General features: G+C 48.1%; 2 protein-coding genes and 1 non-coding gene across 6 annotated transcripts; 1 reads left to right on the top strand and 2 right to left on the bottom strand.

Moving 5' to 3' along the window:
- Positions 1-25,626: 25,626 nt before the first annotated feature.
- Positions 25,627-70,293, top strand: ADCY7 (adenylate cyclase 7). The gene is made up of 26 exons (XM_030797244.1): positions 25,627-25,678; positions 39,497-39,935; positions 42,015-42,218; positions 43,291-43,452; positions 44,233-44,382; positions 44,911-45,059; positions 46,175-46,286; positions 50,799-50,926; positions 52,572-52,730; positions 52,939-53,071; positions 56,220-56,411; positions 56,785-56,819; positions 57,351-57,434; positions 57,625-57,697; positions 59,022-59,119; positions 60,591-60,675; positions 60,931-61,056; positions 61,815-61,913; positions 62,953-63,146; positions 63,910-64,003; positions 64,243-64,398; positions 65,093-65,239; positions 66,149-66,253; positions 66,483-66,597; positions 67,220-67,344; positions 67,565-70,293. Exons 2-26 carry the CDS (start codon positions 39,765-39,767, stop codon positions 67,709-67,711), a joined length of 3,243 nt encoding a protein of 1,080 aa, XP_030653104.1. The 5' UTR covers positions 25,627-25,678; positions 39,497-39,764; the 3' UTR covers positions 67,712-70,293.
- BRD7 (bromodomain containing 7) lies at positions 70,086-121,050 on the bottom strand. Of its 4 annotated transcripts, none has more exons than XM_030797258.1 (17): positions 120,791-121,050; positions 120,165-120,373; positions 106,866-106,995; positions 106,498-106,555; positions 102,093-102,237; positions 92,059-92,169; positions 86,829-87,013; positions 85,694-85,817; positions 80,807-80,882; positions 78,412-78,519; positions 77,875-78,010; positions 75,716-75,827; positions 74,099-74,155; positions 72,796-72,910; positions 72,365-72,508; positions 72,006-72,149; positions 70,086-71,408 (listed from the first exon to the last, which is right to left on the bottom strand). In XM_030797258.1, the coding sequence occupies exons 1-17, from the start codon at positions 120,837-120,839 to the stop codon at positions 71,353-71,355; spliced, it is 1,959 nt and encodes a 652-aa protein (XP_030653118.1). In that variant the 5' UTR covers positions 120,840-121,050; the 3' UTR covers positions 70,086-71,352. The 4 variants fall into 4 exon arrangements, with proteins under 4 accessions (XP_030653118.1, XP_030653129.1, XP_030653138.1 ...); XM_030797269.1 differs by having other exon boundaries at positions 72,796-72,907; positions 120,791-121,045; XM_030797278.1 differs by lacking the exon at positions 78,412-78,519 and having other exon boundaries at positions 71,172-71,408.
- On the bottom strand, positions 104,260-104,363 carry LOC115831953. The gene has a single exon (XR_004027443.1). It is a non-coding gene; the product is annotated as a small nucleolar RNA U13 (small nucleolar RNA).
- Positions 121,051-137,640: the final 16,590 nt, after the last annotated feature.

Raw genomic sequence — 137,640 nt, 5'->3', positions numbered from 1 at the left:
TCGTGTCTTTAATCATAAGTTAGGCAGGACCCAAACGACCAGTCCCATTTGCAGATGAGAAAGCAGTGGTCCTCACAGGTCTGGTAGCAAGGAGCTGGGCTGTTCTCATATGGTCTTGGTGGAGCTGGTTTGGGTCCACATCAGCGAGCCTGAGCTCCACCCCCCAATGCAGAATCAAGTGGGCCTGGTGAGTGCCCCACCGTGGTCAGCACACATTCCCTGCCCTTGCCCCGCCTACCTCTCTCTCTTCCCGTTCCTACCCCATACCCAGAAGAGCCCTGGGGCTTTGCTCCTGACCCCTACCTCTTGGAGACGCCTTCTTGGTGGGCACAAAGGAATGTTGCTGATGGAGAGGGGCCTATGTCCCCTCCTCCCCATCCCTGCTGAATCCAGCAAGGGATGGCCTGTGTCTGGGCAGGAGGCAGAGAGCTGAGTGAGGCATGGGCCCTGCCATGGCCAGTAGGGGAGACCGAGTGGATGCACTTTGACACCAAACACTCATGCTGCAGGCAGGCCAGGCTGTGCTTTTGTGCATTGAAGGGTAGGCAGGGGCCGTTACTTTTTACAGATACCCTGTACAAAAATTTAGGTTATCTTTGAGGGAATTTGTGGACAGATCATTTTCTTATTTAGTCATGCTTTCTGTGTTTTCAGAATTGTCGGCAATGAGGAAGAAAAGCAAAACTTTCTTCCCTTTGTGTTTGCTCTGGTCAATTTTCAAGAGCAGTTCTGCTGCTTCTGAATCTTAGAACTGGGTTTGCAGATGAGGTCTGGAGGCTGATGCCAGTTTCTGAATTTGACAGGATATCATATGGTGAAGTTCCAGGATCTTGAGGTATTTCAGTATACAATAGCCTCACAGCCTAACAGAATGGCCTGGGACTCAGGTGGACGATGCCCTGTTGGTTGGTGGCAGAGCTTCATGTCACCTCTTCTGCTGTGTGTCTGCTGGGATCTGTGGCTCATGGTGGTTGGGAAGCTATCTGGGTCCCGCCTTCTCTTCCCAGATACTGCAGACTGTGTGTGGCCCCCTTGAGTGCTTTCTGCTCTCTGCATAAGAGCCTGCACCATTCCCACCTCCCAGGCCTTGCCCTTTGCTGTGCCTTCTTCCTGTAAGCCTTCTGGCATGGTCCTATCGTGTCTCTTAGCAAGTACTCAGGCTCTGGCCTGGCGCAGCGGCTCATGCCTGTAATCCTAGCTCTTTAGGAGGCTGAGGCGGGCAGATCGCTTGAAGTCAGGAGTTTGACACCAGCCTGGCCAACATGATGAAACTCTGTCTCTACTAAAAATACAAAAATTAGCTGGGTGTGGTGGTGTGTGCCTGTAGTCCCAGCTACTTGGGAGGCTGAGGTGTGAGAATTGCTTGAATTCTGGAGGCAGAGGTTGCAGTGAGCCGAGATAGCGCCACTGCACTCCAGCTTGCTCTGGGCGACAGAGCAAGACTCCATCTAAAACGACGACAGCAACAACAACAAAACCAAAGTACTCAGGCCCCTCTTAGACAGTTGACCTCATGGGTTCCCCCTGAGCCCTGGTCTGTGGGTTAGGGATGTGGCCTGCAGGCAATTATGACTTCAGGCTCTGCCTTTTGGACCTGGACATTTGGGCCTAGACTATACTGTAAGGGGAGAACATGGCAGGCACTGCTGGCCCCAGCCCTCTAGGGCCCTCGTTATCGCCCAGTTTGCCAGGAGGTGGGGAGGCTCCTCTGCAGGTAAGCACATTCTTTCTCTGGAAATGGCTACGTGAGGCCCTGCTGGGCAGGGGTGGTGGGCATCTGGCCAGGGCCATTGCCAGGCGTGGGGAGCCGGCAGCCTGAGGCCCAGCCCATGTGTGCACAGGAGGGTACTCCTTCAGTTAATGACCACCTGCTGAGTGAAGCGCCTTGAGCAGCTGTTTGCAGAGGGAGCCCCTGTTCAGTTAACAACAAAGGTCTTTGTTTGGAAGCTCTTGGGCCTGGAGGACAAGAGCAGCACAAGCTCTAAAGAGAGTCCCCTGGGCTTGAGTCCCAGCTCAATGTCGGGTAGCTGTGTGACTTTGGGCAAGTGCTTCAATCGTTCTGAGCCTTCAGTTTCTCACTTATAAAATGCAGACAGTAAGAGTGCTTATCTCAAAGGCCAAGGATATAACCTCCAGGTTAAAGGACACTGAAGAGAGGTGACAACAAAATGAATTGGCCGGGCGGGGTGGCTCACGCCTGTAATTCCAGCACACTGGGAGGCTGAGGCGGGCGGATCACTTGAGCTCGGGAGTTCGTGACCAGCCTGGCCAACATGTTGAAACCCCATCTCTCCTAAAAATACAAAAAATTAGCCAGGCATTGTGGCTTGTGCCTGTAGTCCCAGCTACTTGGGAGGCTGAGGCAGGAGAATCACTCGAACCTGGGAGGCGGAGGTTGCAGTGAGCCGAGATCACGACACTGCACTCCAGCCTGGGGGACAAAGCAAGACTCCATCTCAAAACAAAATAAAACAAAACAAAAAAACCCAAAAAACCTAAAATGCAGAATGTGGCCAGGTGCAGTGGCTCACATATTTAATCCTAGCACTTTGGGAGGTTGAGGCGGTTGGATTACTTGAGGTCAGGAGTTTGAGACCAGCTTGGACAATGCGGTGAAACTCTTTCTCTATTTTTAAAAATAAACAATTTTAAAACAAATAAAATTAAATTTTAAAAATGCAGTATGTGAGCATATAGTGGGAAAAAAGGTATAAAGCACATCATTGGGATGGTTGATAAAATTGGGTATGGGCTGTAGATTAAAGTATTATATCAACATTAAATGATCTGATAACTGTTTATATGAGCCCTTGATCTTCGGAAATTTGCAAGGCTAAAGGGGCACAGTGTAAATGTATAGGTATATAATAGAATGAGGCAAAATGGTACAAATAGGCAAATCTGGATTAAAAAGTATAGAATTCTTTATACTGATCACTTTTCTGAAAGTTTTTTGAAAGTATTTCAAAATACAGCTTTAAAAAATGCCTGTCTTGCCAGGTGAAGTGGCTTACACCTGTAATTCCAGCATTTTGGGAGGCCAAGGTGGGAGGAACGCTTTAGGCCAGGAGTCTGAGACTAGCTTGAGCAACATAGCAAGATTCTGTTTCTATCCAAAAAAAGAAAAAAAAATTGCCAGCCGTGGTGGCACATGCCTGTGGTCCCAGCTACTCCAGAGGCTGAGGCAGGAGGATCACCTGAGCCCAGGAATTCGAGGCTGCAATGAGCTATGATCACTCTACTGCACTCTAGTTTGGGTGACAGAGCGAGACCCTGATTTAAAAAAAAAAGAAAGAAAAAGAAAAAAATGCCTGTCTTATGAGATAGTGGTATGATGAAATGACATTACTTCCCGGTACTTAAAACAGCCTCTGGCACTTATCGAACATTAGCTGTTATTGTTGCTGTCGCTTTTTGTTATCTTTAGTATGGGCAACGTGTGTCCCATCTCCTGTTGCCATGATCCTGAGGGGCAGGCCTTGTTTCTCCACTTTACAGATGACACAGTTGAAGCCCAGAGAGGTGATGTGGCTTGCTCAGGACACCGCAGAGTCCAGGGCCGTGGGAGGAGGACTGCAGAAGTGCTTAAGTTTATTTTGAATTAATCATCAACATTTGAAAACCACAAGATTTTTACATAAAGCCCAGATTTCTAGTTTCTTTTGCCAACTTAGAAAGCCTGTACCCCTGGCTACGTTGCTGCATGGCAGCTACCGGTGGAAGCTCGGCAGGGTGGCGCCTCACCCAGAGCTCGGGCCTCCAGTGTGCCCCAGTCCCCATCTAGCCAGCCAGCCTTGCCTGTCATTGTCCCCGCCTGGCCTCCGGGGGCTCCGAGTTCACTGTCCTAGGAAGTGATCGCAGGGTGCTGGGACACAAAGCTTGGGTTCTCCCCTTCCCCAACCTGCTCCCCCACGCAGAGGGCATAGCACTGCACTGCCTTGACTCAGCCAGTATTTGAGCACTTGGTGTGTGTGGGCAATGGCTGGGGGCTTCAGGCGAGGAGGAAGAGGAGCTGAAGCTTTGGGGCTCCAGCCTGCTCTCCTGTCACAGTCCCAGGCCTCTGTCCATCCCTCCTGCAGTCTCAACTGTGTGCCTGGCCCTGAAGAAGGGGTGCAGGGTGGCTCGCTGACACACCTTGAGGACGGTGCAGGAGGAGCCCCCGGGCTGCTGTTTTTTTCCTGGTTGGGTGTGTGTAGGCAGGCAGTCCTTTCTCTGTGCCGAGCCTCTGGTTCTTCCTCTGTGAGATGGGGCTAGACCACCTTCCTAGAGGGTGGGTGGAAGCGGGAGGAATGGGACTTCTCCGTGTTGAGCAAGGCTGAGCTCTGCACACATGGCTGACATGATGGTTTCATTCCAGTGCTTGGCTTCTAATGCCACCGGTCCCCCGCCAGCCTGGCTTCGGGGCCAGCAGGAATGGGTTGAGCAAAGGCTGACAATAGGCATGACCCAGGGTGTGGGGTGGAGGCAGCCACTGGGCAGGCATTGTTTGTGTGCCTTCGTAGCTGTGCCTTAAGGTCATCATCTCACAGAGGAGAGGACAGGCTCAGTGAAGATGGCAGGAGCTCACCTTGGTGAGTTTGGTGTTCAACAGATGGGGAAACTGAGGCTCAGAGAGGTGAAGTGACCCTCAGAGGTCCCCTGACCAAGCAATAGCAATGCTGGGACTAGAAGCCAGAGTTTCTGCCTCCTGGGCTAAGGCTCTGGGCTCCATTCCCAGGAGGAGGAAAAAGCTCATTTCTTATTTTTAAATGGCTTTCATTTTTTAAAGTACAGAAACAATTCACATTTAGGTAATGAAAAATCAGAAAATATAAGTAATAAGGTGGGGAAAAAACTTATTAATAGAATCAGAACTCGAAGTAACCCATTAACATATTGGTGTATATTCTTCCAGACTTCTTTTCTTTTTTCAACATATTACAAGAAAAAAAGTTGAGCATTACAACTTTCCTTATTGTCCTCTAAGTGGAGTTCTGTCTGATCCAGGCTTTGGGTGTGGAGTTGGGGGTCAGGGAGGTTAAAGTGTTACAGACATCAGCAGCCCAGCCTTTGGCACAGGAGGTGCCCTGCGTGATTTTCTCTGTCCCCTGTTGCAGACATTTCGGTTGCTTCCAGCATTTTTGCAGTTAGAGAGCTGCACTAAACAGCCTGTAGCTAAGTCCTTGCATGTAGTAGGACTGTTTCTTTAGGGTAAATTAAAACGAGTCCATTTCTTTTTCTTTTCTTTTCTTTTTTTTTTCTGAGATGGAGTCTTGCTCTGTTATCCGGGCTAGAGTGCTGTGGCGCAATCTCGCCTCACTGCAGCCTCTGCCTCCTGGGTTCAAATGATTCTCCTGTCTCAGCCTCCTGAGTAGCTGGGATTTACAGATGTGTGCCACCATGCCCGACTAATTTTTGTGTTTTTAGTAGAGACATGGTTTCACCATGTTGCCCAGACTGGTCTCAAACTCCTGGCCTCAAGTGATCCACCCCTGCCTTGGCCTCCCAAAATGCTGGAATTATAGGTGTGAGCCACCACACCCAGCCAAAAATGGGTCCGTTTCTTACCTTTGTGGTGCCCTCAGGCTGGACTCAGGTTTGTGGTGGGACCACGTCTGGGAGTGTGGAGGTCTCGGGCACTGAGCGCTTTCCACTGCCCACTCTTTTGTGGTCAGAGGATGAGACAGGGAGGGACTCCCGGGGGGACGGCTTTGCCAGGAGTGTGTTCTAATGACGCCGCCCAGGCTGGCACTGGAAGCCTTTAAGCTCCTGTGGTGAGGTGGGTTGAGGTGGGGGTGGAGGCGGTGGTGTCTGCTGCTACATGCTGGTGGGGACTGGGGGCCAGAGCCTGGAGCCTCCTTTGCTTCCAGCAGGAGGGGACCTCAGGAAGAACTTGGTGTGTGTCTCTGTCTTTGTCCTTGTCTGTCACTAACTGCCTTTCTCTGTGTGTCTATCTGTCTCTGTCTTTCTCTGTCTCTCTCTCTCCAGTCAGGAGCAGGGTTGAGGCTGGGTCTGTGTTTCTGACCCTGAGACCTCAGGGGAGTTACCTTCCCTCTCAAGACCACACAATCCTCATCTGTAGGAAGGGGCTAAAAACTACCCCTTCGCTGTGTGAGACACAGAGGAGATGGCAGATCCCAGAGTGCCTTCAGTGACAAGGTTTTGACATTTCATTATGAACAAGCCAACAGACACAGCAGCAGACAGGGCAGCGCACCAGCACGCCACCCCACGCACCCCTGCCTCCACTTCCGCAGGCTCCAGCCCGTGGCCTCCGGGAGCTGCCTCTCCTCCCACACACAGCCCCCTCCAGGTACCCTGTCACTTCATCTGTGAGAATGGTAGTCTATGTTACTAAAAGGTAAGATGCTTAAAAAACACACAATCACCAAAGAACTGTTAGAACTAATAAACTAACACAGTGAAGTTGTAAAGTCAACACACAAAAATCAGTCATGTTTCTGTATGTTAGCTAACTATCTGAAAAAGAAATCAAGAAGATAATCCCATTCACAATAGCCACATGAAAAAATACTTAGGAATAAATTCAACCAAGAAGGTGAAAGAGCTGTACGCTGAAATCTATAAAACAATGAACCAAGAAATGGAACAAGATACAAATAGATGGGATTTTATCCATGTTCATGGATTGGAAGAATTAATATCGTGCAAATGTCCATACTACTCAAAGCTATTCAATGCAGGCTTTGTCAACATTCCAGTGACTTTTCACAGAAAAAGAAAAAACAGGGAACACACCTTTGGTTTATACCAAAAGCTGTGTCTCCCTGCCCCCCGCCCCCACCCCCTGCCAAAACAAAAAAAAAAAACAATTCTAAAATTCAGGTGAAACCACAAAAGACCCCAAATAGCTAAAGTGATCTTGAGCAAGAAGATCAAAGCTGAAGGCATCACACTACCTAATTTCAAAATATATTACGAGCTACAGTAATTAAAATAGCATTGTACTGGCATAAAAATAGACACATTGGGCTAGGCATGGTGGCTCATGCCTATAATTCTAGCATTTTGGGAGGCCGAGGTGGGAGGATTGCTTGAGGCCAGAAGTTTGAAGCTAGCCTGGGCAATATAGCAAGACCTTGTCTCTACAAAAAAAAAAAAAAAATTAAAAATTTGCCGAGTGTGGTGGCAGGAGCCTGTCGTCCCAGCTACTTGGGAGGCTGAGGTGGGAGGATTGCGTGAGCCTAGGAGCTTGAGGCTGCAGTGAGCTATGATTGTGCCACTGTACACCAGTCTAGGTGACAGAGTGAGCCAATTAAAAAAAATATATATATATATTTATAATTTCTTTTTTATAGAGATAGGGCCATCCAAAGTGCTGGGATTACAGGCATGAGCTACCATGCCTGGCCCATAAGACCCTGCTTCTGAAAAAAAAAAAAAGAAAAGAAAAGAAAAAAAAAAAGATGTATCAACCAATGGAACATGATAGAGAGCTCAGAAATGAACCCATGAATATATTTACAGCCCAATGATTTGTTTGTTTGTTTGTTGTTCAGATAGTGTCTCACTCTGTCACCTAGCCTGGAGTGCAGTGGTGGGATCTTGGCTCACTGCAAACTCCGCCTCCCATGCTCAAGCCATGCCCCTACTTCAGCCTTCTGAGTCACTGGGACCACAGGTGCATGCCACCTTTGGCTAATTTTTGTATTTTTTGTAGAGATGGGGTTTCAACATGCTGCCCAGGCTGGTCTCGAACTCCTGAGCTCAAGGGCTCTTTCTGCCTCGGCCTCCCAAAATGCTGGGATCACAGGCATGGGCCACCGTGCCTGTCCAGTCCATTGATTTTTTTGACAAAGATGCCAAGGACATGCTATGGGAAAAGGATAGCCTCTTCAATAAATGGTGTTGAGAAGACTGGGCTTTCACATGCAGGAGGATGAAATTAGATCCTTACATATAAAAACCAACTCAAAATGGACTGAAGACTTAAACATAAGACCTGAAACTATAGAACTACTGGAAGAAAATACAGGGAAAAAGCTATGTGATACTGGTCTGGGCAATTATTATTATTATTATTTTTGACTCCAAAATCTCATGCAACAAAAGCAAAAATAGACAAATGGGATGATGTCAAACTTAAAAGCCTCTGCATGGCAAAGAAAACAGGTAACAGAAGAGACAACCTATAGACTGGGAGAAAATATTTGCAAGCCAAACATCTGATAAGAAGTTAATATCCAAAATAGATAAGGAACTCAATAACAGCAACAACAACAACAAACCCAATTAAAAAATGGGCAAAGGACCTGAATAGACATTTTTCAAAAGAACCCATACAAATGACCAACAGGTATACGAAAAAATGTTCAACATTACTAATCATTAGGGAAATGCATATTAAAACCACAGTGAGGTATCACCTCACACCTGTTAGAATGGCTATTATTAAAAAGACAAGAGAAGCCAGGCGTGGTGGCTCACGCCTGTAATTCCAGCACTTCCAGAGGCTAAGGCAGGAGGATTGCTTGAGCCTGGGAGTTTGAGACCAGCCTGGGCAACATAGGGAGAACCCATCTCTACAAAAAATAAAAAAACAAGCCAGGTGTGGCAGCGTGCACCTGTAGTTCTACCTAGTCAGGAGGCTGAGGTGGGAGGATCACTTGAGCCCAGAATTCAGAGGCTGCAGTGAGCTGTGATCACATCACTGCACTCCAGCTTGGGCAAGACCCTGTCTCAAAAAAAAAGAAAAGAAAAAAGACAGGCGTTGGAGATAATGTGGAGAAAAGGAAACCCTTGAGCACTGTTGGTGGGAATGCAAATTAGCACAGCCATTCTGGAAAATAGTAGGAACCTCCCTTCCTTCTGCTTGTGGGTACATATCCAAAGGATTTGAAAGCAGCATGTCAAAGAGATATCTGCACTCCCATAATCATTGCAGCATTATTCATAATAGCCAAGATCTAGAAACAAGTGTCCATTAATGGATGAAGAAAATGTGACATATGTACACAATGAGATATTATTTAGCCTTAAGAAAGAAGGAACAACATGGGTGAACCTAATGGACATTACACTAAGTAAAATAAGCTAGGCACAGAAGGACAAATACTGCACGATCTCACTTATGTGTGGAATCTAAGAAATCTAGGCTATTTGCGGTGGCTCACGCCTGTCATCTTAGCGCTTTGGGAGGCTGAGGTGGGAGAATTGCTTGAGGCTAGGAGTTCAAAATGCATGGGCAACAAAGCACCCCACCTGTACAAAACAAAACAAATGCAAAAGACCACCACCAACAAAAAAATCCAATTGAACTCAGAAGCAGCAAGTGGAAGGGTGGTTACCAGAGGCTGTGTGTAGGTAACGGGGGCAGGGGTGGGATGGGGAGAGATAGGGAGAGTTCAGTCAAAGGATACAAAGTTTCAGTTAGGAGGAGTAAGTTTTTTGAGACCTATTGCACAGCATGGTGACTATAGTTAATGTATATTTCAAAATTACTAAGAGGGTAATTTCAAATGTTTTCACCACAAACAGTGCTAAATACTTGAGGTGATATGTTAATTAGCTTCATTTCATCATTCTACATTGTATATATGTAATGATACTTTGTATCCCATAAATATATACAATTATAACTGATCAATTTACAATAAAATTAAAAAAACAAACATTTTGCCACACATATTGCTAAACATCAGCAGTAATTCTTTAAGATCGTAACTATCCATTTGGTGTTCAAACTTCCAATTGTTTTGTAAATGTCAAATATATATATATTTATATTTTATATATTAGATTTATCTTTTTTTTTTTTTTTTGAGACTGGGTGTCTAATTTCCCAGGCTAGAGTGCAGTGATGCGATTTAGGTCCACTGCAACCTCCGCCTCCCAGGCTCAGGTGATCCTCCCACCTCAGCCTCCCTAATAGCTGCGACCACAGGCATGCACCACCACACCAGGCTAATTTTTTTGTATTTTTTGTAGAGACGGGATTTCACCACGTTGCCCAGGCTGGTCTCAAACTTCTGGACTCGAGTGATACACTTGCCTTGTCCTCCCAATGTGCTGGGATTAGGGACGTGAGCCACCATGCCAGGCCTATATATTAATATTAGCTTTTTAAACTCAGGATCCAGAGCCAGGCATGACGGCATGCACTTGTAATGTAACCTCCAAGCTACTCGAGAGGCTGAGGCAGGAGGATTACTTGAGGTCAGGAGTTGGAGGCTGCGGTGAGCTATGACTGCGCCACTGCACCCCAGCTTGGGTGACAGAGAGAGCCCCTGTCTCTTTAAAAAATAATAATAATCAGGATCCGAATGAGGTCTGCATGATGAGACTGTGACACACGTTTCTTCAGTTTTTCATCTGTAGGACTGGTACTCATTCATTCTCTCTGTCTTCCATGCGGTGTTTTTGTTGAAGCTGGGTCCCTTTACCTGTAGGAGAGCTTCCTATAATGTGTAGCATGCTCCTTGTCCCCTGAATCCTATAAATTCATAGTTGTATCCAGAGGCTTGATCTAATTCAGTTTTGATTTTTTTCACACAACAGCACATTGGAGATGCTATTGGAAATTTCTGGGAGGCACATGTGGTCTGGTGAATTTCCTTTTGTAATACTGGCAGTCATTGATATTCAATGACTTTAAGGTAGTATTTTTTTTTTATTTTTGAGACATGGTTCCTCTCTGTCTCCCAGGCTAGAGTGCAGTGGCTCAGTTATAGCTCACTGCAGCCTTGACCTCCAGGCTCAAGCAATCCTCCTACCTCAGCCTCCCAAGTAGCTGGGACCACAGGCGCCCACCACCAGCTCAGGCTAATTTTTTTTGTAGAGACGAGGTTTCACTCTGTTGCACCGGCTGGTCTTGAACTCCTGGGCTCAAGCGATCCTCCTGATCTTCCTGTCTTGGTCTCCCAATGTGCTGGAATTATAAGCATGAGCCACCATACCCAATACTTAAGGCAGTATTTTTAATTATAGTAAAACCTTCCATTTTCACCCCGTTACAAGTGGTGCCTAGTTTGGTGTTGGGTGGAAAACTACCCGTCTCAGGGCATTGTTTTTCCTTATTCTTGCTTTTTCTTGATCGTAGCTGGTTTTCCTCCTCTGTTAATTATGTGGGTAGTATATTTTCATTAGAGAAAAATTGAAAAGCAGATCTAAACAAAAAGATAAATATTAAAGTAAAACTGTGCCAAATTCTATCACCTAGTGATAACTCCTAAGATTTGGGACATTTTCTTCCCGATTTTCTTGTATGCAAAAAAATACAGGCATCCTTATGACATCGTTAAAAAAGAAAGGGGTCACACTTCACGTGCAGTTCTAGGAGCTGCTATTTTCAATTTGTGGTATGTCTGAAGCCCCCTTTGAGGATCTGGTGGGAGGGAGGTGGCCTTCCTCCCTGCCTGTCCATGGGTCACACTGGGCCGGGTGCAGGGAAGGACAGGCAGCCTCTGGTGCGGCCCAGCTGCCAAGTTTTTCAAAGGAAATAAGGGCTTTTGGTTGGCAGGGTGGTTGCTTTCACATCTGTTCTTTTAGGATTCTCTGCTGTTACTCAACACACCATGACCCCAACTGCCCCTTTCCTTCTCCAACGTCCCGTCTCCCAGGCCTGGCAGAGATGGAGGCCCTGGGCATCATGGGAGTCAGGCCCCTGCCCTTGAGTGGGCCGTGTCGCTTACATGAGGTCGGGCTGTTCATCTTTCCTTGTTCTGGCATTGGAACTCAGCCAAGCAGCAGCGATTTAGGAGGGGCAGTAGCCACGGGGTGCCGGGTTTAATGGAAAAGATGCTGTTTACTTAGAATATGTGTTCATTTGGAGCAGCTTTGGGGCTTACCCCAGGTGACCCCTTAGGACCACCACTGATTAGGGGTCAGAAGGCGCTAGTGGACCTGGGCATTTTCTTATGTTCCTAGCCTGAGAAAGGAACAGATCCCTGCACATCCCTGAGCCCACAGCTGAGAAGAGATGTGGGCAGAGGCCTGGAGGAGGTGGGTGGATGCACTGGAATGTTCCCGGCCTCCCAGCGTGAAAGATGCATCTGGGAGGAGGGGGAGTGGCTCCATCTAGCTGTGCTGCCTCTGCGAGTCCCTCTCCCTGGGGAGCTCACCTCAGTCCCAACTGTGGAAGAGCTGGGGGGCGTGAAACCACACGGAGTCAGCCCTGCTCTGTCCTCCCACGTGGGGTGAGCGGGAGGGGGTGCTCACACTGCTGGCTGCACCGAGTGGGTGCCATGTTTCTGCACTGTGTTATTGTTGGGAGTATCTGGGTACAGGTCAATCTGGCAGAAATGTTGTGAGGGCCTGTGGTGCTGGGGAGAGGTGGTCCTTGCCCTCAGCCAGATGGGTCTGATGGAGGAGAAGACAGGACCTTCAGTCACTCCTGAGCAGGGAGGGTGCTGCATGAATAAGTTCAGGTTCTTTGAGCTGCAAGTACCAGAAATCCACTCTAACCAAAGGGAAAGGGAGAAAGAGAGGACTTGAGACTTTGTGGGGATTCAGGCATGGCTGGATCCAGGGGCTAAAATGGTATCATGAAGACTCTGCTTCTCTCTCCATTTCTCTGTCTTGGCTTCCTTTTCAGGCCAGTTCTTCCACAGAGGGGTTGTATTTGTAACCTATTGTTATGTAACAAATTACTCCAATTACCTCATAATTTCTATAGGTCAGGAGTTCAGGCTGAGCTGGGTGCTTCTGGCTGGGGTTCTCTGATGAGGTTGCAATCAAGCTGCCTGTCAAGCTGCAGTCATCTGAAGGCTTGACTGGGGTTAGAGGGTCTGCCTCCAGGGCGGCTTTGTCACATGCAGGGTGGGTTGGTGCTGGCTGCTGGCGGGAGGCCTCAGTTCCTCGAACACAGATCCCTCGTTGGGGCTGCTTGAGTGTCCTCAAGCCATGGTGTCTGGCTTCCCCTAGAGGAAGTGATCCAAAGGAAAGCTGAGTGGAAGCTGCGGTATCTTTCATGATCTCAGAAGCCGCACATTGTGGTTTCCATGATATTTTATTGGTTACACAGGTGGTGTGGGAGGGGACCATTCATGGACATGAGTGCCGGGGGACAAGGGTCACTGGAGGCTGACTGCCACTGTGGCAAAGATGGCGCCAGTGGTTCGTAGCTCACACCTACTGCCAAGTGAATGAGAACACTTTCCCACAGTCCCAACAAAAGTCCCGGAAGTGAATTTCACAGGACCACCTGAGTCTCACACCCTTCCTCACTATACACTAGTTGTGAGTCCAGCCCTGCAGGGCTGGTTCCCCACAGGAACAGGGAGCTGTTACCAAAAGTGGACATGACATCCTCAGGTGGACAGACATTCCCTCAGGTGAGGCCTAAGGGAAGGTCTGTGGCATTGTGGCCTAGAGGAGGTGATGGTGGGGCACTGGGGAAGGCTTCCTGGTAGAGGCAGCACCTGTACCTGGCGGGATGGGTAGCATTTTGAGCATTCCAGGGACACTAAGGCCTGAGCAAAGGCATGGAAGAGTCAGGCAGCTGGGTAGCAGGTGGAGGGAGATAAGGATGGAAAAGTGAGTTGGGCCAGGCGGGGGTCCCCGAGAGGCAGGAGGAGGAGGAGGCAGGACTTGCCTCTGGAGGCACAGGCAAGCCATGCAAGGTGTTTGAAGGAGGGGCAGGCAAGTCGCAGAGCCTAGGGATCTAGGGTTTCGAGCGGGGAGAATGCCTGGCTGGCCTCCTCCCTGCTGGCTTGCACCAAGCACCCACCATGTGCCTTGTCGGCATTTCTCACAGCCCCTCACGGGCTCCCAGCAGAGTGGGCCACATCTCCTGACTTTACAGAGGGGCTCCCTGAGCCACCAGGGTCCCCTAGCTCCGCCAACGTCTCTCCCTGGAGCCCCTGACTCCAGATCTCTCAGAAAGGAATAATAGCAGGACCTTCTTGAAGGCTCCTCTTCATCCCGCCAGGACGATAGGCGAGGTTGGCGACAAGTGGCCAGCCTGACTGCTCAGACCCTCCCAGGGCTCCTCCCGGTGCCGTGAACCCCCAACCTTAGGGGAAGGAAGAGGCGACTATGGCATGGGCGGTGGTTTTTGGTCTCATACCCCCTGGCCCCTACAGAGACGTGCCCAGAGTTCCAAGCCCACTGGGTGCTGGGGCTTTCCTGCCCCTAGTAAGGGCTCGACATCTGGGTTTGTGTGGCAGGGCCAAGCTGTTTGCTCAGCACTCAGTGTTATTTGTCCCTTGGCTGACTGACAGCTTGACTGTCTGCTTCGTTTTGGCTGTAGTTTGAGTCTCTCCTACTGGCTGTTTCATGGCCTCATCTTGAGCCCCCATTGTTCCCCAGGGGAGGAGGTCCTTCTCCCCTAAACTCTGGGCCACATATGCCTGGACCCTGCTGGGTACTTCTCCTCAGATTTTTTTTTTTTTTTTTTTTTTTGAGACAGGGTCTCACTTTGTCATCCAGGCTGGAGTGCAGTGGTGTGATCTCAGCTTACTGCAAGCTTTGCTTCCTAGGCTCAAGTGATCCTCCCACCTCAGCCTCCCGCGTAGCTGGGATTCAGGTGCCTGCCACCATGCCTGGCTAATTTTTGTATTCCTCCCACCTCAGCCTCCCGTGTAGCTGGGATTCAGGCGCCTGCCATCATGCCCGGCTAATTTTTGTATTTTTGTTAGAGACGGGGTTTCATCATGTTGGCCAGGCTGGTCTCAAACTCCTGGCCTCAAGTGATCCACCCTTCTCAGCCTCCCAAAGTACTGGGATTACAGGCGTGAGCCATCATGCCCTGCCGGCTTCTCCCCAGAGCTTTATGCCATGCCTTTGGTGGGCACCTCTTACCTCCTCCCAGCCTAGGAACTTGCATGAAAGGGAACTATGTCCAAGTCAGTTTTGTGTCCCTAGCACCAGGGAAGAGGATGGGGGTTGCTGAGAGGAACAGGAAAGGATTGGGGCTGTGCTGTGTGCCCTGGCGCCTCTACCAAGCAGAAACCAGCCTTCCCTGTCTGCTGCTGTGAAAGCCCAAGGCTGCCCTTCTTTGGGGGAGTTGAAGGAAAGAGGGAGTTTGTTCAGCAGACTTGGGAGCACTGTGTGCCAGGGCTGGGAGATCTTGGGTGAGGGTACCCACCATGCTCATTACCTTGTAATGGGGTTGGGGGCAGCCTGTCCCCATGGAAGCTTGTCCTTGTTCCCAGGGAGGGTCAGGAGCATGGGTTGTGAAGTCAGGTAGACCTGAGCTTGAATCCTGGCTCTGCCTTTTCATAGCTGTGTGTGCTTGGGCCAGCAATGTGGTGTCTCTGAGCCTTGGTGCCTTCGTCTACAGAAGGTTGATAGCAGGGCCTTCCTCAGTGGGGCTGCCAGGGAGTACCATGAGGCTGTGTGTGTAAAGTCCTGGGTGATGCCTGTGTGGATCCCAGGGAGCATTGACCTGTGTGTGCTCAGATCCTGCCTGCCGGGACCTCCCAGACAGCGTGAGGGGTGGGGTGTCAAATGGTGGCTGGTGGCTGCGGCTGCGGGGAGCAGCTGGTTTGAGGCGGTGCTGAGGCTGCAGCAGGGAAGAGACTCACCGCCACATCTTCCAAGGAGAAAGCTGGGAGGGCGGCCTGGTAGGGCAGGAGGTATTGCTCAGTGGGACAGGAACCTTGGTTATCAAACGGCAGGGTTTACTGTGCCCCTCTCATTATCAAACTGCAGGGTTCGTTATCACACAGCCCCTGCTGTATGGCCAGTTTATCTTCATACACTCCCTGCTCTATGGCCGGTGCTGGAAAGCCCAGGGCCCCATAAGCTCCCAGCAGGCAGTGGGGAACCCCCGTCCTGTGTCCAGGCATCCACATGTGCCCTTCCAAGCCGCCCCTTTTCTCAAGCCGAGATCATCTTGCAGAAATGTTGATCAGGGTGGGTCGCTCCCCACCTGCCGTTCCCCTGGACTTGCCCTGCCTCCTATGCCCCTTCCCCTTGGCCCCCGATATCTCCCCCAGCGGCTCCATCTCCACGCTGCGCTTTCCTCAGGGTTTGAGCATGTGTCTCATCAGCCTCTCGCCCACTGGGCCAGGTCAGATCTGTTCTGTTTCCTGAATCTACTGAGCATCCAGCACCATGCCCTCCTGCATACGCAAATGGGTATCCCTCAATAGCCATTTAAAAATGGACGGGTAATTTACATACAGGCAAGTGCACAAACCTTCAGTGTACAGGGTAATGAGTGTGCTTAGGCACTTGCCTGTATAACCAGCACCCAGAGGGAGATTTAGAACCTCCTCAGTGGCCAAAAGTTTCCTGTGTGCCCCTTTCCAATCAGCGGCCTCCCTAGAGGCAACCGCTGTCTTGCTGTCTGTCACTGTAGATTAGTTTCATCATTTCTGAAGTTTCATATAAATGGAAACGTGCTGAATGTGTCTTTTGTGGGTGGGTCTTTCACTCTCCTTGCCATCTCGGATATTCATTCACGTTGTGTGTTAGCAGTGATCTGTTCCTTTTTACTGCTGAGTAATTTTCTGTTGTGTGAATATATGAAAATTTGTTTGTCCATTTACTCATTGCAGGATGTTTGGGTTTGCAGTTTGACTGTTAGGATGAAAGCTTCTCTGAACACTTGGATAGAAGTCATTTGTGGACACATGTACTCATTTCTTTTGGGTAAATACCTGAGATTGAATTGCTGAGTCATTGGGGAAGCATATGGTTTGCTTTTGTCCACACTGCCAGGCAGTTTTCATCATGGTGGCTCCATTTTACATTCCCACTAGCAGTACATAAGAGTGAAGAGCTGCTCCTCCTCCTTGTCAACACTTGGTATTTTCATTTTAATTTTAGCCATTCTAGTGGTACAGTGGAATCTCTATATGGTTTTAATTTGCTGGTGGCTAATGGTTCTGAGTGCCTTTTTCATGTGTTTATTGGTCATTTTGGCATCCTCTTTGTTGAAGTACCTGTGTAAGTCTCTTGTTCATCTTTTAATTGGGCCATTTGTCTTTTTCTTATTGGTTTGTGGGAGGTCTTTTTTTTTTTTTTTCTGAGGCAGAGTCTCACTCTGTTGTCCAGGCTGGAGTGCAGTGGCATGATCTCAGCTCCCTGCAACCTCTGCCTCCCAGGTTCAAGCGATTCTCCTGCCTCAGCCTCCCAAGTAGCTGGGATTACAGGCGCATGCCACCACGCCTGGCTAATTTTTGCGCTTTTAGTAGAAACAGGATTTTGCCATATTAGCCAGGCTGGTTTTGAACTCCTGACATCAGGTGATCTGCCCACCTCAGCCTCCCAAAGTGCTGGGATTACAGGCATGAGCCACTGCGCCCGGCCTGGGAGATCTTTATATATGCTAGGGAGGAGTCTTTCGTCAGTCATATAGGATGTGACTTTTTCCTAGTCAGTGGTTTGTCTTTCCCCTCTCTTGATGATGATGATGTCTGTTCCTTCTCTGCTCTGGGACATTTGCTGGGGAGACATTTGCTGATGGGAGGGCGACCCTGATGGGGAGGCTCCCCTGAGGTCTCCCACTCCCTCCTGTGGCCTCTGGAGCAGGCTGGAACCCTGTGTGAGTCCTATGCCTGTCTCCACCAGATGGCAGACCTTAGATCACCTGCTAGCTCCCTGCATGGGGCCTGGCACACAGACAGCACCTAACGTGTTCAGTTCCACCTGATCAGTATGCGTGGGATGTCTACTCTGTGACTGGCTGGGGCTGGACGCTGGGGACACAGCTGTTGACATTACTGCTGCCCTCCCATCTCTGCCCTCCTCAAGGATATAACCTAGGAAAGACAGACCAGCAACCAGTGGTCACAGCGCAGAGGTGCTGTGATGGAGGAAGGTGCAGGGGCTAGAAGATCAGAAGAGGGGTGTCTGACCCTGGATGTGGGAGGTGGAGGAGGTACACCCTTGCTCTGAGGCGCTCGTAATCCCAGGATGCCAGTCACATGCTCAGAAGGGTTCCCTGAGGACCAGGTGCTGCTGTGGCTAGCGGGCTGGAGGCCTCCCCTTCTGTTTGGGGAGTCTTCACTCCCTCCTTTCAGCCTCTCCTGATCTACTCCCTCATCACTGAGCGCCCCATCATCCCACTGGGGAAACAGGCCTGGCATAGCAGAAGGGGTGCTGGGGTTTGATTCCCAGCCTCATGGTGCCCAGGGATGTTGGGGTTCTCCAGGGACTCTGATTTTGGAATAGGAGCCCCAAGGATGGGCCTGCCCCTGCCCTGCTCCCAGCATGGGAGCGCAGGTGAGATGGAGAGGCAGTGGGCTGGACTGGAAGATCTTTGACCTCTCCTGGGCCCCTCTCAGAGGTGGACGGGATAGATAGGGAAATTGAGTCCCAGGAAGGTGCGGGGGGCCTGTCTGTGAGCGTCAGAGCCCACAGGAGGCTCAGGCCAGGCCGCTAATTGCTAATTGCTCACTAAGGATGCATTTGCTCCCCACTTCAAACAGTTGTCTTGGGGCTTCTAATGGAGGTTTTTGGTGCTTTTTTTATTATTATTATTTTTTTTTCAAAATTGTTCCTGCTTCAAGCTTCAAATTTCCATGAAGTCATTGGAGCCTGACAGCTCCCAGGCCTGGCAGCTCCCAGGCTGCGGAGAGCAGCATTGTGGCTGGGGGAGGGGGCCTGCACACCCCGAGAGGCTGGGCTGCGGGCTGTGCCTTAGCCTTGCTGCCGCCGCCGCTGCCGGAGCAGGAAGTGGTGGGTCCCAGATGTGACTCACTCTCATTAGGTAGCGTGGAAGGAGCCTTCGGATGGGTGAGCCTGGGCGCGTCTGAGGAAGGGCAGGCGGGGGCTGGGCCACCTCCCTGCAGACCCTGGCCAGCTACTGGGGCCCTGGAGGAGAGCCAGGTAAAAGTGGGGTGTGGGGATGGAGTGTCACCAGTCCTAGTGGCTTGAGCCCCAGGGGACGGGGCTGGACAGTGGGTGGGAAGCTGCTCACCCGGCAGCCTGGCCTGGGAGTGCACTGGGCAGGGTCTGGGCTGGGGGAGTAGGAGGCTCCCGGAGCCTACTGGGCAGATGGCTGGGAGAGGCGGCCCCTCAACAGGGGACTAGAGGCGACTTGTCACTGGCTTTTCCCAGCCTGACAAGAAAGTGCGGTTGTGACCACGGATGTTGTACATCTGGCCTGTTCCATCTGCAGTTCTAGGAACCACAGACTCTCAAATGTCCACACTCCTTCTCGAGGGTGTAATTTTACATTTACAAGCACACATGACTTTTCTCAATGAAAGGAAACATTGGCGAGGGAAGGGCAATTCAACGAATTTTATGAAATTATAAAACAAAAAACAAACAAAACCTCTGAAAGGGGTGCATGCCTGAGGGTCAGGGAACCAAGATGCCTCCAAAAAGCAGACTGGTTTCCTTTTCCCTACAATGCCTCTCCTCCATCCCCCAGGGACCGCGTGGGCCATCTGGAGTGGGTCTTTCTGGAGCTTTCTATGCATTCATCTAAACGTGTGCACAGAGGGTGAGGCAGTTGCCTCTTCTCTGTGTCATCACATCAGGGTCAAGGGCAGGGACATCTGTGGCTGGGGGCTTCCTCCCTGGACAGCCATTGCTGGAGAGGAGAAGGGAGGGCAGGGAGTGGGAAGCCGAGGGCCTGGAGGTAGGGGCCAGGCCAGGCCACTATGACAGGGTCCCTGGGTCCAAGGCCTGGACGGGCAGCCAGTGTGGGCTGGATGTGTCTGGAAGGGCTGTGTGACTGTGGGCCTTCACTAGCGTCACCATCGTGCAGGTGGAGGCTGTGGGGGGTGGACTCAACACCGGTGTTTCTCGGAGTGAGGACCGGGCTGCCCAGGGAATCGCAGGGGGTTCTAGCCTGTATGTGGAAAGACACGTTTAAAATCTAAGTATTTGTCTTGGGGAAAAAAAATCTGTAAATAGGACATTGACATTATGACGTCATGACTGTATTATTGTCTTAGACGAGGCCAAAGAAGACACAAAAGTGACAAGCCAGCCAATTTGAGAGGAAGTGCCAAGTGCTGGCCCTGCAGGAAGTGCAGGAGGCTGAGGGGGGCTGCAGCTCAGGAAGGCGTTTGCTGCACAGCCTTCGCTTCCCACCCGGTTGTCTGTCTTCCCACCCAGTTGTCTGTCTTCCCACCTCCAGAGGCCCTGGGTTCCCAAGGTTTACCTGCAGCTCCTGGTGCAGGGTGTGGGGCAGGGGAGGCTCTCAGATGGTTCCAGATTCTGTGGCCCTCAGAAGGGAAGGTGTGAACTTTGTGGAGGTAGCGTCTCCGGTGGTATTTTCTTTATTTCTTATTTTTCTTTATTATTATTTTTTGAGATGGAGTCTCTGTCTGTTGCCCAGGCTGGAGTGCAGTGTTACCCTCTTGGATCATTGTAACCTTTGCCTCCTGGGCTTAAGCCATCCTCTTCCCTTAGCCTCCTGAGTAGCTGGGACTACAGGTACCGTACAACCACACCTGGCTAATTTTTGTATTTTTAGTAAAGACGGGGGTTCACCATGTTGGCCAGGCTGGTCTCGAACTCCTGACCTCAAATAATCCACCCACCTCGACCTCCCAAAGTGCTGGGATTAAAGGTGTGAGCCACCACCCCCAGCCTCTTTTTTTTTTTTTTTTTTTTTTAAGACAGGATCTCACTCTGTCACCCAGGCTGGAGTGCAGTGGAGTGGTCATAGCTCACTGCAAACTTGAACTCATGAGCTCAGGCAATCTTACCGCCTCAGCCTTCCAAAGTGCTGGGATTACAAGCATGAGCCCCACGCCCAGCCTTCTAGTGCTGTTTTCATGAAAGAAGCAGCTGTTTACTAGCAGCTGTTTTCCGGGCGATGAGGGTGAAGCTGGTATTGCAGAACCTCTTTGCCAGGAGTAGGTCTGGGAGGTTTGCTTGAGGGCATGGAGATTGGTGTAGGGAGAGCTCAGGAAGTAGAAGGTGGGCTGGAGTGTGGCTTCTGGACAGGCCACAGGAGAGTCTCAAAAGGAGAAAAGATCCCAGCACTTTGGGAGGCCAAGGTGGGCGGATCACTTGAGCCCAGGAGTTCGAGACCAGCCTGGGCAACATGGCGAAACCCCATCTCTACAAAAAATACAATACCCCGGGAAGGGGTAGGACGAGGCCTTCTGCGTGGCTGGGCCAGGGTGGGCTGTCTCACGTGCTTTCCTGGATGTGTGGTTGGGTCGTGCCTTAGCCAGGAGGTAGGCGGTTTGTCCACTCCCTGTCATTGCAAGGGTCACAGAGGTGGCTGGGTGGCCTGTCCCTCAGCACCGCTCCTTGCCTCCCTCCTGCTGTCCTGGAGGAAGAGGATGTGGACTTGTTCATACTGAGGTGACACAGCATCCCCTCTCCCACCTCTCCCACTGCCCAGGGAGAGAGCAGCGCTTAACCTTGCTGGAGAAAGTTCCAGGCCTTTGAGGGAGCATGCAGAGTGGGTCACAGTGGATGCCTGTATCAGAGCAGCCCATTCTAGCCTTTCATGGGGTGGGAGGGAGGCATTTACTACTTTTAAAAGATGTGTGTGGCCAGGCACCATGGTTCACACCTGCAGTCCCAGCACTTTGGGAGGCTGAAGTGGGCAGATCGCTTGAGCTCAAGAGTTTGAGACCAGCCTAGGCAACATGGCACAACCCCAACTCTACAAAAAATTTACAAATATTAGCCAGCATGGTGGTGCATGCCTGTAGTCCCAGCTACTCAGGAGGCTGAGGCAGGAGGATTGCTTGAGCCCAGGAGGTGGAGGCTGCAGTGAGCTGAGATCTTGCCACTGTACTCCACTCTGGGTAATAGAGCAAGACCCTGTCTCAGATAGATGATAGATAGATAGATAGATAGATAGATAGATAGATAGATAATAGATAGATAGATAGATAGATAAACAGATAGATAGACACATGTAGCCAAGAGCTGGAAGTTAGTTGGAACTGGAGAAGGAGACCACATCTGAACACCAGCCAGAGAAGCAGGGGTCTTCCAGAGGTTATCCGGTCCAGCCCCCTGCCTCCAGGCAGAACTGGACTGTGCTCTGGTCCAGCGGCACAGGTTCCAGCTCTGCTCTGCCTCCTCCCAACAGCGTGTGAGATGAGCAAGGGATGGAGCCTGTTTCTTGCACCTGTGAAATGGGGTTGGTAAAAGTACCCCCTGCATCAGGTGGTTGTAAAGATTAAACGAGCTGATGCACATTCTGCGCCTGGCACAGCGGAGGCACTACCTAAGTGGAAGTGTGCGTCACTGTCGGTGTCGTGAGGCTCTCCTCTGCCTTGTCCTGCCTTGGGTGGGAGACTGGACCTCCCTGGGGGAGCCTGGGTGGTGCAGGCGGGCAGGGCTGAGCTGAGCAGCCTCCCTGTCACCTGCATCCCTTGGGCTAATCATTTTCTCTCTGTTCCTCAGTTTCCTTATCTGTAAAATGGGGCTGATGGCAGTGCTCAGGTAGGTTAATGGGAGGGCTAGCTGGGTGAAAACCCTTCCCAGGCATCTGAGACTGGTGTGCCCAGGCTGAGAGGTTGCCACGCAGTAGCTGGAGCCCCTCCAGCTGTGTGTGCTGGGGAGCCGACCAGCCCCCTCATGTGTCCAGTGGCCCCCTCCCCACCAAGGACAGTGGCACGGTGTCGCCCGGCTTGCCATAGGCATCTGGCCTGACCTGCTGCTGCCCACGGATTTCTCAACTGGCCACATCATGGCTAGGGCATTGCCCAACCCTCAGTGCAGACCTGCTTGGCTGAAGCACCCTCCGTTCCCTGCTCTCCCCTGGAAGCCTGGAAGCCTTTCTAGAAGGGACCAGTGTTGGGGTGGAGAAGGGTTGGGCGGTGAGTCTGGGACCAGAGCTCCGTTCCTCTTTGGTGGCCTTTCTCCTTGGAACACCTAGGACTGTGCTTTCCTGCTGCCACCTGCTCTCTCAGTTTTTATTTTGACAGGGTCTGGCTCTGTTGCCCAGGCTGGGGTACAGTGGCCTGATCATAGCTCACAGCAGCCTTGACCTCCTGGGCTCAAGAGATCCTCCCACCTTGACCTCCCAAAGTGCTGGGGTTACAGGCATGAGCCACCACACCTGGCCTGTCCTCTTTGATGGGCCAATTTCACAGGCATTTTCCGAGCACAGCACAGCCCAGTGCTGCCGAGATGAACCTGAGCAGACTCTGTGTTAGGATGGGGTGGGGACGGCTGACCTTGGGCCTGGGAGAAGGTCCTCCCTGTTCTAGAGCACAGCCATCTGGTCAGTTTCTCCTGGCTTGTGAGGCCCTCCCAGACCGGGCCTGACTTCCCTCCCCACTCCCGCCGTTTGTCACCGTCATCCACTCTGGGCCAGCCCCCCTGACATTTTCACCCCCAGCTTGGCTCTCTCCTGCCCCTTTCCTGCCCTTGGCCCCCACAGTTCCTGCTGCCTGGGATGTTCTCCCCAACCGCTCCTTGGCTGTGTCCCCCAGGTTAGGGCCTCCTTCAGGGGTCCTCCAGCATGGGGAGAAGAGGGGACCCAGCCGGCTCTGCTCCTGAGCCGTTCACTCAGCCGCCTCCCCCACCCCCTTGGCCTTGCTTTGAGCCCCTGTCTTGCTGTGGCTGGGGCCCAAGGGACGCAGGGATACCCTCTTCTCGCCATCCTCCCTTTATGTCCCTGTCTCCCCTACCACCGCTGACCATTGGAAGGGTGACCCCATGACTGGGCCTGAGGGAAAGGGAAGCCAAGGGAGGTCTTTGGTGCAGGTACCCCAGTTTCCAGTTGTGTTTCCTGGCCCCAGGCTCTGCCCATTCTTGCCTCCTCCCAGGGTGTCGGGACATGCTGGAGGTGACGGGGCAGAAGGAGTGGCCATGACCCTCAGACACAGGCCTGTCCCCTGGGGAGGAGCTCATGTCCCCGGAAGGCAGAAGGTACCTGCAGTGGGTGGTGCCACCACCCGCCTTCTAGGGCCCGGATCCCTGGAGGCCGCTGGACCCAGGGCACCCTGATCGGGGTGCTTTGTCTTCCAGGCCCCAGGCTCTTCCTGCCCTCCAGGGTGCCCTTCCCGCCCCTGTAACTGGCCAGCTTTCCTCATGCTGGCCTCTGAAACAACTCAGTCACAGTGCCTCGGGCGCAGCTCATTGAGGTCATTGCTTCCTGGAGTCACTGACTGGCTGGGCAGGAGAAGCCTAGCACCCTGGGATGCAGCTGCTCTGCACAGATGGGGAAACTGAGGCCCAGGGAGCTCTGCAGCCTTGGAGCTGGTGTGTCTTCCTGGTGGGAGCTATGTTGGAGTTGCAGGCCTTGCCCCATTCACAAGCACATCCCTTGGCCTCACTCATGGGAGGGATGTGGACTGGGGGCCAGTCTTGTGGGCTTGTCTTGGTCCTGCTGCTGTTCTTGGGAGTCTGGGTCTCCCTCCTCCTGGGCATCTCCTCACTGGAGCAGGGGTCCAGGGTGCTGGTGTAGGCTGGGATGAGACCTCCTTCTGTGTGTGTGCATCTGGCTCCTGGGCCCCCAGGCCTGTCTCCGGTACCCCATCTGGCTGGGAGGAGGAGCCCTTTTAAGTTGTCTGAAGGAGCTATTTTAAGGGGGGCCTGGGCTAATGGGAAGTGGCCTCTTTTGATATACCCAGACTCCCTGGAGACACTGCTCCATCCCCTGGGGGCAGGGACCAGCACTTCTGTATCCCTTTGTCAGGCTCAGCTCTCCTGGGCATGGGTACAAGAGCAGACCTGCCCTTTGGGGGCGGGCAGGAAGTGAGGCTGAGACCCTGGTACTGAGGTGTGTCCCCAGTGCCTGTTTATGTCACAATTTCTCAGGCTGCTCACCCTGGTGTCTGGAGCTGACTGGGGTGGCCCTGGGTAATGGCACTTGCTGTGTGCCCACATCTACGTGAAGCCCCTGAGAACTGGTATTGTTACCAGTCCATTCTGTGGGTTAGGAAACTGAGGCCCAGAGAGGTTCAGGAACATGCCCAAGGTCACACAGCTCCTCCAAGGTGGAGCCGAGATTCAAAGCCTGCTGTTGGATCTCAGAGCTTGTGCTCCCAACCACCATGCTTTCCTGCCTTCCCTTCTGCCCTGCCCTGGCATTTCTTTTCCTCACTTGGCTCATTTATGACAATCTGCCCTCCTCCTGGCGTGAGCTCCTCAGGGGACCCATGCCTGTCTTGTGTGTTGTAGCAGCAGCAGCGCCTCACCCTGCACCTGCTGCAGGCAGGAGCTCAGTGGCACTTGGAGATAGGGGTCTGGTGGCGCCAACATGTGGCCTCTTTCCTGGTGGCAGGATGGGCCCCTTTCCATGTGCAGTGGGGGTTTATGAGGTTTTATAGCTATGAGGTCATGTCACTGCTAGAATAGGCCATGGAGCGAAGAGAAGGGTTTCATCCCCGTTGCTCAGGTGAGAAACTGAGTCCTGAGAAGCAGGTCACCTGCCAGAGCTCATGCAGATGGGACTGGAGACTCCAGGGTTGGGGCCCAGTCCTTAGCTGCCAGTTCAGTGCTGGCTGTACTCCCCAGTCTGTGGAGTATGGGGTTTGATGTCCCCATGTACCAGGCAGGGTTAGATCCTGGGAGCTGGGTAGTGCATAGCTGGATGTGCAGCCAGGTAGTGACAGGTCAGGGTGACCTGTGCTTCTGTGGGAGGTGCAGGCCCTGGGGAAGCTAATGAACAAGGCCAGACTGGGAAGGGACCAGGCAGCCTTCCTGGAAGAGGTGGCAGCTCAGGTTGGCCCTGAAGGGCGGGCAGGAGTTCTCCAGGCAGAAGGCGTTTGGAGGTGAGGAGGTGGGCGTGTTTTTAGATTGCCGGAGCTGGAGATAAAAGGGTGGGGCTTGTTTGGGGAACTGAAATCAGCCAAATCACGCAGCCACAGAGGAGGCCCGGGAAGCTCTAGAGGCATTTTTTGGCCAAGGGGTGAGCAGCGATCGGGCTTGGTGTTTTGGGGGGTCGTGGGTAGGTGTGGGAGGCCTGGTTTCGGGGGCCATGGGGCTCCTGTGGCGTGAGACTCCATCACAGTGACCTCCTGTGCCCAGTAGCTCCGTAAGGGCAGGGTTTGTGGAAGGAAGGAGTGAGTGACCGGGAATGGGGGCTTGGGCTCCAGGAACAGCCATGGCGAGGGCTCTCGAGCCCCTGTGTGGGTGCAGGTCCGGAAGCCGGGGCTGTGGTTGGTGGGGGAGGCCGGGTGGGGCTGCTTCCCCTGCAGAAGGGCTCTTCCGGGCTCTTGGCACGGTTTCACGAGGCAGTCCCCTCTGTGTCTCTCGTGCCCCCTAGGCCTGGATCGGGTTCTCAGGAAGCCTCGGGGAAGTGAGGGTCTTAGCACCTTGGTTTGGGGCTGGGCACTTTGCGAGCTGGTGTCATGGAGGCCAAACTGGGGGCCTCCGGGCCAGGTGGTGGCTTCAGGCTTGCCGTTGGGACAGGAGACCAGGCTAGGCAGTGACGCCTCACTGGGCTCCATGGGTGGCCCGCTGAGCTCTGGGTGGGAGAGGCCTCTCCCACTGACCTCTCTGTGACTGGTTTCTCTGCTGGTCTGAGTGGGAAGGGACCTCAGAGACCCTGGAGGCCTTTCCTGCCCTGGAGGAGTCAGGCCCAGAGAGGGTGAAGAATTGCCTGAGTCACACAGCTGGTGACAGGGAGAGCTGGGACTGTACCTTACATCACCTGACATTCAGCCCAGGGCTCTATTCCCTGCACTGTGGCAGATGGGGAAACTGAGGCAGGTGGGCCACTCCTCTGCATTCCACAGGAGAGGCAGGAAATTCGACAGGAGCCCTTTGCCGGGTTGGCACTTGGAGCTCTTTTCCTGCTTGCTTTTCCCCAGGGCAAGGTGCTTCCCAGCTGAAAACTGCCTAGGGAGGGCGCTGTTGAGACCATGAGCACCTGAGAGCCCCGGTCTTTCACTCGGGCCTCTCCTCTCACCTCCACTTGGGAGGCTAAGCTCAGGGTAGGTGTCCTGGCCCACAGGCAGGTGCACGGGCTGGTCCCCCCAGCACCTGCAACCTTCTTGTGCTCAGCTAGCCCAACCTGGGGTCAGGTGGAGGTGGGTAAGTGGAGCCCCCAGCATTAAAGAGCTTCACAGGCTGTCAATTAAGGGGAGGCTAGTGGGCTCTACAGGCCACAGCTGCCCAGGGAGCCTTCTTCGGGGAGGAGTTCCTAGGTGGGTCTCAGAGACTCCAAAGTCAGCATTTCCCAAAGGAGGTTCATTAGGGATTCAGTGCAAAAAGAGTCTCATTAACAAAAGGATGGGGAAACGTTCAGCTGTGTTTAATTCAGCAGGCTTCTTTCCCGCAGGACTTGTCAGAGCCTTTAATTTGCTAATGTGTATGGGGGATCTTTAAATGGGGAAGAGGAGAATGTTGAGCTCAGCACCACCTGTGACCAGAAACGGCTGTGGATGTGTGTGGCTGCGCATATGTAGCTTTTCACGTCCCTGCTTTTGGGCAGAATGCACCTCAGGAAATGCAGATAGAGAGTTAATCTGCACTGGGCCTTGGAGAGGGGCAGGCCTGGGTTGGAATCCTAGCTCCACTGTTTCCCAGCAGGTGGGCTTTGGGCTTGGAGGTTAAGGTCCCAGAGTCAGTTGCCCTGGCTAGAAATGGAGCGAGAGCACCCCCACCCACCACCCTACGGTAGTCAGGTGGACGGGCCTTATCCCAGCCCACTCATGGTTCTCTGCAGGTTCTCAGAGGAGACAGCCAGCCAGGTGGTTTTTGGCCCAGTTTGTCTCCCAGCTGGGCTCAGAGGTCGCAGAGCTTGTCTTGCGGCCTGGGTACTGTGCCGTCTCCTGCCAGCAAGCCTGGAAGGCTTGGGCCGAGGACCCGACTCTGCCTGGGATGTCACCTGTGAGCTCCCTCCAGCTCAGACCAACATCACCACCTCCCTCTGACCTGGCTTGGGTGGGACGGCCGCTCCCTTGAGGCCCAACTAGGCCCTACATGGAGGGGTCAGCCCACACTGCCACTCATGGCCCTGGAAAGCCGGCCTGAGTTGCTGACCAGTGTTCTCTCTACCTCCCAGAGGCTGGGCACTCACAGGCCAGAGTGGGGGGCGGGCCTCCTCACCCCCAGTGCTGCTGGCTCATGGCAGGGTTGAGGGGAGGGGACAGGTGCCGGGCCCTCTCACTTCTGCACCCCATGGCCCTTTCTGACAACTTGGTGGTGCATGCCATCTAGACTGGGGCGTTTTGTGCCAGGGGTGGCTCAGCACACTGCTTGCATCACCCCCAACTGAATCCTTTCAAAACCCTCTGGGGTAGGACTGTTATTCTCCTTTTGTTAAAATGAGGAAACTGAGGCACAGAGAGTCTGTCAGGTCATGTAATGTATTATTTCTTTTAATATTTAATTTATGAATGAGTGAGATGGAGTCTTGCTCTGTTTCTCAGGCTGGAGTGCGGTGGCACAATCATCGCTCGCTGCAGCCTTGACAACTCAGGAGGTCCTCCTGCCTCAGCCTCCCAAGTTGCTGGCTCTACAGGCACATACCACTGTGCCTGGCTTAGTTTTAAAATTTTTTTAGAGATAGCATCTCACTATGTTGCCCAGGCTGATCTCGAACTCTTGGTCTTAAGCAGTCCTCCCGCCTCGGCCTCCTGAATAGCTGATGTAACAGGCATGAGCCACTGTACCTGGCTAGGTCATGCAATTTAGGTGTGATGGACCTGGGATTCATTTTTCCTATTAGACATTTTTTTTTTAGTCACATAAGCAACACACTGACAATAAGAATGGAAACTGAAAATGAGAAGTGGGATTTATCCACTCTGTGAAATCAACAGTTTTGGTTTTTCTGTGTCCTGGTTCCATCCTTATTTGTTCCAGGCATTGCCGTGTGGATTTTTCACAGGATACACTGTGACATTAGTTTCAAGTGGCCTCAGGCTTTTTGACAGCTGCATAGCATTCCATTGTAAGGTTGTATCATACTTTATTTCACCAGTTCCTGACTGATAGGTATATTATTTTCAATCTTTTGTTATTACAAATAATGCTTCAATGACTAATCTTGTACTTATGTCATTTCATACTTGTGACAGTATTTGTACATTACTCAAAGTGGATTTGGTAGGTCAAAAAGCAAATATGTCCTTTAGTGACTTTGTTAGATATTATTAAACTACCTTCACTGGGGGTTGTACTGACTCACATTCTTGCCCAGGAGGGAATGTGAGTGCCTGTTTCCAACACAGACTTATGAGACTTATGAATTGCTTTGATCTTTGCCCATCAGATAGGTAAAAATGGTTTTCCATGGTAGTTTTGTTTTTGTTTTAAAGATGGGGATTTTGCTATGTTATCCAGGCTGGACTCAAACTTCTGGGCTCAAGTGATCCGCCTGCCTCAGCCTCCCAAGTAGCTGGGACTATAGGTGCATCCCATTGTGCCTGGCTACCATGGTAGGTTTTTTTGTTTTTTTTTTTGTTTGTTTGTTTGTTTTTGAGGTGGAGTCTTGCTCTGTCGCCCAGGCTGGAGTGCAGTGGCACAATCTCAGCTCACTGCAAGCTCCGCCTCCCAGGTTCACGCCATTATCCTGCCTCAGCCTCCCGAGTTGCTGGGACTACAGGCACCCGCCATCACACCCAGCTAATTTTTTGTATTTTTTAGTAGAGATGGGGTTTCACCGTGTTAGCCAGAATGGTCTCGATCTCCTGACCTCGTGATCCGCCCACCTCGGCCTCCCAAAGTGCTGGGATTACAGGCTTGAGCCACCGCGCCTGGCCTACCATGGTAGTTTTAATTTGTGTTTCATTACGAGTGTGGTCAGCTTCCTTCCAAATGCTGTGGGTTGGTTGTGGGTTTTTTTTTCTTTTTTCTTTGTTTGAGACAGAGCTTCACTTGTCGCCCAGGCTGGTTTATAGGCATGATCTTGGCTCACTGCAACCTCTGCCTCCCGAGTTCAAGCAATTCTCGTGCCCCAGCCTCTCAAGTAGCTGGGAGTATAAGCATGCACCTCCACACCTGGTTAGTTTTTGTATTTTTTAGTAGAAATGGGGTTTTACCATGTTGCTCAGGCTGGTCTCGAACTTCTGGCCTCATGTGATCCACCTGACTCAGCCTACCTAAGTGCCAAGATTACAGGCGTGAGCCACCATGCCTGGCCCTTCCAAATGTTTAACAGTCATTTAGATTGCCTTTTCTATGAACTTTCTCTTCCTAGTCTTCTCCCATTTTTCTATTGGGCTATTGGTCTTCTTTTTGATTTGTGGGAACTCTTTACATCTGAAGGAGACTAGCTCCTTGTGATATGAATCACAAATGTTCCCCTAATCTGTCACGTGTCTTTTGATTGTGCTTTTGGTAGTTTTTACCGTGTATATTTTGTTTTTTCATGTAACTGAATTTTTCAGTCTTTTCTTTACGGCTTTTGGGTTTTGTGTCAGGATAAAAAGGCCATATTCACTACAGCATTATATGAGAATTCTCCCATAGTTTCTTGCTGTCTTTGGAAATAATCCTGGTATAAGTCGTGAATCCAGCTTGCTTGCTGTCTTGTGGATGCTGCCTTTCTAAACAGAATACTAGCAGCCTAAGAGTTAAGACTCAAATGCATATCCTTCTTGTCCCCTTCAGGACAGTGGTTACTCTGGGTTGCATCTGTCCATGGGCCTGTGAAATGGATCTCTCTCTTTTTTTTTTTTTTTTTTGGCAGAGCCTCACTCTCACTCTGTTGCCCAGGCTGGAGTGCAGTGGTGCAATCCCATCTCACTGCAACCTCCGCCTCCCAAGTTCAAGTAATTCTCATGCCTCAGCCTCGCCAGTAGCTGGGACTATAGGCACACGCCACTACCTTGGGCTCATTTTTCTATTTTTAGTAGAGACGGGTTTCACCATGTTGGCCAGCCTGGTCTCGAACTCCTGGCCTCAAGCGACCTACCTGCCTCGGCCTCCCAAAGTGCTGGCATTACAGGTGTGAGCCACTGTGCCAGGTCTATGGAGCTCTTCTTGTACCTCCCAGCCCCATTCATGTCTTGCTGTCACTGCCGGACCCACTGTCAGGGTGGGGCCCTAGGCAATGTGGGAAGTCGGCCAGCACCCACTTGTCCTGGGCAGGACGAGCACCACGTGAGGTCCCCCATGGCCAGCTGGACTTCCCCTTTCTGTTCTTCCTTATCAAGGGAAAAGGGATTAGAAATCTGTTAAATGTGGGCGTGAAAGTGTTTCCCTTCTGAAGGGGGAAGCTAGTGAGGGCAGTGCTTAAAGAAACGAATCGCTAATTGAATTTCAAGCAAGAAAGAGGAAAAAGTAGGGCTATTTCTCCAACAGGGGAGCCTGGTTGATTGCTTAGTCAGTTGATAAACACTGTTGCCTGAACACCCACTGTGTGCAGAGCCCTAGCAGATACCCTGGTTGGGGCAGTGCTAAGAATTCTGCCTTCTGGGAGCTCATTTCTGAGCAGAATTTCCACTTGGTACCTGGCCTGGCGCCTGGTGCACAGCAGACATGAGTGCACATCTGCTGAAGGAATGCATGGACGAACTCTCCCTGGGCAGTCACTAACTAGCATTAGAATGGGCATGAGACATACTGGACCTGGATTCATTACCATTGGCAGCTGGAGCCTTGGGGGTACATTTTAAAGGGGAAATTGATCAGGGTAACGCTTAACCAAATGAATGAAGTGGAGGGGAGGATTTCAGGAACAAAGAACACTTTTTTTTTTTCTTTTTTTGTTGTGTCTCTGGCAGTTTCTGGTATCAAGATGATGCTGGCCTCATAGAATGAGTTAGGGAGGAGTCCCTCCTCCTCAATGTTTTTGAATAGTTTCTGTGGGAATGGTACCAGCTCTTCTTAGTACAACTGGTAGAATTCAGCTGTGAATCCATCAGGTCCTGGGCTTTTATTGGTAGGCTATTTATTACTAATTCAGTTTAGAAGCTCATTATTGGTCTGTTCAGGGAATCAGTTTCTTCCTGGCTCAGTCATGGGAGGATTGTGGGTCCAGGAATTTATCCATCTCTTAGGTTTTCTAGTTTTTGTGTGTAGAGGTGTTTGTAGTAGTTTCTGGTGGTTGTTTTTTATTTCTGTGGGGTCATTAGTAACATTCCTTTAGTCATTTCTAATTGTGTTTATTTGGCTCTTTTCTCTTTTCTTCTTTATTAGTTTAGCTAGTGGCCTATTTTGTTAATTTTTTCAAAAAACCAACTCCTGGATTCATTGATCTTTTGAATGGTTTTTTGTGTCTTGATTTTCTTCAGTTCAGCTCTGATTTTTGTCATTTCTTGTCTTCTGCTAGGCTTGGGGTTGATTTGTTTTTGCTTCTCTAGTTCTTTCAGTTGTTAAGTTAGGTTGTTAATTTGAGATCTTTCTAAGTTTTTGATGTGGGCATTTAGTGCTACGACTTTCCCTCTTAACACTACCCTAGCTGTGTCCCAAAGAATCAAAGAACAACTTTCCACCCATCCCTAGAAGTAGCTCTCTGGGGCCAGGTGAGAACATCAGCCTTTTCCCTCAGTTTTTCTCCAGTCCTTATCCTTTTCATTAACTGATTCAGCCTCCACCCCTAGCCCAGTCCCAACTAGGCCAGAGCTGGCCTCAGAGTTCTGACACAGCCCCTTCTTTGCAAGAGGGGAAACTAAGGCACAGGTCAGGCAAGAGACTTGTTCAGGGTCACAGAGCAGGTTGGTGGCTAAGCTGGGACTGGAATGCAGGTTTCTGGTCCCCAAGACTGATCAGCAGCCTGTGCCCTGGGAGTGGGAACAGAGTCAGCCTGGGGGTGCTTGGGGGCTGTGGAGGGGGAGCAGGGTTGGCTGGGGGCTCATGCCATTGGGGAATTTCAGCCTTTGCCCCTGCTCGGCAACTTTGCAGGCTATCATCAGGAGATGCGATGGGGGGGCCTGGGTGGGGGCCTGCCCACTCTGCACCTGCCTCTCCCTGGACCCCATGGTTGGGCTCTGACCTTGCAGGGCTTCCTCTGACACTAAGCGTGCCTTCTTGGCCATTTGCCAATTTGTCTTGCAAGCTTGGCCTGTTGGACATCATGACCTGTGCAGACAAGCTGGTTATCAGCACCCCCAGTTTACTGATGAGGAAACTGAGGCCAGAGTGTGCAGGCGACTGCCATTCACAGGCCATTGGTAGCAGAGCTGGGATTGGGTGCAGGCATCCTCCCAGAGGCTGAGCGTAGCTGGGAGAGGTGTGCTGTGGTGAGTAAGGCAGGTGTGGCAGGTGCAGCAGGTGCTTCCCGATCTTGAGGGAGGCCCTTTCTTTACCTGCCCTCATCCTTCGGCCATGGTGCCCTCCTCCCTCACCCATGCCACTCTGCGTGCTTCCCCACCCTGGGCCTGGCGCAGGATTCTGGCTGGCTAACCTGCTCAGCCATTCACGTCACAGGCATTTGCCAGGACCAGCTGCGGGACACACACACAGATCCCACCACAACAGTTTGGCAAGGCAGGGGCTGGGATGTTGGACCCACACTGGGAAGGCCTCTTGGTAGGGGAGGTGCCTAGAAGAGCAGGGCATGGGGGCCACAGGGTTCTGGGGACAGGGAGGGTCTGGGGAGGGCTGGGCTTGGGGGGATGGGACCTTGAATACCAGCAACAATGAATCCCTGGTTCCCACGAGGTTTCCTGGGGGCCTCTTTAGGTCAGGCTTGCGCGGGGCAGAGCAGGTGCTGGCTTCATGGAGCTCAGGGTCTCTTGAGAGAGTTCACATTAACATGAGATCCCCTTGGCAAATGAAAAATCTGCCTGAGACCCAGCCTCCCAGGGCAGCTGAGAGCTGGCAGGCCCGGGGGCGGGGGTCGCGGCGAGATGGAGCGTGCAGGTTGTCTGCAGCTGCGTGGCGTCCTAGGCAGGGTGTGGGCCCAGGGGCCTGAGCGGGGCCTCTTCCCTGGAGACTTCCATGCCCCCACCAACTCCAAGGTCCCCACTTCCCCTTTTTGAGGCCAACAGGGCCCCAAAGCAGCCCTGAGCCTGCTGAGGCTCGGCCGGAGGAAGCCAGGCTGTGGTTTCTGCCAACAGTGGCCGGGTGAGGAAGTGGGTGTCCTGTCTGCATCCGTGAAAGCTGGGGGTTTCTAGAACATACTCCCTACAAGGGCTGTGGTTGTGCTGGGGACACTGCCAGATCAGCTGGACTGGGGAAGGATTTCCCAAGCACCCAGGGACCTAGCCCTGCAGTTGCAGTACGGAGTCCCAGCCTCTTGCTTCCAGCAGCTCTTCTGGCTGGAGAACCTGGACCCAGCCAGCCAGTATTTGATGAGGAGACCACAGTCTTGCCTTAGTTGCAGGGAAGGGATAAGAGGGTGTGTGTGTGGTTGCTCAGGGGGCTTCCTGGAGGAGGAGGCCCTACTGGAGTTCGCTGGCCTGAACTTGCTCCTGCAAGGCAGAGGGAAGTAATTCGATGGGGTCCCCTGAGCTCCCCACCTCTTGGTCATAGCTCTGTCCTGGGCCTTGTTTGTGGGGAAGAGGTTGGTGTTTTGGGATATTATGGGATTTCTGGATACCAGCCCCATGAGGGAGATAGGGACCCTGGATATCCTGTGTTTAAATCCCAGCTTTTTTTTTTTTTTTTTTTTTTTTCCAGTCAGGGTTCTGCTCTATCACCCAGGCAGGAGTGCAGTGACATGATCATAATTCAGTGAATGCAGCCTTGACCTCCTGGGTTCAAGCAATTCTCCTGCCTCAGCCTCTCAAGTAGCTGGGACTACAAGTGTATGCCACCAAGCATGGCTAATAAAAAAAAAAAACAAACCACTTTTTATAGAGATGGGGTCTCATTATGTTGCCCAGGCTGGTCTCAAACTCCTGAACTCCTGGCCGGGGCTGGGCTCTGGAGCCTGGAAAGTGTGGTGGAGGGTTGAGCGGGGCTGTCCCCTCCAAGGCCCAGCTCCCTTCTGGAGGACTGGCTGTGTCTGCGGGGGCACACTGTCACCTCTGTGCTGACTGAGACCATTCCAGTTGACTCTGAACCCACTGAGGGACCATAGGTGCTTCTTAGACGCAACAAACTGGGTCCAGAAGCCCGACGTGGACTTTGAGACTCTTGGTTGCGAGTGACAGCAGCTCAAACTGGCTGAAGCTGAAAGGGGCATTGCTTGTCCCATGTGGTTAAATATCTAGAGGTTGCGTAAGCTTCAGGCACAGCTGGCTCCTGTGACCCCAGGAGGTGTTGCCAGGCCCCCGTCTTGTGCCAGTTCTCCATGTTGGTGTCAGTTTCAGGCGGGCTCTCTCCTTGTGGTGGCTCAGGTGTCTGCTGACAGTGCCAGGTCACCGACAAAAGAGAACACCTCTTTCCCTGGGTCAGCAGAAGTCCAAAGAGAGCCTTCACTGCCCAGGCCTGTGGCATTAGGGCTTGAGAGGGACTTTGCTGATTTGCCACACCGGGGTCATGTGGCCCCTGAACCAGGGTACTGAGGGTTGGGAGAGGGGACATTGCACAGCAGAAGCATGAAGCACCCTCCTCCCATCTGGACACCTTCCCCACAGGGGAGTCCCCTCCTCTTTATAATGGGGCTGCTCACCCTGCTTTACCACCGGGGTGGTCATGAGGTGAGAATAAGTAAGGGACCCCCTGGGACTGCAGACTCCTCAGGAAGAGGGGACTTGATACCTCTGCTCTTGGTGGCTTTGGAGTTCAGACAGGACTCGTGCAGTGTCGGTGAGGGAGTGACAGGGAGGCAGGGCTTGGCTTGAGCTAAGGGAGGACTCAGGGCCAGAAAAAGTGCCCAGTGACGGAGGAGACTGCCCTGAGAGGTGGTGAGCCCCCCATCATGGAGGTGTGCAAGCTAACAGCAGGGTCATTCAATCCAGGGGGACCTGGATTGGATATGTCTCAGACATGGCAGAAGGATTCCTTTATCCAGGGCCCTGTGGGGAGGCCCTCCCTGTTGCCAAGTGAGTCGAGGGCTGGTGGAAGAACTGGTGATTGGACAGGAGGCCTTGAAGACTTCCCAGGCAGGGGGTGCCTCTGGGTCTGGCTTTGGTGGGGTGGTTCCTAGGGAGGAGCTGACCTGGGGACATGCCACTGGTGGTGGGTTCCTGGGCCCCCTCTGGAGATGTGATCAGTGAGTTCATTCCCCCCAGGCCTCACGGTGCCCGGCTTGTTCCAGGAGCTGGCCAAGGTCCTTGGATGGGCCGAAGTCCTTGTGCCCATGCTGTCCACTGTCCACCTGCCCCTGCCTGCTGTTGCCCAGAAAGTGGCCTAATGAGTTCCTTGACAGGCATGTTTACCAGGCCTGTGTTCCCACGGGCCCTCGGGACCCTCTCAGCTGGTTCCTCCCTTTCCTCTTGGTGGCCCAGCCTGGCTTTGTGTGCCTGGAGTGGGTGTGTCCACACTCTCACGCTTGCACTTTCATGCGTGTGTCTGGCCGCCTCAGCTCTGGTCTGGGGGCTTTGCGGAGATGGAGCAGCTGTGGGGAGTGGCCTCAGCCCTCTGGTGTTTGGAGCTTCTCAGCCTGGCTGTCCTGGTGCACTGGTGTTTGGCAGCAGGCCAGGGGGCAGGCGGGGTTGCTGTTTATGTGCTGCGGCATCTGGCTCAGTCCCCCGGGATGTCAGTGGGGAAGCCTGGGCTGAGGAGCCCTGATTTGGGAGCTGGCAGACCCGGGTTTGCATCCCAGCCCATCTGTCCACCAGCTCCAGCAGTGTGATCTTAGGCAACCACTCTGCCTCTCTGGGCTCAGTTCTGCATCTGTGAAACAGTGGTGCCACCTTGGCCTTTGACGGTTGTGAAGATGAGAGTGAATGTGTGTGCAGGTGCCGGGGGTGACAGGAACTGCTGCTGTTATTACTGCAGAGGGCTATTTTGGGGTGGGGGGTGCTGAATTGAATGCATCTCAGGCAGGGACCTTATCTTGTTTGGCAACCCCCACAGCACAGGGTTGGATGTATATGGTTAGCACACAGTAAATACCTCTCGTGGAATACAGACTGATTAGTTTAGATTTAGAGGTTGTAAACTAATGGGCTGCAATCGTTGAAAAATTTGAAATCAGCTGCCAACATTTAAAAATCATCATTTCACATAGAAATCAGATTTGTAGCCTGTCTGAGCACTTTGGGCACTTTGACAGCTCTCGGCCACATCCCTGAAGGGTTGCCCCTCGTTGAACAGGTGCCAAGGCCTGTAGGCACCTGCCCAGGCACTGAAGGAGACAGGGCCCCCCAGCAAATGACCCCTTCCTCCTCCCCCAAATATGTGGTTTTACCATTTTGTTCCTGGTGTGTGGTGATGGAATAGGAACTTCCAGAGGAAATAGAGCCTGAGGTGGCTCCTGGAATTGAGCTGGCCCCAGGGATCTCATAGTAGCAGGTGCTGGTTGGGGGGCTTCCCTTAGACTTGGGGACCCTGGATATCCTGCTTTTTGCCTTTGAGGGCTGGAGGCTCGCCTGGCCACCTTCCCTCTGCTGGACCAGCTGTCCTTTGAAGCTTCCACTGGTGGCTGGCCATTTGTGCCCTGTGACTGCCCTGAGCCGTCCCGTGTCTCACAGCCTCCCTGCCCTCTGCCTCTGGCCCTGTCCTGGTTCCAATCTGAGACAGGCCTGGAGGACACTGGGGGCCTGGACCCTTGGTCCAGGGTTGCCCCCTTCACGCAAGGTTCCTGCTGGGAATATGGCAGCTGTCCCCAAGTCCCCATTGCTGTGTGAGGGATTGCACAGTTTTGGTAATTTTCCTTCCTTTGGAGACTGATGGGGATCCCTGGGGAGAGAGAGCCCAGACTAGCACACAGGAGATGTAAGGGCTAGCAGGCGTAGGTGTGATTCACAAGCCTTTTTGGAATCAATGAATATGCTAAGGAATGAATGGTGCTGGGGAAAGAAGGAACCCATATGGGCTGAGCATGGCAAGCGTGGGGTCAGCTCACAGTGTTGTCACAAAGGGGCCACTGTGTCCCTCTCTGAGACTGAGCTTCCTTTTCTGTGAAGCAAGGCTTGCAGACATCTGAAATTTGTGTCAGTGGGCTATTTAAAAAAATAAACAAGACTTTTGCTGGGTACAGTGGCTCATGCCTGAAATCTTAACACTTCGGAGGCTGAGGAGGGCAGATTGCTTGAGCCTAGGAGTTCAAGACTAGCCTGGGCAACATGGTGAAACCCCATCTCTACAAAAAATACATGGCCCACTGCAGCCTAAAGCCTCCCCAGGCTCAGGTAATTCTCCCACTTCAGCCTTCTGCATAGCTGAGGTCCCAGTTATGCAGGAGGCTGAGGTGGGAGGATTGCCTGAGCCCCGGGAGGTTGAGGCTGCAGCGGGTTATGATCACACCATTTCACTCCAGCCTGGGTGACAGAGTTAGACCCCATCTCAAAAAAAAAAAAAAAAAAAAAAAAGAAAGAAAATGCAGTTTTATGTGGCACTTACTGTAACACAGATGCAGGGGGCTACCCTGGCTGAAGCGGGCATGGGGGCCTGAGCCTATGCCCCCCCACCTTCCCTTCCCACTGGGGGCCTGATGCATGTCCCCAAATCTCAGGGCTCCTAGGATCACAGCTTGGAACCCTCTGTGCCTGGAGGCATGAGACTCACTGGAAAATGAAGTGAATGTGGTGTTTGCACCAGGACCATGGGGACAGAACAGAGCCTGGAAACAGACACCATCTGTGTGATCACCTGACTTATGACAGAGGTGGCTCCACTGAAATTCAGAGAGAGGATGGCTGGTTCACTGAATACTGCTGGGATAATTCAATATCCATGTGGAAAAAAGAAGTGAACCTTGATCGCTACCTCACACCATACCCAGAGTGAATCGAAATGGATCCAGAGACCTTTGTCTGAAAGCAAAACAGTGAAACATGCAGAGCAGAGCTGGCCTGTAGAAGCTTCTGTGATGATAGACATGCTCTGTTTATCTATGCTGTCCAGTACAGCAGCCGCCAGCTGCATGTGGCCATTGAGTATTTGATTTTTTTTTTTTTTTTTTTTTTGAGATGGAGTCTCACTCTGTTGCCTAGGCTGGATGCAATGGTATGATCTCAGCTCACTGTAACCTTTGCCTCCCAGGTTCAAGCCATTCTCCTGCCTCAGCTTTCCAAGTAGCTGGGATTACAGGCACACGCCACCATGTCCGGCTAATTTTTGTATTTTTAGTGGAGGGGGTGTTTTACCATGTGGGCCAGACTGGTCTCGAACTCCTGACCTCAGGTGATCCGCCTGCCTCGGCCTCTCAAAGTGCTGGGATTACAGGCATGAGCCACCATGCCTGGCTGGCTGTTGAGTATTTGAAATGTGGCTAGTGTGACTGAGGGACTGAATTTCTAATTTTATTTTAAATTAATTTAAATTTAATTTAAAATAGTGGCTGGGCATGGTGGCTCATGCCTGTAATCCCAGCACTTTGGGAGGCTGAGGCAGGAGGATTGCTTGAGCCCATGAGTTCGAAACCACCCTGGGCAGCAGGGGGAGACCCCATCTGTACAAAAGAAAATTTAAAAATTAGCTGCACACCTGTAGTCCCAGCTACTTAGGAGGCTGAGGTGGGAGAATCACTTGAGCCCAGGAGTTTGAGGCTGCAGTGAGCTATGATCGTGCCACTGCACTCCAGCCTGGGCAACAGAGTGAGACCCCGTCTTGAAAATAAAAAAGCAGCCACATGTGGCTAGTGGCTACTATCTTGGACAGTGCAGTTCTAGAAGACACAGGGGACTAGCTTTACGACAACAGGACATAAAAGTTAGGTTAGGGTTAAGATGGATAAATCAGACTCGGTGCTGTGAGGCCTGGGCCCCGCTCTCCCTGATGCCAGCCCTCCCCTGACTTGGCCCATTAGGTCAAGTTCCTGTCTGCTTCATCTCCGCAGAGCTGAGGAACTGCGTGTGGAGTCAGCCCAGTCTGGATGCGCAGAAGGATGCTGGCAGCACAGTGAGTGAGGCCTGGTGCCAGAGCTGTGCGGACCCTTCGTTGGCCATGGAGCAGCAGGCTCAGAGGCCCTCTCCCCAGCCCTGCTTGCCTGCCTTGGAGAGGACAGAGGCCTAGGCCCACGGGGGAGGGTGTTGGCCGACAGATGCCTTCCAGGCCCTGGGGCCTCCTTAACGGCCCCTTAACGACACGTGTGCCAAGGGTGGAGGATGCCAGCCAAGGGGCGCTACTTCCTCAACGAGGGCGAGGAGGGCCCTGACCAAGATGCGCTCTACGAGAAGTACCAGCTCACCAGCCAGCATGGGCCGCTGCTGCTCACGCTCCTGCTGGTGGCCGCCACTGCCTGCGTGGCCCTCATCATCATCGCCTTCAGTCAGGGGGTGAGTGAGGGCAGACCCTGGGCTTCACGTCTCAGCCCCAACCTTGGCCAAGCTGCTATCTTCTCTTAGCCTCAGTTTCCTCTTCTGTAAAATGCTATGCTTTTTTGTTTGTTTGCTTTGTTTTTGTTTTTTTTTTGAGACAGAGTCTCACTCTGTCACCCAGGCTGGAGTGCAGTGGCATGATCTCGGCTCACTGCAACCTCCGTCTCCTGGGCTCAAGCAATTCTGCCTCAGCCTCTTGAGTAGCTAAGACAACATTTGTGTGCCACCATGCCCAGCTAATTTTTGTATTTTTAGTAGAAACGGGCTTTCACCATGTTGACCAGGCTGGTCTTGAACTCCCGACCTCAGGTGATCCACCTGTCTCAGTCCCCCAAAGTGCTGGGATTATAGATGTGAGCCACCGTGCCCGGCCAATGCTATGTCTTTTACAGCACATTTAGACAGGTAGAAGACAAGTTTCTAATTAAAAAAAATTTTTTTTGAGACTGGGCCTTGCTGTGTTGCCCAGGTTGGCCTTGAACTCCTGGGTTCAAGTAATCATCCTGGCTCATCCTCCTGAGTAGCTGGGATTACAAGCATGCATGACTAACTTTAATTCAATTTTGAAGTCTGGAGTGGTTTTAGATATTACATTAACTTGTCCAGATAAACTACTCTCATTTTTCTCCATGATGAAATTTGATTCTACTGAAGACCTGGGTCAGGGATGGCCTGCGTATCACTGCCCTCATTTCCCGTACCCATGCAGACATCGTTAATCAATCCCTACACTCCACACTGAGCATGTCTACATTCTCAGAATCCTCCTTTTGTTTTTTTTGTTTGTTCGTTTGTTTGTTTTTGTAGAGACATGGCCTCGCTATGTTGCCCAGGCTGGTCTTGAACTCCTGGCCTCAAGCGATTCTCCTGTCTTGGCCTCTGAAAGTGTTGGGATTACAGGTGTGAACCACTGTGCTCAGCCTCAGAATCCTTTTTAACACAGCTCCCCAGGCTGGCACCACTCATGTCATTTCTGGCCCAGGCACTTGCCTTGGTACAGCCACTAGCTGTGTTCAGCTACTGAGCATTTAAAAAGTGGGTAATCTGACTGAGGAACTGCATTTTTCAAAAAAAGAGTTTCACTCTTGTTGCCCAGGCTGGAGTGCAATGGCACCATCTTGGCTCACTGCAGCCTCCACCTCCTGGGTTCAAGTGATTCTCCTGCCTCAGCCTCCTGCGTAGCTGGGATTACAGGTCCATGCCACCATGCCTGGCTAATTTTCGTATTTTTAGTAAAGACGGGGTTGGCCAGGCTGGTCTCGAATTCCTGACCTCAGCTGATCCACCTGCCTCGGCCTTCCAAAGTGCTGGGATTATAGGCATGAACCACCATGCCTGGCCCATTTTCTTTTTAGTGAATGTAAATTTGATTAGCCGAGTTCTAGAAGAACACTCGGAAACTCCAGGGTGTTTATGTGAGTGAAGTGGCCAGGACCTAGCAGCTGCCAGGCAGCCTGGATCCATGTGGCTACCAACCACAGGACGCTTGCTACTGTGTGCCAGCCCCCAGATCAGGCCTCTGCCCCCACGGACCTCCCGGAGGTCGTGCCCATCCCGTCCCGTCCCACCTCTGTGCTGTTGCCCCAGCTCCTCCTCTGTGGGATGACTTTTCCTGGTATCCCTCACCAGCTTCTGCTCACTCACTGAGGGCCAGGCGCAGTGTCCTCTTTGGGTGGCTTTCCAAGGCTCTGCCTGTGAATGAGTTCTGCCCTGTGCTTGTGGTATCACCTGCGGTTGTGCACAGAGCACCGTGGGAACCCAGAGAGGAAGAGGCAGATGCAGAGTGATGGCATCATGGGCGGGGCTGTGGGTGATGCTCTGGTTCCTGAGGTGACGGGAAGGGGGTGGTTGAGGCAGCCTTGGCAGAGGTGACAAAGAAAGGCCAGAAGGTGAGTGGGAACCAGGCGTGGGAGGGTGCATCCACACCCTTCATGTGGAGGAAGCTATAAGTGAGGCAGCTGGCCCGGCAGGCTTTCTGGAGGAGGTGGCTCTGCACTGGGGAAAGCCGAGGCATTTCTGTCTGTTTGCTCCACCCAGGACCCCTCCAGACACCAGGCCATTCTGGGCATGGCGTTCCTGGCACTGGCGGTGTTTGCGGCCCTCTCTGTGCTGATGTACGTCGAGTGTCTCCTGCGGCGCTGGCTCAGGGCCTTGGCGCTGCTCACCTGGGCCTGCTTGGTGGCGCTGGGCTACGTGCTGGTGTTCGACGCACGGACAAAGGCGGCCTGTGCGTGGGAGCAGGTAACAGGAACTCTGGACTCCCTGCCGGCTGCGCCCTCAGCAGCTCCCATCCCCGTGGTTGGTGGGCATGCCACAGGCCCTTCCTGCTACACGCTTGGCCGTGTGTCTAGGATGGCCCCAGGCTGGTTTTGTCCCTGTGAGTTCTCTGCATTGACAGGGCTAAGGTGGGGAGAGCATCCACTTGGATGCTGCAGCACTTTCGGGTGACTCCAGTTTGGTTGGAGATGACAAAACTTCAGCTCAAAGAGGCAAAAAGGCACAAACTGGTTCCTGTGTCAGGAAAGGCCGAGGGGTCAGTGCTGGGTTCCAGTGGGATAACTGGAACTGGGGCCTCTGGACAGCTTCGGCCCCGGGCACGCTGTCCGCAGATGGGGGCAGAGAAGTTCACAGTGGCTCCAGGCTGCCCACCCCAGCTGAGAGAGAGGGCCCTTTCTCAACCAGCTCAACCTGCAGGCTTGAGCCACAATGGCCTGGCTGTGGTCATGGGCCCAGTCCTGGATTGTCACTGTCACCAAGCGGTAGCACACTCTGACCAGTGGGCCTGGGTCCTATGACAGCTCCTGTGGCTGGGGTGGGGTGGGGTGAGGCCCAAGGAAACCATGTGGACTGAAGGGGAGGGAGAGGGCAGCACTCCCAGAGGGGTGGATGCAGGACCAGCCCGTGGGGATGGTGGGCAGCTCTGGGGGTGGAGCGAGGGCGGGTGGGGCCGCATTGCTGGAGGCAGCTGGTGAGAGGGTGCCTCAGCCTCCCGGTAATCATTCCTGCCGAGCAAGAGCCACGTGGCAGGGGCACCAGGTGCGGGCTCCCTGGATCACGCGGGGCATGGAGCCTCCCACCTAGGGTGGCCACAGGCAGTGGATCAGCACAAGAAACCATAAACCTTGTGGCCGGGCCCACCCTAGAAACACATTCTGGCTTTTCTTGTTCCCTTGTATGTCTGCCCACGCAGGGGGTGGCGAGGGATCCAACCTAAGGACACGCGCCGGGTGGGCTGGTGTGGTGCAGGGTTCTGGGGGCTGTAGGGCCTGGGGCAGCATCTCGGGGCACGGGGCTCACCAGGCTGCATCCACAGGTGCCCTTCTTCCTGTTCATCATCTTCGTGGTGTACACGCTGCTGCCCTTCAGCATGCGGGGCGCTGTTGCCGTTGGGGCCATCTCCACTGCCTCCCACCTCCTGGTGCTCGGTGCTTTGATGGGAGGCTTCACGACACCCAGTGTCCGGGTGGGGCTGCAGGTGAGGGACGGGCTAAGGCCCCTGGGGGAGGTTTTGTGGTCTGGGTCTAAGGGCAGATGGGGGGCCCCCTCTGGGTGAGTCAGACCCAAAGGCCCTGGAGCCGTGTTTGCAGACAGCCTGCTCCAAGGCTGGGCCCTCTCTGAGTCTGCTCGGAAGCTGGGCTCCAGGCGTGGCCCTGCCCTCTGGCCTTTGCTTTGCTGGCCTAGGGCTCCCCTGTGGCTCAGCCCTCAGGGTTGTGACCTCAGGCCTTGCCTCCCGGTTCAGGGACACTGTCGTGGGGTGAGTCCCGTTGCCAAAGTTTCCCCTCGCAGGCCCTGCCTGTCCTGATGGGGCTTGGGGGAGTATCCCAGGACGCTGCCTTGTGTCTTTGTGTTGAATGAGTGAATCTTCTGTTCATAATTATTGGGGGTTTAGAGATATGTTTTCCTCCTGACCAGGCCTGGTGTCCTCTCCGGGCAGAGGCTGGCCCTCTGCACAGCCAGCTGGGCGCTGTGCCCTCTGGGACTGCCCTTAGCACACATGCCCCTCGGGCCCTGGGCTCTGTGACGTGGTCTCTTCTGCCTCCCTGGGTGTCCTGGTCTTGCAGTCCTAGTGACTCACTAGGAGGCTAGCTCCGGTCTGGGCCTCAGTTTCCCTGTCTGCCCCAGGAAGAGTGCTATTCTCAGTGGGTTGGAGGTCAGGGAGTGGGAAGAGGTGCCATCACTAGTCCGCCTAAGGGTCTGGTGCCCCGGGAGGCATGGGCCAGGCCACATATTGAGCCCCACCCCGGTCTACCCGCAGCTGCTGGCCAACGCAGTCATCTTCCTGTGCGGGAACCTGACAGGCGCCTTCCACAAGCACCAAATGCAGGATGCGTCCCGTGACCTCTTCACCTACACTGTGAAGTGCATCCAGATCCGCCGGAAGCTGCGCATCGAGAAGCGCCAGCAGGTGGGACCCGGCCCCCACTCCTCACCCTGTATACCCCTGTCCTCTTCCTCTTTCTGTTGGACATGAGACACTCATGCTGCCATGTGCATGAGGTGCATGGCCAGACACCCATGCAGGTCTCACCTCGATGAGTCCTGGGCTCCAGCAGGGTAACCATAGCCTGTTGACCTTTGACTTTGCCTTCCTCTGTGTGGTTTCAGTCCTGGGCATGCCGTCCCCAGGTGGCGGCAGAGAAGGCCGTAGTGGCTCCAGGCTGCTCACCCATCAGCTTAGCCTCCCCAGCTGAAAGAGCCCTTTCTTAGTCAGGCTGAGTCCCGGGGGCTGCTGGGTACATGGGAGGTAGATGCCCAGTTGGGCTGGTGGAGGACAAGAGCAGAGATGGGGACATTGTGGGCAGGGCAGGCAGGCAGGGAGGGTGGGGGCCAGGGAGGCCAGGTCTGGGCCCTGATGCTACCCTGCCTGTCCCCCGCCGGTCCCTCTGCTGGTCGCTTTGCCGGTCCCTCTGCTGGTCTGCCCACCCGCTCCCAGGAGAACCTGCTGCTGTCAGTGCTTCCGGCCCACATCTCCATGGGCATGAAGCTGGCCATCATCGAACGGCTCAAGGAGCATGGCGACCGCCGCTGCATGCCCGACAACAACTTCCACAGCCTCTATGTCAAGAGGCACCAGAACGTCAGGTGGGCAGTGAAACGTATGATGAGCATATCCCGGGGACTGGGTCCACCGTTCCGCCGGCCCCCAGGCAGCCTCCCCGCCCTACCTGGAGGCTCAGACTCCTGCCCATATAGGGATTGGGAGAGGGCGCCATGGTTCCAGGCCCTTCCTGGGCCTCAGAACCACCACTCGTGGGCAGGATCAGATCAGGACTCTTAAATTAGAGAATTTAGATTGGTATTGAAAGATCTAGCACCCCCCAAAACTGTAAAACTGTGTGAGCAAACAGCTTTTGTGAAGGAAGGGGTCCTTTCAGATGCTTCTCAAGGGAGCACAGGACCCCCAGAATGAGGTAAAGCCCCCCGGCCTTGGTGCCCAAGAGTGCCCCAGTTCTGACACCTGTCTTTGGCTGGTTTGCAGGGAACCACAAAGCTTTACTTGAATGCACTGACCTGAGTTTGTCAAGTGTAGTTGTGGGTGCTGGGTGCCGTTGAGTGTAGATGTGGGTCCCGGGAAACCCCCTGGGTCCTCTGCCTGCAGTGCCAGCATTACATCCAAGGCTGCCTTTTCTCTGGGCTGTGGATGGTCCATGAGCTTACGGACTTTGGAGCAGGGAGTCCTGGTGCAGATGCCAGCTCTTGGCTTCCCAGCAAGTCTCAATGTCCTGGAGCCTCAGTTTGTGCATCTGTAGAACGGGAGTTCTGCAAGGGCTGTGTGAGGACTCAATGCCTGTAAAGCGCTGGGCGTGGAGGTTGGCTTGAGGGAGCATGGAGCCGCCTCTCACCAGGGAGTTCTGAAGTCTGTGCTGTGGTGAACATTGGATGGGAAAGAGGAAGGCTCTGGGCTGCCTGCAGAAGTGCCCTTCGGCTGTCTGCAGTGATAGGGCCTGGGGTGGGCCCGAGGGCTCCTGCAGGCTCTGAACTTTGCTCCCTTCTGCTTTAACGTGAAGCCCCTGGAACTTTAATCTGTCTCTATGGCTGGGTGCGACTCTCCCATCCCTATGGAGGCTGAGGAAGGACAGGGGTGAATGGGCTCAGGCCTGGCAGGCTCCTGGGGCTCCAGACAGTCCTCTGTGCTCCTGCTGCTGCTGTCCAGGAGCCTGGCTCTGACACTCCCTCCCACCCCGCCCCATCCCCAGCATCCTCTATGCGGACATCGTGGGCTTCACGCAGCTGGCCAGTGACTGTTCCCCCAAGGAGTTGGTGGTGGTGCTGAATGAGCTCTTTGGCAAGTTCGACCAGATCGCCAAGGTGAGCCTGCCGGCCTGCACTGGGCAAAGCCAGGCCCCTCCCCTGCCTATTACATCCCCAGGGGTGTCCTGTGTCCAGCGCCCTGCTGGAATTGGGATGGGGAGGTGTGGCTGAATTTTAGCATCCAGCCAGCAAACACAAGCACCCCATGGTAAAGGTGGGGGTGAGTGGTGGCCATGGCAGCCAGGATCCTGTGCCCCCAGAGTGAGAGGCCAGTGGGGAGACTGACAGTGCACACTGGGCAATAGACTGGGGCTCTGGGGCTCAGATGGGGGCCCAGGAGGAGGAGATGGCTCCATCCTCACTGGCAAGGCCAGCAGCCTCCACTCACCTGTAGCTCAGGAGGACTGTGGAATGCCCAGCCTCACCCAGAAGCTGCTTTTCACAAGATCTGAGGTGAATCATGTGCACATTAAACTTTTATGTGTTGTTTGTTTGTTTTTGTGAGATGGAGTCTCACTCTGTCGTGAAGGCTGGAGTGCAGTGGTGCCATCACTGCTCACTGCAGCCTCGACCTCCCAGCCTCAAGTGATTCTCATGCCTCAGCCTCCTGAGTAGCTAGGACTACAAGCATATGCCACCAGGCCTGGCTAATTTTTTGTATTCTTTTTTTTGTAGCAATGGGCTTTTGCCATGTAGGCCAGGCTGGTCTCAAACTCCTGACCTCAAGTGATCATCCCCTCTTGGCCTCCCAAGTGCTGGGATTACAGCCGTGAGCCACCACTCCTGGCCCACCTTTAGTTTGAGATACTTGAAAAAATATCTGAGGAGGAAAGGGAACAGTGTTCTTAGCAGGGGGAACAGCATAGACAAAGCCTGGAGTAGAAAGAAAGCCCCGTGTGTCCATGGGGTGAACATGCTCAGTGTGCATGGAACAAGGTGTGAGGGGGACAAGGGCACAGGGTCTGACATGCAAGGACATGACGGCCGAGGCGAGGACCAGGCTGCTGAGGAGCTCGACAGGTGCCAGGCAGGGAGGGGGTCAGGCAAGCAACACTTCCATTAATGGACCAAATGGTCCTGAGAGCAGGTGAGTGCCAGGCCCTGAGCCTGGGTGGGGCCTTGGGCCTACATGCTATGTGCTTTGAAGAGAAGTGTGGGGGCCAGGAAGCCTGGGGAGCACCTAGCCCAGCCTCAGGTGATCAGAGCAGGCTTCCTGGAAGTGGTGGCCATTAAATAGAGACTGAAGTGTAAGATTTAAGGTGGTGGCTCCCTATCCTGGCTGTACATGCGAATCACATGGAAAGCTTAAATAAAACATCAGTGCCCATGTCCACACCCATCAGAGTTTTGTTTTGTTTTTGAGACAGAGTCTTGCTCTGTCACCTAGGGTGAAGTGCAATGGCATAATCACGGCTCACGGCAGCCTCAACCTCCCTGGGCTTAGGTGTCCTCCCACTTCAGCCTCCCGAGTAGCTGTGACTACAGGTGTGCACCACAACCTCAGGCTAATTTTTTTGTATTTTGTGGAGATGGGGTTTTGCTACGTTGTACAGGCTAGTATTGAATTCCTACACTGAAGTGATCCACCCACCTCAGCCTCCCAAAGTGCTAGGATTACAGGCATGCACCATCACGCCCTGCCCCATCAGAATTTTTTTTTTTTTTTTTGAGATGGAGTCTTGCTCTGTCACCCAGGCTGGAGTGCAGTGGCGTGATCTTGGCTCACTGCAAGCTTTGCCTCCCGGGTTCGCACCGTTCTCCTGCCTCACCCTCCAGAGTAGCTGGGACTACAGGCGCCTGCCACTATGCCTGGCTAATTTTTTGTATTTTTAGTAGAGACAGGGTTTCACCGTGTTAGCCAGGATGGTCTCGATCTCCTGACCTTGTGATCTGCCCGCCTCGACCTCTCAAAGTGCTGGGATTACAGGCGTGAGCCACTGCGCCCGGCCAGAATTTTTAAGAGCCCTGCAGGTATCTCTGTGGGCCGAGAATCAATGGTCTAGAACTTGATGGGAGGCAAGTTATGACTTGACAGCGGGAAGAATTTTTCATGATCAGAGCTGCTCAATCCCAGGAGGGACTGGAAGTGGGCTCCCTGTTGCAGGGGGTAACCAAGCTTCTACAGGATTGCACTGGTCAGGGATGCTCTGGAAAACTATCCCATCCTGGGGATTGTGGACTGAGTGACTCAGAGGGCCTGTCTAGCCTGGAACCTTCCTTCAGGATTTGCATGGCTTCTGAACCAGCAGCTAGGAGCCCCAGAGGTTGGGCCTCACGTGAGGCAGGGGCCCTGGGCTCGGGCCACAGCTGGCCCTTTCCTTGCCATAAAGCCCACACAGAGGGTCCCTTGCCTCTTGGACACTGTCTTCCCTTTCCAGCAGGCCCAGGAGGCGTGGCCCTATTGCACAGATGGGGAAAGATGCTCTGACTGGGAAGCTGGCACCTGCCATGGCCTCCCTTTCCCCATCTGGCCCTATTGCACAGATGGGGAAAGATGCTCTGACTGGGAAGCTGGCACCTGCCATGGCCTCCCTTTCCCCATCTGTGCAATAGGGCCACGCCTCCTGGGCCTGCTGGAAAGGGAAGACAGTGTCCAAGAGGCAAGGCACCCTCTGTGTGGGCTTTATGGCAAGGAAAGGGCCAGCTGTGGCCCGAGCCCAGGGCCCCTGCCTCACGTGAGGCCCAACCTCTGGGGCTCCTAGCTGCTGGTTCAGAAGCCATGCAAATCCTGAAGGAAGGTTCCAGGCTAGACAGGCCCTCTGAGTCACTCAGTCCACAATCCCCAGGATGGGATAGTTTTCCAGAGCATCCCTGACCAGTGCAATCCTGCCCTCTCTGGGCAGAGTTGGGCAGGGCTGGTCCCAGCCTTTTCTCCTATCAACAATCAGATTCCAGAAGTGTAAGCTCTTTCCAAGAGCCAGGGCCTCCTCTCTCAGAGGCATACAAATCACACCTCGGCGCCAGACCCAGCTCCCCAGCTCCAAGTGTCAGAGACACAGGGGACTGTCAGCCGGTGGAGCAGCCTGGGGAATGTGGCCTCTCCTACATCCCTGAGAGCCGGGCTGGGTCCACGGGCAGTCCTGTGCCTGGTCCGAGAGGAGATCAGCGTAGCTGGAGCCTAGGATCCAGGTCTGCCAAGGTTGCCTGCTTTCTAGGAAAGCCACTGTCCTCTTGTCCCTGCGGTCACTCAGAACTCACTCAGCATGTGCCAGATGGGGCCCAGCAGGAAACATCTGGCACACGCTGAAACTGAGTAATTGGCGGAGGGCGCAGGCCAGGGATGGTTCCCAGGCTGGGCAGGTGCAGGGGACCTGGAGGCAGGGCTGGTGCTGTGTCTGGGGCCTGGGTCCGTGATGGCTGATGGGCACAGAGTGGGGACGAGGGCAGGATAGGCTCGAGTCCTGGAGACAGATGTTGTTCCAGGAGCAGGCCTAGCCCTCGTGAGCCTGCAGGACAGAGCCTTCTTAGCTCCCTCCCGACCAGAAGCCAGAGCACAGGGCCACCTGCTGGGGCATCCAGGCCAAGGGTCAGCTGAGTGGGGTAGAGGGTGGGGAGGGGAAAGCAGAGGCAGATGGCATTCCTTCTTCAGCTCCCCTAAAGCCCCACCCACAAGGCCTCGGTGTACGTGGCCACCCTTGCTGAGGGCTTAAGGATGGTCTGGTGACGCAGCAGTGCCTCAGGTGAACCTCAGAGGGCTCTCAGGGGTCCCCTTCTCTCCCTAGGCCTTTTCCTATGAGTCCCCAGCCTTGCCCCTCTCCTACTCCACCCTCCCCATTCCCTCTTTCCTCTCTGCATTGATATCTTTCCTCCCCACCCCTAAGCCCTGTCAGCACAGCCACTGCTTGGGTGACCTTGAAATCTGCTGACCCCTTGGTGTGTACACCTGTGACCTCTGTCCTCACCCCCGACTCCTGCAGCCTCCTGGCTGCCTCGCTGTCTCTTCCCCAGCTTTGTGGCCCCAGGGCGCCTGTGAGTCCTGGAGCACTCTTCCTGCAGAGACTGGCATGGCCGGCTCTCTCGGTTCCTTGGGGTCTTAGCTCAAATGATTCTGATTCCAACTCTGAGAGGTCTTCGCTGGCCTCCTGGGAACGTCGCCTCCCTCCTGTGCCTTGGTTTTCTCCTTAGCCCCCATCACAGCTGGGCACACTGTTTTGTTTTTGTCTTTCTAGTTTAGTGCCCACCCCTCCTGCCTGCATGCAAGCTCCATGGCTGCAGAGATTTGCATCTATTTTGTTCACTGCTGTGTCCCCTTGCCTGGCCTGGGGCTGGGTACTCAGTAGGCACTCAAACATTACCTGGGCAAATGAAACCAAGGCAGACCCCTCCCCGAGGCCCTTAGGAACACTTGTGTTCACCTCTGGTGCTTGCCTGGGGGTTCCTCCTGGTGAGGCCCCCATGTCGCTAAGCCTTTTGCCAGGCCCAGAGGTAGCTCCTGGTGGCTGGACCCCAGGAGGCAAGCCCCCAGCCAGGAGAGAGCCGGGCGCACCCTGGAGGGTGGGGGGAGGCGGCTGTCGTGAGAGGTCCCGGCCTTAGATGTTCCAGTGACCAGGCCCTTCACTCACCCTGCAGGCCAACGAGTGCATGCGAATCAAGATCCTCGGCGACTGCTACTACTGTGTTTCGGGCCTGCCCGTGTCGCTGCCCACCCACGCCCGGAACTGCGTGAAGATGGGGCTGGACATGTGCCAGGCCATCAAGTAGGTCCTGTCCTGTGGCGGACCCTCCTGGGCATGGTAGGGGATGTGTCATTCCCATGTCACAGATGGGGAAACTGAGGCTTGGGGGGTCGGGGGTGAAAGCAGCTTGCCTGGACCACCCAGCCTGCTGGAGGATTCAGACCTCATCTGCTTGCGTCCCTCCCTGTGGTGCTGCCTGTGACTCTGAGTCCCAGAAAGCATCTCCGGAGCTCAGAGCTGGGTGATGTGAGGTCAGGGCGGTGGGCCCCGCTCCCCTCAAAGATGGGGTCCTAGAGCAACAGCAGGAGGCTTCAGGGCAGGCAGCCGGGGGACCTTTCAGACCCAGGGGTCGACTCCAAGGCTCCATCTGCTTCCTGCTCCCCAGTGAAGATCCTGGAGTCAGGCTTGGTCCTGAGGCTGCGGGGAGACCCCCAGCTCCCCTCTAGGTCCCCTGTGGCTCTGAGCAGCTGGGGTCTGTGGGAGGAATTTGCCAAGAGGGCTGTATGGGGAGAGGGCCGGGCAGGCTCAGCCAGGCTGACCAGTGTGGGGCAGAGCAGGGCCTGGTGGGGCTGCCCATCCCGGGCATCAGTCCGTGTTCCAGCCTGTCCTTCTCCTGAAGTCCTGCCATAGGTGGCTGGTGTTGCCAGAAAGAAGTCTGGGTAGAGCTGGAGGGGCCTGGCCTGCACCATTGCCTGTGTGACCTCAGGCTGGCCCCTGCCCTGTAACAGGCGGAGGTTGTACAGGCCCTCGTGCGCCTCTGGTTCTGACCCTGGAAGGCTTGGTCAGTGCCCAGCCTTGTTGGTGGACACGTGGTGCCGCTTGTCACGGGGACTCAGGCTCTGTTCCTGTCTTGGGGGTCCCCTGTGCCCCAAGGAAGCTCTCCTGTGGGGCTCCACTCCTGTGCTCAGTGGTGCCAACTCCCAGGGCCCCTACTTCCCAGGGATTGGGGGGGCATAGAAGGTGCCCATGGTCTGGGCCCCTGTGTTCCTTGTCTATGCTAGGTTTGGGGTGGTTCCTGGACCCCCTCTGTAGACACCAGTAAACTTAATTTATTTGAGACGGAGTCTAGCTGTGTTGCCCAGAGCGCATCTCGGTTCACCACAACCTCTGCCTCCTGGGTTCAAGCGATTCTCCTGTCTCAGCCTCCCAAGTAGCTGGGACTGCAGGCGTCTGCCACCATGCCCGGCTAATTTTTATATTTTTAGTAGAGTCAGGGTTTCACCATATTGGCCGGGCTGGTCTCAAACTCCTGACCTCAGGTGATCTGCCTGCCTTAGCCTCCCACAGTGCTGGGATTACAGGCATGAGCCACCACACCCGGCCCCCAGTAAACTTTTAAAACCCAGCCAGTGCTGCTGGGCAGGGAAAACACCCAGTGATGGTATTTTAGGTCCATCAACATGGGCTGTAGTGACTAGCTGGAATTCCTCCTCCTTCCTACCTAGCCCTTGAGGTCAGGTGTGGCCACACCTACTTGTATGCTCCCAGGGATGGGGCACTCAGCTCTTCCTGAAGAGGCAGCCCCATCAGGCTGAGAACATTCTCTCCCGTGGGCTGAGCGCCTGCCCTGTTCCCACATGCTGCCCTGTACCCACCCCACACCTGGGAGCTTCAGCCTGTCCCAGGGCTTAGGCAGGGCTGGGGTGACTGGGCCACTCTGCCCCAGGCAGGTGCGGGAGGCCACGGGCGTGGACATCAACATGCGTGTGGGCATACACTCTGGGAATGTGCTGTGCGGGGTCATCGGGCTGCGCAAGTGGCAGTATGACGTGTGGTCCCACGACGTGTCCCTGGCCAACCGGATGGAGGCAGCCGGAGTACCCGGGTGAGGCTGGGCTGGGTAGCGGCAGGGACAGAGGCCTGGGGCTGGCTGTGGATGGAGGGTTCTGCGGTTGGGGGTGGGGGTCAGGTGTGGAGGGAGAGATGAATGTAGAAAAGCTGGCCTGAGGCCCGGGCCTGCCTGCTGTGCGTCCCTGGGTAGATGCCAGCCCTCTCTGGGCCCCAAGGCTCTGCCTGACTTGGGTCTCCCACAGCCGGGTGCACATCACGGAGGCGACGCTGAAGCACCTGGATGAGGCATACGAGGTGGAGGATGGGCACGGGCAGCAGCGGGACCCCTACCTCAAGGAGATGAACATCCGCACCTACCTGGTCATCGACCCCCGGGTACGAGGGCTCGGAGGCTGCAGCTGGGGGGACCCGGAGGGACTGGAGGGGCCCTGGGGAGCCTGGCCCGCACCTTGGGGGAGATCCCCATGGAGGGAGAGGTGGGGAAGGGCCCTGCCTGGGCAGGAGTGAGCTCCCTGTTCCCAGGCACATTCTAGGCACCGAGTAGCCACTCCCTGGGCCTCCATTCTTTTCTATGTGATGGGAAAACAGCGCCTGCCTCACCAGAAGGAGCTAATCCGAGCGAGGCCCTCGCGGCGCACCCGGCACATCACAGCATTCTATGTATTCTCGTCACTCTTGGTTTATTTTCCATGAGGTGGTTATTAATCTCCCAGATTTCCGAGAGACATACTTTCAAAACAAGCTTTGGATGAAACTCAGGAAAGCAGGGAGTGGTCTGGGAGCCACTGGGCAGGAGCCTCGGAGTGTCCTGGGTACTGGCCGCAGGTCCCCTGGTAGCTCCAGGACCCCACGGTGGGGGAGGCAGTTGCACTGCCCTGGCCAGATGGGGCCTGCCTCGGCCTGGCTGCTGCCTGCCCCTGGCCTGCTTGAGGGAGTCCGGCACGTCTGGCCACGGCTCTGTGAATCATCCTTGAGGCTTGCTCAAGAATGTCAGCCCAGCCAGCGAGTGGCTCCTTTCACTCTGGTCCTGGCTGTGCCTTGGGGCTGGCCCGACTGCCAGACCCTGGGGGACCAAGGGCTGGCCTGTGAGCCTCCCTACACATCTCCTGGCCTCACTCTGCCTCCAGCACCCCCAGTGCTGCACCATCCATACTGAGCCAGCATCTGGGAAAACCCCTCCTGGTACCTGTGTCCCACTCCACCACCCTCCTAGAATAGGGCCCTGATCCTCGCCCTGTACCCCGGCCATGGCCCCGCCCCTCCAAGGCCCCGCCCCTCCAAGCCCCTTCCCCTGCTCTCCTGTCCCCCTCACCCCACCTGGTCTCCTCCTGCCCTTCCACTACCACGGTGGTGGCACCCACAGGTCCCTGCACCCAAAACACTCCTCCCTCCGTCCCTAATGCCCTTGCTTGTTTATCCATTTTCCTTGTCTGTTGTCAGCGTGAGTGCCATGCCGGGGGGCTCCTCCTCTCCAGGCTGCAGCCCCCCACCCCGTGCTGAGATGGGTGCCCAGCTCGAAGCTGGTGCTCAGATAGCCCTTGAATGAGTGAAGCAGAGCTCCTCACCCAGGAGGCTCCAAAATCCACCCCTGCAGGCTGCCAGGTTGAGCAGGGAAAACTGCAGGCTGCCTGGGCCGACTTGAATTTCAGATAACCGTAAATCATGTTTTGCATAAGTGTTGCACGCAGTACTCAACTGGGCAGTTGTATTTATCTGGCAGCCCCACCTTCCCCCCACCCCACCCCACCCCGTTTTTTGTTTAACTTCATTCATTCATGCAGTTGAAATTTCAAAAGATGTGAAGGGCGTGTTGTAGAAAGTCCTTGTCCCCAGCTGGCACATCTCAGAGGGGACCTGTGCAGTGAGTTTCTTGTATTCCCTCCACGGGGATTTTCACGGACACCGAGTGAACTGCGAGTCCCCCCACCCTTCTTGCTAAGGTGGCAGTGGCAGGCCCCATGGTCGTGCACCCTGCATTTTTCCTACCTTGGGGACATCCCTCCTGTGTGCAGGGTGCTCGTCTGTAGCTCCTGTTTTTGACATGGAGGTGGATTTTCTGCACTGGCTTCTATGGGCTCTGCCTCACGCCATCGCTGCGTGGCCTGGCTGGGGCAAGGTGGGCTCCTGTGGACTGGATGGTGGCTGCAGCTGCCCCAGTGGGGCTCATACCAATGCCATACCCATTCCGAGTAGGCATGTGTTTGCTCAGAACTGAGGAATCTAATTTTCGTTTCTGCTTTTTATTTGTTTCTCGGGGCTGGGGTGTCTGGATTCTCTGCTAAGTGCCAGTAACCTTGAACTTGAGTGGCTAGGTGCTGTGTAGGCAGAGTTGCCACAATGGAGGAGGGGACAGAGAGATGCGCCCACCCCCACCAGGTTGCTCACCACAGGGCCAGCGTGCTCTTGCTGCTCTGGGACACTCGCCAAGGCTGAATTCCACGTGGCTCCCGTGGCTAGGCAGATAGACGCAGCTAAGGGCTTAAAAATGTTTCTATCCCAAAAGGAGGTGAGAGGTTTCCAGGAAAGTTGCGCTGTGGCTTAGCGAGTGCTTGTAGCTGTGGAGGCTTGTCCATGGGGTGTTTGCGGGGCCCTTGGAGACAGGACTTCCGGAGGCAGAGGAATGTTTCAGGGGCTAAGGAGAGACTCAGCAGACCTGGAGCCGGCTTAAGCTCATCTCTGGTGGCCTTGCGGGTCTTTCTCTTCCCTGTCCCTTTTCCAGTCCTGTCTGGCCACCCCAACTGGTGAAGGCCTCAGACATGTGTTCTTGGATCGGGGGCGGGTCTCAGGTCTGTGGCATGAGTGGGGGCGCGTAGGGCTGGCCGTGCATTCAGGGCCTGGCTGAGCTACTGAGTGTCCAGCATGAGGCTGAGTCTCGCTGGCACATGGCAGGTGATGGCCCTGTGCCATCTGTGGTTGGGGGCCACACAAATGGAACTCCCTGGATCGCTGCCCTGGGGGTTGGCTGGCCTCTGGCTTGGCCATTTCTCGGGGCGGCTAGCACCCCTCTTCCTCCTGGCCGCTTCCCACAGGAAGGAGCGAGCGCGTGCCGGCCACACGTGGGAGGGCAGGGTAGGATGCCTGTGGCTTTCCCAGGCGCCTCCTGGGGACGAGCTGATGGGTGCTTAGGCCCCAGGGACTCTCTGGTTCCAAGGAGCCTCAAGGGCAGTGGGGCCTCAGGCTTGGGACCCGAGCCATGCCTCTCTCCCTGGGGAGGCAGAGCAGGGTATGAGGTTGGGTACAGTGGTGGGTACCCACTAGCCTCTTCTCGGCCTGGGGCAGGGCCAGGGCACCGAGCTGGGACCCCATATGACCTGGCCTCAGAGTGCACCAGGTTTTGGCTGGCCAGTCCCCAAGGGCAGCCGCTCTCCAAGGGGACTGCAGGTTGAGCAACTTCTTTGCTGTTTATTTTTTCACGGGCTCAGGGTGGCATCACACTTCAGGGAGAGCCGGATGGGGGTGGCGGCCCCTTCCTGGGCTGAGAGGGGAGGAGGTGGCACAGGCCCATGTCCATGTCTGCCCGCAGAGCCAGCAGCCACCCCCGCCCAGCCAACACCTCCCCAGGCCCAAGGGGGATGCGGCCCTGAAGATGCGGGCGTCAGTGCGCATGACCCGGTACCTCGAGTCCTGGGGGGCGGCACGGCCCTTTGCGCATCTCAACCACCGTGAGAGCGTGAGCAGTGGTGAGACCCCCGTCCCCAATGGGCGGAGGCCTAAGGTAGGTCCCCCTCCCGCCCAGAGAGCCAGGGATTGGGGCCCCAAGTCAGGGCCAGGAGAGTGAGTGCTGAAGATCTCCCGCCCCCTCAGCCTCACTGTCCCCATCTGTAAAATGGCCACAGCCTCTGCCCCACCTCCTGGGGCTGGAGAGGAAGCAAAGGCATTTGGAGAATACTCCAGGATGGCCAGGAACATCCCTGTCCTCCTTGATGCCTGGACCACGCTCAGCTATAGTCAGGATGTCTGTGGCTTGGACGACCCCGACACCTTGTCCTGTGTATCAAGTGCCGGAGGGGCTGAACCTGGCCCAGCAGTGGCCTTCAGGGCCCAGTGTTCTGGGGAATGACTGTATCCTTTCCTCCCTTCTCTTTCAGAGCATTCCCCAGCGCCACCGCCGGACCCCAGACAGGTGTGTGCCCTGCCCTCCTGGCCAAGTCCTGCTGCAGCCACCTCCTCCAAGCAGGCTGCCCTGACCAGCCTCTGTCTAGTGCAGCTCTGCAAGGCCCAGCCCAGGACCTCTGTGAAGTTGGCCAGGGCTTGGGTCAAAGCATTTCTAGGAACCAGAGTTTCCTGGCCCCTGGCCCTTCTACATGGCCACATGATGGAGCACCTGTTGTGTGGTGCCCTGGCGGGGTCAGTGGAGTCGGTGGAAGGGAAGAAGATGGCTGTGGGTGTCCTGGTCCCCATGCCAATCCCAGGGGTGTAGCCGAAGATGCCTTAGACTGGGGCTCGGGTCTGCCCTCTGCCTCTGGCTGGGCTGCTGGCCAGCTGGGCCATGCTGGGTCCTCACTTGCCCTCTCTGGGCCTCAGTGGGACCCATCCATTCCTTCACCATCCCACCTGAGGTTCTGGGACCCCACTGGTGTCCACGTCCACACCCTCCTCTGGGAGAGTTGGAGGTGGTCCCTGTGCTGATGCAGTTGTGGGTATCGGATTCCAGAAGCATGTCCCCCAAGGGGCGGTCGGAGGATGACTCGTACGATGATGAGATGCTGTCAGCCATCGAGGGGCTCAGCTCCACGAGGTGAGGTCTGAGACCTCTGCCCAACCCCCTCTCTTCTCCCCCTCGGATAGGGGTCCCCCATATGGGCAGGCCCATCTCATACCCCATGCCTGGTGGCCCAGCCTTGTTCCTTCCCCCTGCCTGTTGCCACCTCCCGAGGGAATGGACCCCTTCCCAGCCCCCATCTCACTGCAGCTGCCCCCGCCCACAGGCCCTGCTGCTCCAAGTCCGATGACTTCTACACCTTCGGGTCCATCTTCCTGGAGAAGAGCTTTGAGCGCGAGGTGAGGGCCCCCAGCAGCCCCCTCCCCGTACCCCTCAGAGGGACGGGGTCTCCAGGCCTGGGGTGGGGTGGGGGGCGCAGGTCATGGGGCAGCCTGCGTTCCCAAGACCGGCTAGGGGAGGGGCACTGAGAATCCACAGCTGCTCCTGGGCGGGGGCAGGGGTGGAGCCAGTGCAGTGCCAGCCTGGCTCTCTCCTGTCGGCCTCATTCCATGACCCAAATGCACCATCAGAGATTTGCCTCCATGGGTCTGCAAGACTTCTGCTCCGTCCAGTGCCAAAGCCTTAGCAGATCCTGGCATGGATGCCTCAGGCTGACGGCACTGGCCTTGCAATGAGACGAGAACCCAAAGCTCAGTTATCAGTGTCTTGTGTTGCTGCTACGAGCTTTTTGTATTGATAATGACCATTTCTTTACTGAGCGCCTTCTGGGTTCTCGCAGCGTCCTCGGCACCCACATTATATAATTTAACCATCACACGGCCAGCCCGGGGTGCTGCTATACCACTTCACAGAGAGGGAACTGGCTCTCGGAGGCTTCAGAGCCTGTCCCCAGCTTCAGGTGTGGCCCGTCAGAGAGGACAGTCCCGGCCCTTGGTGCTCCAGGGGTACCCCTCTCCCTCCTCAGCCTGAGGAAATGGTGCCCAGAGTTCAAGTTTGGGGGTATTTCCTCTTGTGGGGCTCCCTGAGTTTGGGGGCTTCCTAGGTGAGGTCACGAGGAAACCTGCTGGCCAAGTGACCTGGCAGGGTGTGGCTAGTGTGGCCAGGGCCACCGAGCCTGCTTTCCTTCCCTGCAGCAGGAACCCTTCTGGAGCTGTGATCCTGTGATGGTGCCGGGGTGGAGGTGGGGGTGGGGGTGGGGGGGCGGGATGGTCTCCCTACCTGCCAGCTTCTTGGTTTGAGGTGAGGACAGCCCCGGAAGCTCAGACTTGGCTCCTGTCCATGTACTTGGGGCCATGAGCTCTGCAGGGACCTTGGAAAGAGAGACGGGTGGCGTAGGGGAGGGGAAGGCATTGTCTTCAAATAGGAAAAAGCTGAGAATGGAAACAGACGAAACTTACCAAGTGTAACATCACCTGGAACTGCAGGAGGGTGGGAGGGTTTTAATTATTTTAAAAATAGAGATGGGGTCTCACTGTGTTGCCCAGGCTGGTCTCAAACTTCTGGGCTCAAGTGATCCTCCTTCCTTGGCTCCCAAAGTGCTGGGATTACAAGCGTGAGCCACTGTCCCAGCAGGGAGGTGTTTTTTTAAAGCTGATTCACTGGAGGCAGGGTGGGCAAGTGGCACTGCAGGTGGCCACCCCTCACAGTCTCTGTTGCCCCCAGTACCGCCTGGCACCCATTCCCCGGGCCCGCCACGACTTTGCCTGCGCCAGCCTGATCTTCATCTGCATCCTGCTCATCCATGTCCTGCTCATGCCCAGGTCAGTTGTGGGGAGGGGTGTGGGGGTCCAACCTGCTGGGATCCAGGCTGGAAGGTGACCGTGAACCTGCAAGGAGCTATGTGATTTGGGCTGGAAGGGGTCAGCTGCTGGGGTCCCAGCAACTGGACCAGGGGTTGTGGCTGCACACCTTGAGTTACCAACACTTCTTTTTTTTTTTTTTTGAGACGGAGTCTCGCTCTGTCGCCCAGGCTGGAGTGCAGTGGCGTAATCTCGGCTCACTGCAAGCTCCGCCTGCCGGGTTCACACCATTCTCCTGCCTCAGCCTCTCCGAGTAGCTGGGACTACAGGCGCCCGCCACCACGCCCGGCTAATTTTTTGTATTTTTAGTAGAGACGGGGTTTCACCGTGGTCTCGATCTCCTGACCTCGTGATCCACCCGTCTCAGCCTCTCAAAGTGCTGGGATTACAAGCGTGAGCCACCACGCCCGGCCAACACTTCTTTTTAATAGAATGTGTGTTTTTCTGTCACAGGCCTCCCTACTCCCTAACGTCTCTCTCCTCAGTCACCTGTCATATGTGTGGCCTGCAGGCATTTTGGTTGACAGCCCTTGCCTTAGGTGTTTGGAGTGCTAGGAGGATAGACTCTGAAAACTATAGGCGCCATCCTTTCTCTCTTATATACAGGGAAATTGAGGCACAGAGGGTTAATGGTTTATCCAAAAGTCACTGAGATTCATGCTTCTGGCTCTAGGGCCCTGCTGGTGGGGTATAGGGATGGGGGTGAAGTCGGAGGGAAGGGGGATCTAAGGTCAGCTACTTGGTGCTTTCTAGAAGAGTAGTTAGGCCAAAGCATCGACCAGGATTGTGGTTTTGGCTATGCTTAATAAAGACATAATAGGGAGGCTGCGTGTGGTGACTCACACCTGTAATCCCAGCACTTTGGGAGGCTGAGGGGCGAATCACTCGAGGTCAGGGGTTTGAGACCAGCCTGGCCAACATGGTGAAACCCGTCTCTACCAAAAATACAAAAATTAGCTGGGTGTAGTGGCTGGCGCCTGTAATCCCAGCTACTCGGGTGGCTGAGGCAGGAGAATGGTGTGAACCTGGGAGGCGGAGGTTGCAGTGAGCTGAGGTCATGCCACTGCACTCCAGCCTGGGTGACACAGCGAGACTCCATCTCAAAAAAAAAAAAAAAAAAAATGAAGAAAGACATAATAGGGAATGCGTTTTTACAGTTTTTTCTGAGTCTAAAAGCTGCAGAGACATTGCTCATTTCTTATACACTTGGACCAAAAGGAGTGATATGGTCTTGATCTCAGTCTTCATGATCTAGCTGGGCCCTGTGTATTGCCCATGGGGCAGCTGGGCCACAGTTTTCACAGGTCCCCTTTGCTGTGGGCAGAATACCAGGTGGGGTGGGGACAGGTGGCTGTGAGCCGGAGGATTGGTGGGGGCAGTGGTTCTGGGGAGAAGGCCCTAGGCAGAACTGAGGTTCTTCCCTCCTCTCCAGGACGGCGGCACTGGGTGTGTCCTTCGGGCTGGTGGCCTGTGTACTGGGGCTGGTGCTGGGCCTGTGCTTTGCCACCAAGTTCTCGGTAAGTGGGGAGGTCTGGCCCCGCGGGCCCTCCCTCCCTGCCTCGGGATGCCTGCCTAGGAGCCCTCCCTGGTGAGCTTGGCCGGGCTGAGCCCCTGCTCTGGTCAAGGTTGGGTGCCCATCTCTCCTGTCTCGGGGACAATTTCCTGAGTGCCCTGGAGGCTTCTCCCGAGGGTACCCCTCCCCAGGCTGCCAGCGACCAGCCCTCCTTGCCCAGGCTGTTTGCTCTGGGTGACTTGACCCTGTTACCCCACAGAGGTGCTGCCCAGCCCAGGGGACACTCTGCACTATCTCTGAGAGGGTGGAGACGCAGCCCCTGCTGAGGCTGACCCTGGCCGTCCTGACCATCGGCAGCCTGCTCACTGTGGCCATCATCAACCTGGTGGGTGCTGGGGTGGGGAGGCAGGCCTCCTGGGTAGAGGGAGACCTCCAGATTTGGGACGCCTACAGTGTGGCCTTAAAAGCTGCCTCTGGTTGACCTCTCCCCCGAGCTCAGCAGGTGGATGTGGGGGGTTCCCCTTTGCAGACTCAGGGCTCCTCAGCTTTGGGTTTTCAAATGAGGACTTTGGGGGCCCAGAGAGCTTGTGTGGGCAGCCCTAGGAGGATGTGATGCCTTGAGCCACCACATCCTGACACCCCATTCATTCTTCATGGCCCTTCTGAGACTCAGTTTCCCCTCTCGGGGATGAACCCTTGCTCTGCTGGTGCTCAGAGGCTCAGTGCTGCAGAAAGCAGCCTGCGGGACACTTGTCCACCTCCCTCCCAGACCCTGCATCCCAGGCTAGGGCCTCTCCCTCACCTCTCTGGCCTGGACCCTGGGTTTTTGGAATGTGTTCCTGTGACCACCTCCCTCAGGGTCACCTGGGGAGGTTGAAAATGTTGGTCCCAGCCCCTCCCCCTGGCCGCTGCCGCTCTGGGGGTGACTGCGCCCTCATCTCCTAGCCCCTCTGCCCTCTGAACCTGACGGCTGCTGTGGGGAGTTGGCACGGCGGCTTGAGCCGTGCTCAGAGCTGAGCCCAATGTGAAACCTCAGGCTGCTGTGATACTCATGGTTGCCTGGGGCCCACCTTGCATGGCTTGGGCAGGTTCCAGTGTTCCTGTTCCTGGACTAACTCTGATGGGGACCTGTCTCCTCTACAGCCCCTGATGCCTTTCCCAGTCCCAGAGCTGCCTGTTGGCAATGAGACAGGCCTACCGGCCACAAGCAGCAAGACAAGAGCCCTGTGCGAGCCCCTCCCGGTGAGTGCGCCGGGCCCGGCTCCGTGGCCTCATTCAGAGTGGGGCTGCTGCTGCCAGAGGTTTAGTTTGGACCCTCAAAGCATGGGTGCTGACCCCTGAGAGCACAGCATGTGGGAGGCTGAGACCAGCCTCTCCTGCAGAGCTGGGAAAGCAGGGCCCCATGGGCCCAGCCGGCCTCTGGCTCAAGGGAGTGAGGAGTCCTGGCCTTGGCGGGCTTGGTCTAGGCTGTGTGAGTGGGCAGGGAGTGAGGGGAGCATCTGGCCTTGTGGGGGTCTCCGGTCAGGGCACTTCCTGACAGGCCTGTGCTGTTTTATACACGAGTATGTGCAGCTCAGGGAGGGGCTTCATTAGGTGGTGGCACCAGGGCAGGCCCAGACAGGCTGATGGCAGAGGCCAAGGTCTCTGCCTGGAGGGCCTTGCAGACAGCAGACTCCGCAGCTTCAGAGGCTGGCGGTGCAGTGAGCTGGGCTCTAAAGGGCAGAAAGTTTCTGGGACAAGGGACAGTGTGGGAAAAAGCCGAGGTGTGTGTTGGGAGCAGTGGGGTTTTGGGTGGGTTGTCTCCTGGAGAGCGAGTGGGGAGAACTGGGAGATGGAGCCAGGGGCAGGCTTGATCCAGATTGGGAGGTGCAGGAATGCCGGGGTGAAGAGCGTGGTCTTTATTCTGGGGGCTGGGGAGCCACAGCACAATCTTGAGCAGGGCAGAGGTCCTTTGGAAGAGTAAGCTCACAAAAACTCAGGGAGGCAGCTTGGATGCATGCACGCTCCGGCCTTGACCTTGACCGTGGTCTGTTGTATCCACAGCACCTGCATACTGTTTTTTCCCGTTTAAATGAGCTCACTTCATAAGAAATAAAATTACAGTGGAAACAACAAAACACTGGACACTCTTAGGTCTCGCTGTTTTTTGTTGAGAAGGGAGGTGGTAAGGCAAGAGCGTGATGCTGAGGTGCGGGGCGTGGGGCTCTGGGGTATGTGCTGGGCTGGTGGCGAGAGTAGGTGGTGGGGTGGCCCTGTCCTGAGTGACACCCTGCCCCCTCAGTACTACACCTGCAGCTGTGTCCTGGGCTTCATCGCCTGCTCCGTCTTCCTGAGGATGAGCTTGGAGCCAAAGGTTGTGCTGCTGACAGTGGCCCTGGTGGCCTACCTGGTGCTCTTCAACCTCTCCCCATGCTGGCAGTGGGACTGCTGTGGCCAAGGCCTGGGCAACCTCACCGATCCCAACGGCACCACCAGGTGGGGCCCCACCCGTCCCCATCCCAATGGTGGCCTGTTCATCTGGTGCCTGCTCGCACCAAGGGGCTTCTGTGTTCATGGGGAGTGGGCACCTTGCAGGGCGGGGCTGGCAGATGGTCTCCAGCGCCCAGAGCCGAGGAATTTGATTCACTGGCAGGTTCTTTAGGAAGTCCCTGGTCTGACAGAGGCCACCGGGTCATCCTGTTTCCAGGCCAGTCTAGTGGTGGGGAGGGAAGGAGGCTGCAGCTCTAGCTCTGTGCCTCTCAGGGCCACATCCTGGGTCTCGAGTTCTGGAAGGAGCAGTTGCTTCCATCTCTTCCTGGACAGGTGGTGATACCTGAGGCGCTGGCAGGGCTGGGGTGTGTGGTTCTAGGGGTTGTGGGTCCCAAGTGGATTAAGGAGTGGACCTGGCCCGCCTAAACAAAAAAGCTGGAAGCCTGGGACCCAGGACAGAATCTGCTCCTGTGGGTCTGCCCCACACCTGCAAAATCCTTATGGCACCCATCCACCCCACCCCACCTGCCACTGACCCTGGCTCACCAGGAGCTCCCTTCAGGCCCTCATCACAGCTGATTCTGGTCATTCAGGGGTGAGATCAGAGGTGTTTCCCACAAGGGCTCCTCCATGTCCCTGCCCACCTCTCCCCTCCCCACTTTAGAATCAATTTCCCCTTCCCCTGGGTGTGTGTGGCACCTGGAGAGCATGACTCAGTTGGTTGGGGTGGTGAGTGCTGGGAGTGACTTGGGCCTCCCTTCGCATTCAGCGGCACCGCTAGCTGTTCCTGGAAGGACCTGAAGACCATGACCAATTTCTACTTGGTCCTGTTCTACATCACCCTGCTCACACTCTCCAGACAGGTATGGCGGCTGGCCACCCCACCCAAGCTCTGCCTGCTTTTCCTCACCTCCATCTGGAGATGGGGTGGGGTGGGCTCATGTGGAGTAGCAGAAAAGACCAGAGTCCTGCCAGGAAAGCACTGGTCCCCTGGCCAGAGGCTCCAAGGACGCCAGGGACAGACAGACCTAGGTAGGAGATGCACAGCAGCACGGCCCCCGCTCGCCTGCAGACGGGGCGCTTATGTTCCCGCCATTTGCAGATTGACTATTACTGCCGCTTGGACTGCCTATGGAAGAAGAAGTTCAAGAAGGAGCACGAGGAGTTTGAGACCATGGAGAACGTGAACCGCCTTCTTCTGGAGAACGTCCTGCCAGCCCACGTGGCCGCCCACTTTATCGGTGACAAGTTAAACGAGGTGTGCTGGGAAGGGGCTGGGGCGGGGGCAGGGAGGCCGAGGGTCCAGGCACAGTCTGTAGGGTGAAGGTGTGGAGCTGGAGTGCATGCCGAGCTTGGCTTCCTCAGGTCTTGGCCTCACTGGGATGCCCAGGAGACAATGTATGGGATCAGCTGTGAGAGTATGGGCCTGGAGTCAGGGTCCTGGGCTCAACTGTGGTCATGGACAAGGCAACTTGCTTTCCCAGGCCTTGGTCTTCACCTCTGTAAAATGGGCTGACAGCACTTCCCCACAGGCTTGTGGCGAGGATGAAATGTGTGTTCAGGGGTTTGTGATTCTGCATTGATGAAAATGTCTATACTTCTACCAGTTATGTGTAGCAAGTTTTCTAGATAGGAAACGGAGGCCCAGTGAGAACAAAGACCTCCCAACTGTTACCCTCCACTACTGCAGAGGTTCTCACCCCATGTGTACATGGAAACACCCATGGTGCTTCTGTGAGCAAAAAACCAACCTGAGTCTGACCCTCCCTGGCCACCCGATTCTTAATCACCCAGTTAACAGCTGCCAGATGAACCTCATGCAGCCCGCTCCCCTCCCCACTCCCCGAAAGCTGGGCTGGGCAGTTCAGTGCCATCTGCTCCAGAGGCCTTGAACTCTTCCCCTGTCCCCTCAAGAGGTGAAGTGGTGTAAGGTCCGGTTTCTTCCCATCCAGGACTGGTACCATCAGTCCTATGACTGCGTCTGTGTCATGTTTGCCTCCGTGCCGGACTTCAAAGTGTTCTACACGGAGTGCGATGTCAACAAAGAAGGGCTGGAGTGCCTGCGCCTGCTCAATGAGATCATTGCCGACTTTGACGAGGTACAGCCTCTAGCCCAGCCTTGCGCAGCAGCCCCCACCCATGCTGGGGAGGGACGGGCGGTGGCACCTGCCATCCTAAAACCCAATTTAAAAATGTGACACAGGGCTGGGCAAGGTGGTCTATAATCCCAGCACTTTGGGAGGCCAAGGTGGGTGGATCACTTGAGGCTAGGAGTTCGAGACCAGCCTGGCCAACATGGCGAAACCCTGTCTCTACTGAAAATACAAAAAATTAGCTGGGCTTGGTGGTGCATGCCTGTAGTCCCAGCTACGTGGGAAGCTGAGGCAGGAGAATCGCTTGAACCTGGGAGGCGGTTGCAGTGAGCTGGGATCACGCCACTGCACTACAGCCTGGGCAACAGTACACAACTCTGTCTCAAAAAAACAAAACAAAAGAAACACGACATGGCCCGCCTGGGGGGAACATATATTACACAGAATATAAAGGTACACATTTCTTTCTCATTCTGTTTTATGCAGCAAATATTTCGTTGGCATCTTCTCTGTGACGGGCGGCTTGCTAAGATTAGACTCAGGCCCCTTAGCTTCATTTCCAACTAAGCCCACGCTATCAACCAAGACAGAGGAAATCAGTTTGGGTTGAATTCCTTGCTGGAGACAAAGATTCTACATTCCTGTATAGATAATGCTGTGTTTGCTCTGTGCAGACACAGATGGAAGGGAAGAGGGAGACAGTGTGGGGACGGAGACAACAGGAAGAGCAGGAGCCGCCAAGGGCCATGTCCTCACCATGCTTAGTCATGCGCTCAGCTGGCAGGGCAGCCATGAGACGTGTGTGCGAGAGGCAGCGATGGGTGGAGGGAACCCCACACCCTTCCTGAGGAGCGGGGGCAGCCTGGCTGCGGCTATGGAGTGGCGGCTGCTTCACCACTTCCTTCTCGCCTGCAGCTCCTACTGAAGCCCAAGTTCAGCGGCGTGGAGAAGATCAAGACCATTGGCAGCACGTACATGGCAGCTGCAGGGCTCAGCGTCGCCTCAGGGCACGAGAACCAGGTACTCAAGCCCAAGAGGGGAAATTCAGCTGACTGTCCTCACTTAAAGGTGACCTGTCACCTTACCTAAAGGGTGTGTTCTTATCCCGCCCTGGGGGAGGCGCATAGGTGCTTGTAGGGCTCATTCAGGATTTTAGTGGTGGGGATCCTCAACAAGAGTGGCGCGTCGGGGCCCACTAGGTCTGGGGGCTCTGGAGATGCAAGGATCTGACCCACAGCCTGTCCCGCAGGAGCTGGAGCGGCAGCATGCCCACATTGGTGTCATGGTGGAGTTCAGCATCGCCCTGATGAGTAAGCTGGATGGCATCAACAGGCACTCCTTCAACTCCTTCCGCCTCCGCGTCGGTGAGCCCGGGCAGTGGTGGGGGGGCGGGTGGGGAGCCCCTGCCTCTCGGCCAGTCCACCCAGTCTGTGCGGCACAGCTGCACCTCGCCATCTATTACGAAAGGTTTTAGAAATCCCTCTGATCTGACAAGCTCAGCAGTTGGACAATTATTCTGACGTTTTATATAAGCATATAGTTAGCATATAGTTACCATTGAGAGTTTTAATAACATGTAACTACAGAAAACGGAGAACCAAAATTATTGTCTGTAAACAGGTGACCTTAAAATATAGAGAAGGAAGCAAAGTTACTAAACCTAAATAGTTGCGGGCCTGCGCTCAAAGCCAGGCCTTTGTTAATACTTTTAACAAAGTATTCTTTGTTAAAAGGGAGATTAGCAGATACAAGTGTTAACATCAAACCCAGACTTCTGGCTTCTGAGTCTGAAAAAGAGCTGGCCGGGGAATGCCCTCCTCACACCCCAAGCCCAACTGCATCACAGTGACTCTGGGCAACAACCCAGCCTTCACTCTAGTTTTGTCCCCGCGTCCTGTGCTGGGGTATGGGTTCTATGGCCTCCCCTAAAGGCAGAAGCTTGAGGCTTTGCCTGCACGCTTGGGTAACTGTAAACATCGTCTTCAGGCATAAACCATGGGCCTGTGATTGCTGGAGTGATTGGGGCCCGAAAACCTCAGTATGACATCTGGGGAAACACAGTCAATGTGGCCAGCCGAATGGAGAGCACTGGAGAACTTGGGAAAATCCAGGTAAAGACCCATTGGGGAAGCAGGTGACTAAGGGGAAAAGATCTTCCCCAGAGGTGAGGGGACCTGGGCTTAAGAGCTGCTGTCTCACCCAGCAGCCATGGTTCTAGCTATCACACTCTCCAGGGAAGGCGGACTGCGTGCCTGGGCAGTCTCCATCTGTCCCTACCACGACAGGTGTTCTTCCTGCCTCTGAAGACAACAGGTCTCTCTTCCTTTTCAGGTTACCGAGGAGACCTGCACCATCCTCCAGGGCCTTGGGTATTCCTGTGAATGCCGTGGCCTGATCAACGTCAAAGGCAAAGGCGAGCTGAGGACTTACTTTGTCTGTACGGACACTGCCAAGTTTCAGGGGCTGGGGCTGAACTGAGGGCTCCTGCTGGATTCGGAAAAGGCAGGGAAGCCAATACTCCTTCCCTGAAGCAAGCCCAGGAGAAGACTCCGCCCCACGCCAATCCCAAAGGCACGCAGATGGCTGTGCATGTTGGCTTCTTTGGACCTGCACTGGAGGATTTCTCAGACACATGCACCAGATTCTGGCTCGAAGCAGCCACTGAGCCATAATGCGCAGGGGAGGCCAGAATCTCTGTGCCTGGTCTGTAACAGTTTCCAGGGCAGCTGGAGAATGTTCACTGGTTCAGGGCTGACTTTGAGATCTTTGTTCCCTGAGGTGCTATGGAGGCAACTTTAGCACATAATGAAAACAGGCGCCCACCTCAGTGGCCTGTGGGCACACACAAGTGAGGTCTGTTTTTCTAGACACCAAGGGGGAGTAAGCTGAGCTGTCTAGCACGGATTGGAGACTCCCTCTCCCTGGTGGGCCGGGCAATGACAGCATTTCTCACAGAGGCATTCTGGTAAATGAAGCTGAAAGGGGTGTTTTACATCTGTAAACGGTTTCAAACAGTAGAGAGAAAAACACCATAATTAACAGTTACTTTTTGCCTTGTCTGGTGTTTGTTTTAAATGAATACATTAATGGGGTTTTTATCCTTTTGAATGACTTTTTAGACACTAGACAGACATAAATCTCTTCCCTCCAGTGTATGCTCTGCCTTTTTAACCACTGACATGTAAGGAGGACTACTGTCTAGCGTCAGCTGGCTGTGGGGATACAGTCCTGAGGAATGAGGAATGTGGTCACAGCAAGAAGGCAGGGAGCAGCGGAGCCTTGCCTTTGAATGAGGCAGCTCGTGAGGCAAGCATTCTGGAGAGAGGTGCTTTGAAAGTAAGGGTGCGGCCTTTCAGCTCTTCCTTGATTACTCACACATCTTTGCATTCTCCCCTGCCATCTTTCAACTATATCTTACTTTTCTTACTGGAAAGGAATGGAGTCTGTTTAGAGATAACCTGAACAACCTGTGAATGCATCTCTTCTTTGCTTTAGTCTTCACAGCTAACTCTGGAGAGCTTCAAAACTAGAAGGATCTACTCGGCATGGGTGCGTGCAGAGGCTCCTGGATCTGGGAAGCCTGCCCCCTCACAAATGCTGAGCCGTTCTTGCTCTGAAACTGCATGAGTCAAGGCAAATGCAAAAAGCCAGGTTTTGGGGATGTGTCTTACTGTGCTTCAACTTCCCAAGGAATTGAAGGTCAACCTAACTGTAACAGGGTGAGAAATGACCAAACTACCTGTGCCTTTTTCTAAATGGACTTCATAACCAGAAGACTTGACTTAACCAATCAGTGGCCTCATCACCACAGCATCGCCAGGATTTCTAATGCAGTTTCCCTACATAGCAGGGATTCTTAGCTAGGTGTCACCATGAACCCCGTGAAGTTCTACACAAAGTCTTACATACAGGAGCCTTTACAAGATTATACAGGGTTGCAGATTGGGTGACTGACCAGACTTGTTGGGATCCTGGGATGAGGTGCCCTCCCTGGCTGCAAATTAAGAGTACAGCTAAGTGCGGGGGTGGCAGTGGAGGGGACGAAAATTGAACCTGCCTGCCTGTGCTGTGTCATGTGCGGCTTTATCAGCCGAGGAAGGGCAGGTGTATTCTAATTTGCACACAGGTGCTGGGTAGACTAGTGGCAGCTCTGATGTGCTGCACATAACTGGAATCAGTATGAATAGAAGAACTTGCTGTATAAAGGAATTTCATGGCAACGATGCTGGTAAGGGCAATTAGCCTCACTTAAGTTGCCTTTTTTACACAACTTTTTACATGAAGGGCTGGTTTCACATGAATACTATACTGAAATCTGTGCTCTCAAGATCTAGCAGTGACCAGGGCTGCCTGGCAGGGGCTCTCCTGGCAAGTCAGGAAGGTTTCTGTTGCTAATATAACATGGAAACACATCAGTGCACTGGGCCTCTCTGAGGTCAGCATTATTTGTACTCTTGCAATATTTAAGTTGTTTTTTTCTTCAGTAACAGAAACCCCAGTTGGGAGTTTAACAAATAACTGATTACCACTCATGCATTTTTTATTTCCAATTAAAGCACTGTGCTGTGCTCAGATAATAATAGTTTGTAAGTTTTTAGTTTTCAGTGTTCAGGTTATAGAAGATAACTGACCATAAAAATTACCTGCAGGTATTTTCTTTTTATGAACTTGTTTTTAAATACCAAGTAATTTCTTTACTGGTGTCATTTTGTTTTATGACAGAAACAAGTATCTAACAAAGTGACCTTCTCCATGGCTCAAGGACTTCCTTACAATTTCTCCTGAGTTAACTGGTGAAAATAATACCTGAAGTTTTCTGGCTTATTGAGGAAATTTCCTAACAGAAGAGAAGATCATTAACCACTGTATACTTTGTGTATGTAATAAGTCAGTGTAAAGAAATATGATTTGAGGTGGTGCATGCAAGTAACTAGGGTTTATTCTATATAATGAATATTTATAGATCTGTAACATTTGTTTCAAAATGCTGCTTCATTTTTATAAAATACCAGTGTTTAGCTGCTTTTTATACATTAAATTAGCAATTTGAAAAACTCAAATATCTGAAGGTATTTTAAATTTAAGTATTTTGTTAGTCCTCAGGAACTCCCTAGAGATTAAAAGTAGACTCTAAAACAACTTGAAAATTCGACTCTTTTAGCATAAGATTTTAAGTCTTTTGCGGGAATTAATTTTCCTTTACCCTACTTGTTCTTCCTAAATACTAATTTTCAAAGTCAGGAAAATGGAAATCAAATGGCCTCCTGCCTGGGTGATTTATAGAAGGATTGTATAAGGGCCTTCAAACTTAATTTGTTCACTGAACAAGGCTATCATCTCCATCCTGATTTTTTTCCCGTGTGTATAACAGGTTCTATACAGATTCAGGAAAATCACCATTTATCTATCTCAGCTTGCTGATAAAAGGGGGCCATGAATCTTGTGGTCTCCTACTTAGAGTTCAACTGCTTGGGTACTTGACCTTTGTATTTCAGATAAACAGTAAATAGAAATGTCACCTTTTGGTAATCTGGTAATTCCCTGATGTATTCAAGGATGACTTAGTTTATCTTATTTGGCTTATTACTTTGCTATAGTACTAAGTAACTCTTTAAAAAATGGAAAAAAAAAAAAGAACACTAGCCATGTGAGTGCTATAAAACTCCCAGTGTGCTTTTGTCAGGGGTGGGTGGGAGGTGCCTAATTACCCATACAAGGGCATCATTCCCACTGGGTATGCAGGGGCAGAACTACAGTAGTAAATTCTAAAATTATTTCAAGTATGTTCATATAACGGAAAATCTCACTGGATGGGGCCGTTTTAAGAACGTTTCTTAGTGATGGTCCTGTCTGTGGGACATAAGGAAGAAGCATGGGCAGGCACTATTTTGAAAGAATGCTGTGCAGGTATGGCAACAGCCCCAAGCACATTCCTTCCTCACGAGTCCCAGGTCCAGCTTTATTACCTAATACAAGTCCAACCTCTGGAACATTCAAATTCACTGTTCCAAAGTTTAATTAAAAACACAATTTACAAATATTTAATATCTTCTGAAAAGCATTTCTAAGTTAAGAATGAAAAAGTATGTACATAATATATAATCAAATACCAGGCGGCCTCAACTTCCACCAGGTCCACACTCAGCAACATCCGTCTTTTTAGGTTCTTCAGTGTCTGAAAGAAAAAGACATCACTTAATTCAACATTGTTTTTACCTTTTAATTAAAAAGGGGACATGAAGTTGGTCAAGCTGCCGTCTAGAAGCCTAACTGCGGAGAGCCCTTCTTTACCACATCCAAGGCTGAAGACTAGGCGCATTATCAGGCTATCATTGTGGCTCTTCTGCACACAGGAAATCTTTATTAATTCTTTAGACAAGATAAAAAGAAAACTAAGAGGAGTTTTATACATTAAAAAGAGACAAATGTTCCTTTTACAGTTGACTCTTCTTATCCATGGGTTCCACATCTGCAGATTCAACCAACTGCCAATCAAAAATATTTGGGGAAAAAACCCAATTAAAAAAATACGACAATCTATTAATTACATTCTATGAAGTATATAAGTAGAGATGATTTAAAGTATACTGGAGGTTGCGTGTAGGGTATAGGCAAATACATTTTATGTTAGGGACTTGAGCATCTACAGATTTTGGTATCTTTGTGGGGTAGATACCAAATCCGGGGTCCTGAAACCAATCTCGGGCAGACACTGAGGGATGACTGTAGTCACCGCAGCTTTCTGCTTTCCCAGAGAAAATAGGGCACGTACCTTCTGTCAAATCCACAAAGTTGTTTTCCATGACGGGGGAAGGAATGGAAATCCCCATTGCTTTTCGAACTCCATACGTGCTTACGATATCACCTGGAGTTACTTGCTGTGCAAGTTCTTTAAGATTATTGGTCACTTGTTCAGCTAAAAAGAAAAACAAAGATAGTTCCAGATACTGAAGCATGGTTCCTTTAGATAGAGGCATCCCAAAGAACAGCAAATGTACAAATGCAAAACAAACAAAAAACTGTCCCTGGCATTCACATCAGCATTACTCTATAGTGGCATCACCACTATACTCAAGAAGTTTTTTCTTTGAAGCATCCCGTGACTCTCCTCTTATGGGAGGCAAAACATACCAAGATGCATTTCTCTGTATGAGGGACCCAAGAGACAGATCATGTTGGGAGGGGGTCTGGTGCTCAAACGTTCATTTTGGGCTTCCTGGAGTTCCCTGAGCAATCTGGTGGTCTCGTCAAGTTTCTTCTGGAATATTTCAGCTTCTGTGTGGGTAAGAAAAAGAATACACTGAAGAAAACAGACACAGTGTTTGATCTTGTGAAGTAAACCGAATCCTAGGCTCTAGGGCTTTGCTAATTATTGGTTAGCCTTCTCCCTTCAAAAGAGTAATCCGCTTGAAATGAAATCAACACACCATACCCATTCATTTAACGTGGTAAGCCAAGATCTTCCTGTGGTGAATGGCTATGTTAATCTGTACTTATGAGACATGAAATCTTGACTGCCTACATCATGCAGTGTTTCAATCAAACCCTCTGGAGACACTCACCTTCAGAGTCAAAAACTTCAACTGGAACGCCAAAATTTGTTACTGCTTTCAGCGCTATGAGCCTGTCTTGGGTATTGGAGTCCAAACGCCCTGGTGGCTCTACTTCTGTAATCTGCTTCAAAAGGAAAAACAGGCAATTATTGGAGCTTGCTAAGCTGCAGCAGTGCTAACTAGAAATTACTAAGACGGCATGTATTTACAGGCAAAGTTATTCTACCTATTTACTATGGAGTCCTAATTTTGATGCTTACAGAAAATAAATTTCCAGAACACCCTTTGAAAATGCTATTCCCAAATCTTGGCAAAAACAGGTATTCAATAAATCCATACTTCTGTGAAATGTAATGATGTATGTTATACAATTTGTATTTTGTTTAGTATGGCAACTATTCTGAAGATGAACTAATGACAGCCTTGTTGTTGCTTAAACTGCGAAGAGCTTTCGGTGATGACAGTGCCTTGTGTTTTCGAGATTCAAAGACTATTTCAGTCCATCTAGTCTGTATACTTGCATTCCTACTGATACACTTCCTGGGTCTTCTCCAGGCCTCCAAACTAGGCTGTCAGTATTGCATGAGAGAAACAAAATCTTAAAAAGGATGGAGCTGGCCCGGTGCAGTGGCTCACGCCTGTAATCCCAGGACTCTGGGAGGCCAAGGTGGGCGGATCACCTGATGTTAGGAGTTCGAAACCAGCCTGGCCAACATAGTGAAACCCTGTCTCTACTAAAAATACAAAAAAAAATTTAGCTGGGCGTGATGGCATGCACCTATAATCACAGCTACTCGGGAGGCTGAGGCAAGAGAACTGCTTGAACCCAGGAGGCGGAGGTTGTAGTGAGCTGAGATCGTGCCACTGCACTCCAGCCTGGGCAACAGAGAGGGACTCCATCTCAAAAAAGAAAAAAAAAAAAAAAAAAAAAGATGCAGTTTTTATTTTCAGAATCATTAAGACTCAAGAGTTTCCATAACCTCAACATTGCTTTTTAGGAATAGATCAACCCAGATATTAAGCAACCAAAACTAATGGTTCCATTTATACTATGGTATGGCTCTCCAACTCCAACTCCATTGATCCACCTGATTTCTACCTACATACGGGCTAAAAACTTGTAGTGGAGAAACTGTATAACTGTGCAACTTGGCACTGATATGCATTTATGGTTTGCCATTTCAGCTAGGCCCTCACAATTCTACTCACTAACCTTTTTACTTCTTACCCAATGGGCCTTCCCATTCTCAAGACTTCTTCCTCCCTTTATTTTCCATTTAAATATTTCTTGTAAAGTATAAAATAAAATCACCTCCATTTCTTTTGCTGTGTCAAGTGTCCTAGTATGGCCTTCATCTTCAGGCAGTGACTATAAGGATGAAGAAAAACAGCTTTTTAGGAAAACACATGAAGGCAAATATCAAGGAAAAGAGAAAACTGTCAGGAGTTTCTTGGCAAGAGAAAATGAATACAAATATGGACTACTGGAATATAATTTTTCAGGCCAAAATGACTAAATATAATTATTAGCATTTTGAGAGGATTCTGTGAGCTGGGGTATGTATTACTGGTGATGTTATTTCCATGCCTGATCAAAAGCTATATACATGTTTAATTAAGAAGGTATTTGGTAAATAACTTATAAATATGTAAATAAATGGTATCTGTTTTTATCAGAAAAATCCCTGACAAGGAGAAGACAGGAAGGAGTTCTAGGGATTACTGTGCATGAACACAGCAATATTCTCAGACAGCAGAGGATTACTGTAAAATAACCAAATGCTACAGAGAATGTGAAAGCTTTCCAATCTTGCTCTTCAGAGATAATACACCCAGGAACAAGAGACAAATATATCATGGACATCAATCAATGATGTCATCTTTCTTTGAGAGGTTCTGTTGTGAGTTATTTAACTAATTCCCAATTTCTAAAAATTATAAACAATGTATCCTTATATGTAACTTTTATATTTTTTCTAGAATAAATTCTGAGAAGACGAACTGCTATACTGAAGGACGCAGACACTTGACATTTTGAAACACATTGCCATATTCACCAAATGAAAAATATTCAATTTTCGTTAGACTATTAATTCATTCAGATTAATTGATGAGAAGGATATGGTAAAAAATATGTATTTTTTAAACTGATGTAAAATTTCATTTTTTAGGTCATGTGATGAAAGCGGTCCAAGTGTGGATATTTTACAGTAGTCATCGTTGAGCCTGACCGAGGCACTAACCTCAGCTCTGCTGACAGGTCACCCAGCAACCATATATGCAGTTGTGAGCAGGGTACCAGGCACTGCAGTCGCAGTCACCATTAAGAGTTAGACCTCCAAGAGACACAGGGTTCCTCTAACTATTGTGACAGGAACATTCTGGGATCAACTCTCTTCTCTATCAGTAGGAACATTTTCTGGTACTAATCCTTGAGCCAAAACTCTGAATGATTCCAGATTACGAACTATCTCCAACTGAACTAGAGATAGCTTACAAGTGTTAATAAAATAGCAATGAGGAAGCTTTTTACTTTTTAACTTGAGGTTCCTCCTGATGTGCTATTACTGCATAAGGAAAAGCCATTCCCTATCATTTTAGCCAACTTAGTTTCAGGCCAGTGAGCAAAACTTTCCTTTTTTGTTAGAGGACACAACGCCCACTGACTTCTGAGTTGTAAACCCCATTTTTGAGTCCTACATTCCCAAGATGAGGAGATAAGGATAACGCTCAGGTCCTCACAGATCCTGGTAGCTAAGTTACTCCTTTCCGTTCATTGTCCACCCGTGGCCTCCAGCCGGGCTGGGCTGTCTTTCAGGGCCACGGAGTTCAGCTGTCATACTGGTTAATCCCATGGTTTCATTATACTGAATGACTAATGCTTGAGAGTTGATAATAAATTACCCTGTTTCGTTAGCAGCGTTCTTACCATCTCCATCTCTTGTAGGGTCCTGGAATGCCCTCCTTTTGTTAAAACATCCAGTAAACTATCTGCCATGACATACGGATAATCTTGGCACGTGGCCAAAAACTCATGGATGCTGCAAGAGACAGTTAGGAAAGTCTCACATAAATCACCTCCACTGGCTTTATCCTCCCATCAGAGCCAACTGTTTCCATTAGATGCCCTCAGTTATACATCATGACATCAAATTTCTGCCTAGACACAACACGGTATCTACATATTAATTAGCAATAACATTATCATGAGATAATTAATATGAAGAACACAGTAAAAATAAAACGTTCCAAAGAAAAATGAGACCTCAGTGACGGGTGCAGGCTCAGTCCCTGGATTTTCTGCTCCCCACCCCTTCACTTCCTGTCTGCAGTGATCACCCTCACCTCAGGACTTTCATATGGGATCAAAAAACTCTCAAAAGTTACACCTCCAGTTTGGACCACACCCTTTGGTGCTCCACATGGAAGTCTAACAGACATCTCAAGCTTAAAATATCCAAAATTGAAATGCTAGATCTTCCCCCCAAGTAATGTTCCAAAGTTTCCCCCTTCTCAGTAAATAGCAACTGTAGCCTTCCAGGCTCAGTGTGCAAACCCTGGAGTCAGCCTCGACATCTCTCTCTCACATCCCACTTCAATCAGTAAAGAAATCCTACTGACTGATGACTGAGCCCTTCTCAGAACCTCACCTGCTACTCCCCCGGCCCATTTCTCATCTCCCTACTTCTGCCCTTGCCTCTCTACAGTCTATTCTCCAAGAGTAGCCAGGGTGATCCTTTAAACATCATAATCTGGACTGGGTCACTCTTCTGCTCGCAATCCACCGGTAGTTTCCATCTCACTGAGAATGAAATTCCAAGTGCTTATAAAGACCCACTCTCATCAATGCCCTCCCTGGCCATGTGCCTGCACTCTTCGGCTTCTTCCTGCTGTTCCTCAAATATGTTGGGAAGGCTCCCACTCAGACCCTCTGCACAGCTCCTGCACTGCCTGGAACGTTCTTTCAGGTGGCAGCCTTGCTTGTTTCCTCACCTCCTTCAGTTTTTGCTCAACTTTCCCTTTTACCAGACTTACCTGACCGATTTAAAAGTGCATCCCTCTCATAGCCCCAGCACTACTCTCTCCTTCTCTGCTGCTTTACCTTTCTCCAAAGCACTTGTCATCATTTGACAGGAGGGCATGGGCCTTTGCCAGTGTTGTTCCCCTGTGCAATCCCTATTTGTGGAATGCATAGATGCATAATCCAGAAATAATTCATTCAGGCTGGTGAGGTCTAAAAGATTAAATGGCTTGATGTGAAACCACAGTCAACTTCGGACTTAAGGACCTCTACCTTGTAAAAACAACAACCAAACCACACTTACTAATGTAAAAAGTGAACAGATTCCCTCTTTGTCAGAAAAGCAGGGGACTCGTGAATCTACAGGGTTAATTTCTTACACATAATGAAAATTAGCAAGGTACTACTGCTAAGAAGGAATAATATCCAGTAAACTACTGCCATAACCCAAGCTCAGTGTCCCATCCTAAGCCAGAATCCCGCTAAGTCAGGATGAATAGCTCATTATGTTGATGGGATCCAAACTGCTCAGCAACCTAAACAGGAACACAGAGATGATCTTCCCACAGCAACATGCAATAAAGAATGGCTGAGTTTAACTGCAACGGTCTACCTGGCATGTGATTGGTCAAAAAGGCTTTTATGTGGGCTGCCTATGGAATACAGCCATCCTGTCCCGCCTCCTTTCTTGGGGAAAATGCACTGTAGGTTCCCAAACTGATTAAGTTTGGACCGAAACTCACTGACACACAACATGTTATAAGAGAGCAGATGGCACATCAACATTTTGAAGTAACAAGTTCCTAAACTTTAGTACTGGCTGAGGTACAGTCTCTTTAAAAATGTATTTTTGTAAGAACTAAAATACTGCAGATGCTACTATCAGGGAGACATGCTCTCTCTCTCTACTAAAGGATAATAGTAACTATGAATCCATTATTGTCAGCTTAAAAAAAATTACTGAGCACATTTTTTTACTACTCAGCCAGCTTTGTCAGTCTATCCACAAATCACGTATGTACATTGTTTTTAAACAAATGTAATCAGAATATTAACTGGAGACTCACCTGAAATCGCTTGAAAGATCAGAGTCTTCCCCATAGGTTGAATAGATTAAATCAGAATCATCCTTGCTGATATTCGCAAATGTGGAGTCATAATGCGGTGCATAAGAACTGTAGGGCCCATAATTCAAATATAACACTGTTGAAAAAATCAAATACTGTAACACTATTCTTTAACTTGCATGTCAATCTATTTTGTTTTACCAAAAGATTATTTATTCTCTCCTAACTTTACTACTTCATCGAGTGGTTCGCAAATCTAAGATATTTTCTCTCAAACAGGTCCTTGTAAAGTTACAACTCAAGTGAATTCTTCCCTACAAGGGAGAGGGAGAGGAACAAGAAAGAACAAAATTCATTTTGAATACTAATACCCAATTTTCCAGTCTCTTCTGAAGTTAATAAAATAGCTAATTAATGTTGCAAAACTACCACCAAGATACTGGTGCCCACCTAGTGAATAAACCGTAATTGTGCTTCCTTTCCCTAATACCCCAAAACAGAGAAGAGAAAAAAATGACTCCTACACAGGAGCCTCACCTGGAGTGACTTTGTTCCTTTTATCCTCTTTGAACCCCTGCAAAGTATTCACTCCAGACTGAAGTCTTCCAGTTGTCATTCCCAGTCTCACAGGGCAGTAGCCTGGCTCTACAACATAAAACCGAGCACAGTGAAGGAGGCCTACATGGCCATGACCCACGGGGCCCTCTGCCGAGTGACTCCGTAAAAACCACTGCATGTCATCTGCATGACCGTGAAGGAGGCTGGGAAGCCCTTACTAACTACATCCACTTTTATAAGAAAATCAAAGCTCAGAAAGGCAGAACTATAGCCAGGACCAAAACTCAGACCTGTTCATTACACTCTCCTGCTTCCTGGAATTCTTTATAATCATGTACACTTCACTTAAAAAATTAGATTTTTATTAAAAACAGAAGCCACGAAAACTTTTAAAAGCTGGGACTTTTAACGTTAAGATGAAAGTTAACCAGTACAAAGGTTAGTAAAAGACTGAGGGAAAAACCTGCATTAAAGACAAAAGGGCTACTAACACATGAAGGATAAATGAGTGTCTATGAAAGGCATACTTTTAGTGCAACGAGAACAGGCATTAGCCAGGAATGAATCTCTGTGATGAAGCTGGGAATACGTGACATAGAGAAATCATGGGTGGGCACCTGAGTGGACTGCAAAAGATGCTGGCAGGAGAAGATGTGGTCTCCCACAGTATCTAACAGAGGGACATCTGCTCTCCTGAAGAAGAGTCTGAGTTTGTGTCACATGACCAGCCTTCAACGGAGGCTACTGCCATCAGTGACCAGTGTGGTGAAGGCACTGTTAAGCAACTGAACATCTAAATCAGATCTCCTCTCCTTCTCAGTTAACAGTCTGGAATTTGGTTTCCTAACGGGTATGGGTACCAGACAATGAAGCTGAGAAGATGAAAAGGGGTGTCTTCTACCTTAAACCAGGAAAGTGGCCTACAGAGGGAGCTGTGCACACGGGGAGCCAAGTCAGCTCTGGCCACATTTGATTACGTCTCAGAAACTGGAAACCCAGGAAACCAGACCAAGGGCAGAGACCACACTCGGCTTCACAGAAAGCAGCAGATCTTAAGGTGTCACCTACATCAGTTAGCTGCATCTCCTAACACCAGATGTTCACCACAGCTATAGAAGAAAGAGCAATGTTCTCAATCCTGTGGCATTCTTTGACCTATGATCATATAAAATTCTACTTGTTTGCATCAAAGTAGAAACTGAGTTTTGTTTTAAAAACAGTACCAGCTCCTTTTCTTCTACTACTGTTCTCCTCATTTAAAGAACATTCAGTCCCCTTCTTTCCATCTTCAAATGCTCTTCCCTGCTTCAAGGTTTTCACAACTGCTGTTCTCTCATCCCTTACTCAACCTAAACATCATCTCCTTAAGGATGCCTTCCCTGACCCCCAAACACTAGGTTGGTATCTTCTATTATGATCACAGATGTTCTTTTCCTTTGTAGTATTTATTCATTATAGACACACACCTGCATAGTACTGATTAAGGACAGACTTCTCTTTATGTGAGCCCTCCTCCCCCAACTCCATAGAACAAGGAAAAGAGACTCCTCTCTCTCTCTTTTGTTCTCTACTATACAGCTAGCCCCTAAGACGGCACCTTGCTCATAGCAAACAATAAACATCAGAGACTGTTTCCTTAAGGGTAAAAATTCTGTCATTATTCATTTCCGTATTTCCAATTACTTATTTCATTATGACAGTATGAAAATAAATATTTGTTGAATAAATTAACATTCTCACATTTGCATATCTCAATACATGCTTCTCCCCTCAGACCAGTGACAAAAAGTTCTAATTCTGACATTGAATTTCAAAATATAACTTATATTATTTCCATTAAAACATCATTTGAGAAAACAAAAACATGACTGAGGTTCTAAAGATTCCCAATCTTTACAAACTTTCTACTGACTATAGTGAAAGATACGATGTCACTAAGCATACACCCTCCGTTATTATTAAGGCACTATGTGGCATATACATTCATTTTATTCCCTGAAATAAACAGATCAGTTAAATTTATAATATCATATTCTGTGTGTGTGAGATACCTCTAAACTGAGTGTCTATACTAAAGTCTCTTAAAACCAGGGCTAGGAATTACTATCTAAAAGTTATGGCTTTGTTAATGGCGGGTTTAAAATATTTCAGGGACTTTGAATTTTAAGGAAAACTTGATATACTGTACCTATTTCAAGATGAAGTGAAAGTTAGGCTAGCTGTTACCATGAAATACATGATGTCTAGCTAGATCCTTTGCGCATAATGACACAGACTGATCAATATTCAAGCTTGTTGCTTTAAAATGTTAACTCAGGTTACTGTTCTCTGCCAAATAGCATCAAGTTCATGCACAGTTTTACTCTGATCCTACCTCCTACAATGGGATCCACAGGATGGAGAAGTCCCAACGTTGTTGTTCCATCTGGTTTTCTTCTTTCGAATTCGCACTGCAATGACCCAAAGTATTCAGATGGAATGAAGTGTTTTATACAAACAGGCTGAGTATCCTTTATCCGAAATGCTTGATACCAGACTGTTGTGGATTGCAGATGTTCCCAGATTTTGGAATATTTACATATACATAATGAGATATCTTAGAAATGGCACATAAAATTCATTTGTTTCATATACACGTTACAGATACAGCCAGAAAGTAATTTTATACAATAAATAATTTTGTGTACCCGTCACATGAGGTCAGGTGTGGAAGTTTCCACTTATGTCATCATGTCGGAGCTCAAAAAATTTCAGATTTTGGAGAATTTCAGATTTCGAATTTTTGGATTAGGGATGCTCAGCCTGTACCATATTCATATATGCAGCAAACCACAAGGTCTCATTTTAACCAAACTAATATTACAGGTGGCTAATCATTAAACTCAAGATACTGACTTTCACACAGGGGATGAGGCTAGAGAAATGGAGGTGAAGAAAATCTCAGAATTCTAAGAGCTCTGTGGGTCCTTAAGGCCACCTAGTTCTCCCTAGTCTATCAAAAAAGGCTACTGCGGACCAGGTAAGGGCAGTGGCTTGCTTAAAGGCATGTATACACCTACCTGGCTTTAAAACCAATGTGGGCAGGGACCCACCATCTCACTGCTACCCAAGACACAGACATGGCTTCTGTTCCTAAGTCCCTGTTAAATGTTTCTTTCTGGACACATTTAAGCTGGAACATGTGGTGAGCTAGTCAGGAGTTGAGGGACCAAGAAATGGGCAAAGGGAAGGAAGCATCTGTGGGGGAAATCCCAGGTGGCAGCCGCTTCCTCGTGGAGTGGTATGGCTCATGTTTTAGACGCCTGTGCGTGAGTACAAGGACGCCCTGAAAACGCCAGTGTATTTGGAGTGATTGTCGGCTGAGAGCTATCCATCGCACTGTGGTTAGGAAGGGCAGCCGGCAGCCACTGTAGCAAGATGGCCACTTTTGTGGGCTGCTTGTTTGGCAACAGGAGCCCAGCTAGCAGCAGAAGCAAAAGTAAAACAACCTGAGTAGGAATTACAATTAGGAAAAATTTTTTTAAAAAAGAGCTCTATATTCAAATGCCAGCTCAGTTAAAACTGCTATTTGGGCTATACATATACACACATATGTCTATTGTTTTAACGCCGCTGTAATGGCTCTGTAAAATGTCTCAGTCAACTGAGTTCTGTTTCACTGTCCCCTCTTCCTCTTGCCACCCTCGATACCACATTAGGGACCTAAAGGAATTTCTGGCAGCTTGTGATCTCTTGGGTAAACAGAAAAGGCATCAAAGACTCCTCTTTTTGGGAAGAATCTCTGTTTTTCCTCACAGAATACAGAGAGTTGTAAGCAGACAGATTCCTCTCAGATCTAAAACTCTGCTCTTTTCTGTACTGTATTACCTGATCTCTTCAGCTTTCTGGGGACCCAGGATTCAGTGATTTGGGGTGATCTAAAACCTACCTTCCAGTAAGTATTAGGCCCTAAAAACTGCATGCTTTCTTGGCCCCGTTCCTTACAGGGCTCCCCCTTGAAACCAGTAATCTAATAAGGAAACAAGTTAAGTTGAAAAGAGGACTTTTTTTTTTTTTTTTTTTTTTTGAGACAGAGTCTCGCTCTGTTGCCCAGGCTATAGTGCAGTGGCGCGATCTTGGCTCACTGCAACCTCCTTCTGGCAATCCTGTTTTCAGGTAATGGTGTTTAGGTATAGGTTCTGTGCCTCTGAGATGTAAATTTTCTACCTTGTTTCATCTACTTTGTTATGACTTTGGAAATGACTGATAGTCTAAGAAGGGGAGAGTGTGAAAACTGGCAAATGAAGAATCTTATAAATCTAGAAGATCTGCTTCTGTGTGTTTGTATGTCTATATATGTGTCATGCGTATGTGATATATCACTACCAAAATATAAGAGCTCTAATCAATTGACCAAAGAAAAGTGCTTAAATCAATTATTTTATTAAAAAAATAGAATTTGGCTCAAATGCCTTCTAGTTCACACAACTTTAGTAATCCTTGGTAAATAAAACTAGTTTCAAAATTCTCTTCAGTAATTTTAAATCTTAAAGTCATGTTATATTAAGTAATCTTAGGGTTTTCACTTGAAATTAGGGTTACTAAGAGTTAAAATAGTTAATATATGTTATTAAAATTACCAGATATAAGAGAAACAATTCTATATACATAGTATATAAAGAAAAATGTCTTTTTGGTAAAGATACAACATCAATTTACAAAAATCAGTAGCATTTCTATAAACCAATAATGTTCAAGCTGAGCACCAATTCAAGAATGCAATCCTATTCACAACAGCCACACAAAAAATAAAATACCCAGGAATATATGTAAGGAGGTGAAAGATCTCTACAAGAACTAAAAAACACTGCTGAAAGAAATCATAGATGACACAAATGGAAAAACATCCCATGCTCATGGAAGAATCAATATTGTTAAAACGTCCATACTGTCTAAAGCAATCTACAGATTCAATGCTATTCCTATCAAATTCCCAACATCATTCTTCACAGATTCAGAAAAAACTATTCTAAAATTCACATGGAACCAAAAAGGAGCCTGAAGTGCCAAAGCAATTCTAAGCAAAAAGAACAACGTCAGAGGCATCACATTACCCAATTTCAAACTATACTACAGGCTGGGCACAATGGCTCATGTCTGTAATCCTAGCACTTTGGGAGGCTGAATTGGGTGGATCGCTTGAGTTCAGGAGTTTGAGACCAGCCTGGGCAATATGGTGAAACCTCATTTCTACAAAAAATACAAAAATTAGCTGGACATGGTGTCACGCACCTGTACTTTCAGCCACTTGGAAGGCTGAGGCAGGAGAATTGCTTGAGCTCCCGAGGTGGAGGCGTAGTGAGCCAAGATCGTGCCACTGCACACTCCAGCCTGGGCGACAGAGTGAAACCCTGTCTCAAAATCAAACCAAACCAAACAAAAGCTCCCATAACACTACAAGGCTACAATAACCAAAACAGCGTGATACTGATAAAAATAAACAAAATAACCCATAGACCAATGGAACAGAATAGAGAACCCAGAAATAAAGCCACATACATACAACCAACTGATCTTCGACAAAGTTGACAAACATAAACAAAGTAGAGAACAAAGTAGAAAGACCACTCAATAAATAGTGCTAAGAAAACTGGCTAACTATGCGCAGAAGAATGAAACTGAACTCCTATCTCTCACAATATACAAACATTAACTCCAAGTGGATTAAACACTTAAATGTATGACCTCAAATTATAAAAATCCTAGAATAAAACCTTGGAAATACTCTTCTAGACATGGGCCTCGGCAGAGAATTTTCTATGTTCTCAAAAGCAAAAGTGACAAAAACAAAAATTCACAAGTGGGACCTAATTAAGCTACAGAGCTTCTGAACAGCCAAAGAAACTATCAACAGAGTAAAGAAACATCCCACAGAACGGGAGAAAATATGTGTGAACTACGCATCCAGTAAAGGACTAATACCCAGTATCTATAAGGAACTTAAATCAACAAGAAACAAACAAATAGCCCCATTAAAAACTGGGCAAAGGACATGAACAGACACTACTCAAAAGAAGACATATAAGCAGCCAACAAACGTATGAGAAAATGCTCAGCATCACTAATCATTGGAGAAATGCAAATCAAAAGCACAATAAGATACCGTATTATATCATTACTGAAAACTCAAAAAATAAGAGATGCTGGCAAGGTTGTGGAGAAAAGGGAATGCTCACTGTTGGTGAGAATGTAAATTAGTTCAGCTCCTGTGGAAAGCAGTTTGGAGATTTCCCAAACAACTAAAAATAGAATTACAATTTGACCCAGCAATCCTAGGTATGTACCCAAAGGAAAATAAATCATTTTACTCAAAAGACACATGGATTCGTATGTTTACTGCAGCACTGTCCACAACAAAGACACAGAATCAACCTAGGTGCCCACCAACAAAGGACTAGGTAAAGAAAATGCAGTACACACACACACACACACCATGGAATACTACACAGCCATAAAAAAGAATCAAATCATGTCCCTTGCAACAACATGGATGATGATGGAGGCCACTATCCTAAACAAATTAATATAGAAACAGAAAAACAAATATTGCATGTTCTCACTTAAAAGTAGGAGCTAAACACTGGTGCACACAGACAAAAAGATGGGAAGAATAGACACTGGAAATGCTAAAAGGGGGCAGGGAGGGAAGGGGGCAAGGGTTCAAAAACTTCCTACTGGGTACTATGTTCACTATTTGGGTGATGGGTTCAAGAGAAGCTCAAATCTCAGCACCATGCAATATACCCACGTAACAAAATGGTGTATGTACCCCTTGAATCTAAAATTAAATAAAACCAATGTGCTAAACAATATGATTTCAAAAGACCAGAATACAAATGTTTTCTTGTAAACTTAAATTATGTAGTTCATGTTCCAATTTTAGAACATATTATAACTTCATTTTTAAAAAATCCAGTAAAAGTGGTTAAGATTAATCATGTACTTTACGAATGAACACGGATGGTCCTCAACTTACAGTGGAGTTACACCCAACAAGCCCATTTTAAGTTGAAAATATCATGAGTTGAAAATGCATTTAACACCCTGATAAACCCATTGTAAGGAATTGTCTGTCCGTTATTAATTGTTTTTCTGCTAAGTATTATACTGACGAAGAGCTCTATAGCAGATATGGATTAAAAATACGCAAGCAATTTAAAAACTAAAAGTTTCAGATGCCCCAAATCAGTAGGTAGAGAAAAGAAAGGCAAAGCTCAATCACCTGACTGTTCACAAGCCGTCTGGTCAGCTTTCCTCCAGATTCCTTCACGATACGGTCAAGCTGCTCCTGCTCTCTCTCTAAATTATTGCTTTTAAACTTATCTTCAAGCATATCTTTGTCTTTCCTGAAAACATACATTAATACTAAGTAAAAAAAAACAAAGATAAGTAAGATGAAAACATTCAAATGAATTCTAAATATGAATACAACTAAAGTGGAGACATTTGTACTACAGTCACTCATTGAAACTTACTTCCTTGATGACCTGTTAAGGGTCTCTAATTTAAGAACAGAAACAGTAAGGCACACCTAACATGCTATTTCCCTACCTTTTTCTGTTCAGTGTTACTTGTGTTAAACGTTTTTCTGGGAACTTACAAAAAAATTAGTTCTACCTCAAACATTACTTTGAAGGGAGAACAATATACCACTGTTCTTTTAAAGTTTGATTTTTAAAATTTAAAACAAGCACTTAAGTGTGTAAATCTTAAGAACAAAGAAAAACTTGTCACTGGTTTACTTTCTTTGCATTATGACAGCAAAAATCCCAAACTGCTAACTACAACCCTCCCCAAAGTTGGCAGTGAGGTGCTGGGCGGTCAGGGCTGGCTCCCAGTGGTGTGAGCGGGCAGACGTGGCTGCCGTCAGCTGCACAGGTGGCTGCCTAGGTGGAACAGTGGTTCAGCGTTGCTCCCACCAGCTGACATCGGGTGGAAAACATGGGCACGCTGCAGTGACAGAACATCTGCTTAAGACGCAGCAGTGCCTGTGCTCCCACTGAACTCCTTGCTCCTTTATGGAAGGAGGTAATGACTATGCATTTTTTTTTTAAGCAAATAGTTCTATTTACATAAACTCACTGACCATATGAGTCCCAAGACACTTTATAGGTTTTAAAACTACTTCAATAAGAATACACATTAGAACTGCTTTCTGAACTGTGTTTGGACAATCCCATATAGTGCTTCATATGAGAAGGGGGTATCAGATCACCGAAATGGACTTTCATGCCAAAACACCACCACCATGGACACACTAGCGCTTGGTCTTCCCAAGTCAGGCCCCGAATAAGTATTTTTCCCCCTTACTAGCTTGAAGAAGACAGTTTGACCTTAACATCCCAAAGATCTTTTACTTTTTATTTTCTTTGCTGGGACTCTTGAAGGCGTGTGCTTCGGCGTCTCCAGAGTCCTCTCTCTCTCTCGGCCAGCAGCCTCCGTCCTCCCCACTCTGTGAGGTGTCTGTTCCATCTTTCTGCTTTCGAGTTTTCTGCAAGTCAGCCATGAAGTCTATGCTCTGCTTCAGGCTCTGAATTCTTTCCTAAACATATTCGAAAATACTCTTACCATATGTTTGTCATTAACTTTTAAAGTAATGCATTTTTTTTTCCCCCACAGGAGTTTGTACTTATCCTGTCATTAACCAGGGAAGAAAAACAATTAAATGTAATCATACACCAAGAGAGTATTGTATTTGGAAACCATGATAATGCCTACACCTTCAATTCTTAAAATTTAATTTTCAACTTCATAGAAACCTTTAAAACTTTATTGCCCTATCAGAAAGTTAACAGAGGAGAAAGTATGAATTAAGACTAAGTATTCTTTGAAGTACTGAATTGGAAGACTAAAATTTAATGGTGTGTTAACATTTTGTGTTTAACAGACTGGCTTATCTTTCGACAGTTAAGAACTGTTCGGTGTATCAAAGCCTAGGGCATGTGAGCCTGTGAAGTCCCTCTCTATTCTGGTAGCCCAGTGTGCTCACTGATGATGCTGGCATTTCACTCTGTATGAAAACAACAAGCCTTGAGGAGAAGACAGGCTGGTGGCACAGTTCCTCAGAGTGCAGAATGGTTTCACTAACCAAAGAAGTCTTGTTTCTGTTCTGTGAAACATGTGCTTAATTTTTCGCTGCAATGATGTGCTGTGAAATTTTCATTGTAGTTAAGGGCTTGAGGTTTCTGCGTAAATTTTAAGAAGGCATATTTGTTTCTACTGACTGCCTTGCCTGTAACTCTGAAAGTTATCACTGGGTAAAATACAGAGTGCAACCTCTTTAGGGCTGCACAGCAACAGCAGGGAAGACTTCTGTGGAGTAACATAAACTAAGAACTAGAAAGAACCAGAGGCCATTCAAACAAGAACAACGCGGCCCAGAAACAACAAATGACTCACCTAAGGTCACTAAACCAGCAACTAAGACTAGGCTTGCTGTCACTCATGTCGGGCCTTTCCTCATCACACCATGCTCTATTAGTAGTGCAGATGGTGAGATCCTCACGAACACAGTTCTTGCTGTTTTTTACTGGCCTTTTAAAGTAATCTTAAAACCATTAAAGTGATATATTTTATTGTGGACAAATAAAAATATGGGTAGAGGAGAAAATAAAAATCCTCTTAATGTATCATCCAGAGAAGAACAGTGTTAACAAGTTTATCATTCTAGTACTTTTCCAACCATTACATATCTTAGCAAACTGGAATTATACTGAATATTTAGTAAAAAGCATTTTTTTAGTTAATAAATTATAAGCATTTCCTCTCCATATCAATAGATATTTAAAATATTTTAATAACTATTTAATCCCATGTCTACACCATGATTTAATTAATGGCCTATGATTGAACATTTAGATTTCCATGTTTCCACTATTATAAATAAAAGTACCATAAATATCATTATAAATAAATCTCTCTAGGAACCAGTATCTCTTTAGGATAAACTCTTAGAAAGGAAACAAAGTCAAAGGGAATGAGTATTTTTGAGGCTTTTGACAATTACTGCTTTCCAGAAAAGGTATACCAATTTACATACTAATTTACATTAGTGTTTGAAAGTTTCTCTGAATCCTTGACAAAATCAATAGTATCACTTAAAAAGCAAACCCATTAGAATCACTTGAACCTGGGAGGCAGAGGTTGCAGTGAGCCGAGATTGCGCCACTGCACTCCAGCCTGGGTGACAGAGTGAGACTCTGTCTCAAAAAAACAAAACAAAAAACACAAACAACAACAACAACAAAAAGCAATCTTATTTGATTTTTAAAAACACATTTTATTTTGCTACATTAAAAATATTAATGAGTTTATTTCTGTAAGTTTTCAGTAATAATTTTATTTCCACTCTAGAATTTTATAAAGCAGAACTTACATTAAGAACGCTTTGGGATTTTAAAAAATATGACTTGCACAAAATAAAATCAATTAGAGAAAGTTTCTAAACCTTGAAACAAGTCCCAGGAAAGAGTGAGGTTTAATTTTCCTTTGAAAGCAATATCCTTTTCTTTTTTTGGTAATTAAAATGCCTCCAAGTCAGCATATTATTGATCTTCAATTTTACAATATTAAATGGCTAACAGGGCTGGTTCTTTGCTAATAATATAGCTAACATTTACTTAGTGCTTACCCATGTGCCAGACACAACTCCATGAGGTAAGCACTATTATTATCCCCACTTTACAGGACAGGAAAAAGGCTGACAAAGGTTACCTGGGCTAAGGTCACACAGCTTCTAAAGGGTAGAGCTAGGACTTGAACCTTGATTGGTCTGATTTCAAAGCCACTATGCTACAAATAGTATTGTTTGTACTACTTTGTTTGTACTACAATGTAGCATTTTACTCAAGTATTTATTTAGGAGATAAAAAGTTATTCTTCATCTGTTCATTCTTTTTTTTTTTTTTTTTTTTGAGACGGAGTTTCCCTCTTGTTGCCCAGGCTGGAGTGCAATGGCGCGATCTTGGCTCACCACAACCTCCGCCTCCCGGGTTCAAGCGATTCTCCTGCCTCAGCCTCCTGAGTAGCTGGGATTACAGGCATGCACCACCACGCCCAGCTAATTTTGTATTTTAGTAGAGACGGGGGTTTTTCCATGTTGGTCACGCTGGTCTCAAACTCCTGACCTCAGGTGATCCGCCCGCCTCGGCCTCCCAAAGCGTTGGGATTACAGGCATGAGCCACTGCGCCTGGCCTCATCTGTTCATTCTTTATAAAAATAACACGTCTACAAATAGTTGCTATTTGAGTGTAACTGAAAAAATGATGAATGGCTACTCTACAATCTTTTCAATGAACATTCAAAAACAGTTATCTTTGAAAAGACACTTCATGGAAGGGTGTGCTGGGCTCTTTTGGAGCACAAACTGTTAGAAGAGTTAACTCAAAAGGTCTAAATTTAAACGTTTAAAAATCACTGTTGTGACGACCCCTCCCACGTAGGGTGGAGAGAACAGTCAACAGGAAGCTAATAACACAGGATGGGTGGGGCTCCTCAACAGCAAAAGATCTGAAAAAAAGGAAGACAACAGAGAGAAAGAAAGAGGGAGAGAGGGAAGGGAAAGTGAAGAAAATTTTATTTTCTGTGCTTTCAACCATTCCACACGCCAGTAAAATTCAAGAGATAATGGAATCTTTTGCTTGTTGTATTAACTACATTACTTAAGGAAGTGGTAAATCAAAGGTCATTAAAAATTAGGCTCCCACCACCCAATTCAATGTACGTATTTTGGAGTGACTAAAGGCTGCATTTGTTAAATGCACTTTTACTTCAAATACAGTAACAAGAAGCATTTCCATGTCTTTAAACCTGGAACATGGTGTGGTTCTAGATTCTGAGAGTCTTCCTGCAAAGAATGGGTAAACATTTCCTATTCCTCTTTCCTCTGCGAATGTTGTCAAAGATGGGTAACTGGCTTCCATTAGTTTCCCAAGTCTTTAGGAAAGGGTGGGAACCAATGCTGTCTAAATATTAGGAGCGCAAGAATAATCAACAATCCAAACATGTTTTTCTTTCTCTAGTTAAGCGAATCCAAGAATCTCTCAGCCAAGCACACACTCAGACATCTGCACATCAAGGCATTTCTTTAAATGTAAAACTGTAATACAGAAAAATGAATCACCATAAAAATCGAAAAACCATATGCAGATGCACGACTCATTTTTATCATCCTTTAACTCCCCTGAATGTGAGCTCAAGCTCTTGACTCTGATTCCTTTCTCCTTCTACCAGTGTCTTATACCCACTCATTTCTTCTTTGCAAAATCCCTGTCCTATCTTGTGGTTCTTTTTCATAGTATCCTCTCTCCTCTACCTCTTATCTAGAATCAGAACAGTAATGCTAGAAATCATCTTGGAGACCACAGACTAAACCCTTCTTTAGGGATGAGAACACTGAGTCCCAGGGTAGTTAATGTCTTGCCCAAGGTCCACAAGTTAGTGGAAGAGAGCTAAAATGAAAACTCTCTTCTGACTGCCTGCCATGGTATGGTGCCAGGATCACCCTTGATTCGTTCCCTAAAGTAGTCTCCTACATATGGTGAGAAAAACCTCAAAAGATATGGCTTATCTTGTGAGTTATTTTCTCCAGCGGGTGCACAGTGATCATCTCAGTGATCATCTCAGTTTACCCTTCAAAGCCTTTTATCAACTGTCGTCCTGGGGACACTCGTAATTTTTTGCCACTGTGTATAATATCTCATGTTTATGCTCTTTCCTTCAGTTTGACGATGATGTGTCTGTGCCTACCTATGCACACACTTCTCTGACCTCAAATGACTTACTATGCACTAATTCTTACCCTTTAAGGAAGAGTCTGCTCTTGTGGAGAGGTGGTTTTGAGAGTTTCAAATTTTTTCTCATTTGTATATAGTCACATGTAGCTTAATGACGGGATACGTTCTGAGAAATGTACTGTTAGGCAATTTTGTTGTGTGACCATCAATGAGTACACTTACACAAACCTAGATGGTATAGCCTATTAGACACCTGGCTAAATGATACAGCCTATTGCTCCTAGGCTAGGAACCTATACAGCATGTTACCATACTGAATGCTGCAGACAGCTGTAACACAATGCTAAGTATTTGTGCATTTAAATATAACAAAAGTACAGTAAAAATACAGTATTACAATCTTATGGAACCACCATTGTATATGCAGTCTGTATATACAGTATTATGCAGCGCATGACTGTATTTTCTTACTAGAAATTCTAGGCTTCTGACAGGACTGACCAACATTAGATTTCACCCCTACAAATGCAAACAGAGAGCTTTCCTCTTCAGAGTTCTCATAATTCAGCCAGTCTTATCCTGGAATTCAGGCTGATGTTTCAAGCTGATGTTTTATCTCTAAAGAGATAATTACAAGTGAATGCCAATATTTATTTGTATTGATTCCAAGTAAGAATTTTCCTGTCTTAATTTTCTTCTCTTTTTTAAAATTTTTTTCATTTAGTATTTTCTACTTTAATATAACCTGCTAATAAAATAAAATCAATACTGTATTGTATCTGTATTACTATGGCCAACAAACAGCGACACAGATTTTAATAACTATTATATATGACCAAGAGTTTCCTTTACCTGGCTAAGAATTTTCATCCCTGAGTGCAACAGCTTCTTTGCAGCTTTATAATAAATGGTCTCTGGTTTATTGTAAATCATGGCATTAGTACACATTAGTTTGAAGTTATCCTGCAGAAAGAACATTAAGGGAGAAAATGCATTAATGCAAAATAAACTACCCTGCACCCCCAGGTTGAAAATATACAGGTCCTCTAAAAATTTAAAAAGCAACAACATCCCTTTCTTTCACTATTTACTAAATAATACTAACGGCAATTTATTAAGTTTTAAGACTCACCAACAAAACAAATACTGCTAAATGTATTTAAATATGCTATATTATTTCCCAAATTCTTAAATATTTTATAGTACCTGTATATAAACTGTAGATCCCAGAATGAAACTTTTAAATGGGTTTCTTCAGTATAATCTTACTGCACATTAAAAAAAGTGAAGAAAATACTTCTATTTCATATGTAATGATTTTAGCTGAGTAGTTCATGTAATTTAAAAAAATATTACTCCTAGCTTTAAAACAAACATCTTAAATTTCCATTTAGGAACTGAATATTTTATTTCAGATCTTGACTGAAAACGGAGCAGTCCTAAATTATCGCAGTATTTCCTGCCAAATTCACATTAACTGAGCAAAAAATGTTAAAACATTTACACTACTTTTATGTGTTTGGATACTATCATAAACTAAACATAATTTGCAGAATGTTGCAAAACCATGCCAATGTGAAATAAACCATACAACCTCAAGGAGTTAAAACATGTAACTGGAGTAGCCAAATTACCAAAACTGTCTTTTTGGCTTAAATTTCAAAGTCTGCGTTATGTGCTGGAGAACTTGACCCTACTGCATGCTTTCATAGTTAAGTAATTTTTACATCTATAAATGTGCGATTCATTATGCCAAGGCCTTACTAAGTTAAAAGAAAAACCCAAGAAAAGAGAATCTGCTCCCTACAAATTTCTTTAAAAAACAAAAAAAAATTCAAATTCCACCATTTAATAGTGATGACAGGTTAGAACACTTAAATAGAACAAAAATAAGTAGACTGAGTTCTATGTACAAGTATGTAAGATTGTGTGAAGGGTCGCAATAAATTGGTATTAAAGTGGATGAAGTATATATGTGGATCTTCAGTTTGGGCCATGACTCTTAAACATGCCAGGTCTTGGATCTCTAAGCATCTGATGAAAGCTATGGGACCACACCTTAAGTACACACGCACACAAAGCTGAACACAAAAGTCTTCATGTAATTTTAGTAGGTTCTTGGTCCCTCTAAAGGCTCATTATGGTACCCAAAGGACCCTAGATTAAAGACCTTTGTTACAGATATTTGGAAAAACTTCCATGCCATTAAGAATTACTGGGCCAGGCCTAGTGGCTCACCCTTACAATTCTAGCACTTTGGGAGGCCGAGGCAGGCAGACTGCTTGAGCCCAGGAGTTTGAGACTGGTCAGGGCAACATGGTGAAACCCCGTCTCTACTAAAAATACAAAAAAAATTCGCTGGGTGTGGTGGCACACGCCCGTAGTCCCAGCTACTTGGGAGGCTGAGGCACAACAATTGTTTGAACTCTGAAGGTGGAGGTTGCAGTGGGCCAAGATCATGCCACTGCACTCCAGCCTGAGCAACAGAGTGAGACTCGGTCTCAAAAAAAAAAATAAAAAATAAAAATAAATATGTATTTGGGGGGATGGGACGCAAGTGAACGGAGACACTAGATTACTACATATACTCAAACTAAGTGATCATTTGGCCTATAATTGGCCAGATAATGGGCCTATGAACTGTCAAGAGTACTGAATTGTTCTAATGAACACAGGACTGATCTATTAAGGCAATTTGTAGATTCCTTAAATCTTAACATAATGTGCTGGGCTTTACTGAACTGTGTGTGATGGCACTGGTCATTCAAAAAGCTGAGTCTTCCTGCACACTTTTCATACACACACACACACACACACACAATTTTACTTCAACCGCTAAATGAACTGAATAAATATTACTTTAGGCTGTTGAGCTTTTCCTAGAAAAAAGTGGCAATGTAGAAATTCTAAAGAGCTAAGATATCAATTCCTTTCCATTATGATAAACCCTAACCTGCTTAAAAACACTCTGGGGACACACTTCTACTCTTCTTACTGTAAGAGAAAGATCAGAGGAAAATCATGCACAAAAAGAAAAAAAAAACAAAAAACTGTGAAATTCTTTCCCATTAAGCAATGGTAAGGTCAGAAATATGCTGAAATAAATGGTTTTAGCCTAATTTTCACCAGATAAAAAGCTGGGAAAAGTTTCCCTTTCTCTAAATAACAGAGAATGTAATTCAGGTTCTTTGGAGAAAGTGGAATATTACCTATAAACTCAACAGTAAAGAGCACTAAACACTGGTATTCTTCATAAATCTCTGCTTATCAATATGTGGATGAAAAAAGGGACTAAGTAAAGACACTATCTTTTTTTTTTTTTTTTTTGAGATGGAGTCTCACTCTGTCGCAAGCTCTGCCTCCCAGGTTCACACCATTCTACTGCCTCAGCCTCCTGAGTAGCTGGGACTACAGGCACCTGCCACCACACTCGGCCAATTTTTTTGTATTTTTAGTAGAGAGGAGGTTTCACTGTGTTACCCAGGATGGTCCTGATCTCCTGACCTCATGATCCTCAGCCTCCCAAAGTGCTGATCTCCTGACCTGCCTCGGCCTCCCAAAGTGCTGGGATTACAGATGTGAGCCACCACGCCTGGCCGTAAAGACACTATCTTATTTTATTTTTAGGAAAATAACTAATTAGGGTCTAACCCTTAGGTCAGGTGAGCACTACTGTGGTTATGTAAAAAAAAGTAGAGGTAAAACAGATATTATCTAAACCAATTAAGTTTGTGGCGGCTGAATACATAGTAAATTTTAATATACATGGTTCCTTTCCCTAGAATCAACACACACCAGGACACTCCACCAAATGGGAAAAACCTCATCTATAACAGGTATATATATTATCTTACAAGCTTTCAGGTCCTTGTAAATTTTCTATTCTCTTCTTAAAGCTGAAGAAAATATGCTCAACAAATACAGCCAAAATGAATTCAGAGAGCAATTAACTTTCATCAAATTAGAAAATGTAATTAAACCTCTCTTTAGTATTTCTGGACAAGCCAATTTATTCTTTACTTTAGAGTACATGTGATATGGTTTGGCTCTGTGTCCCCACCCCAATCTCATGTTGAATTGTAATCCCCATGTTGGGGGAAGGGCCTGGTGGGAGGTGATTTGATCATGGAGGCAGATTTCCCCCTTGCTGTTCTCATGACAATGAGTTCTCACAAGATCTGGTTGTTTGAAAGTGTGTAGTGATAGGTTCCAAGGTGGCCGAATAGGAACAGATCCAGTCTATAGCTCCCACCGTGAGCGATGCAGAAGACTGGTGATTTCTGCATTTCCAACTGAGGTACTGGGTTCATCTCACTGGGGCTTGCTGGACAGTGGGTGCAACCCACGGAGTGTGAGCTGAAGCAGGGCAGGGTATCACCTCACTTGGGAAGCACAAGGGGTTGGAGGATTCCCTTTCCTAGCTAAGGGAAGCCATGACAGACTGTACCTGGAAAATCAGGACACTCCCACCCTAATACTGTGCTTTTCCAATGGTCTTAGCAAACGGCACACCGGATTACATCCCGCGCCTGGCTCGGAGGGTCCCATGCCCACGGAGCCTCACTCACTGTTAGCACAGCAGTCTGAGATTGAACTGCAAGGCGGCAGTAAGGCTGGGGGAGGGGTGCCCGCCACTGCTGAGGCTTGAGTAGGTAAACAAAGCCACTGGGAAGCTCGAAATGGGTGGAGTCCACCTCTGGGGGCAGGGCATAGCGGAACAAAAGGCAGCAGAAACTTCTGCAGACTTAAACATCCCTGTCTGACAGCTTTGAAGAGAGTAGTGGTTCTGCCAGCATGGAGTTTGAGATCTGAGAACGGACAGACTGCCACCTCAAGTGGGTCCCTGACCCCCGAGTAGCCTAACTGGGAGGCACCTCCCAGTAGGGGCCGACTGACACCTCATACAGCCGGGTGCCCCTCTGAGATGAAGCTTCCAGAGGAAGGATCAGGCAGCAACATGTGCCATTCTGCAATATTTGCTGTTCTGCAGCCTCTGCTGCTGATACCCAGACAAACAGCGTCTGGAGTGGACCCCCAGCAAACTCCAACAGACCTGCAGCTGAGGGTCCTGACTGTTAGAAGAAAAACTAACAAATAGAAAGGACATCCACACCAAAACCCCATCTGTACGTCACCATCATCAAAGACCAAAGGCAGATAAAACCACAAAGATGGGGAGAAATCAGAGCAGAAAAGCTCAAAATTCTCAAAATCAGAGCACCTCTTCTCCTCCAAAGGAACGCAGCTCCTTGCCAGCAATGGAACAAAGCTGGACGGAGAATGACTTTGTTGAGTTGAGAGAACGCTTCAGACGATCAGTAATAACAAACTCCTCTGAGCTCAAGGAAGATGTTCGAACCCATCGCAAAGATGCCAAAAACCTTGAAAAAAGATTAGATGAATGGCTAACTACATTAAACAGGGTAGAGAAGACCTTAACTGACCTGATGGAGCTGAAAACCATGGCACAAGAACTACGTGACGCATGCACAAGCTTCAGTAGCCGATTTGATCAAATGGAAGAAAGGGTATCAGTGATTGAAGATCAAATGAATGAAATGAAGCCACAAGAGAAGTTTAGAGGAAAAGGAGTGAAAAGAAGTGAACAAAGCCTCCAAGAAATATCAGACTATGTGAAAAGACCAAATCTACGTCTGATTGGTGTACCTGAAAGTGATGGGGAGAATGGAACCAAGTTGGAAAACACTCTTCAGGATATTATCCAGGAGAACTTCCCCAACCTAGCAAGGCAGGCCAATATTCAAATTCAGGAAATACAGAGAATGCCACAAAGATACTCCTCGAGAAGAGCAACTCCAAGACACATAATTGTCAGATTCACCAAAGTTGAAATGAAGGAAAAAATGTTAAGGGCAGCCAGAGAGAAAGGTCGGGTTACCCACAAAGGGAAGCCCATCAGACTAACAGCGGATCTCTCGGCAGAAACTCTATAAGCCAGAAGAGAGTGGGGGCCAGTATTCAACATTCTTAAAGAAAAGAATTTTCAACCCAGAATTTCATATCCAGCCAAACTAAACTTCACAAGTGAAGGAGAAATAAAATCTTTTACAGACAAACAAATGCTGAGAGATTTTGTCACCACCAGGCCTGCCTTACAAGAGCTTCTGAAGGAAGCACTAAACGTGGAAAGGAATAACCGGTACCAGCCACTGCAAAAACACGCCAAATTGTAAAGACCATCGAGGCTAGGAAGAAACTGCATCAACTAATGAGCAAAATAACCAGCTAACATCATAATGACAGGATCAGATTCACACATAACAATATTAACCTTAAATGTAAATGGGCTAATTGCTCCAATTAAAAGACACAGACAGGCAAATTGGATAAAGAGTCAAGACCCATCAGTGTGCTGTATTCAGGAAACCCATCTCACATGCAGAGACACACATAGGCTCAAAATAAAGGGATGGAGGAAGATCTACCAAGCAAATGGAAAACAAAAAAAGGCAGGGGTTGCAATCCTAGTCTCTGATAAAACAGACTTTAAACCAACAAAGATCAAAAGAGACAAAGAAGGCCATTACATAATGGTAAACGGATCAATTCAACAAGAAGAGCTAACTATCCTAAATATATAAGCACCCAATACAGGAGCACCCAGATTCATAAAGCAAGTCCTTAGAGACCTACAAAGAGACTTAGACTCACATGCAATAATAATGCAAGATTTTAACACCCCACTGTTAACATCAGACGGATCAACGAGACAGAAAGTTAACAAGGATATCCAGGAATTGAACTCAGCTCTGCACCAAGCAGACCTAACAGACATCTACAGAACTCTCCACCCTAAATCAACAGAATATACATTCTTCTCAGCACCACACTGCACTTACTCCAAAATTGACCACATAGTTGGAAGTAAAGCACTCCTCAGCAAATGTAAAAGAACAGAAATTATAACAAACTGTCTCTCAGACCACAGTAAAACCAAACTAGAACTCAGGATTAAGAAACTCACTCAAAACTGCTCAACTACATGGAAACTGAACAATCTGCTCCTGAATGACTACCAGGTACGTAATGAAATGAAGGCAGAAATAAAGATGTTCTTTGAAACCAATGAGAACAAAGACACAACATACCAGAATCTCTGGGACACATTTAAAGCAGTGTGTAGAGGGAAATTTATAGCACTAAATGCCCACAAGAGAAGGCAGGAAACATCTAAAATTGATACCCTAACATCACAATTAAAAAAACTAGAGAAGCAAGAGCAAACACATTCAAAACCTAGCAGAAGGCAAGAAATAACTAAGATCAAAGCAGAACTGAAGAGACAGAGACACAAAAAACCCTTCAAAAAAATCAATGAATCCAGGAGCTGGTTTTTTGAAAAGATCAACAAAATTGATAGACCACTAGCAAGACTAAGAAGAAAAGAGAGAAGAATTAAGTAGATGCAATAAAAAATGATAAAGGGGATATCACCACTGATCCCACAGAAATAGAAACTACCATCAGAGAATACTATAAACACCTCCATGCAAATAAACTAGAAAATCTAGAAGAAATGGATAAATTCCTGGATACATACACCCTCCCAAGACTAAACCAGGAAGAAGCTGAATCCCTGAATAGACCAACAACAGGCTCTGAAATTGAGGCAATAATTAATAGCCTACCAACCAAAAACAGTCCAGGACCAGACGGATTCACAGCTGAATTCTACCAGAGGTACAAAGAGGAGCTGGTACCATTCCTTATGAAACTATTCCAATCAACAGAAAAAGAGGGAATCCTCCCTAACTCATTTTATGAAGCCAGCATCATCCTGATACCAAAGCCTGGTAGAGACACAACAAAAAAAGAGAATTTTAGACCAATATCCCTGATGAACATCGATGCAAAAATCCTCAATAAAATGCTGGCAAACCGAATCCAGCAGCACATCAAAAAGCTTATCCACCACGATCAAGTTGGCTTCACCCCTGGGATGCAAGGCTGGTTCAACATACACAAATCAATAAACGTAATCCAGCATACAAACAGAACCAAAGGCAAAAACCACATGATTCTCTCAACAGATGCAGAAAAGGCCTTTGACAAAATTCAACGGCCCTTCATGCTAAAAACTCTCAATAAACTAGGTATTGATGGGACATATCTCAAAATATTAAGAGCTATTTATGACAAACCCACAGCCAATATCATACTGAACGGCAAAAACTGGAAGCATTCCCTTTGAAAACTGGCACAAGACAGGGAGGTCCTCTCTCACCACTCCTATTTAACATAGTGTTGGAAGTTCTGGCCAGGGCAATCAGGCAGGAGAAAGAAATAAAGGGTATTCAGTTAGGAAAAGAGGAAGTCAAATTGTCCCTGTTTGCAGATGACATTATTGTATATTTAGAAAACCCCATCGTCTCAGCCCCAAATCTCCTTAAGCTGATAAGCAACTTCAGCAAAGTCTCAGGATACAAAATCAATGTACAAAAATCACAAGCATTCCTATACACCAGTAACAGACAAACAGAGAGCCAGATCATGAGTGAACTCCCATTCACAATTGCTTCAATGAGAATAAAATACCTAAGAATCCAACTCACAAGGGATGTGAAGGACCTCTTCAAGGAGAACTACAAACCACTGCTCAATGAAATAAAAGAGGATACAAACAAATGGAAGAACAACATTCCATGCTCATGGGTAGGAAGAATCAACACTGTGAAAATGGCCATACTGCCCAAGGTAATTTATAGATTCAATGCCATCCCCATCAAGCTACCAATGACTTTCTTCACAGAATTGGAAAAAACTACTTTAAAGTTCATATGGAACCAAAAAAGAGCCCGCATCGCCAAGACAATCCTAAGCCAAAAGAACAAAGCTGGAGGCATCACGCTACCTGAGTTCAAACTATACTACAAGGCTATAGTAACCAAAACAGCATGGTACTCGTACCAAAACAGAGATAGAGAACAATGGAACAGAACAGAGCCCTCAGAAATAATACCACACATCTACAACCATCTGATCTTTGACAAACCTGACAAAAACAAGAAATGGGGAAAGAATTCCCTATTTAATAAATGGTGCTCAGAAAACTGGCTAGCCATATGCAGAAAGCTGAAACTGGATCCCTTCCTTACACCTTATACAAAAATTAATTCAAGATGGATTAGAGACTTAAATGTTAGACCTAAAACCATAAAAACCCTAGAAGAAAACCTAGGCAATACCATTCAGGACATAGGCATGGGCAAGGACTTCATGACTAAAACACCAAAAGCAATGGCAACAAAAGCCAAAATTGACAAATGGGATCTAATTAAACTAAAGAGCTTCTGCACAGCAAAAGAACTACCATCAGAGTGAACAGGCAACCTAGAGAATGGGAGAAAATTTTCACAGTCTACCCATGTGACAAAGGGCTAATATCCAGAATCTACAAAGAACTTAAACAAATCTACAAGAAAAAATCAAACAACCCCATCAAAAAGTGGGCGAAGGATATCAACAGACACTTCTCAAAAGAAGATATTCATGCAGCCAACAGACACATGAAAAAAATGCTCATCATCACTGGCCATCAGAGAAATGCAAATCAAAACCACAATGAGATACCATCTCACACCAGTTAGAATGGCCATCATTAAAAAGTCAGGAAACAACAGGTGCTGGAGAGGATGTGGAGAAATAGGAATACTTTTACACTGTTGGTGGGACTGTAAACTAGTTCAACCATGTGGAAGACAGTGTGGCGATTCCTCAAGGATCTAGAACTAGAAATAGCATTTGACCCAGCAATCCCATTACTGGGTATATATCCAAAGGATTATAAATCATGCTGCTATAAAGACATATGCACACGTATGTTTATTGTGGCACTATTCACAATAGCAAAGACTTGGAACCAACCCAAATGTCCAACAATGATAGACTGGATTAAGAAAATGTGGCACATATACACCATGGAATACTATGCAGCCATAAAAAAGGATGAGTTCATGTCCTTTGTAGGGACATGGATGAAGCTGTTTCTGAGCAAACTATGGCAAGGACAGAAAACCAAACACCGCATGTTCTGCCTCATAGGTGGGAACTGAACAATGAGAACACCTGGACACAGGGTGGGGAACATCACACACCGGGGCCTGTTGTGGGGTGGGGGTAGGGGGTAGGGGTAGCATTAGGAGATATACCTAATGTAAATGACGAGTTAATGGGTATGGCACACCAACACGGCACATGTATGTATATGTAACAAACCTGCACATTGTGCACATGTACCCTAGAACTTAAATTAAAAAAAACTTAATTTAAAAAATGTAAACCATCTAAAAAAAAAAAAGTGTATAGCACCTCCCCCTTCACTCTCTCCTGCTGCCATGTGAAGATGTGCTTGCTTCCCCTTCATGTTCCAGTACAACTGTAAGTTTCCTGGGGCCTCTCCAGCCATGTGTCCTGTACAGCCTGTGGAACTGTGAGTTAATTAAAGCTCTTTTCTTCATAAATTACCCAATCTCAGGCAGTTCTTTATAGCCGTGTGAGAATGGACTAATACAATATGCATACCTTATACGTCTAGAAATAGAAAAAACCCTCAACTTTCATTAAAATATTAGTTTTACTGGTATTGATCTAAAGCTAAAAATTTCACTCTAAGGTTGGAAAAAATATACTGTGGAACACATATCAAACTCAAAATTTTACTAAAGACAAAAATAATTATGAATGAAAGATATCAGATGACCTATTTTATCTGGTTTTCCATCACCAAGCTCATAAAGTTTTCTGAAGCAGAAATAAACAAAGATACTAGATCTTAAAATAAACTCAATTCTTTGCAAAATAAAAGGTCAATGAGAAAGATTCTAAATATCAGACATGCAGATTTCTACTTAGGATTGAAGAGTTACCTTTAGTTCTTCTATGGACTGATAGTCATTGTTCTTGATCTTTTCTTTCATGGTACTAAAATCCATTGGGTGTTTAATGATCATGGAGTAGCCAGGAGCAATAAAATCAGTCACAGGAAATGAAAAGAAAGCACTTGGATCTTTTCTGTGAAGATATGCAAAAGACAATGTTATATTTTATTCTATTACAAACAAATCTATTGGTCTAGGAGCAGAAGTCAGAGGAAACCCTTCAGATGCAGAAAGAATTTGTGATATGTTAACATATTTTTAACTGAAAACTGAAGAAATGATTTTAAAGTCTATTAACTATTTAATAACAAGGAAGTTTTACATACTAGCTGTACCCTCAGGATGGAAATTTCGTTCTTTTAAAATACACAGCCTCATTAATTAACAGCTCCACTTATACAAGAAAAAAGGAAGCAAAACAAACAATCTCAGCTAACTGACCAATGTTTTAACCTTTGGGAGATTAGCACTGCATATTTTTAATCAACCAAAGGGGAAAAGACCGAAATAGTAACTATGAACATACATCTACAATCCTCCATATTAATTTCTAATAGGCTTGCATTTCTGGTCCATGTATGTCTATTTTCTCCATCAATGGATATAACTTCTATCATGTATATGTGGGGGATGCTAAAAAAACTGACATTAAAAAGGTCCTCTTAAATACCTCCGCATGTGTGCCAAGACAGGACTGGACCAAAAAAACCCCAAAATCAGAAACTCAGACTTGAAAACTAGTGCTTTTCATCACAGATTCTCAACACTGGCTGTACAGTAGAATCACACAGGAGCTTTAAAAAAACTCCAATGCGGGGAAGAAGCGGTAGGAAGACTCAGCCTAGACCCACTGTATCAGAAGCTCTTGGGGAAGAAGGGTAGGGTCCAGGCAGTGATATTTCCACAGATAAGTATTGGCATTGGGATTTGAGTATTTGGCATTTGTATTTCCAGTATTGTCAGGTTGAGAATGAGTGCTTTATATGATTAAATCATTATGCTGATTTTTTTTCCCTCTGGAAATCTGGCATACCAAAAGTTTTCTTACTCCACAGAATAACAGTAAAAATATGGTTTAAAAAATAACAACTCCTTTAAAAACATATTTACCATGTTGCTAGTCCCAGTGGTAGGCTCTTGACATATTTTACATCGAATCCTCACAAAAACCATCAAAGTGGTGGTATCCTCCACCACCGGAGGATACTGAGGCTCAGTGAGGTTGAAATTATCTATCCTGAGTCACGCATTAAATAAAAGAGTTGAAATCTGATTCAGGTCTATGTGAATCTGCCTTTGTTTTTCACAGCAGGATGCCTAAGCAGTGAGACTAAAAAATGACAACCAGCAAAAATACCCAGTCAGGACCTATACATCAAAATGTGCGCTGTCCACAGGAGTTACCATAACGGCAGCATTCACCTCTGGGTGGCCTCCTGAAGCTACCCTTTGGAGGAAATTATCTAACTCCTAGGTCAGTCATTTTAATACAGAGCCCCATCTAGTTTTGACCAAAAATGCTATTATCAAACTTGATCAACTAGATTTTTTTTTTTTTTTAAACCAGGCTTAGCTCCTGGTAAAGATGAAGAATCATCCAATCACTAAAACTAATCAAAACAGTGTGGCTCTGGGTTCTAATTCCCAAAACGTTTTGAACAATGCTAATGTCTTTAGACTAAGAAATGCTTTCTGAAGTGTTTTCTTTTCATTAAGACTTTGTTTCTAACTGACATATAATAATTGCACATATTTAGAGGGTACAGTGTGACGTTTCGACACATATATACTAACACACATATATACAAGGATACTTCGGTATCACTGTGTAATAATCAAATCAGGGTAATTAGCATATTTATCACCCCAAACACTTGTTATTTCTTTGGGATAAGAACATTCAAAATCCTTTCTTTTAGCTATGCTGATGTATATAATAAATGGTTGTGGACTGCTGTCACCTTATTGTGCAACAGAACACCAGAGCTTATTCCTCCTATCTAACCGTAATTCTGTACCTGCTGACCAACCTCCACCTTTCCCTTGCCTCTGGTAACCACTGTTCTATTCTCTACTTCTATGAAATCAACTTTTTAAGATCCCACATGAGTGAGATGATGTCATATTTGTGCCCTCACCATATTTTCTGTCTTCACATCAGATGGGTAATGTGCTGATGTTGTAACAAAGTTTGAGGGCAGTATATCTCACAAAGGAACATGAAAAACCAATCATTACACTTATGAACTACAAAAGGATCATGCAGTATTTGTTCTACTGTGTTTGGCTTACTTCATTTAACATGATGTCCTCTAGGTTCATCCATGTTGTTACAAATGATAGTATTTCATTCTTTTTAATGGTGGAATAATACTCCATTGTGTATACATACCACATTTTAAAAAATGCATTCATCCATTGATGGGCACTTAAGACTGATTCCATCTTGGCTACTATGAATAGCACTGCAATTAACACGAGAGTACAGGTATCTCCTGGACATACTGATTTCATTACCTTTGGATATATACCCAGTAGCTGAATTGCTGGATCATATGGTAGTTCTATTTTTAATTTTTTGAAGAACCTCCATACTCTTGTCCATAATGGCTATACTAATTTACATTCCCACCAACAGTATATACAATTTCCCTTTCTCACCACATTCATGCCAGCTTTTTTTTTTTTTTTTTTGTCTTTTGATAACAGGCATTCTAATTGGGGTGGGGTGATTTTGACTTGCACTTCTCTGATTATTAGTGATGGTGAGCATTTTTTCATATACCTATTGGCCATTTGAATGTCTTCTTTTAATTAAGTCATTTCTTTTAAGGTGACATCATTAACCTACATTCTGGCCTTATGTTGCAAGAAAAACTCTAAGGCAGCCATGACACTTTACAGTCACACCTTGTACATTGCAATGGAATATCCAATACCTATTCACTCCTTTCGGACAAGTAGTGAAGTAATGAATGAGTTATTTAAATATAAAGACTAGAGATGTAATTTTTCTCAAACCAAAAAGAAGAAGAGAGACCAGTAAGTTCTTTTTTTTTTTTTAGAAAAGATCTCATTCTCTTGCCCAGGCTGGAGTGCAATGGCGCTATCACAGATCACTGCAGCCTCAACCTCTTGTGCTCAAGTGATCCTTCCACCTCAGTCTCTGGAGCAGCTGGGACTACAGGTGTGTGCAACCAAACTAGGATAATTTTTATTTTTTTGTAGAGATGGGGTCTCACTATGTTGCCCAGGCTGGTCTTAAACTCCTGGCCTCAACTGATCCTCCCACCTCAGCCTCCCAAAGTGCTAGGATTATAGGTGTGAGCTACTATACTCGGCTAACTACTGATCTTAACTGCAAACCTGAACAGGCATTGAATACAGATTAGAGAAAAATTATTTACAATGTGTTCTGGGTTGACTTAAGCTCAATACAATGAAAGAAAGTCCACTGTAAAAATGTATGATCTACAACCATAAACCCTTTGCAAATAATGGAAATATCTTTGAGCTGAAAATTTAAACTCTGAGTAAAGAGAGATATCAAAATAAATATATTTATTTTATTTATTTATTTATTGAGACGGAGTCTTGCTCTGTCGCCCATGCTGGAGTGCAGTGGCGCAATCTCTGCTCACTGCAAGCTCCACCTCCCGGGTTCACGCCATTCTCCTGCCTCAGCCTCCCAAGTAGCTGGGACTACAGGTGCCCACCACCACACCTGGCAAATTTTTATTTTTATTTTTTTTTAGTACAGATGGGGTTTCACCATGTTAGCCAGGATGGTCTCAATCTCCTGACCTCGTGATCTGCCCGCCTCGGCCTCCCAAAGTGCTGGGATTACAGGCGTGAGCCACCGTGCCCGGCCCAGAATAAATATTTTAATAAAGACTGAGTTATTCTTTTCCCTTTTAAGAACTCAACAGTGGCTTAAACTAGGCACTGAAATTTTTAGAACCAATTTCTGCATTTAAAAGAAGGCCATAATTCCTATTTATGGTGTTTTATTTTTTCTCCCATACTTAATAATTGCTAAACATTCATGGCATGATAAGCATTCTACAAATACACAGAAGGTATTTCCATCTATTAGCAAAGTGGAAATATCTGTACTGTTTATTCCTGGCTTAAAGTTTTAACATCAGAAATTACTTTAGAGACAGAAATTTGTCATTAAAAGTATTATGTAACACCCTTCAAGTTGCCAGGGAAACAAACCAAATAAAGAATATCTAAAAGTTAGCCTCTTGGAGTACTTCTGCTGCCAGGCAAAATATTTATCATTCACTTTAAAATCAAGTATGTTTGGAGTTAGGCACAAATGTGGTTTGGATCCTACACATTTACCATTTTAATTTCTATGTTACAAAAATACTGGAAAAACATTTACCTCTGCAATTGTCTCATCAGTTGATTCAAAGCTTCTTGAAGGGGTGTCTGTTCTACTTCTAAAGCAAAGAGGAAGGGAAAAGCGTGTTTTAAAAAGGAGTATTCTAGAGAGTATTATTTACCAGATCATTTTCTACAACCATTATTAAATATCTCATACAGAAATTCCATTTATCTTAAAAATATATTGAAGTTTGAGAGTATCAATCCAAAATTGAAGCTAATTTAAAGCTCTTACGCAGTTTGAAAGAAAAAACCTAAAAATTCAATTACACACCTCCAACTTAGAAGCTAAAACCCCACCATTTTCCTGAGCTATAATAATTTCAGCCTCCTCATTCAGGATAGTTAATTCAGAGTTATTCCAACCTTCTTGTTTGGCTAAAGAGCTTGTGAGAGGCTTCTCAGGGGGCAAGTCTAATCTCACAGGAGTGTGACACTGGAGGTCTTTTTCTGCCTCATTCTCCACCCGGTCTCGATCTCGCTTCTTTTTATCCTCCTAAACGGAACAAAGGGAGATAATTTAGAAATATTTCAGAACCAATATCTTTAAATACATAAATCATTTTAAGGGGTAAAAAGACATCATTGCAAAGAAAATATTCTTAATAACGAGCTCAATGTACTTTACTGCCATCTACTGGAAAAGGAGAGAAGAATATGTTCACAAAGGAAAAAAAAAAAAGGGCATCTCTATGCCAGAAATAGCCAGTTAGAAAAACAATACTATCCAAAAAAGTAACATAGTGTATATAGAAATAAATCTAATAAAAGACACCCAAAACCTTTTGGGAAAAACTGTGAAACGTTACTGAAGGTCACAGAAGGCCTGAATAAAGGAGACATACTATGTTCATGAATTCAAAGAGTCAATTCTCTAAGTTATCAATACATTCGATGTAATGCCAATTGAAATTTAAAAACAAAAATTTCCATGGAATTCAACAAGCCAATTGCATTAATTTACCTCGAAGAGTGAACGATTAAGAACACAATAGTTTTGAAAAAGGTCAGAATAAGATGATACGTCTTACCAGATATTAAGTTATTTGTATAACGTGATAATAAGACAATGTGGGTCTGACACACAGACAAATAAACCAACAGAAGAGATCAGAGCCCAGAAACAGACCCATGTACATAGAATAATCTTAGTATATCACAGAGGTGACATTATAAGTCATTGACAAAAGGGTGGTACTGAGACAACTGTTACCTGAAAAGAGAAAATAGAATTTGAGCTCTACTTCATGCGATGCACAAAAGCCAATTCCAGATAAAGACTTAAATGTACAAAACAAAGCTTCAGAACTTCAGATAAAAGTAAAGCATCTTTAAGACTCAAGAGTAGAAAAAGACTTTCTTAAATAAGATATAAAAAGAATAAACTTTAAAGGAAAAACTTGATAAATTTGATATTAAGTTGATAAATTTTGGTACCTCAACAAAATCCATGAACCAAGTTAAAAATCTAACGATAGACTGAGATAAAGTACTTGAAACACAACTTATAAAACATTAAGAAAGACTCCATAAAGAGCATCTATAAATCTATGCAAAAAGGCAAAAAATCCAAAAAGGAAATAGATAAGCGATATTACACATAACTCACAGAATAAGAAACGTGAAATTTTGAGAACATGAGAACTAGCTCAAGCTCCCTAGAACTTGGGTAATTACAGATTTAAAAACTAGAAGGCATTTCACCTTTCTTTGGCAACATTTAAAATGTCTGAAATGTCAAGTTTTGATAAAAATGTAGAGAAATGGGATTTTCATACCTTGCAATTGGGTGAATAGGAACAATCCTTAGCAGAGCAATTAGCAATATCTAGCAAAGCTAGCAAAGCCTTTATCCTACTTCTCAACTGCTACTCTCTGTGCATATACCAGAGAAATGTCCTGTCGTACAGTCTACATGGAGACTTGTACGAGATTACTGCAGCATTGTTTAAAATAGTAAAAAGTAGGAATAATCCAATGCCTATTAAATGGAAAATGGATTAATAAGTTATGTCATATTTACATAACAGGTAAAATAAATGAGCTAAAATTATATTGTATCAACATGGATTAACATTCAGAAACAATGGAGAAAAAGTTGCAGAACAATTATCTGTTACAAGCTAAGTATGAAAATGTGTAAGCATACATTGTTTACAGGTGTATGCAGAACTTGTAATTATAAAAACATGCATGTGATATACACCAAATTCAGTACAGTGGTTCTATTAGAAGCAAAGACAGAAATGGGACTCTGAAAGGGTATAAGGGATCTCTGTCTGCCCTCTTCTTTCCTTAGGGGGAAAAAAAAATATATATATATATATGTGTATATACATATATATACACACACTATGGCTAAATGTTGAGATCTGCTAAAGCTGAATGGTTGGTATCAAGATTATAGTTTTATTATTCTCTGTATTCCGCATTTTTAAAATTTAAATTTTGAAGTAAAATTGTCCAACAATGCCCATTTTATGCTCATCAAAATCAAGATTCTCAACAGGATCTTATGGACTCAAAAAGCTATTTTCTTGGCCTATGCCCTATTTTTTATTTCTAGTATCTAGAGCAGTGGTTCTCAAAGCATGGTTGCCAGACTGGCAGCCATCAGGATTATTTAGGATTTTGCAAGAAACAAAAATTCTGAGGTCCCCCGTGTGGTTCGCAAGCTTTAGTGTGCATTAGAATCACCTGAAGGTCTCATTAAAAACACAGATGGCTGGGCCTTGTCCCTAGAATTAATGATCCGCAGGTATGGGGTAGAGACTGAGAATTTGTACTTTCTAACAAGTTTCCAGGCCATGTGGGTGTTGCTGGTACAGGGACCACACTTTGAGCATCACTGATCTAGAGCTTTGCACTCTATTTTCAGAATCCAAAGCACCTAATACAGAATACATGGTTGTTTTAAAAGCTCCAGACAGCAGTTATAAACTGAACTCATACTTGATCCCAGCTACCAGTTAGTTGATTAATGTATTTTTACCACCTCACAACATATTCTGTTGTAGTATTTCTTAACTTTGGAAAATTTTAAATCCTTCGTCCAGAAATACTGGTATGGATCTTGGTAGGCTGGCAAGTTTAGAAGATCCGTTCTATGGAATAACAGCCACAGAGACACAGATTCCTTCCTATTAAATGTGAGCTGTGAAGAAAGGACAGCTTGAGAGGCAGTATGCATTCTCCCAGGTAGAAAAAACTCATCCAGTGCCAGTGCCAAGAGTCTAGAACTGGGGCCAGCAAACTTTTTGGTAAATGACCAAACTGGGCCAAATGCAATGGCTCAGGTCTGTAATCCCAGAGCTTTGGGAGGCTGAGGCAGGTGTACCACTTGAGGTCAGGAGTTTGAGACCAGCCTGGCCAACATAGCAAAACTCCATCTCTACTAAAAATACAAAAATCAGCTGCAGGTAGTGGTGCACGCCTGTAATCCCAGCTACTTGGGAGGCTGAGGCAGGAGAATCGCTTGAACCCGTACGTGGAGGTGGCAGTGAGCCGAGAACGCATCACTGCACTCCAGCCTAGGCGACAGAACAAGACTCTGTCTCAAAAACAAAACAAATCAAAACAAGACAAAAATCAAAAATGGCCAACTGTAAATATTTAGGCTTTGTGGCCCATAAGGTCTGTCACAACTACTAAACTCTGCTTTTGTATTATAGTATGTTGTAGTAATGAAAACCACCACAGATAAAATGTAAATGAATTAATTTGGTTGTGTTTCAATAAAAATTTATTTACAAAAACTGTTGGTCAGCTTGCTAACCTATGCTCTAGGAGTCCAGCTTCATCCTTACAACACTCTGCTGGCTGGACGCGGTGGCTCACCCCTGTCATCCCAGAACTTTGGGAGGCCGAGGCGGATGGATCACTTGAGCTCAGGAGTTCGAGGCCAGCCTAGGCAACATAGCGAAATCCCGTCTCTACAAAAAATACAAAAATTAGCCAGGAGTTTTGGTGTGCACCTGTAGTCCCAGCTACTTGGGAGGCTGAGGTAGGAGGATGGCTTGAGCCCCAGGAGGTGGAGGTTGCGGTAAGTTGAGATCGCATTAGTGCACTCTAGCCTGGGCAACAGAGCCAGATCCTGTCTCAAAAGAAAAAAAAAAAGAACAAAAAGAATAAAGTAAAAAACCACTCTGTGACCTTAGGCAATTCATTTACTCTCATCAGACCTCTTTACCACATGCAAGATGGAGATTTAACTGTTATTATTTATCTTACAGAGTTGATGAGATGGTCAATCATGAACTGGCCAAGTGGAAAAAGTACCAAAGGAGGGTATAATGTTTCTGAACTACCCCTACCTAGTATCTTTACCTTTTATCCTGGTCTACTATAACCACTTTATCATTCAGTAAAGGAAAAAAGTCTTTGGGGCTAGGGAGTCCAAAAGAAAAAAAGAATATAAAAACATATGCTTGGAAACTACCCTAAACTGAATAGAGATATTGTGGCATGTTATTTCCAGACTGAGAATCAGGAGATCTAGCTTCCAGTTCACTAGCATATGACTTTTAACAAGTTACCCCACTGTTTTAGTCTCAGTTTCCCATCTGTACAACACAAGGCTTTGATCTCTACAGGTCTCTCTCCACCTAAAATTCTGATTCCAACCTTCACATTTTCTTTTTCATAATTCAGAGTATGCTGTAGAATCCTGTTGTGAATGTCACTTATTAAAGGAATATAGTTACGTAAAACCATAAGTTAACACAGTTCTGGTTAATAGTAAATTCTATTAATTACACAGAAAAAACTAAGCAAAAATATTAGTGCCATTTAACTTTAGGTACTTAAGGAAGAAGAGTTTATAGTTAGTTTATAAAGTGGGTTTACATTCTGGCCTCGTCACTAGTAGGTGGCAAAGCTATGATATGGATAAACTATGTAATTAGCTATGGCGTCAGGGATAAACTATATAATTTTTTGGAGTCTCATTTTCTAATCTTTAAAATAGACACAATACACACCTCACAGGACTATTTTAAGGATTAAATGTGATAGTTTATGTGAAGTTTTAGCACATTACTTAGCACATGATGGACACTCATTGATTCAATAAATAAAAGAGGATTTACTGTGTGGCTATATAGTAAAAGAGAAAACATATACATCCCTACTCTTAAGGATCTCAGAGTGGAACAGCAGAGATGTTCATTAAATAACTCATTCAAAAAAACAAACAGGTTTATAACAGCAGGGATGTGCATTAAATAACTCATTTAAAAAAAAAAACATGTTTACAACTAACTGATCACAAGCAGCTACAGATTTCTTTGTTCCTTCCCCATTCCCAATGCTTCACTTGACTAGTCTTAAAAACAACAACAAAACAGATTTCAAGGACAGAATAACTTTTGGGTGAAAATAATTTAGACTGGAAAAGTGTGGCTTGAAGGTTTCCATGAGGAAGTAACATCTGAGCTGAGATCTGAAGGAGAAAGAATCTAGCCAGGTTGGGGGTGGAGGTGGGTGTGTGCGAACAGCATTCCAGGCAGAGGAAATATCTTGTGGACATGAAGATCTGAGGCAGGAGAAAGGAAGAGGGCTATTTCCATTAACTACAAACACATTTACTTTCTTTTGACTAGATTCTAATTTGCCCACAACTTGATGGCAAGTTATTTTATTAATCTGTGAGTAATGCTTTTAAAGCAAATCTTTGCTCAGATTATTAGGATTTAACACTTACTGAACCACATTATTCACTCGACAAATGACATTTGCCTGTTCTACTGAGCTCCCTCTGGACAGGGGTCCTTGTCTTACTCAGCTCCATACCTGCAAGCTCAGCAATGCCTAACACAATACTTGCTGAGTATTTGCAGAAGTAATTAATCATAGGAGACAGCATGAAATAGGAACACAAAAGCATGCAAATTAACAGCTGAAGTCCTTAGTAATAAGTACTGTCCTTCAGGTTGGTTACTTTTGGAGGATATATACACATACATATATTCAAGTGATGCTCCAATATGCAAAAGAATGTAGAGTTCCCTTTTAACAGCTGATTTTAGAATCCAATGAAAAATGTTTCATTACCTTGCAGCTGCACATCATTTTTGGCCCTAGGCTGAAAACAGCATTTGCTACACAGGTTAGCCATTACCTCTACGATGCTTTCCCCAGGCTGCCCACAGCAGAATAATGCATTACCTTTCCCTGGACTCCTGGAACAAGTTAGTCAAACCTTCCTTAGGATTTACCAGGCCGTGAGGTTTATTTATGCTTTCATGTCTGATTCCTGAGTCCAACTTTGAGCTCCTGTAGGATTTTACTTATTTATTTACCTACCTTAATCACTGGAGCCTCGTACAGTCTGGCCAGATAATAGGTGTCAGGTAAATATTTGTTGAATAAAGAAACAGATAAACAGCCTTCTATCAGAGGAGCAATGCTACTCATAGGCCTCTTTTCCAAGTTCTTCCTTCCTTGGAAAGGTCTTTTGGGGTTGAGACGACTACCTCAGGAGGGACGCACACGGACCAATGCTGAGAAAGGGGGAGGGTTTTCTGCCAAGCCAGATAAGCCACAGCAGCCCAGAGATCTCAGGTGTGACAGATGGCACAAGTCAATGAACTGTGTTTTGCCAGAATTCTCACTTTGCTTAATATGATTAGTCACTGCTCCTCTCTAGTTAAAAGCTACCTCATACTCTGTGGCTCAGTTAAATCAGCAATACGAGATATTAACAGCACCTACCTCACAGAATTATTTCTAAGGATCAAAATAGTAAATATACACAGAGAATTTAGAATAGTGTCTGGCAGACAGTAAACACTCGAATGTTAGTTATGAGTCTGCCTCCACTGTTGGACTTAGTATAGATAGTGCTTTAATAAAATAGGTATTTACTGGAATTTACTGTAATTTTCATTAAAGTTTTACTTAATTTTAGCTTTATATGTAATAACATCCTATATGTTAATGCTTTTGAGTAAAAAAATTTTTTTAATGACTACTATCTTTCTCATTTTATTCTGATAACATCCCTAAGCAATGTGACTGGCCTAACTTCTTTCAGCAACTAAACCAGAAGTTGACCTACAAAGCTGTTAAGACATCATTTGGGTTAGGACTATGTTCTTCAGAACAGCAAGTGAGTTTCAATAAAGGAACTGAGACCACTCGTCTGAGCTATTTCAATAAAAAGCTTTCTATGCAGGTCTCCTTACAGTTTCCACTTTTTCCATTCAATATTTGTTAGATACTGTTACCAGATTTATGTTACTAAGACTCAGCTTTTATCATTCTTCCACTCAAAGTTTTTGACTTCCCACTGACTACATACTGAAGCTCAAACTCCTTACTCTGCCATCTCAGCTGCCTTTCAGATCTTACCCTATCCTCCCCTCCATGCATTCTGTGTTTAAAAAGAGACCTACTTTATGTCCCCTATACACATCTCCTTCTTGCCCATTTTCGAGCTAATCCTCTAACAACAGCTCCATAATCCTCTGGTATGTGGGCTTCCTGACCTCCACGTCTCTACGCAGTGGCCTATCATTCTATTCAGGGATCATCATCTCAAGTCAGCACATAAATAAAAATTGGGTTGTCAGATCGCCTTGGAAAATACCTGAAGTAGTCCATTAAGTACAATACTCATGACTTACAATCTTAGAATACTTCTACTGAACTACCATAAAAAGAGCCATTTCTCTCAGCGCGTATAGTTGACCCCACGTTAACTGAACATAGTGTTACATCAATGTACTTTGATTTCTAAAGCTCCACTCAAATGCTGCTTCTTGAGAAAATTTGTCTTCTGTGATTTCCCCCAGCTCCATGTACTCTCAGGAGCCTCAGAACTAGAACCCTGCCTCTGTTAAGGCACTGACTTTATTTCCCCATGTGCTGTGGGCTCTAGAGGTTGGTGCCTACTTTAACAACTCTTTTAAAGACCTCTTAAGGGCAGAATTTGAGTTACTGTTCTGGCACTAACTGTGAGACCTTGGTAAAGTTACTTAACCTCCCTGAGCCTCAATTTTCTCATTAATAAAAGAGGAGATAATATGATCCAGTAATTCTATTTGTGGGTGTGTATCCAAAAGAAGTGAAAGTAGGGGTCTTGAAGAGAACTTTGTACAATTCATGTTCCTCGCAGCATTATTCATAATAGCCAAAAGGTGGAAGCAAACCACATGTCCACTGACTGATGAATAAATAAAATGTGGTATATCCCTACAATGGAGTAGCATTTAGCCTTAGAAGGGAAGAACATTCCAACACGTGCTACAACGGATGAACCTTGAGGACATCGTGCTAAATGATACAGGACAGCTACAAAAAGACAAATACTGTATCATTCCACTTATAAGAGCAGTCAAATTCATAGAGACAGAAAGTGGAATGGTGGTCGCCAAGGTCTGAGGAGAGGGAGAAAGGAAAATGGGGAGTTGTTAATGGGTACGAAAAAGTTCTGGAAAATAGTTGCACAAAAATGTAAATACACTTAACACTACTGCACACTTAAAAATAATTAAAATGATAAATTTTATGCTATGTGTATTGTACCACAATCCAACAAAATAGAGAACACCAGTCTCAGAGGATTACAGTAGGGAGTATAGTAGGATGATGTACATAAAGCACTCAGCACAGAACCTAGGATGTACTACATGCCTGATAAGTAGCAGTTGTTATTTGTAAAATGTTATGTGTAGTTTTTTCGTGTTACAATCATAATGAGTATGTATATGGTTATTTCCTCTAATGTGATTTTAGAAATACTTCTGTAATTTTTATAAATCATTTAATCAAGTTAACAGCCACACAGAATTTTACCTATTGCATCTTAGTTTTACTTAACTATCCTCTTGTGTACGTACGACTACATCAGATGGCATGAGCATTTTTTATGGCTGTTATTTTATTTTTTACATAACATGGGAAAATATAAGACTGAACATTTAGGAAAGGAAAACTAATGTTTTAAGAGTCATGCCAGCAGGCAAATTCTTTGCCAAACGCTCAGCACCAGTGGTGTCTGGTGGAAACCAAAGCACGTTGTACCCCTAATGCTTTAGTTGGCATTAAATACCACTGCTGTACAGGGAGAAATACTGCTGATCCTACCCGTTGGGGCATTTTAAACTAATATAGTTAGAGCCTTCCTACTCAAAACAAGAAAATCACTTAACTAAGGCACCTTTGAAAAATTGTAAGGCTTTATGTTTTGTGTGTGCGTATGTGTGTGTGTGCACGCGCGTGCTTGCTTCCCCCTAACTTTATCTTATTTTCTTAAGTAACAGATTCCTAATTTTTAGCAAGGTACATTACCCCCATTCACTCCCCCCAACTAAAATGCCAGACATGGTAGCTCACGCTTGTAATCCTAGCACTTTTGGGAGGCTGAGGCGAAAGGATCACCTGACCCCAGAAGTTTGGGACCAGCCTGGACAACATAGCAAGACTCCATCTTTACAGAAAAATGTTTTTGAAAAAATTAGCTGGGTGTGGTGATATATGCCTGTAGTCCCAGCTACTTGGGAGGCTGAGGTGAGAGGATCACTTAAGTCCAGGAGTTTGAAGCTGCAGTGAGCCATGATTGCACCACTGCATTCTGCCCTGGGTGACAACGCAGGATCCTACCTCAAAAAGGAAAAAAAAAAAAAAAGACAACATTTTCCAGTCTCCCAAGCAGCTAAGGTGACTATGTGATTAGGTTTTGGTTAGTAAAACACAAGCAGAAGTTATGTATGCCTTTCAGAAAAATGTTTTGAAAGGAAAAGGACATCCTTTGTCCTCCATCCAGCTGCATGGAACAGACAGAAGAGTCGCCAGTCCCTCAGAATCATACATACTCTAGCCCTTCTTTCTCCCAAGAAGAGATCACAGCAACTACTATTCCTAAAACTCCCTGGACATCCAGAACACAGTCCACAGAGGCATCTCTAAGGTCTCCCTCCCTATATAACACTAGCAAGAAGAATCTCTCCCTGCTTCCCTGGTCTAGCCTGGAAAAAAAGAATGACCCAAACAGTCCCTACAGAACCAGTGACACCCCAGAGGATCTGAAGTCTCTAGCCCTGAATGTGAAATAGAAACCATCCCCCTACCTGTCCTACTCTGAGAGGTGTTGTGTCCAGAAGAGACTGTGGATATGAACCCATTTTAGGTTGCAATGACATCAAAATACAATGGGACTAATGATCATTAGAGTCACAGTCAAGAAAGGATAGAGTGGCTGGAACCTGGGCGCGGGGGGGTGGGGGGGGCACTTCTAAGAACCTATCCTGAAGATATTCTTACACGAGTGTACAAAGATGTGTGTACAATGAGGCTCACTGCAGTATTACATGTAAGACTTAAAAGTAATAATCATAAGTACGGTATATCCACATAACTAAATACTATGTAATCAATATAAAGAATAAGATAACGAATAAAACAAGAAATGAAAAACATTAATGTATCAATGGGATTATGGTGGTAACTGCCAGAACAAAAACCAGGGTGGTTCAAAGTGGTTACCCCAACTTCTGTTAAACAAGATGATGGCCGGAACAAAGAGCACATAAGAGACAAAGGTGGATGAGCCACGTCAACACACTTGGGAGACGGAAGGCAAATGGGGTGATTTGCAGAACAGAGAAAGCAAGATACTCCTGTATGCAGAGAGGTGGACACCTTTGAAAAAAGCCTAAATCCCAGAACCCTGGAAAAGCTCAGAACTGGGAGACACAGGGAACCTGAGAGTCTCCAAATCTTGAGACGAGCCAAAAGTGAGGAGAAATGCCAGACTCAGAAAACTGGGTGGTAAGACCTTCAGCCCCTGCCCCATAGTTGGCTCCAGAAACACGGATAAAACTGGCAAAATCCATCTCCTAGGAGAGGAGGATTTTTCTCTGGAGAAACTAAAAATCCCAGAGAAAACATCTGTAAGGTACATACATTGGGGCATTCTTCACCAAAATGACCGAGTCCCTGTTAGTCACTCTACAATAAAGTCCATCAACTGACAAACTCTGTCTAGGTACAAAGTATTTAATCAGCTTTGTACAAACTGCAAAAGCTCAACAGACAACTAAAGGATGCTTTCAACAGAAAACAGAGACAGACAAATAAATGGAAGAATTTGGGGGAGAGAGAGACAGGGCAGGGAACAAAAGAAAACTTAGGAGAAAAAAAACAGGAAAAAACTTCGATTAATATCCTCAGAGAAAGAAAAGAATATACTGCATCTAAAACCAAGAACAGGGTGCTAATTCAAAAAGGACAAGTAGAGAACGATAAAAAATTCTTGGAAATTCAAGGTATAAGATCTGAAATAAATCCAGAAAAGTCAGAAATTTTAGGGATGTTCCTTGCAGGAAGAACCCTCCCCCGCCCCACACACACCCAGAAAAAATATGAGAAAAACATAAGAAAATTAGAGGATCAGTTCAGGAGTCTAATATCTAGACGGCAGGAGTTCCAGAAACCAAGAAAAGAAAAAATGGAGGGAAAGAAATGAACACAGGTATACTTCAAGCACACAGCTCTGAACTGAAGGCACAAGTATTCACTGTGAAATGTCAGAACACTGAAGAGAAGGGGGAAGATCCTAAAAATTTCAAGTTAGCAAATACTGGTCATATGCAAAGGACTAAGAATCAGAATGGCAACAGATTTCTCAACAGCAAATTTAGAGGCCAGAAAACAACAAAGCAATGCCTTCAAAAGTCTGAAAGAAAATAATTTTCAATCTAAACAAGTCAAACCATCAACCTGTATGAGGGCAGAATACAGATTTTCAAACATGTTAGAACTTATAAAATCTACCCCCTGTGTATGCTTTCTTAGGACGTTCCTAGAGTTAAGAGTCCACCAGAACGAGGGAATGAATCAAGAAAGAGGAAGGCATGAGATCCAGGAAGCAGGTGAAGGAGAGTCCCAGGAGGCCTTGACAGCAACTAATTCAGCCTCCAGGAGACAGAGACCTGTAAGATAAATGTCTCCAGAGGAAAAAAAAAAAAAGGAAGTAAAGAACTCAAATGAGTTTCATAAATCTTAGAGTTTGGAAGGAATTATTAAGCAATAACCAAACAAACGAAAGCAATGATCTAACTAGTTAAGATCAGATCTATATTTGCATACTGTACTTGTCTACAATCACTTTAATATTGATTTAACCAATAATTGTGATGTACCTGTACCTTGAGCAAGGGAAACTGAATTCTCATCTTCTATAACGATGTCGGTAGAAGACATACACTGCTAAATCAGTAAATAGCAATATAAACCTGTATTTCGAAATGGAAATAAGTAGGCAAGGAAAAAACACCTGAAAAGTGTCCACAGTGGAGTAGCAGCCTGCTTTGTGTCAAAAAGCTGTGTAGTACTCATGACTTTTAAAAACCATCTTCACGAATTACTTTACTACTATTAATTAAAAAAAACAACGACTGGTTACCTCTGAAGAGGGAGTCTATGTGAAGGACTGGGGTGAGGAAAACTTTTTTCATTTTGTGTACTTTTGTACCACATGAACTACTTTTAAAAAATCGAATGCATACATGGGTTTTATAATTTAAGGAAGAAAACAAAACATTACTCCTACCTAGCCAAAGCTAATAAAAACTGGGACAAAAGGGAAGGAACAGGCTTAAGAAATCCCCAAAATAAGATCTCTAAGAGTTGGTGACTTAGCAATGTGTTCAATCACATGGAAGAGAAAGCTCCTGTTGTATATATAAACGTAAGAAAAATTATATAACTAACCTATGAAAATTTACCTTCACAATAATTGATTTAATAAGTCGTTCAGTGGCAGGTTAAATTTGGAAAGTTAGTAACAGTAATAACAATGTTATTATTATTAGAGACAGAGTCTCGTATTATTGCCCAGGCTGGAGTGCAGTGGTGTGAGCATACCTCACTGTACCTCAAACTCCTGGGCTCGAGGGATCCTCCCACCTCAGCCTCCTGAATAGCTGGGACACAGGTGCACACCACCAGACTCTGGAAATTTTTGCAGTTTTTTTTGTAGAGACAGGGTCTTGCTATGTTGCCCAGGCTGGTCTCGAACTTCCAGCCTCAAGCAATTCTCCCACCTCGGCATTCCAAAGTGTTGGGATTACAAGTGTGGGCTACTGTGCCCAGCCATTAATTATTATTTTGCCCAGCTTTCAAACCACGATGGTAGCTACTCATTCTTTTCTGTTAAATGCAAATGGTTAAGAATATCAATCTCCATTACAGGTTTCTGAACAAATTGTCCCAACAGACTACAACCCTGTTTTAAAAGATTTAAAGTTGCTCATTACAGATTTGGCATTATAATATTTATTTCAGAACAAAATTTAAACCCCAGTAGATCCCACTCACTTCTGAAATGACTATTTTTGACAATCCTCGAATACTGAGGCTTTCTTGAGCATGACTTTTTACCCTGCCTAGATGGAAAAAGCATTCTTTGAAGCAGCTCCTCAAAATTTGGACTTAGCTGCTTCCTCACCTGATGTGCGAGTACAATTGCCTAAGAGTATAATTCAAAAACGATTTGCTGAAACTCATAGATGATTCATGTCTCTATTCTGTCCTGCTCCTCCTCAAATGAGCCAGATCTTACAGGCGTTTCAGTTTTCCCCAGATACAAAGAAAATAAAATGAGGTTGGCAGCTGGAGGAGGCGGTGTCATCCGCAAAGCCAAAGCAATGCAACCACTTGTACCTTAACTCTTCTCCGTTTTCTCCCCTTTTCTTCCCCTGGAATCTGCTTCTCTCCTTTCTTTCTCTTTTTCCGCTTTCTGTCCTTGTGTTTGTCATGATCGTTTTTGTCTTCGAAGAGGCTGGAGTCGTGCCCCGAGCTGCCCGTGGAGAGTTCGGTGACTTCGCTCCCTCCTACTTTGAGGACCAGCTTCAAGGGCTTCTCTACATACTCTTAAAAAAAAGAAAAGAAAAAAGAAAGGAAAGCGCGTCGATTAAAGTCGGGCCTCTCCAGGGAGTGCTAAGGCTGCAGAGCGCGAAGGCGCAGCAAGGCCGAGGCGGCTTTGGGCGCTCCGCGAAGCACCTGTTGAATGACGGACCCCGGCGCCGCCCGCCCCGAACGCTCCCAGGCCTCCCGGGCCCGCCTCACGTCTCCCCACCAGAAACCCACCAGACCAGGGGGACCCGGGTTCGAATGCCGCCGCCGCACGGCGGGGGGCAGCGCGGCCTCGGGCAAGACGCGCCCCCTTCGCGGGCCTGGGCCTGCAGTGGGAGGGAAGGGCCCCGGGCCGCCCCGGAGCCATTGGGAAAGAGCGGAAGCCCCGCAGAGCCGCCGAGGGCCCGCTGCCCGCACCCCGGTCCACTCCTCACCCTCGTAGAGGTGTTTGTCCGACTTGTGTTTCTTGTGCTTCTTGCCCATGTCCGACCGGGCCCCCGTGCCCGCCCCCCGCGCCAGGCCCAGGCCGTGCGGCGCCGCTTCCGGTCCGGGCCAGGCGAGCGGAGGGCGGGAGCGGGGCCCGCGAGACCCCGCGCCGCGCGGCAGGGGGGCGGCGCGCGCCGGTGGGCGCGATGCCCCTCTCGAGAAGACGGCACGCGAGACCCGGCCGGAGCCCGAGAGCGGCGGCAGGGGGGCAAGCGGCCGGCGCAGAGGCGGGAAAGAGGGCCCGCCGCGCGCACGGGGTGCCGGCGGCTGCGGGTGGCGGCCCCTGGCGACCGGAGGTGGCGCTGCAGCCCGCGGGCCGGGGGCGGAGTCGGGGCCCTGACGGGGCCGGGAGCGGAGCTGGGGCGGGGCCGGGGAGGGGCGGGGTCGGGAGCGGAGCCGGGCAGGGGCCGGGGCGGGGTCGGGGTCGGGGGCGGGGCCGGGGCCGGATCCACCGCTCAGACTCTTGTCTTTCTTCCTTCCTCCCTCTCCCCTCAATTTGTCTGTCTTGTCTCTGTCTCTGTGTCTCTCCCTCCGTCTCCCCTTCCCTCCTTTCTTTTTACTCCCTCTCTCTCTTTCTTTCTCTTTCCCTTCTTCCCTTCCTTCCTCCTTCCTTCCTTTCTTCCGTCCTTACTGCCTCCCTTCAAGCCTTCCTTTTTTTTCTTCCTCATCTCCCTTCCCTCTTCCCGTCTCCTTCCCTCTTTTTTTCTTTTCTTTTTTTACCCTTCCTCCTTCCCCCACTCTTCCTTTCTTTCCACTTTCCCTTGCTTCTGTTTCTTCCCTTTTACTATATTGACTGAACCCCATACTGGGTGCCAGACCCAGCGAACTCAGCACATTGGTGACTGAAGATTCTAATGTTAAAAAAATCTTATGTGCTGATAGGTGAAGGTTTCCAGATGCTTGACTGTCTTTACTTCTAGCTGTATGGTGCTTTGTCTGTTTTCAGATAAGCTCATAATTATAGTCTCCTCTTAAGAAAGGATCTGTTATCAGTCATTTATACTTTAGTAAGAATTTAGACCCATGAATCACCTCTCCCAGGAAGATTTGTAGCTTTACCTTCAACTTCAGTGGTGAAATTATAGGCTTATATTTTAGGACCCTATTATTGGCAACTAATAGAAACCAATTTGAATTATTTCAAGTAAATAAAAGGGGATTTATTGGTTTACATGTCTAGAAAGGGCAAGAATAAAGCTTGCCAGAGGGAAAACAGGAACCAGGGATGTAATGCTGTTGACTGGCATGCCAGCTCGCTCTCTCTCTTGTCTCTTTGTATATCGGTCTCCATCTCCCCGCTTCTTTCCTATATGGCTGGAAACATGGCCACCATCTGCTTCTGAGGCCTCTTCTTTATAGTGTCCTGACCAACTGGGAAAAAGATCTCTTCCTGTCAGCTTCACCTGGAAAACAGTCCCAGGGAAGGACTCCGATTGGCTTGGCTTGTGTCACATGTTTTATGGGACAGGGGATGGGAGATTGATTCAGCCTGGATGCCAAATCTACCCCTTCACCCCCTTGGCCAAGAGAAGTGGAGTCTGTGATTGGCAGCCCCTGCCAGACTTCTATGGTTAGCCAGGGAAGATGAGGTTCTTCTAATGAAGAGAGCTGCTTTTTCATGAAAGCTAAAAGTGTGTGTCTATTATTTCCCTGTAACAAGCCTCTCTGGTGTCTGTGAGGTAGAGATTGGGGTGTGGGAAGAGGGGTTGTGTTGGGGAAGAGACCTTCTGCTGCTCTGAAATCAAGCCAGCAAGGCCCCCTAGGCCCCCTAAGCATAGGGCAAAGCTTGGTTTCAGCTTTTCATCCGTTGTCTATAACTTATTTTGCTTTAAGAAGAACCACTAAGCCAACTCCCACTGTGGGTCTGGCCTGTATTGTGGCATTGCCTTGCTCCAGGTTCAACCTGTGGGTTTACCTGTCTGCTCCTCATTACCCTGGGTACCTCCTTGGTACTTACAGCACCTAGCACAGTGACTACTACTGTCCAAATGCCCCTCAGAGGAAAAAGGTTTGGTGAACTCATCCATACTATCGAGTTAGTAATTTCCCTTCCCTCTCAAGAGTGATTCTACGTAGGTCACAAAGTGGTCACAGCAATGGAAAGTGACTAAGAGTACGTAGCAGAAAACACCTCCCAGAAAAATGTTCCTGGAAGTCAAAGCCCAAACTCATCTAGTTTTAAATTCTCAGCACTAATACCATGCCTGGCACATAGAAGGCACCAGAAAATGCTAGTTGAGCTGCACGGTCCTGGTTCGGGCAGACTCCCCGAGAGATTTCTGCCTGCTGCCATTCATGTCCTCCCAGTGAGTGTGGAATGGCCTGGAGACTGGTTTCAGAGCAATAGAATATGGCAAAGATGATGGATGTCACTCCTGTGATGAGGATACATAAGACTTCAGTCTTGCTTGCTGACTGTCTCTCTTGCCTTCTTGGCTTGCATGTTTTGATGAAGTAAGCTACCATGCTGGAGAAGCCCATGTGACAAAGACCTGAGGCTGGCCTCCAGTTGACATCCGGCTACAACTGAGGCTACCAGTCCAACAGCCTTGAAGGATTGAATCCTGCCAGCAACCGTCTGAGCTTCAAAGTGGATCCTTCCTCAGTGGAGCATTCAGATGAGACCTCAGCCCTGGCTGACATCCTGATCACAGCCCTGTGAGAGACCCAGAAGCAGAGGACCCAGTTAAGCTGTGCCCAGACTTCTCCCCCAACAGCCCAACAGCTCTTGAGTGAGTGAGACAGAGCTGACTTGAGTCCTGGGGTCACAGATGCTTACAGGGTCTGTGACCTTGGCATGTCCTGAGAGGGCTGCCTACCTCTGAACCTTGGAACCAGGGTGAGGTCATCGGGTGTGCTGCTGCAACAGGGTGGTTGTAAGGATGAAAGAAGATAATGCGGTCAGAGCGCCGAGAGTAATGCCTGATATGGTAGATAGTAAATGGTCAATAAATATCAGCTGCTAATACTAACTTTTAAATATTTGTGAATGTCACTTTCCTGCTCAAAACCATCTCATGGCTCCCTGTCTCACTCGGAGTCATAGCCAAATCTGCACCTTGGCTTTCAGGGCCAGATCTGGCCCTCATTCTCTTTCCAGCCCCATCCCCCTGCCCCCTCCTCCCTCCTGCCCCAAGCCCCTGCTTCTCTTCCCTGGGTCCAGAACACTCTCCCCTGAGCTCCTGGAGTGGCTCCTGCCCTCATATCACCTTGGTCTCCCCTGTGACCACCTCAGAGAAGCTTCTGGACCACCAACTCACACACCCCTTCCCCTCTTTCCCTCAGCCTCTGCAATGCCTTGTTTCTCTCCATTGCACCTACAGCCTCCAAAATCATGTTGAATATCTCTTCCCTATCTGTGTGTGTGTCCACCATCTGTCCACTGGCTTCCCAGGTCCCCAAGGTTAGGGAATAGGTCTGTCTCACTCCTGGCTGTGTCCCCCACACTTAGCACAGAGCTGGGCTCAGCACAGGCCCTGGAGAAATATTTGTTGGACAAATGAATGCATCATAATTACTGTGTTGTAATAATAATTCTCTTCCTCCTTCCTCCCCTTTCTGGTGGAGACACGAGGTGACTGGAGGCCTCTGGGAGAGTTTGTGGAGGAGAAGACACCAAGAAAGCCTGGCCACTGGGGGGTGTGGCGTGCCCAGGAAATCTCTGCGCAGCTCGGCTTGGAGGTGGCCCCTCTTCAGCCTGGCCTCTCTGCTGAGGAGTTGTTGCCCAGGGTGCCTTCAGGCCTTGGTGCTCCGACAGAGAGGACGCTCTGGGACACAGCTGATGTCCTGGCCACCTGACCCTGAGGTAGAGTGTGGCCTTTTTGGTTGGGTGGGATGAGGGCTGGGTGAAACTCAGTGGCCTTGGTTCTGGGACACCCACTGGGAACCCTTTATAGCTATTCCCCTATAGCCAACAAATGAAAGAGGGCTGCTGGGTGCTGACCTATGATCTGGACAGACTAAAAGCCTCGAACATCAGGGGCTTCTGAGCCCCTCGCCTCTGCTTGGCCATACTCCTCAAAGCCCCCTTATGCAGCACTGAGGCAGGATGGGGAACTCTTGAGACGGAGAGAATCCTTGGGCTACTAACTTCTCCTGCTTTCCTTTGTCTGAATCTCAGTTTTCTCCTCTGAGGGATGGGCAGAGCCAGCTCCGTGCAGCCTGTGTGGCTGGCATGAGGGTTAGCAAAAGCAAGGAGTGAGAAATGTTCTGGCATGACGCAGGCCTTCCCAAGTGTAACGGGGCCGAGCGTGGGTGGGAAAGGGCCGGTTCTGGATACTCCATGGGGATTCCTGCCCTCTGTCCTGCGGTGGGAGGTGGCATTCCCTGAGCCCATGCCCCCAGCAGCTCCAGCAAGTGCCTCATTTGGCACCAGGAGCAGGTCTGGGCCTTCCTGGTGTCAGCCTGGTGCCAGCCTGTGAGTGCTGCTGGGAGAGGCCTCGAGAGGCTGAGGCTGGTTCAGCAGGCAGCTCTGTGGGGAATCAGTGGCCTGGGGTGATTCGCTATGACAGGTTGTTGACAGTGCAGCTTCCAGGGTTGCTCATGGTCACTGGTGGAGCAGCCCCAGCTGCTGCCTCTGAATGAGGAAAAGAGAGAGGCGGTGGATGGCCGCCATCCACGTGGGCATGCCATACGGCCTCTGCCCACACGGTCTCAGAGCTGCTTGCTAGAGGGCAGCGAGCCCAAGCCATGACACTCACGGCTGCCAACCCCAAAAGTCATTTAGCCTCAGAGCCCTTGATCAAATAAGACAGAGGCAACATCAGGACCTTCCTTCCTTCTTTCAGTTCATATTTTGTGTGTGCCTACTATGTGCTGGGAGGTGCTAGGAACATGGTGGGAGTAAAATAGACACAGCCTTGCCCTTATGGAAAGCACAGTGAGATGCATGTTAGACGGAGAACACAGACAAGTATTTAAACATGGCCATGCTAACGGTTAGAAAGGAAAACAGCAGGCTGCTGTCTGGATAGTGCTCTGACCCAGGCTGAGGGCTCATCTAGGCCTGACCTGGAGGATAAGTCTTGGTTAGGTGCTCTACAAGTGGGACCTGAGACGTGGATCTGTTGGGGTGGCAATCGGGGAGAACCTGCGAGGCAGGAGAGAAGCAGGACGGGGTGGGGAGAAGCAGAGAAAGAGGTGGTCTCAGCCTCAGCCCCGTGCCACAGTGGTGGTGGGGGCGAGGGGGGATAGGGAACATCAAATGTCCAGGGAACAGTCCCACCCTGTGGGAGGTGGCTGGCCTTTTGTAGCCCATGTTGGGCAGTGAGGTCTGCCTGATTGTCGCCTGTTGCAGAGGTGACTCTAGTTTGTCCCAAGGCAATTCTCTGAGGGAGGTGTGCGGCTACCTTCCATGAGTGGCCAACACTCCCAGCTGCTGGTGACGCCCCTCCAGCAGGATGTCCCTTCAGGAGAGGTGAGCCAAGCAGGCATCAGCTGCATCTACTAAACAGGTGGAGAGATCAGCATGCGCAAAGGTGAAGGAAAGTTAGGTGCAGTCGGGGAGGAGAGGAGACCAGGTTTGGAGCAAGAGAGATGATGGGGACTGTGTCTGGAAGAAAGGCTGGGGCTGGCCAGAGCCTTTCAAGGCATGGCAGAGATGCTTGATTTTATTTGGGATGCCCATGAAGGCAGTGGACGTGGGTGCATGGCCAGATTGGCAATTTAAGAAGAGCGCTTTGGCTTCTGAATGAAGGAAGAATTGGAATGGTTTTAGGAGACCAGGCAGAGAGACCAGCTTAGAAGCGATGTGGTCTTCAAAGGGGAGATGGGGGTGGCTTGGTCTAGCATGGATGATGTGGGGATGGTGCAATGGGATAATTCAAGAGTTATGTAGGAGGAAGAACTTAGGAGAGGTTAGGGATGTCTGTGCAGAACCCAAGAGGAGAAGCCAAGTAGGAAGTTGAATGCATGTGTCTCTTGCTTGGAAGGGAGGTGAGACCTGAAAATAGATTTTTGGCGTAGAGATGTCTTTGGAACCTCAGGAGTGAATGAGACCACGCAGGAGGAGAGAGTACAGTGATCAGAGAAGATGGAGCCTTGAAGAGCTTCAATAAATATCTAACAGGTGAATAAAGGATGAGGAAGCAGCAGAGGAGACTGAGGAGGGGGAAGGAGGCAGGAGGAGAAGCAGGACAGTAGGACACCCAGCAGGGGAGGACAGAGCTCTGGAGCCAGGTGAGGGCAGTGGCGGGCTGAGAGTGTGCAGAAGAAAAGCTGGGCCAGGCTACCGGGAGCCTCTAAGCACTGGAAGGGCTGGGGGAGGGTGGATCAGACAAGTAGACTTGTGCATGCAAGGCCACTGAGGTGATGCTGGAGAGTGAGAGATGTGATGAGACAGAGATGCAGAAGGGAACACTGAGGCCTTGAAATGACAGGCTGTGGGGTGTGGACTTTCCCCTGTAAAGTGGGATAAACCAGATGAAATGGTCTCCTTGGGGAAAGCTGGGCATTTTCCAGGAGGCCCAGGCTGGGGACAGACCATGAGCAGCTCAAAAATGATCCTGCAGGCCCGGGCTCCCGGTCCATCATGATTCTTTGGAGCACTGCCCTGTGGACGGGGCCCAGGATCAAATTCCCTTCACAGAAAGTCGCTATGGTTTGATAAACTCTTATCAGACTGTGGCTGTGGGCTTGTGCCATGTCACCCAGATCTCTAATTTCATAGTCCTGGCTCTGCCAAAAACTGGCTGTGAAACCTGGACATGTCTCTCCCCTATCCCTATCTAAACAGGGCTGCAGAAAGAGGAGGAGTCAGTCAGATGTGCTGACTCATGCCTGTAATCCCAGCACTTTTGGAGGCTGAGGTGGGAGGGTTGCTCAAGACTGGCTTGGGCAACGTAGTGAGACCCCATTTCTACAAAAAATTAAAAATTAGCCAGGTGTGGTGGTGCATGCCTGTGGTCCCAGCTACTCAGGAGGCTGAGGCAGGAGGATCACTTGAGCCCAAGAGGTGAAGGCTGCAGTGAACTATGATTGTGCCACTGCATTCCAGCCTGGGCAACACAGTGAAATCCTGTCTCAAAAACAAAAAATAAGGTAAAAAGATAAAGAAAGAGGACTTGACTGGCTGCTTTCAAGCTGTTGGTTCTAGGGAAGCACTTCTGATGCTCTGTCACTCTCTGATAAAGACTTTGTTTTTAAAAATATGTGTATATTTTAGGTTTTTCTTGATTCGGTTATTTAGTTTTAAACCTATTTATTGCCTAAGTAATTAATGTTCATTATAGACAAATTGAAAATACAAATAGGTGTAAGGAAGATATTTCAAATTGCTCATAATCTCACCACTTTCTGTAATAGTTTGGTATATGTCATTCCAGATATTTTCCAGTGGTTTTTTTTTTTTTTTTTTTTGTTAGAGTTTGGTGGTGATTCTCTTCTCCCTGCCTCAGGGGATATATTCATGATACCCCTTTATTGAGCCTGGCTACTCAAAGATTGGTCCAGGGACGGCTGCGTTGACAAGACCTGGGAGCTTGGTAGAGATGCAGAATCTCAGGTCCCACCTCAGGATTGTAGAATCGGAAATCACATTTTAAACGAGATTCCTGGGTGATTCATATATGTGTATTAAACTTTGAGAAGCACTATTCTGGAACATTAGCTTAGACTTAGACTGAATTTTCTTGGACGAGAGAAAGGGAACATTTCAGAAGTTGGAACAACTAGACATCAAAAGGAGACCTTTGACAAAACCAGATAAACTAAACTAAAAGGTTTTTTTTTTTGTTGTTGTTGTTGTTTTTTAACTCACAAGCCCACAGAAAGATGGAAAAGGTCTGAGGGACTTTTCATTTACTTTATTTATTCATTTATTTTAGAGATGGGGTCTTGCTATGTTGCCCAGGCTGGAGTGCAGTGGCTATTCACAGGGGCGATCATGGTGCAAGACAGCCTTGAACTCCTGGGTGCAGGCAATCCTCCTGTCTCAACCTTCCAAGTAGCTGGGACTACAGGTATGTGCCACTGCACCTGGCATTTACCCCAGTTATTTAAAAAGTTTCTTTTTCTTTTCTTTTTTTTTTTTTTTTTTTTTGAGACGGAGTCTCACTCTGTCGCCTAGGCTGGAGTGCAGTGGTGCAATCTCAGCTCACTGCAAGCTCTGCCTCCTGGGTTCACGCCATTCTCCTGCCTCAGCCTCCCGAGTAGCTGGGACTATAGTTGCCCGCCACCAAGCCCGGCTAATTTTTTGTATCTTTAGTAGAGACAGGGTTTCAATGTGTTAGCCAGGACGGTCTTGATCTTCTGACCTCCTGACCTCTTGATCTGCCCACCTCGGCCTCCCTAAAAAGTATTTTTAACTGTTAAAAAAGAACAGTGATAGAATGCTAGAACTTATTCCTTCTTATCTAGTAATTTTGTATTCATTAACCAACTGTTTTTTTGTGTGTTTGTTTTTTGTTTTTGTTTTTCCTGTGAAGCTTTTATTTTGGGCAGAGGGCAGGGAGCTCAGTCCTTCCTGGCAGCCACTTTCTTCATGGCGGCCAGGACGTGGCTCAGCTCCTCTCTCTTCCTCTTGGCATAGATGTGTGTTAAGCAACCTCTTTCTATCTGCCCTCCCTATTCTTCCCAGCCTCCAGTTACTACCCTACTTCCTGCTCTAGCCTACCCTCTACTTCCATGAGATCAACTCCTTTAGCTTCCACATATGAGTGAGGGCAAAGGATTTAGCCTTTAGTCCTGCAGTATTTCTCTTTCTGGGCCTGGCTTATTTCACTTAACGTTGTGTCTTCCAGGTCACCCATGTTGTTTCAAACAACAGGATTTCCTTCTTTTTTAAGGCTGAGTAGTATTCCATTGTGTACTTGCTTTATCCATTCGTCTGCTGATGGATATTTAGCTAGATAGGAGGAATACCTTTTAGTGTTCTTTAGCACTGCAGGGTGACTATAGTTAATAATAATTTATTGTATATTTCAAATAGCTAGAAAAGAGGATTTTGAATGTTTTCAACACAAAGAAATAATAAATGTGTGAGGTGATGGATGTGCTAATTACTCAGATTTGATCATTACACATTGTTTATGTATCAAACTATCACTCCGTACCCCATAAATATGTATAATTATTATGTATCAATTATAAATAATTTTTAAAAAGTGATTAAAAACCTCCCATACATGCAAATATATAATAAAATTTTATACATTGGAAATGAATAACACATTGAAATTTGGGTCTTCATTGATTGCAAAAAGTAAATGTTAAGAACTTTTTTTTCTTTCTTTCTTTTTTAAGATGGAGTCTCACTCTGTCTTCCAGGTTGGAGTACAGTGGCATGATCTTGGCTCACTGCAACCTCCACCTCCAGGGTTCAAGTGATTCTCCTGCCTCAGCCTCCCGAGTAGCTGGGTTTACAGGCGTGTGCCACCACACCCAGCTAATTCTTGTATTTTTAGTAGTGACACGGTTTCGCCATGTTGGCCAGGCTGGTCTTGAACTCCTGACCTCAGGTGATCCACCTGCCTTGGCCTCCTGAAGTGCTAGGATTAGAGACGTGAGCCACCGTGCCCAGCCAAATGTTAAGAACTTTTAACATAAAAGATAAAACACATTTGCACTAACAAGCTACTGCTTTTATTTCTCACACATAGGCGTTCTGCTTAAAACTTCATTTGAAACAAGAAGTTGCTGAAAATCTTTGAAAACCACTCAGTGATAGGACTTCCAGGGGCCCTTCCATGGCTCTGTAATTCGGTTAGATAAAACATTGTAATGATCAGATGTTTTTATTTTTAAAATACCCATCTTTTAGCAGACCATAAAGCCACACACAGATTAGTTGAGCTTGTTGTGTGGCTAAAGTCAGCTGGAACTTGATGTAGGGGAAGAGCACTGAACTGGAGATCACAAGGCCTGGTTCTCATTCTTGCATTGCTTGACCTCCATGTGACAGACAGAAACCCATCCCTAATGAGGTTCAGCTTCAGGTGTGGCTATATCCAGGTGCTCAAATGATGTCCCCAAGATTCAGGCTTTCTCTCTCTCTGTTCTACTTCCTTCTGCCCTGGTCCCATCCTCAGACAGGCTCCATTGGCCTCTAGAAGCTCCCAGATGACATCCTCATAGATTCCAGTCCAGAAAAAAAGGGATCCCCAGTAGCCCAGAAAAAGTCACAGGGTTATGTGATTGGAGTGGTTTGTATCATGTACCCACCTAGAGCCTATGACCATGAAGGGATGGGATGTGGGTGGAGGGTGGTCAAGGTGGTGGCAGAATTCAGGGACAAGTGAATCCTAGACCATGGGTCTTCTAACCCAGGAGCATGGGTGGGAGATGAGTGCCACCTAAACCACATGGCCTAAGTTGGGATCCCTAAGAAAAATTAGGGTACTGTGACCAGAGGATTGGAGAATGGATGCTGTACCCAAAGTAACCAAGCATTAAACAAAACAAAACAAAACAAACACCTGTTTCTAAACTCAGTGTCTCTACCTGCCTTGAGAATGAGCAGGTTGTGAGGGCCCAATAAGAGGAGGAAGTAAATGATGAGCACTGTTACCTGTTACTTGGAGCCCTATTACTGACAGGAGCCTCAAGCCCTATTACTCAGGGCCCTGTTATTTGGTGCTGACGGGAGCCCCGAGGCACTTTGCTGCTAACAAACATAACACATTTCACAAAATGTTCACCCTGTCCCCTATGAGACTGGTCACTGATAAAGAACTGGTAGAAAGGTTCTTTCCTACAAATCCAGTTCTGGTCGGCTTGGCTGATGCTTGGCCTGCTCCTCAGAGAGGCAAACATGCCCATTTGCCGGGGAAATGCAACCCGGGGGCGTTTTCTCCTCCTCTCTCTACTGTGATCTTGCCTTTCAGAGCCAGTAGGGGATCAGACTTGGAGTTGCTGACATTGTCAGAACCGGGAGAAAAGTTGTGAGGCTCAGCCAGATCTATTTATGCCAGATTTTACAACATCATTGAATTATTTGCACTCGGAACTGCTGGTGGTCTGTTGTTATTGTTGTTTAAGTCTACACATAGGCATTTTGGAAGGCACCAATGAATGGGCATCTCTATAGTTTCTGAGGCAGAAAAAGGAAAAACTTTTTTCTCCCCTTTATTTAGGAGAAAAACACGTGGAGTGGGGAATGCAGCCTTCTCCTTCCTGCCTGCCTGTCCCTCTTTCACCTGGGGTAAAATCTACTTCTGAAAGCCTCCCCAGAGCCCGCTATGAGGAAGGAATACCCCCTCATCTGTGCACCCTGGCTATTGACTCAGCAAGAGCTGCCACATTTCCCGGCTTCCACTCTGCTCCACCATAAATCCACTTTCCCCACCACAGCCAGAGTGACTTTGAAATACATGGATTTCTGGGCCAGGGGCAGTGGCTCACACCTGTAATCCCAGCATTTTGGGAGGCCTAGGTTGGTGAATTTCTGGAGGCCGGGAGTTGGAGACCAGCCTGGCCAACACGGGGAAACTCTGTCTCTACTAAAAATACAAAAATTAGCCAGGCATGGTGGCACATACCTGTAATCCCAGCTTCTTGGGAGGATGAGGCACAAGAATTGCTTGAACCCTGGAGGTGGAGGTTGCAGTGAGCCAAGATCGTGCCACTGTGCTCCAGCCTGGGCAACAGAGCAAGACCGCCTCAAACATAAATAAGTGACCTACACCATGAGACTTTGGAGTTGTCAAGCCTTTGCAAAATCTCAAACTCTCTCTTCTACTGATGTGTGTACTGTAGTGCCTGAAAGTCCATTACAACAGAGCAAGGGCAAGGTCTAAGAATCATCTTCCAAGGTCAGCACATCTGGAAGAGGTATTGCCTGAACTGAGCCTGGTAATTTCCTCCTGGGATGGGGAGGGTGGTGAGGGTGGAGAACACAGTGACAGCGCCCCCCGCCCCAGGCTTTTACTTCACCAGATATCCATTAAGCACAGTCATTGTTAGGGTCCATGGGGACTTCAGATACGAACAAGACACAGCCCCTAACCTCAGGAGGCTCAGGGTTTGGTGGAATAGACACATGACTTGCCCCCTTTCTGTCGGATGACACTTTGGGCTGGTTACTTGAAAGCCTTGGTTTCCTCATCTGTAAAATGGGATTATAAATATACCAATCTCATTGGTGATAATTCATTGAGTTGATGCATAAAAATGCTTAGGACAGGGCCAGGCTCAATAAGGGTGAGCAGTCAGTGTTATTATCTGCCATGTCTCAGGCAAGGTACAGAGGTTCCCCGAAGCTACTTGACCTCTTCCTGTTTACCTTGCCTCCTGGCCAGCTGCCCTCTGGTGGTAACTATGCAGAGTGGTCGCCTGCCTCTGGCACCTGTCTGATCTGCCCTGGTCCTGCCGACCCGTCTTGTGGGCCTTTTGGTTGTCTGGACTCTTGGTATTTCCCAGGTCTTCCCTTTTTGGTAGGTTTCCAAGGCTGCTCTTCTGCATCAGCAGGTTTCTCAGGCTTTTCAGACCCAAGTGACCAGCTTGGGAGATCGGCAGAGAGAAGCCTTGATGTTACTGGTTATTTCTGCCCATTGGGAACCAAATAAACACTGCCTCTAGCAACAGCCTCTTGACTTCCACTTAGAGAGCCTCCTCTCCCCACATGACCCAAGCCTGCCAATGAGAGTGTCACAGCTGCCAGGGCCAGTGAGGATTGGTTCAGGGGTGAGCATGTGACCCAGGCCTGCCAGTGAGAGTATTACAGCTGCCAGAGCCAATGATTAGTTCAGAGGTGGGCCTGTGACTGGAATCTGGCTAATAAGAATATCATAGCCCCTGGCTTGGTGATTGGTACAGAGGTGGGCAGGGACTGAGGCTTGGCTTTGGTGGGACCTTTCCATGAAAAGCTTGCTGAGCCAGTGGTATGTCAGTCTGGTGCTTTTGGGGCTTGAGAGGAGGCCCTGCCTGAGAATAAAGCTAATGGTGGAGAAAGCAGAGCCAAGAGCTAGTGGCCTGGTGACAGTACTTGAGTCTCTGGATCCAGCTGGGCCTGAAGTTCATCAACCTCTTACACTTTTCAATCCAAGGGTTGAATAAATTCCCCCTTTGAGTTTTGTGTACTTTGAACTGGATTTCTGGCCCTTGCAACTGAAAGAACATAGGCTGACTTGTGTGTGCATGGACACACACACACACGCACACACACACACACTTCATTCAGTGCCTACTGAGGAGTCCCTCTTCTTAGGGAACTGAGCACTGCCTGTTCCCAGAGCATACAGAGGTGACCAGGACAGTTCATGACCTCAGGAGTCCCAGGAATGGGGCAACAAGTCCGACTTCTTGCTCAGATACTTTTAAGTGTGGCGGGCCCATTCTCACCAGGGCCAGCTACGTAATTTGTAGGGCTGGGTGCAAAATGAAAACGTGGGGTCCTTTGTTCAAAATTATTAAGAATTTCAAGGTAGGAACTCAGAGCATTAATGCAAGTGTGAACCCCTATGTTCATGAGGGAGCATATACATGAGGAAACTAGCATACAAACCATTATCAAACAGGTCTAATTTAAGGTATTCTGAGGGACAAAGGCTTGGCTCCTTCAAAATAGAATCCTCGGTAGGGACCCAGGTTTGAGTAGTGCTCACCATGGCAGTAGCCTTGAGGGGAGCTGGGAGTGATTGGGTGACCATACTATCTGCCTGTGGTCACAAAGGAAGGCTGTTTTTGCCTGGAAGGGAAGAAAGCTCCTGGGAACAGAAATCTCAAGCCCAGGCATATGGGTGGGTGGGAGCAGAGGGAGGTGGAGTTGGTTGGGCTCCTTGTTTTGAACTGGGAGGCAAACAAAGATGGGCGAGGTCCATGTTTGGTAAAAAGATGGACCAGGAGTCACAAAAGTGTCAGGGAGACCTGGTGGTCTCCTGGTTCTGCAACCAGGCAGACCTGGGGTTGAGTCCCACTTTGGCTGTTTAGTAGCTTAGTGACCTTGGGAAAGTCGCTTGACCTCTCTGAGTGCAGTCTCATGGAATGGAAAATAGCAGTGGTATTACCCCCAGCAGGTTTGTAGTGAGTATCTAATGGGATAGTGTCTGTAAAAAAATCCTTTATAGGCTGGGCAGGAAATCGAGACCATCTCTACTAAAAATACAAAAAATTAGCTGGGCATGGTGGCATGCGCCTGTAGTCCCAGCTACTTGGGAGGCTGAGGCAGAGAATTGCTTGAACCTGGGAGCCAAAGGTTGCAGTGAGCCGAGATCACGCCACTGCACTCCAGCTTGGGCGACAGAGTGAAAGACTCCATCTCAAAAAAGAAAAAAAAATCCTTTATAAGCTATAAAATATGACCATAATCCATCAGTTCTAAAACTCATCTTTTTTACATTTCATATCTCTAAAATTGGGATAAATCTTATTATCCAAGGTGTGACATATTTAATTGGCAACTTTTCTTTTTCCTTGGTGGCTCATGAAATAATTTGTATGTGTTGCGATCAGTGGCATCTCATTAACAGATCTGCTGAAATGATCGTTGAAACAGCAGTCGTTGGCTTTTCCATCTCCACTGCCACCCTTGCCTGTGTTTCCAGAGAACAGAAATTAGACCTTTTCATCTGTGTCCTCTCGGAGCCTGACATAATGTCTGGCACAGGTCAGTGTTCAATTAATGCTTTAAACCAAAGCTTAAAGTGACTAGCTAAAGGGTTTTGCTGGAAGGGCTTGTGACAAGCTAAACCCAACCCTCTCACCTTCTGATTAATTGCAACTTGAGGCTGAGGCGTGGTCATTTGTGTGTCTTGTTTTCCTGGCCACCCAATTGATGCCTCTTTGTCTTATTTCTGAGAGTTGCTATGGTTCATGCCCTTCGTTTCTATAAGGTACACAGGGAACACACCTACCCCCTAATTCTCCCTGCCCCCCTCCGCCACTCTAAGACTGACTCAATTAGCATGTCACATCCCTTTGGCCTCAGTGATTGGTCCAGGGATGAACATATGACCCAATGGAACCTTTGAGATACTACGAGATTTTTTTTTTTTTTTTTTTTTTTTGCAGGATATAGCAGCCCCTGACTGGGCCCCATGCATAGCCTCTTGGCATTTGCCGTTCCCATGCACACGGGCTGAACTTCCAATTGCCCGTCTTTGGGTCTATGCTTGAGTACTCTCTCAGGCTGCTAGGGCCCACTCTGTCCATGTGTGCTGCAATGGCTAGAAGTCAGGGGGCTAATGGAGCCAAGGAGTTGCCAAGGTAGCTAGGGGAGGCAAATGAAGTGCGTAGGGTGCAAAATTTGAGGAGTCCTAGTCCCAGGTTTGTGGCAGCCCTCAACCAATGGCTGATGGGAGCTGGTGGATAAATACCCCATTTATCTGCGAGGTGTTACCCTGACCTTCACAGTTCCCTAGTGGGATTAGGCTCCGGGTGCCCACAGAGATAACTGCATGGTAACATACCTCGTATTGGCTTCCTTCCCCGTGCTGGCTCTCTTCCCCATTCCCTTACCAGTACTTCCTGTGATCACTTCCCAAGGAAACCATTTGTCCTAAAATCCTTGACTAAGGGTCTCCTTCTGAGGGAGCCCAAACCAAGACACTGGAGCCCCTGCTATTGTCTGTGGTTGAGGGCTGATGCCACTGTAGAGGCCAGCAGCTGTCTTGCCAGCTGGAGGGGCAAAGGATGGAGCCAACATAGGGGAGAGCAGAATCGGGAGATGGCAGGTGATACGATTTGATGATGCTCTGCTGCAAGGATCATGCACCACAGTTCGGACACTTTCTAGACTTCCCCATGAGCACTCTCTGTGCACCTATGTTTTTTCTCCTACAGCCAGCCATCTCTTCTCTTCTCTCCACTTTCTCCAAAAATGCTATTTTCCGGAACTATTCACTGCTTTCTCTCTCTCAGCTTCTGAGCCCCACTCCACAAAATTGGTCTCCTGGGATTTACCATTCAGGAAGTTGTTTGCATGTGGGTAGGGACTTGTAAAGAAAAAAGTAAAAAGGGGTGTGAGTATGTTGGTATGATGGGATGTGGAGTGAGGAGTGTGGTATGTGCATATTTGTGTTTGTACTTCTTGGCACAAACCATAGGTTCATGATCATTGGTACAGCCGTGCCTACTGGGAACTCACATGGGAACCCGAAAGAAATGACTGGCGGCCTTCTCCCTTCTGTCATCTCTTTCCACCTCTCAGGAACCTCGTATCTCTCTCATCTCTCCCGCTCTTACATCTCTGTTCTTTCTCTTCCTCTCTGCCTCCTTCCTCTGCTTCAACATGGCCCAAGGTGATCACCAGTAGGCACAACCCAGCTCCAGCTCAAGTTCTCCACAGAGAATCTGATAGGCTCTGCTCAACTGCCAATAGATGAGCTTTCTTGGGCCAGGCCCTATCCTTTGTCCAATCGGCTTTGGACTTGGTGTTGAGGGTGGGGCCCTGGGCAGGATGGCCAGTGAAATATCCTGGATGGCTCTTCCCATCACAGATGCCTGCTCCCAGAGCTGCAGGACAGTGTCTGGGAGGCAGGATGATGACAACGGTGACTGAACACTTACTTTAAACCAGGTGTGGGACACACATTGCAGATGTTACGTGTACAGATCTTAAGTGTATAGCTCAATACTTGTATTACTTTTAATTCCCTTAGCAAACCCACCATATGGACGAGATTATTATTATCCCCAGTGTATGGACATGGAAACTGAGGCATGGCCACTGAAGGCATAACCAGCACTGTATTCTACCCCTGTCACCAAGTCACCTCCAGGGATAGGCATAACCCACTGTGTTCCCAGGCAGCGACAGGGAGACAAACCAGGTGACATTAACTTCCCCAGTGCATAGGGTGCCAGGTGGAAGCCTGCCAGCCTGGCTCTCCCCTTTTGGCCATCCTTTTTCTCCCCCTGGCCTCCC

Source organism: Nomascus leucogenys, chromosome 2, assembly GCF_006542625.1.
Source record: "Nomascus leucogenys isolate Asia chromosome 2, Asia_NLE_v1, whole genome shotgun sequence".
Taxonomy (NCBI): Eukaryota; Metazoa; Chordata; class Mammalia; order Primates; family Hylobatidae; genus Nomascus; species Nomascus leucogenys.
The sequence above is the reverse complement of the archived record's forward strand: the minus strand, read 5'-3'. Positions and strand labels throughout refer to the sequence as shown.

Excerpts from the sequence above, each read along its gene's own strand:
- ADCY7 (XM_030797244.1), top strand. The coding sequence starts at position 39,765 with ATGCCAGCCAAGGGGCGCTACTTCCTCAACGAGGGCGAGGAGGGCCCT. Across the intron at positions 39,936-42,014 it reads TCATCGCCTTCAGTCAGGGG|GACCCCTCCAGACACCAGGC; the intron begins GTGAGTGAGGGC and ends TGCTCCACCCAG. Across the intron at positions 43,453-44,232 it reads GTGTCCGGGTGGGGCTGCAG|CTGCTGGCCAACGCAGTCAT; the intron begins GTGAGGGACGGG and ends GTCTACCCGCAG.
- BRD7 (XM_030797258.1), bottom strand. The coding sequence starts at position 120,839 with ATGGGCAAGAAGCACAAGAAACACAAGTCGGACAAACACCTCTACGAG. Across the intron at positions 102,238-106,497 it reads CTGATGAGACAATTGCAGAG|AAAAGATCCAAGTGCTTTCT; the intron begins GTAAATGTTTTT and ends ATATCTTCACAG. Across the intron at positions 78,011-78,411 it reads AAGGAACAAAGTCACTCCAG|TGTTATATTTGAATTATGGG; the intron begins GTGAGGCTCCTG and ends TTTTTTCAACAG.